The sequence below is a fragment of the Rissa tridactyla genome, chromosome 10 (genome assembly GCF_028500815.1).
Source record: "Rissa tridactyla isolate bRisTri1 chromosome 10, bRisTri1.patW.cur.20221130, whole genome shotgun sequence".
NCBI classification, from domain to species: Eukaryota; Metazoa; Chordata; class Aves; order Charadriiformes; family Laridae; genus Rissa; species Rissa tridactyla.
Genome location: NC_071475.1, coordinates 2,755,236 through 2,863,081, shown reverse-complemented (window position 1 = coordinate 2,863,081; position 107,846 = coordinate 2,755,236). Strand labels below are relative to the sequence as shown.

The window sequence follows — 107,846 nt, the reverse complement described above, 5'->3', positions numbered from 1 at the left end:
CGTGGTGGTGCCCTCTGCACCATCTGCATCCCACGCGCTGCTGCTGCCGCAGTGCCGAATCCTGGCGTCACCAGCGTTTTGCCTCTGCCCAGCGCCCCGTGTTCCTTTGCTCCCCCGCCAACCACGGCCACCACCGGCTCTCACCCGGCTTCGGTTCCACCGACGGTGACAGATGGTCCCCTATCAATTATTGTTAGTGTAAACGAGGGGGTGGGAAGAGCGCATGCTGCCCACTGATTCGGGGTTTGACTGCAAGCAGGCTCCTGCTCCTAGGGTGGAAACTAAATGAACACAAAGCTGGGTCTGCAGCACGCCCAGCAGGTCCCCAAACCACCTTGACCATCCTCATGGCTGGTGCCTCCCTTCCACCACCATCACCCACACAACGGCCATAGCCCGGCCACCACCTGGGCAGCGACAGGGTGAGCAGAGCAGGCAGGGCTTGTCCTTGCCCCGCTGCCTGGGCTGAGCACACGTGTCAGGACCACCATGGGATATACCAAGCAGGCCCTAAAGCAGTGGCTAGTGCGGCTCGGAACATGCCAGAGAGAAGTTCCCATGGTGCCTACACAAGGCTGAGGGCTGACACCTGGTGGGTGGGTGTTTCTAAGCCTCTGGAGAAGCTGGTCGGTTAATTTATAAACTCGGTAGGATTCCTGAACATCAGTACTCTGCTATGATTAACAACTTAGCCACCACAAAACACCTCTGGCTTGGCTGGTCCAGCACCTGTGCTGATGCACATTCTCCCGCTCCAGGCACCCACCTGAGCCCTCCCGGTGCCATCGGGCTGATGCCAGAGCAGCCCGGGCACAGCTCACCCAAGAAACGCCATCTCACAAAGGGCAGCGCAGCACCCACGTGTGACAGAAACGTGCCGGCTTCACCCGAGCCCCCGCCGGCGGCTGGATTATACATCCCACCTCCTCAAACTGGGGATTCGCCGTCAAGAAACCCAATCAGGAGAGAGGTGATACTTTTAAAAAAAAATGATGAAGGCTTTCAAGTTTATTTGTTCTAATTACCCAGCTGACAGCTCAGGGGAGGAGGACAAAATCGTCGGGGTATTACTGCCACAAAACAGTTGTAATTGAATCATTGCAGACAATAAAGCAGAGGCGCGGGTCACAGGCAGCGCGTCGCTCCCCCGGCGCCAGCCCCCCAACACCCCTCACTGCTGCACCGCAATAAAAACACACTGATACGAGGAGATAGCGCTCTAATAGCGGCCTATTACTGCTAATGGAAATGCAAGTGTGTTATCTGCGCCTGTCACCCACGCGCAGAGCAGGAGCCGCTGAGCGGGCCTGGGGATAACGAGTTTACGCGCTGCGGTTTGATTCCCTGCGACGCGCAAAGGCCCTTCCAGGGCAGGGGGTGCAGCTCTCCCCCGGGACCCCCCACAGCAGGCCGTCCCCAGCCCTTCCAGCGGTGACAGCACGGTGGTGGTGCAGGAGGGGTCATGCTTACTGTGCAGCTGGGACATGGGGTGAGAGACTCCCAGGGATCGCAATGGCTCGGGGATGCTGAAGAGAGGCACCGGCTCTGCCTGTCCAGGCTCAGCCCGGCCAGGGCTCTCCGCTGGCATGAAAGGCTTTGCCCAGGCTGTGCTCCTGGCCAGCAGAGCCAGGGGTCCTGCCCCCTGTGGGCTTCTGCTGGGCTCTGGGCTTGCCCCAGCCTGGCACTGCAAAGCCTGGGCTGCATCACTGAGGGCAAGTGCCAGAGGAACATCCCACCACTACAACAGGGCACAAGCCAGCAAGAAGCCCAAGCAGCACCCAGAGGCAAGCGGAGGTCAGCTCAGGGTATGTGCAGCCGTACGCTGCATAGAGCAAGGGGGGCCAGGAGAACCACCAGGGGGTGGGCACCCGTCAGCGCTGGCAGCCCTCCTCTATCGCGATTCCCCCCTCTCCCAGGGGAGCAGCTTGACACACTGCAAGGCCACAAGCCCGGGCACCTGGGAGTCACTGGCCACAGAGAGGCAGGAGCTGGGACGCAGTCCTGGCCCCCATTTCTGCAGGCAGCTGTGCTTGATGCAGCCCCCATGTTTGGGGTGGGGGGGGGTAGGGCGGGTACAGCCTGCACCTGGCATTGACACCCCTACTCTTGGCCAGGGCTGTAGCCCACTGCCCGGCTGGCTGCCCCGGCCCGCAGCCAGGAGCTGAGACCACCTTCCCTGCTGCCGACTCAGTGCTTTACCAAGCGCCTGCCGCCCTCCCACCACACGCACCCCCCCGCCATACAAGGTACCCCCCCCCACCAAAGCACCACGCGCAGGGCTGAGGTTTGGGAACAGACAGCCGCAGCCAAAGCGCAATTCATTAGCGCTCGATACAGGCCGTTAAACCCTTGCCGCGCGGGCTGGCTGCCTCGGCAGCTCTGCTGGGAGCCAGCTGAGGCTGCACGCACCTTGCGGGAAGCGAACAGCCGAGTCCAGCTCTGCCAAACCCTTCGTCTGGAGCAGCGACGCTGGGCAGGCCCACGGGGGCGATGGCTGTGCCCCCAGCCAGGGCTGCTGCCCCCCCACCACTCCTTGTCTGCCAGCAACGTGGTAGGAAAACACAATGCAAGCAGCCGAGTGTGGGAAAACTACTGCTTTGCTCCCACTTGAAGATCAGCACCCACTGCTGTGCCGTAGCAGACACCCGAGCTGCCCCCACCGCTTCGGTCCCCCCACAACAGGACGGGGCAGGCAGGGCTACGTTCACAGAAGTCCAGTTTAAGACGTTTTTATTCCTCTGCATGTTACACTTAGTGTTTAAGAAAATACAGGATCCCTTTGGACATTCATACATTTTTACAGGGGAAAAATAGGTTTCTCTACAGGGTGGTTATTAAGCTTGGGCGTTCCCAGGCTGACTTCAGGAGGTCCTCGCCCCCCCTGCCTGCCAGACCACCCCCCTCCAATTCCTGAGCATCACTGCCCCAGTGCCCAGAGTCCAGGCCTGCAGAGCAGAGCTCGTGTCATCGCCTCAAGCTAAAAAAAAAAAAAAAAAAATAAAAAAAAATAATAATACAGTGCCCAGTATTTCCAGTTCCACTTTCCAATAGCTCCTACACTGGATACTGCAAAGGAAGAGCTGGGGACAGGGAGTGACCAGACCGCGCACACGAATATCTAAGAGACCCACGTTAGTGTGTGTGACTACCTGTAACAGGGAAACAGGTTAATCCCGTTTGCTAGAAACCTACAGGAAATATAAATAAGGGTTCCCCACACTCGTGCATAGTCACAAACAGCTACTGGACACCAGGCTCACGCTGCCTCTGAGCGCTGCCACCTGGAGAGGGAGGGCAGCGAGGCAGAGCGACTACGAAGCTCAAGGCAAGAAATCCACACGCTGCACGAACAGAGCGCGCTGGCCCACACGTCGCCCCTCTGCTCGGGGCCACGCTGCGAGAGAGGTGGCAAGCAGCAGCTTCCACATGGCAGGACACGTCTTTGTGCTGTGTCCAGGCCAAAGGCTTCCCAAGGGCAGCGTCACCTACATGGTCATTACTTCTAAGCTGCCAGTGTGCAAGAAATTCAGATTTAAACGTCACTATAGAAAGCGGATTGAAAAAAGCAGCTGCTGGGGCAAGACCTCTATGACCCTAGGCGGGCTGCTACCCAGAGGCAAAGCGGAGGGCCAGGAGGGAGTGAAAGGCTCACCAGACGAGGCGTTAGACAGCGAGCGAGCTACCTCCCCTTGGCAGGGCTGCAGCACATTGGCACTAGCAGCAGAAAACAAAACAGATGTTACGAAAGCTTCTTCCAAGTACCAGCGGACTCCACTTGGTCACTGCAGGGAGAGAGATGCACATGGAAAAGACGTGATACTCTAAGGCAAAGGCCTTTCTCTTCGGGACCTTGGGACACCAGCGTAGCTAAACATCCGCCCCCCGCCCACTAAGTCCCTCGCAAGCTCTCTGCCCTTCCCGCTAACGCCAGCTGCCTAAATACCTCCTGCCCAAGTCTTGCAGGCAAACCACGCACCAGCACCCACCCCGCTCCGACTTCCCCCGGGGGCACCCCGTGCCCTTTCTGCCGCTGGCGTTTCTAAAGGGCCGGTGAACGCTGTCCCAACCTTAGGCCTCGCATGGAGGGATATAAGGTATGGAAGGGAATGGGGAGAAAGTGTCAACAAGAGACGGTGTCGATCCAAGTGGTTCAAACTCCAGTCCAAGCCGAGGGGCGGTTAGCTGGTACCGGGACAGATTTCTGGGAACTCCTTATAAATCTCCAGGATGATAAGTTTGTCCATCTGGCACTGCTGGCCCTCCTCCTCCTCCCCCAGGATGCGCTGCAGGATGCCCTGCAGGTCGGAGAGGCGGTGCTGGTGCTGCAGATAGGGCGTGGAGCGGATGATGGCGTGCATCAGAGACAGATACTCCATCCTCAGCTGCCAAGTGGGAGGGGAGACAAAACACAGAGCACAATGAAAGATTTAAAGTGAGATAAACACGCATGCCAGCCTCCATTACAGTATGAGCGCAGGAACAGCTGCTGCTGCACCACCAGCCAGAGCGCGACTCCAGAGGCACCTGCTTTTCCTTAAGGCTCATTAGTAGCTATGGAAAAACTCTGCTTTTCCCACAGCAACCTAGTGTTGCTCTTCACCCGCTCTCAAACACGCGCACGTCTCCTGTCACTTGCAATACCAAAACGGAGATCCTTCCTACTACTCACAGAGGGTCCCCATTCCCAAAGGTCCCTGGACAGACGGATGCAGAGCACCAGCAACCTGGCAGATCTTTCTTCAAACACGCCTTTCTACTGCTGTGTGCCAGGCAGGATAAACCTCCCCTTTCTCCTCAGTCTCCAAGGTTGATTTGAGCACCCAGAAACGTGCCCACGGAGGGCCAGGAGGAACACCACTGCTTTGGGACTGTGCTCCCTTCCCCAATGCCAATGGGTTACCGTAGGCACCTTGTCTCCTGGGGAGAGATCTGCAATCTGCCGCACCAGGATGTCTATCAGGACCATCATGTCCGTGTGGTAGAAGATGCTGGCTGTGTCCTTGCTGGCAAAGATGTCCTGCAGGAACTTCAGCACTGAGTGCGGTGGCTGAGGCTGATGCTTGAAGATACAAACTGGATCATCTGGAGGAGGCAGAGAGACTGTGCTAAGACACATGCTCCTCATTGCCCTCGTCCTCCACCTTCAGTGCACATCCCTTCGTGAGATCCTACAGGCTTTGGAGAGGAGGCTGCCCCTGGCCTTGGCCAGCCGCTCCCTGCCTGTGGCTAGCTTCTGTGCTGGCAGACCTCAGTCCTTGCACAAAGCTGCGTAATCAGGATGGCAGCTCTGCAGGGTACCAAGCCGAGACCAAACTCATTACCATTAGCATTAATCATTGTTTATGTTTCACCTACCATCCCAGGTGAGACCTCACTGGCACATTGCCTCTCCATGCCTCCCCTTTTTGCTCAACAGCTACCACTCATTTTCTCCCCAGTTTATTAAGCCTGGTCCAATGACCCCTCTGAAAAGCCTGTACCAGAAACGAGCTTTCACCACGGAGACCAGGCTAGTACCATCCCAGAAGCAAGAAAAGAAACATTTCCCAGTTTAAATGAGCCACCACATCCTGGTCTCTTCTAAAACACATCCCTGCAGACCCCAAGAGGGGCTCTGGGACACTGCAGCCCCCACCCCCAGCAGCTGTCAGGAAGGCAAGCATAAGAGAAGCATCTTCATTAGGTCGTGGCCCCCCTCTTTCTTCCCCCAGTCCCTCGCAGTAAGGTGATCCCTGCAGGGAATCTGGCAGGGAAAGGGCTAAACAAAGGCTTTGGGAGGAGGCCAGACAGAAGAGCACTGAGATGCCGGCTGCCCTCAAGCTGATATAGTGTGGAGACAGTGATTTGCAACCCCAAGGAGAACTAAAGCCAAGAGTAAGATGAGCTGCAAGCATCACAGGATGAGTTATTTACCAGCAAATCAACAAATGAATCTCAGGCAGCAAAGCCCCTGTGCTCCAGAAGGTATTAGAAAGCACAATAGTGGCATGCAGCACAGGCAGAAATACCTGGCACTGCTCTTCCTGCGGAGATCTCCAGCTTTCTAGCAATCTGCTTTGCAAAAGCTCTACACGTACAGCGGATTTCACTCTACGCCTGGAGCAGACACAAAGCTAACCCTCTGCCGGCGATTCTGAAATAGGAAGTTCCACTCTAAGCAGCGTTTTGGAAGGCAAGACCTCCCTCTGGATTGTCCCCCGGGGCAGATCGCTGCCAGCACAGGCTGAGGTTTGTGTGCCAGCACTGATGGAGTCCTGTCTGTCTACGGACAGAAGTGGCCCAGGACCAGCTTTCCTCCCAGACAGGAGCTTGCCTACATTGCAGCCAGCCACGCTGCGAGATGGGGCTGATCTGACCCAGGAGTACGTGGAAACGGCAGCCCAGAGGGCTCTCCTCTCTTCCTAGATGCCATCAGCATCACTTTCTTCTTTGTGCACCTCCATCCTCAGCAATGCAGCCTGTCACCCTCACAAACTCACCAGGAAGCGGCACGTCCCGCCCGAGCCGACAGCTCCTCGGCTACCTGCATCCCCGACACATCCCACCCCTTAACGAGCACCGCGCTCATCTCCCCGAGTCACCATTAGCTGCACCCCCTGCCAGGCACGTAACAGTGCCGCAAACACTCACCTCCCCTGTTCAGCAGCAGCAGCAGCTTTTCTGTGAAAGTCTTGACATTCGAGTGCTTGCTTATTGTAGTCATGATCACACTGTGTTCTGGAACTAAGGAAGAAACCTGTTCAGCACATCCCTTTGTTTCCTGAAGGCCACAGTAATAAAAAAAACCAAACCCACAGTGGAGGGCTCCTATCGCACATCAGTGCTTTGCGGAGCTTTGTGGAACCACAGTCTATCAGGGCTACATGAAGTTTCAGCCCCACGGAGTGGGTGGGCAGGCAGAGGGAAGGTGAAATAAATCTGGAAACAACGCACGAAACACTTGGGACTTCATGCTTTCTCTGTGGATCCGACTCACGTGCGGGCTCCAGTCCTGCCAGCCAAATACTGTGAAATACCTTGCAAAGGTATTTATGTCGTCAAACAATACCTCTGCTCACAACCCTCTGAAGCCAAGGGCTCCGCTCCCTGCTATCTCCTTACTTCACATCAGCAGTGCCCCGCTGGCGTTTATTGCCTTGCGAGCTCTCCTAAGGAGGGATGACCAGGCCCCAGGGGCATGCCAGAAAGGAAAAGTTCTTCTTCCCAGCACTCGGCATCGGGCTGCGTAAGGGTAGGGGAATGAAGACTTCTAGGAGATAATCCCAAAGCAGGCTAGGCAACATCTGTTGTAACTAAATTACGTTCACCCTCGCAGACCTCACGCCTGTGTGCGAGCGTGCACACTCGGAAGCATCCAAACAGCACAGTGTGGCTACTGCTGTGGCACAGGGCTGTCAACCCTGGAATATTTCACAGCCTGCGAGGTGCTTCAGGATCCTTTACACTGAAGGGCATCAATATAAAATGCTTTTAGGAGAGTTTTTGACCTAACGCTGCACCACTGAACTGTAAGATAGGTGAATCTTGCAGACAGAGGAATAAAAAATTCAACCCACTAATAAGCAACCCGAACACCATTTAACACGTTCTTAGCATCAGAGAACAAGTCACTGCTCTTGGCTACACCCCAGGTGGGCAATAATCCCCCAGCAACACACGGCCTGTCATGCGTTATTGCCTAATTACTGCAGCCAAGAAGTATATGGGTAAGTGTGAGAAGGGGTAATGAATGAAAGCAGCAGAGACTGTACTTAATCAGTCTCTGTGCAATCAACTTTCACATGAAATTAGAAACTTTCACATAAATTTTAATGAAGGGCAACTCAAAATAACAACAGGTAAATTACTGGACACATCCTTGCTGCTTTATGCTCCCCTCTCTCCACGAAGCCAAGGATAAAGCCATGAAGCAGAACAAGATGAAGTAATTAACTGAAGACAATTGGAGCAACAGGAGATTTGGGGTTAAGTAGTGGCCTCTCTTAGCAGGACCTGGAACTACGCTCCAATTTTCCAACAACAGGCTTCAAAACTCGCAAATGCCCTTCTCTAGGGACCAGATGTGTTGTCTGTTCTCAAGGAGCTCAGCAGGGGAGGAGGGAGGACGGAGAATGAGGGCACTCAGGAGAGATGGCGGCTCAGGCCAACATTGAAGAGCCTGGCCCCAACACACGGGCATCGCGTGAGCTTCAAGAGGTGCAGATGGGTAAGCAGAAGGTTTGTCAAGACCTACAGAAGGCAGAGGACTTTCTTTCTGGACTGGTACTGAGAAATGCCTGCCGAAGCGTTCTCTCTCCCAAATCAGCTGTGCCTATGGGTTAACCTCACTCATGTTCTCCAAGTGCAGAGCAGCAACTGCTTTGATCCAGGCAGCGTGGAAGGAAGTACAGAGAGAAACACACTGGGCTTCACAGGGCTGCCGTGCCCAGAGGGTCAGCTGGTTGGACATGGGCTCTCAGACAGGCTTTTCCTCTAGGGTTTTGCACACTATTTAAACACAGCGTATTGCCAGAGGCTAGGGGAGCTGCAGAGGTTATCATAGTACCATGAAGACCCAGTGAGATTCTCCTTCCCCGCTCTTCACACCCTCGCTCCAGACCACTGAGTTCCTGCCAAGGCAGAGCAGCACCAAACCAACCTGGAATGTGGAGATTGAAGGCCAGAAGGACATTGACAAATAAGTCGGGCAGCTGGTCGGTGGTGTCCGAGGGCAGCCCGTCCTCAATCACGTCCAGCAGGAACTGCACAAACTGAGAGTTGAGATGTTCTGCGCAAGAAGAAAGAGGGGCATTTACAGCACAGTGAAAATAAACCAAGCAAAAAGGGATCATGCAAGCCATTTCTCTGTGCCTTTACGCTTAAAAAAACCACGTTAGTGGAGTGCCAGTGTCAGCCTCCAGGGAATTAACAACCCTGCAAGTGGACTAGAGAGACTACCGAAGTGTCTTTGTGCGAGAGACAAGTGTCTCAGAGAACTCTCCACAGTGCAGGGGAACGCTGAAAGTTGGTCCGCACTGGCAATTTTTTTGAGTAAATAAAACACCAAATCCTGCTCTAGCTGTTGTTGCAGCATCACTGCTGCCAATAAAGGCTTCAGGTAGGAAGAGATTTGTATTCCTGACCACTGGTTAAATCCATCTATTTTTAAAAAAAAAGTAATCATCCAGATCATTAGTAATAACCCATTTTTCAATTTAGCTATTAGGAAAGCTCAGGAGCTCATGCAAATAAGTCCACCTGCAGGAAATAATTGCCAGGGTTACACAAGGAGAGAAAAGCAGGAGGTGTGGAGGCTCATTCCACAGTCTCTACTGCACCAGCTTAAATCTTGCATGTGTTTACTGGGGCATAAGGTGAAGCTGCTGAGGAGATGCTTACAAAAAAACCAAACTCTACTGCATTTCTAGGAAAACTGAGCCCAGAGTTTCCCCAAATACAGGGAACACAACATGGCCTGGGGCAGAAGCAGGCAGGCAGGGCTTTCTGGCTGAAGGTCCTTATTGATTGCAACATCCTTCATCATCTCTGCTTTCCCTAAGAGCTTGAAACACACAGGGCAGCACTGTCCTGTTAGAAGGGAGACCAGCAAGGGGCCACATTACGCAGCTGACAGCTTTAGTGGGCGTTCGTGGCGTGATCTGGGCTCTCAGCCTCGTCAGCAGACGGAACGTCTCCGAGGCAAGCAAGAGATGCACGCGTTCACGCAGGGCAGAGGTAAAACAAAATGCTGCTTAGTCACAGTGATGGGCAGATCCACCTCTTCTGCAGCACGGCATCAGTCCGCCACTGCTCTAACCCAGCTTTGTGCTGCTTTCTCTGGAAATCTCAGCCCAGTGTTTCAGCAGCCAGGCTCTGCTGATAGAGAGCAGACCCTACTCTTCCCCTGCTCGTGCTGGGCTTTCCCCTAGCTATCCCCACCTTGACAACCAGGAAAGCTTCCTTCCCCTGTGTCTGCCAGCACACCCCAGATGTCCCACCCTCAGCTGCTCTCACCATAGTGATGATATGGCAGGGGCTCCCCCATGGAGAACATCATTGCCAGCACCAGTGCAGAGTAGCACATCTTCTGATGATCTGCAAGATAAAGGTCCTGCCATTAGTTCTCCAGGGTGTGAAACACTGTTCCCCAGCTGCAGCTGGGAAGTCGCACATTTCATACAGACATTTAACGCTGATTAGACTGCTCCCGTATTTACTGAGCTATAAGGGTGTTTTTTCCCCCTCTGTTTAAGCACACCACACGCCTTCTGTGCCGTGCGTTTCCAAAGCAATTTAAAAATAATCACAACAAGAATTCTCGATTTTGTTTTCCCCCTCCACTTAAGAGGATCTGGCCAAACTTGATCTGAATAATTAAAAACCTCCCCTGCACGGTCCCAGGACACATCCCATAGTTATGTAATTACTGAACCCAAAAAAGCATCCATCTGGCCACCTTGAAATACTGCCTGTTCCAACCAACACCACCCCCGCACAGCCATGCTGCTCGTTACCGTCCCTGTGCCGCTCTGCTTTTGCTACCTCAGCTCTGCCTGGAGGTACAGAAGGTCTCTGGGGAGACCAGATCACCGCTCGTGACTCGGGCTGTGCATCTGCCCACCTCCCAAGGCCACGCGTGTCTCCAGCATTAATACGTCCTGCAGCACAATTTTCGCTGGCAGCGGCTATACGTGAATGCTCCACAGAACCACAGCCGGTGCCTTTCCTGAATTTTAATTAAGGGATACACCTCAATAGATATTTGCAGAAGAAAAAGAGTCATGGAATAGGATCTGTGTCATCATCAAACGTAGCCTCTGTCCAGTTCAGCAAGTCTGAAGATGATAGAAGATGGAGCATTATTTTTATGAAGTAGGTTACCCCACATACTGGCTAAATAAAGTTCAGCTACACCTGCCAGAAAGAGCCTGGGGCACTGGTTACAAGGGAAGTGAGGGTGTATTTATAAAAAACTGACCAGAAATACTTTTTGTTAGAGGAGAAAAAAGTCCCTTCAAGTATGATTCTTTTCCCAGCAGTACCGCTTCCATGCATGATACAGGCTGGCTCCAGTAGCCCTTTCAAACATTTTATGACATTTCACTTGTCAATGCACGAATCGATCCGTCTCTAAGCCCCTGCACCCTGCAGTTTGGTTTTGACTGCACAGGCTGATGCCTTCACCGTCACTGCGTGCTCCCAGGCTTGGCCAAAGGACTTGCAGCGCTTGGCAGCTCTCAGACTTACTCTTAGCACAGGGGGGGGAAAAAATGCTAGCGCATCATTCCAGCCTCGTGCCGCCGGAATGTCCTCTCTGTGAGCAAAGCCTCTATCAACATAGAACACGCAGACTTTGTCAGAGCTCCGCAAGGTGCCCGAGTTTTCAAACAGCGAATACTTGGAGTAAAAAAATAGAACAGCTGGGGCTTAACCAGAGATACTACAGCATTAACAAGATGAAGAGTTTATAGGACAGCACTCTAGACCATGTGTCAGCGAAGGAAAGCTGGAAACTGCTGTTTACTCTTGATAAACAGAGAGGGAGGATATTCAACAACTTACATATAATTCATACTTATGTAAGAACCTCTCAGCTATAAGGTGTCAGTGATGCCAAACAGAAAAAGAATCTGACAAACTGTTCACCACGCAATTTCTTCATTCTTTCCTCCGCAGCTTCAGGAGTTGGGTATCGGAGGCAGGATACGGCAGTAGGCAGACATAGGGACCTGCTGTCCCCAGGTTCCTAGTAAGGCTTTCATGAAGAAAACATTTTCTCTCATCGCATCAGGAGCAATGAAATAATGATCTGAGAACCAGAAGCCAGTGATAAACATGTGGTTGTAGCAAATATGGAGGAAGAGATTAGTTAGAGATGGGAGGAGGGAGGGTAGTTTTACATGTCCTTGGCCCATCTGCCATGAACTGGTGTCCATTCATCTTGGTTGACAGCAGACCCCACTACTAGGTGGCAAATCTTGTCGTATTTGCCTAAGGATGCCAAATCAAAGGATGCTGAAACCAGTCAGAAAGCTGAACTTGGGGCAAATCCAGATTAACCCGATGCACTCGCTCCGCCTAGACTCTACAAGTTTTTAGAGCGTCCCAGCTGCAGCGAGAGTTATCCAAGACTCACCAAGCTGAAGACGACAGTAATTGCCAGCCAGAGCACAGCTATTTTATTCCTTCCAGAGCAGCACCATTGGCTGCAAGAAAGTAAACAGCATTAATACAAGCCACCTGAAGCAGAGGGCCTCTGCTGACAACAGACCGGTGAGCATCACTCAAGTGGCCATGAAGGGCAGGAGAGATGCGGCTGTTTGCTCACCAGCCGGCATTTCCGAAGCCTGCTGAGGTACCAGTATAAAGAGCCGCTATTATCTATGAAAGATATTTCTCAGAGGCTTTCAAAGACCTCGCTTCCAACCTCTAAACACAGCAGGGCAAAATCCGGGCACTGGGACACAACTGCCTGCAACTGAAAAGAGCCCGACAGCCGACTCGCATGTACGCTGAGCTGCGACAAGGGAGAAAGTCACGATTACAGACTGGATTATCCCCTTCTGTTTTCTTTGGAATTGTTCTGGCTAATTCTGCCTCGCTGTGGCTTATTATAAGCTCTTCTAACACTGATAGATGCGCAGGCCAGCCGCAGCAGAGGGAGGTGGCCGTCCAGAAGCAATAAGACCCAAGCATCTGGCAGAAGAACTGGCCAGCAGCCAACGCGCCTGCATCAGCCCCAGGGTGAAGTGCCGTCTCATCAAAGGCACCCAGCATCCACGCACAGAGCTTCTGCCTCGGCTGCTCTTCAGTAACAAGCCAGGAGGGATCCCACAGAGCCGCTGCAGCCAGTTCGACGCTCCCCAGTCGCTTAATGCTGGCACCGATTGCTCCGGCCCCCGCCATCCGCAGAAGGGATTAGCTATTCCACGGTATGTCACGGATCAGCTGCTATTCCCCAGTTTTCAGTACCAAAATAAGCTCAAGCGTTTCTAGCATTCAAGGTCATGTTTTCACACAAGGTACCACTTGCCATTTGCTGGCAGGACACAGAGCAGCAAGCAGCAGAATGGCAGGAGGGAACTACTAATGCCCTAAAACACCTCTGAAGGACAGGCAGGTTTGGGTCAAGGATGGTTACTTCTCTGCAGCCCTGCTGTGATAGCCAAGAGGACTGGAGGCCACACAGAAGACATTCACACAAACGCCTGCCATAAACTCAGCACAAGGAAGGAAACACGGGATCAGGACACCAATTTGGGAGGCTCCTGTAACCAAAAGCGGTCTGTCAGCAAAGGAAGAGCAGCTTTTCATCCTTCGACTGCGCTGCCTATGTATTAGAACAAGGAGGGAAGAAACCCCTCACATCTTGAAACAAAGCTTGGGAAAGGAGAGATGCTGCAGAGCTGCAGGTTGGCATCTCGGAGGACGTAGCAGAGCCACTTTTCACCCATATTCACCGCAATGCTTTTTAGATCCCCAAAGCAGAGCTAACACTTGCTGGGAGATAGGCCTGCTTCAGCCAGAAGTGCTAATGGAGATCAGCAAAGGTGTGCAGAAGTCACCTAGGTCGGAGCTCGATGCTGCCTCAATACCTGCCTGCGTGAAGGCAGCTCGCGGAACAGAGCAGCAGACCGAAGCCTGCTCAGGCATGGTGCAGAAGACACTCACCTGGAGACAGTCTTTATGAATTAGTGACGGATGCACGACAAAGTTTATTTTTGGCAGCACAAAGTCAGAGTAGCGTTGCCACAGAAGCACAGTCACAGTCCTATAGCCAAGTATTATCTGCTTCTTGGGCAGTAAAACCTTGGCCTAGAGAAGAAGCTTCTCATGCATAACCAGACAGAACACCAACGGCGTGATAAGTTCACTGCACAGAATTGATAAGCGGCGATAGCACAGAGAGAAAGCGTAGCCAACACAGGTGTAACGATCTCAGTCCCGCACCACACCACCAGCGCTTTTGCCCTGCCCTGAGCCGAAATACCACTTTTCAGGCACTCCCCACCTTTGAAACGCCTGCACTTCAAAGCATCTAAGCAAAGACAAGCACAAAGCCTTCTGCAACAGGCTTGATTTTCACCTCTCATACTCCTTTCCAGACAGATTAGCCCCATTAGTCCCGTCCACCACACAGTCGGGTTGGCACAGTCTGTGGTGGGATGCTGGGGACAGGGACATCTAGTTATGCATGTCCAAGGTGGTCATCTTGGACATTCATTTGGCTCACATGAAATGGATGTGACGGTCCCTGTTGTGCGTAGACTTGTCGATCCCTACCCAGTCTCGTCACCAAATTACACTTCTCCACAGCTGCACGACACCCACAGCAAAGCAACAGGCTCAGACCGCACTCAGGGCACCAAACACTGGGGCTCTTCTGATTTGATCCACGTGGTCACGCAACAGCTACTTTAATTTTGGGTCACGATTAGCACAAAACAATGGATTTTCCATATCCCTTTAAGGGAAAAAGTAGTACATGCCACTGCCAGCACTGGTGGCCTACAGGCTGACTCCAAAATACGGAGCAAAGCTGTGACTGCCCAGGGCCCAGGCATGTGTGGGGAGCTGGAAGGTAACGTCAGGGGAGTATTGCTGCACGTTCACCTTGTTCTTAGGGTCTTACTCAGCATCTGCTCCTGGCTGCTGGGAGATAAAGAACACTGGGCTAAGCAGGAGCTCTTCAACCTGCACACATCTCATTCACCGGCACGAAACACCTCAAAGATCCGGTGTAGAATGCTGAGAAAAACTGCCTGTAAGAAGCTGCAGAGATCTTCCTCGATATCTGCAGGTATCTCTTATCAGTGTCATGAAACAAAACTGGAACAAATACGCTTTAAGACATCCACAAGAAGTGATGCAGATCGTTAATGGCACGTTCAAGAGCTAGACGGCCTGGCACCATTGGACTGAAAACATCCCCTCCCGTGCATTCTCCACTTACAGCTATAATAACCTGAATAACTTTAAAAAACAGAGACACCATTCTCCCCAGAGCACTGGGCCACGCAGAGCAGTCAGGTCTTGAGGAGCCACATGTTCCTGGGGACCTGGGTACGGCAGCTCCGGCTCACCTTGTGTGTGAGTCTGCATGTCCCGGGCCAGCTCCATCGGCAGCACGGAGTTCACAAGCGTTGAGATGACTGCGGCATCCAGGTTGCACATGGCTCCAAAGCACTTCAACAGCAGCAGCCGTAACGGCACCCTGTGTTCCTGCAAAAACAATTTACTAGATGAAACAATATCCCAGGCGAGGGCTCACTCTAAGGCAGAGACATGAACTGTTTAGAAGTTCCCGCTGTTGGGAAGACACAGACCCTCCCAGGGTGCCAGTGAACCCAGAAGCTCTCCTAGCTTTTAGCAGCAGCATATTTTATGATAACGTTCACACTGGGCTGGCTATGAGTTGTTGGCACGTGCGGTCAGAGGGCATGCAGCAGCCAGAGCTCCGATCTGAAATGCCCCCCTTCATCCACTACATCAGATACAAATCGACAACTATACCTGTCCCCGGCAAACAGAGATTTAATTTTCCAGGATTCTCTGAGCACACTGAGTTTTTGTGAATGCTGCTCTGAAGGAGGTTTTCCTGACAACACAGTATGTGCAAACCCTCTTCAGTATGTGATGGTTCACGAAGAGGACGGGAGCAGTTCCTCTGCTGTGAAGCAGTCGGGTTTGTGCTGGGAGCAGAGGGTATAACCAGGAAGTTTTGGGACGTGCAGGGATTCCAGCAAAACCAACGCTCAACCTGCAGCTCCCACGCAGGAGCTCTGCCGCTGGGGTAACCTTCATGCTCCAGCCTCAGCCAACAACTCGGGGTTCAGAGAATGGAAGTGAGCCAAGCCCTGGCAATGGGCAAGACAGCAGCCAGGACAGGAGGGCCAACTGCTCTCCACTTGGCCAGGCTTCCTTGAAATCCTGGTCAGAGAAGAGCAGGCAGGGAAAGCCAGCAGGCTCCGTTATGCCCAGCCTGCCTTCCCACTGCTCTCAGATATGCTCCAGCCCCCTGATGGCTGAGCTCTGGGTCCAGACACAGAAGTGCCAGATGAAAGCTAAATGCCACAAGGCTTGATGTGATGTAGCTGAAGACTTAGGGACAAGATGGGGACAAGTTTCCAACCCCCACAGAGTGCTACAACGGCATGTTCCAGGAAGGAGAGGGGCAAAGCAACACCGCATAGGCATCGAAAGCAAAACTTCCATTTCTTCCTCTGAATACTGATTTCCTTCCTCACTCCCAAGGCTTCCACTCACAACCTACTTTCCTAAGCAAAGCTACTTATTAATGCACAGGAGTGCATCAATGAAAAGAGGAGCAGTCACAGCCTGTCAGCTTTCCCAAGGCATCCTCGGAAATCCTTCCTCTAGATATTAGCGATGCCAATTCTGGCCCTCAATGGAGCTAACGAAAGCAGTAGGCTTTACCCTTCACAGCGCTAGCTACCGCTTCGAAGTCTACAGCATCCTCTGCTCTTCTGTACAACTCGTGTGCATAGCATTGACATTAGCCAGCACGCAAAAGGGATGAGCTGCAACTCCATCTAGTTCACCGAACCGCCCCATCCAGGAGGAACATCTCACGTGTATTCATCATAGCAACCCAGCTCTTCTGCATCTTCAGGGAAACCTCAAAAAGAGATTTGTGATGCATTCTGCCACCTTACCATCTGATAATATGCCACAAGGGACAGGACGGATTCAAACTCATTCTTCTTGCACATTTTCTTGCAAACTTCTGGGTCTGCATCTGTCTGGAAACAGGAATGAACAGGTCAGCCCAGTGGCACATCAAAGCAGCAAGGTGCCAGCTGCAAGGACCTCGAGGGAGGCCAGTTGCTTTCAGATCTCAGTAGCCCCAGCCCAACCATCTCACAAAGAAACCGAAGGCAGAGCACAAAGACAGCTCAAGAACTGCCACACACTGCAGATTCTGCGTCAAAGTGAATTCCTGAGAAACGTCTCTGCCATACGGCATGTCTTAGGCTGAAAACATCTAAAAAACCCATGACCCGAGAGGCACCTTCCTGAGCGTATCACGCAGTTACAGAGGGCAGCTCCAGGACTGCTCCCACCCTGAGAATTATTGTACATCTCCTCCCACCCCTAAACCATGAGGAAATGGTTGCACAAAATCCCCCTCTGCCTTGCCCTGCAGGGCCACCACAAGGCGGCACAGGCCGTACGATGAGTGACAAAAACACAGGCATTTATTACGCAAAAAAGTATCCGTTCTGCTCATGTCAGAACTGGACAGGAATACAAAATACATGCCAGAGAAAACCCCACACCGGCACCCATAACACACCACGTCACTGCACTGCATGGCAGCTCCCACATCACGCCCCCCGTACGCAGACGGGCTTGTACGTGCTAGTGACAGCACTGGGACAGGGTTCCCCACTGCTGCTCACTACGGGGATGCGCCTCTCCTGTACGCACGGAGGTGCTGGGATACTTTATACCGTCTCCCAAAAACAGCTTTAAAGCTCACTTTCAAGGTAACCAAAGAATTTTCTTTGCATTTAATAGGCCTCACCCTGCAGGTATTTCCCAGCCACAGAGGATGATTTAAAAGGAAGATGTTTTAAAATGGGACTGGTAGCGCAACAACCCTCACAGCAGGCTTCTAGGTTTTCTGCGGGAGGTTGGGTTTTTTTTGGAGGTCAGGGTTTATGTTCTCCTGTGATAGGTAAATAGCACAGCTACCACGAAGAACGGCTCTGTAACTCTTTTCAGAGTGGAAGGTGGAGTGGAAGGCAGCTCAATACCACTGCAGATCCCACACAGGAGGGCAGAGCTTCACACCGATGGCAAAGGATGCACAAGAAAGCCGTGCCCTCTGAAAAAGCAGGTACGATGGCAACACAGAGGCAAAGGAGGTCAGAAAAAAGGAACTTCACCAGCTCTGTCTGTAAAGAGAGAAATTTACTCACCAGGATGCGAAGCAGCTCCTCCAGGTAGCAGCAGATGACGTTCTCATCCTCATAGAGCGCCCAGCTGCGCTGCTGAGCGTCGTCCTTGTGCCTGGCCAGATCTGCGAAGATCACCTCCAGACGCTGCTCGTCGTGGCAGATCTGTCCCGAGGGCAGCCCCGCGCTCAGATTCTGCACGATAGCAAAACCACTGGTTAGTGGGGTCCTGACAGCTAGCTGTTGTTTGGGTGCCTGTTTCCTCTAATCGTTGTCTGGGGACTGGCAGTTGACCTCATTCAGTCAAGAGCTGGCAGCAAAAAAACCAGCAAGTTTAAGACACATACGTCTCAGCTGTCATACTTCTCGGGCCTCCGCCTGCCTCCTTTCCTTGCACAGCTAATGCAGCGAGTGAACCAAAATAGGTGCCAGAACCAGCGCACGAGTCAGAAAGTCTTTAAATCCAAGCTGTCACCATCCTGCTGGAGCATTAGCTGCCTTCTGAGGTTATTCAAGAACCCAAGAAACCTCACCCAAACAAAGCTCCCCTTTTTTCTTATTGCATTTAGTAACCTAAGGCTGATCCAGGCAAGCCAATGTCCCCAAAGCCACGGGCATTTGTTCCCGAGTCCCTCCTAGATCACATAACTGTAACCTTTTAGCACACACGCACATCACAAACTTCTCCCCTTCTCTTTGCAGCACACCAGAGGGTGTTTGCAGACCACCACCGGCTCCCTGCCTGCCCTGGGGAGGGCGAACGCTGCAGGAAGGGGAATGCTCATTTCCTATCAGAGAGGAACTTAAGGCAAGGAGCCAACTCAGACGACCACAGCCCTCTGCACATTTCATTGTACTTAGAGGAAAACCCAAACTGCTTGGCACGATGCTCAGTGCCACCTAAACCCTCGTTCTCCCTTCCCAGAGGGCAGCTGAACGACGCCGCATCTTTTATGAAAGTGATCCAGCCTGCGCCAAAAACGTGGGGCAACCCAACACCGCTGAACCTGGAGGTACTCTATTATCCCCCAATAAAAAAAATAAAACACTGGTTTCCTTCTAGGTGCAGGCATTCAGAAGCCCTTCAGAGGACATGCTGTAGGCTCTGAAAATCACCCTGGGAATGGGGAACGCCAAAGCAGCCTGGCACGGGCCAGGACGGCCGTCAGGCAGCAGCTGAGCACAGCTCCAGGCTCACCCCCAGTAAAACAGATGTGTCCTGGACACCAATCCACCACGCTGTACAGCTGCCTCCAGGAAGAAGTTCCTTCCACTGCCCCCTCCCTCCAGCCTGAAAGGGACAAATCTTGCTGTAATCCTTGACTTGGGAGCAAGGGCTTGCACGGCACTCTGCACGCCAGCTGCTCAGTACCAGGTCTGCCATCTTCTGCAGCAAGGACGGGAACCAAGTCATCTTGGGCTGCTTTGGTTCTGCTTTCTTCCAAACAGAGCTCAACCACCGCTCACAGAGATTCAGACCAACTCAGCAAATCTTACTGCACGTACTCCTTTCTCAAATTGCTGTCAACGGCAGCCCCACCACTTCTACCTCCTACATAAGCCTTGCCATGAAGGCTTCAATCTTCTGTTGTCTTTCCGACACTTTTCCTTCTCCTTTGAGAGAGAGAGGAGCAGTCAGGCAGCAGCCAACCTGCCCCGACAGCTGCTGTGGTCTGTGGTTTAGGATAAGCCTCTAGGACCCAAGTACATCATATGAACTACCTGTTTTCCCAAAAGCAGGGCAAGAAGGCGGGACCAGCATGTGGAACCAGGCTGATTACAGGTGACGAGCCCAGGCACCATTAAGAGAGGTAAGGATTAATTTGCAGAAGAACTTAAATTATATACACAGGGGTTTGGCAGCAGTGACAACAAGCAGCAGGAGATCAGCGAGGTGGAAGAGAACTGAGCTCAGAAATTCAAACAACGGGGAAAACCCACTCACTGAGACCAGACCCGTAACAATTTCTGGATGAAGCTGTCTTGCAGCGTGCAGTGAACAAGTCATGATCATTCAGTGCGAAAAAAGGCCTTTTCACCACCACCGGCCAGGACACCCTGCTACTGCACCGTGTCTTCTCCTGGAAACTGGAGAAGCCTTAGTCCTGTCCTGGCGCAGCTCCTTCCAACGGGGACAGCAAGCCTTGAAGCAGACCTCACATTGCAAGCAGAGCAGAAGGACTTCGTACAGAGGCAAGAGCCTGTGTTTTGTGTCAGTGGTGACACACGCACAGTCGCACACCCACAACACCGGCGAGACTGCCGAGTGCGGGAGCAGCACCCTGCGCACCCTCCAGCCCTTCCTGGGAAACCACCCCAGGTTTAACCGTTAACGCCTCGCCTGCTTTACTAGAGACAGAAATGTTAGCCATTTTCTTTGGGGTATTTGGGGTGTGAACTCATTGGAACTTCAATTCAGTGCTTCGATTATTTAATAAAAAAGTATTCTTGTTGTCACTGCTCATTACATAATTTTTGTCAGGCAGGTAACGAAGGAAGGAGCGTGCTGCTCCAATGCAAGCCTCTGCACGCTCTTCAAATTTCGCGAGGCTGCGAACGGCAGCAGAAAACCAGGTAAGCAGCTGTGAGAAAGGATGGCAGCTTTCAGGAGCTGAGCACAAAAGCAAGAGAATCTCCCTCTGAATGGTGATTTATCGCAGAAGCAAATACTTTAATCAGGAGACTCGCTTGGTCTTGCCATCTCCTCCTCTGTTTAGGAAGGCCTACGACACCGCAGTGTCACCTGCCTGTCCTCGTGCATCCCAGCTGCCTGGGAGAGGATTGTCCATTTATGTACCTTCCTCGTCCTCAGCAGAGCAGGGCAGCGCTGGTCCTACCTCAGCCCGCTGCTGGGACGTCTTTTTGGATGAGCGTTTTAATGAGTACTCGTTTTAACGATCAATCTGTTCAGCCTCTTATCACTAATCTGCTTCCTCCAATCCTTCATCTGCAGCCCTTAACGACTCCACCGAGTATCAAGCTCCTAATGGACTTGGATGAGATCAATCCATTAACAAGCTCTTCAATCCGACCGGAGTAACTACACCACACACCGCCTCGATGCGCTCTCAGCGCCATTCTCAGCCCTCCCACCACCGTGGTCAGGTCTCTGCTTATTAAACATCTTGGCAGCTACTACAACCTGTCCCCTCCTCATACGGCCATTTCCAGGAATCTGCCGCAGAGCCCATAAAGCAGGAGGAGGTTTCGGTATTTCTAACGACGCCACTACACGTTATCTTGCTGCTTCAAACCTTCTACCTTTTTTTCCTGCTCCCAGCCCAGCAGCACAAACCGCTGGAGGGATTTTGTTCCTCCTGAGCAGCCCAAAATCATTTTGGGAACCTCATCACACCCACACGGCTCAGAGGTGGTCATGAAATCACAGAATTTTTCAGAGTTGGAAGGGACCTCTAGAGATCATCTAGTCCAGCTCCCCTGCTAAAGCAGGACTGCCCAGAGCACATCCCTCAGGGCTGCATCCAGGCGGGTCTTGAAAGTCTCCAGAGAAGGGGACTCCACACCCTCCCTGGGCAGCCTGTTCCAGGGCTCTGTCACCCTCACCGTAAAGAAGTTTTTTCTCATGTTTGATCGGAGCTTCCTATGTTCCAGCTTGTGCCCGTTACCCCTCGTCCTGTTACTGGGAACCACTGAAAAGAGCCTGGCTCCATCCTCCTTAAACCCACGCCTGCCACGCAAGCCCAGCTGCCATCTGGCCAAGCTCTTCCTCCCGTTTCTTCCTCACCCCCTCCCATCCCACCATCAAGCATGGCGGATCACCCGTGCCATGGGTACACACACACCTACCAGCAGTTTCCCTCCAGATGAGCCCAGATCCACCTCAGGTAAACGATATAGCAGGGTTTTAGATGTGTTTCAGGGGGACTGCTCTGGGAATTCCCCCCTCCTCTGGGCAGCGAACCGTTCCCACTACAGCACCATCGACGACGACCAGGCGGCTAACACTGCTCCCGACACCGCAGACCGCCAGGTTCCTCGGCAGCCACTCCGCCAGATGAAACACGGTGCGAGAGAGACGCCTGGCTTCAGCTGAGCCAAGCTTCCCAAGACAGGCCTTTCCCATGCGCTCTTTGGGCAGCGGCAGGTCTGCTGCTGGCTGGGCACGCCGGGGACGCAGCCCCGTGGCGCGGAGGCCATGCCTGCCCTGCACGGACCTGCGGGGAGTCACGGGGACGGGGGAGCACTTGGCCGTCAGCCACCACGACGGCTATCCTTCGGTAAGGTCTCCGCAGCCTTCCCTTTTCAGGTGTCCCGAAGCACATTTGCTCCGCAGACGTGCTCGGCAGCGGCTCTCTCTGGATGAGCGTGGCCCGTCTACAGCCCAACTGAGATGGCTGCGTGTGAAGACTCTGGCGCACACCTTCACAAAGGCTCCTCTAGCAATCAGCGAGCAAAGGGCTTGCCTAAGCACTAATGCATTCCTCCCACCCTCCAGATTCACTTTTGTTACAGTATTTCACTAAGGAGGAGCCCTACAGAGGCACGCCAACAGCCCAGCCAAGGCCTTGGCCTTGAAAGCGCTGGCCCTGCTGACCTTCCCATTGTCCCAGCCCAGCAGAGGGACAAAGCGCCCGCAGGGAAAAGCTGAGCCCCAGAGCCGCGTTTGTGTCTTGTCAAAAGCAAGTCTCCTCCAAGCAAAGCCGAATCAATGAACGAACGGGAACCGCAGGCAAGCGGCAGCCCACGTGGATTCGGGGGAAGGAGAGGGAGCTCAGCCACATCAGCCACAAGGTTTGTCAGGGCTCGTTGGGGACAACAGGTGGCCACCAGGCGCTGGTGATGTGCAGCTGAGAGCAGGTCACAGCCCAGCACTACAAAGGAAACCCCCTCCAGACATACATCACCTCCCACACCAGCTTCCTAACTTGTTCCTCCATCTCCAACACATCCAAGAACCGTTCGACCCCACCCAACAGCCTGGGCGGATGTATAAAACCGACCTGAATTACACACCTTTGTCAGCAGTTTTCAAGCTTAAATTTAAGGCAACCAGAGATGGGTCTGAGTCACGAATGCAACACAGCAATGCTAATTCAATAAAAAGCAGATAAGTGATTTCTAAGCGCTCCCTCTCAAGGCGTAGCTAGCTTGCGTATTAGGCAATTTTGCTTGCCTCACACTCAGATTAATAAATCCTCAAATTGACCTCTCTAGATAAGATGTCTACGGTACTACCCCCTCCTCTCAGACAGGAGATAATTCAGCAGAGCTGAAGGCCATCGCATATCACCAATACGTACTAATCCGAGTGATCCTCTAGATGCTTGAAAACCAGGCGGCAACTATATTATCTTTAGTTACATCCAAATTTCAAACGAGTTCCCATGAAAGCCAGTTCCAGTTTAGGCGGTCACTGCAGCAATGCCTTTGAAAAGGGGTTTAATTTCCCTTTGCGCATCTTGCACAGCCACCCTGGCACTCATCAGGAACCGGCTCAAGAACAAGAAGAGGAGCCATTTCCAAGGCCAGGCCAAACCCTGACACAGGGAAGCCAACTCAGCACGGTTGCTCCTGCAGATCAGGCTTCCCCAAGTAGCATGGTACCTCTGGAGCATCTTTCCTAAGGTGTGAGCACCTCAGCACCCTCCTCGTCTTTGCTGTTTCCCCCGCGTAGCCTCATGTTACCTCTCTACAAGCAGGAGCAGGACGCTGTCCCAGCAGAAGGGTCTTTTGTTCTCTTGAAAACACGTGCCTGGGCAGACTCCACGCTGGAGGACCAGCAAGGTAAATAAGAGGGAAGGTGCCACCGGAATTCAACCTTCAGAAAGCACTGGGGATAGGAGCGAGGTAATGGATTCTGGAATTGATTTAGTAAACCAGCGATCTGACTTCAAATCAAGACTGGAATAGGAACAGAAAGGATATAACTAATTAAAGAACACGATACAAAAGGTTGAAGCAGGTATGATATCTGCTATGAGCAGAGCAAAGCTTTAAACCAAAGCTGGTCTCTCGCTCTGTTTAAGGAAGTGGAAGAAAAACCTGGAAAAACACACAAAAGAACTGACCACGTATTTGCATGGATTGGGGTGTAGAGGGATTTCAGAAATTACAAATTAAAGGAAAAAAAAAAAAAAAAGCCCTTGACCTAGAACTGACGACTCAGCAACAATTACACCCCTGAGATCGTGGAACGATTTGGTGTAACGAACAACACAAAGTCAACAATAACGATTTAAACTCCGCTAGTGAAGCTACAGCAGTGCAGCCACCCCACAACCACACGCGACTGCCCTTCCAGCTGTTAGAGCTGGCTCTCCACGCCAGGCGAACAACCCCGCCTGGCACCAGGCCTCCACCTGGCAGCAGAGCTACATCTGCGCGGGACAGGGAGGAAAAACCACACACAACCACAACGTTCGCACCCGGGCACTGCGCAAGCCCACCCAGGCTCTCCTTCTGAAAGCCGCACCGCTCAAGATCGGTACGATGAGGCACTACAAGATGGGACAGGACCTTCTGCTGTGTCTCCATGCAATACTGGGCATTTTTAAGTCCCACAGATGTCCTAGATGACAGATAACATATCAGCTACGAGTATAACATATCAGATCCATACTCGTCCCTGCACCAGCATCAGAATTTCTTCCCATCTTTTTCAGGCCAGTCTGCAGCAATGGCCATGAAATTGAGGTTTTCAAATCCCCTCCGCAGAAACCTGGCACTAAATTCCACTTCTGTGGAATTAAGCTTATTGTATCCTGAGAACAAGTATTAAAGATAAAAAGCAATACTCAAATTTTGTCCAAGGTGCAAATAACAGAAAACCGAACTCCTTAGCGTGCAATTCAGAGCCAGAACGTTTGCCTGAAACAGCTAATTTTATTTTTTTTTGCTGAATCTAGATCGCACATTGACACGGTATTGTTATTGAAGTAGGAAGCAATTAACCGTTGGGTTATGGCCACAAACTGAGACCTCATGATTGCTTACAGGACCCTCTATTCAGTGCAGACAGTTAACCAGATTACAATTTGATCTAAAATTTGAATGTCATTAGTTTTCCATATTCAAATGCCTCCAAACAGTTCATTATAATCTTGCCATTAGCAATGGAACTCCAATCTTAGATGTTTGTATGAAGCGTACTCCTCAGGGCTGTATTTAGCAAGTGGGAGATGAAATTTATTATCCCTCCAGCTCAAGCGGAGGGCTGCCCAGGTGCACTTCACCATTTCGATGGCTGCTGCAAGAAGCATCCTTTCATTTCCCTCCCTGTGTACCTGGAGCAGAGAAAGGAGGAATAGACGATCGTTTTGGCATAAGGTTTATTTAGAACAAGCTCAAGATAACGCTCTTCCTCCGGTGGCTGAAAACCTACTCTTCCACAGTCTTTTAGGAAAAAAAAAGCAGGTCTGAGGCGTGTTATGGAATAGAGAGGTTTGCGCCTACAGAAACCTAGTTTTCGTCACTTTGACGAAAGACCAGGGCAGACATATAGAAGTTTCAGGTGCTCCGTTGTCAAAAGAGACAAGAACGCGTGCGGATTTACAGTATGCATAGGTACGCTGAATCCACACAGAGGACACGCAGCACCACAGAAGAAAACAAGTTTATACAACGCATTGTTTTATGAAAGGTTTTATACAGAAGCACTTATTGCGAAGGCTCCATTTTCCTCAGCTTGTATTTGTCCTGTTTATAACAGAAAATACCTCTTTAAAAAGTCACTGTTCATTTCTTTCTCCGAAAGAACCATAGCTGCCACAATGGTTCTCCGGGAGCTTCCCCTATCAGCGGTCACCAACTCACATCAGACCTTCCCTAGCGTACCTCAGATCCTGCCGCATCCATTCCCACCGCTGCTTTGTCACCGGGGCTGTCCCTGGGACCTGGAAGGTTGTCATCTCCCACCTGACGTGCTCATGTGGTTCAATTCACTGCCGTCCATCTCACCACCCCCCTCCCCAAACCACAGTCTCATCTGAGACACCCACCCCCGCACCACAGCCTACCAGTGCTTCCCAGCACCAAGGACCCTCTCAGCTGGTTTCACATCTCACACCCAGCTCCAAAAATCAAGGTCATGTCATACATCTGCAGCTCATTTGCAGAACAAACTCACCTGTTTTCCACATCCCTGCTATCAGTACCCAGACCCGGTTTAAACCCCTGGTTCCCTTGGCTAGACATTAACCCCATGGGTAACCCATCTCTCCCCTTTCCTTTGGGATTTCCCTGCACTTCTCATCCCAAATGTTAGGAGAGCTCATAACACCCTCTGCCCAACACTAGGAGGTGGTTTGCAGCAGCCCCCTGGCCCAGCCCTGAGCATGTTACCTTACTCTCCACCACGGAGATGAGAATCTGCTCCATGATGCTGCTGGTTGCTGGGACGGAGGTCTGGATGTGGCCGATGACCACGCCAATGGCCACGCGGGACAGCTCGTAGCTGAGGTGGGTGTTCCTGCGCACCAGCTCGATCAGTTCGGCACCTATTGTCTTGGGCACGGATGCCACCAGCCCACTGGGTTCTGCTGGCACTGGCTCTGCCACAGCTGCCTTCTTATCCTCCAGGCAGAGGGAGTTGAAGGCATCCAGGCTTGCAGGTGGCACTGGGGCAGCCTTCTTCACCTGAGCAGTCTTCTCCCCATCCACCGTGTGGGACCTTTGGGTCCCCACTTCAGCTGGCGGTGCCGGGGCAGCCCTCTTGGTCTGGGGGGATTTGCTGGCCCCATCTTTTGGGGAAGTCCCATAGCGGGAGTGGGTCACAGAGCCGGTGTCCAAATTGCGCGTGATGGTGGTGTGGACGCTCCGGCTTGGGACAGGGGGTGGGGTGTTGGCAGGGCTGGAGGTGGCCGTCGGGAGAGCAGTCTCTGACGCGGAAGAAGCGGTGTACAAGGTATCCAGGGACGTCGTGCTCATAGAGGAGGCACTAGAAGCTGACCCAGGGATAATTTCAACAGCGTCTGAAAGGGAACAATTAAAAATGCCTTAGCAACAGCATCAAAGGAAAAAAAAAAAAAAAACAAAAAACCACCACACAAATTACTACAGTGAAGTCCATTAAAAGGCTCATTGTGCATGCGACCAGAGCAGTTTAACTCCTCTTCCTGCCTCACTTATCTCAAAGCAAAATTGTAACGGTTCTCTCTGGAGCATTCCCGCACAATCACCTCTTCAGAAAGGGGAAAACCACCCTATTGAGATGAATACCCTTCAAAGGGCTTAGTGTTTCATGCAGGGGAAGAGAGGGAGGGGGGGACAGGACTAAGGGACAGAAAAGTCTTTTCCCCCTGGCTTAGGGAGGGCCTTTTTCTGCGTTCAGGATCTCAGCTCTCACTTTTGTATGATGGTGCCCGAGAACTGCAGGACACGAAAGGCTTCAGCCCACGTCTCCCCCTTGCATGAACCTCACTGACAGCTCACCACGGTGCACACACCACGGTGAAGGAAACATCTGGCTGACAACACCTCTGGTCTCTCCCTTTCAGCACTCCCCGACATTCGACCGGGAGCCCTGCAGCCCTGCCGGCAGGTACCGCTTTCACAAGCCCCCACGTTACCTGCTCTACTGTATTTCTCCCCCCACCCCTAGTTTTGACTAGCTCTAGCAGCGTTAGCTGTCCCACCTTCCAAGGGAAAAAATCCACTACAAGTAAAGAGGTGTTAAGATTTTTCTTTCCTTTAACGTGTTCTAATATATATTTTTGCTAAGCCTTATCCATTCATTTCTAGGGGGCAGAAATGTATCCAAGTCCTTCCATGACTACGAAAAACAGTTACTTGGGCAAACGCTGGGCTACGTTCATCTAGGGCTTCACGAGAGCAGCTGATGTTAGTGCTGGAAGAGAAGCAGCCCAGCTCTCAGGGAAGGCAGTTTCCCCCACCAAAGGAAGGGCCATTGGGACAGACGTGTGAAACGCCTCCGCTGCACCTCAGCGGGCAACTCCAGCCCTTCCTGCCCCGTTGGTCTTGGGAGCCATGGGCAGGGACACCTCCCACCAGACCAGGCTGCTCAAAGCCTCATCCAGCCTGGCCTTGGACACCTCCAGGGATGGGACAGCCACAACTTCCCTGGGCAACCTGGGCCAGGGGCTCACCACCCTCACAGTAAAGAATTTCTTTCTAATATCTAATCTAAGTCTCCCCTCTTTCAGTTTAAAACCATTTCCCCTCATCCTATCACTCTACTCCCTGATCAAGAGTCCCTCCCCAGCTTTCCTGTAGGTCCTTTAGGGACTGGAAGGGGCTCTAAGGTCTCCCTGGAGCCTTCTCTTCTCCAGGCGGAACAACCCCAGCTCTCTCAGCCTGTCCTCACAGCAGAGGGGCTCCAGCCCTCGGATCATCTTTGTGACCCTCCAATGGACTCGTTCCAACAGTCTCATGTCCTTCTTGTGCTGAGGGCTCCAGAGCTGGATGCAGTAACTCCAGGTGGGGTCTCACCAGAGCGGAGCAGAGGGGCAGAAGGGACAGAGAAGCTCCTGCCTTGGCCCCATGGTCCTGCTCTGCTCTGAAGTGCTCATGACCAGCAGCTCCCCTGCCTCTGGGCAGCATATGCATGGCCGTGCCCCGGTATTTATTTCCACTCCTTACAGACACGAGCCACCAATTTTCTGGAAATCTCATCCAAGCACTGTACAAAGAAAGCACCCGACAGACCGGGAGCCAAAAGCAGACTTGACCTTGTCCAAAAAGCACTACCGGTGAGCTCCCCCTGGTGAACCACCACGCTCTGCATGCCAGGGAAAACTCCCTCTGCCTTTCTGGGAGATGGCCACGCTGTCTGTGGGAGAAAGAACACCCACAAGGATCTTAAATCACCAAGGCTGTGTGCTGGCCATGTTAGCCACGTGAGCAGGCAGAGAGTTTGCTCCTCGGAAAGCACCACGTTTCCCAGGGCCACCAGCACCGGAGGACCAGGAGGATGCCGTACCTGGCATCCCTCCACAGGTGCCAGGCTGCCCAGGCCCTCCTGGATCAGAGGGGACATGAAGGAGCACTGGCCGCCAGCTCATTATCGTGACCATTAAAACCTACAGAAATTTAAGACAGAGATATATACACACACACACACACACACACACATATATAAAAGGATATAAAACCTATTGGAATTTAGGATATATATATATATAAGGATGCCCTTCTAAGCACAAAGAAAAAGTATCGGGGTACCCTGACTTATATTGCCCAGTGTCTGTTTCACGCCCAAGATCTGGAAAGCAGTTTGTCCTTACTTTTAATAGGAGCAGCAATCTGTGCATTCTTGCGTTTCTCTGGAGGTGGGGGGGTGACAGGAGCAGCACGCCGGGGCTGTGGTGGGATCTATAAGGAAAGATTTCAGAGCAATCAAAGGAGGTTGACAATAAAGACATTCTCTGTTACGAAACCTTCTTTCTTGCGTGTGCGTGTAGGTTTGTCCTTACATCTCTCTCATCGTTCGGGTAAGTTTTCTCAAGAGGACAGATATTAATAGGCGGCTTCCTAGAAGAACAAAGCAGGACTCAAGCCTGCTTCATCCCCTCCCTGTGACAGGCAAAGCAGCCCTTGTTTAATTGCTGTGTTCAGCAGCACACAGCACACACGTCGTGTAGACCTGTCAAGCATTTACTCCTCCTTTATTCCAAACGCAATCCCACACACTCACCATGACTCCACATTACTCTCAATAGCTCCGCAGAGGCTGCAAACAGAGCGCGTATTTAGACACTCTTCTGGAGAGATCCATTACATCAGCTACAAATACCCTTGCAGAAAGACAAAGCCAAGGACTGGAGACATGTAAATGCCTTTTCCATGCTTTCAGAGCTATTTCTGCTCATGCAGGGAGAAAATAGGGCTAGACCTTCTGTGCAATGCTACGCTACCTAGAGCGAGACCCGCTGGGAAAAGCTTTTGCCAGGGAGTTGCATTAACTCTTCCCATGGGGGGTTTCTCCTGTAAGTCTCCTCTGCTGGGAGCACCGAGCCAGCAGCGTACGAGCCCCAGACCCAGATTCCTACTTTCGGATCCAAACACCATGATCACCGACGTCACTTTCACCCAGGACCACTGCGGGGAGGTGTAACCTCAGGGTTAACCTCTGATCAGTAAGATGCGGCTGAACACCGTGGCCAAGCGAGGTGGGAGCACGTTGCACCAATACTCTGTTCCTCGCATCCCAGGAGCTCAGGGTCAGGAGACTCGGTTCAGGGTCTCTTAGGACTCTTGCAGGCAGTGGGCTCTGAATTGCCACACTTCCCTGTTTTTATGGGATATTGCAATCGCTGCCTGCAGCAAAACCGCCCAGGGCAGCACGGGAAGGGAGAGGAGGTGATGGACTAAATGTCTCAGGTAGCCCAGGTTGAAGCCAGCTGGAATCTACAGTGACACTCGGGCCATCACACTGTGCCAATTTTCCAGGTTTGTTTAGCCATGGAGGAGATGTTTTTCTGTGACCTGTCAGTGCTGAACAGCCCCATAACGCCGCGCAGGGCACAGAGGAATGCCAGGCGCCGCAGCGAAAATCTGAGACAGGCTCCTGAAGGATCTCCATTTTAAATAGCTCAGAACAAGGAGAACAAAAAAAAAAAAAAAAAAATAATATACTTTTCCCCCCGCCCCCCCCTGGATCCAGGAAGGGCAGAAACCTCCTCTGAAATGGGAGCAAAGATATTCCTAGAAATAAGACACCTACGGGAGCCACCTTAAATTTTCAAGGCTCGATGCCAAAAGCTGACAATACGGCGCTCACAGCCCGTGTCTGGAGCCCACCAGACAAGTGAAGGCACAGCAGCCCGCACAGCTTACAAAGACTTTTAAAAAGGGACCTCTTGGTCCCTTTCTCCCACCCAACACCTAATGCATACAACCTTTTACTATGTCACATAACAAGTCGCTTCTAAACAAGCGCCTTTAGCCTGTGGATTAGTACGAGATACTGCTGCAGACGCCCAGCCTGAGCTCTTCTGCTCTTGTCAATCCATCCCACATTGTTCTCTGGGTAAAACGCTATATGATACTTGCATTACAGCTTCAAAAATGATCCGTGCCGGTCCGAAAAGAGACCGCACAGCTGAGAGAGGCCAAGCGGATCAGGAGGGGTCTCTGCATCGCGTGGTTGGACGGCTGGTCCCAAATCCAGAAAGCTCAGCTGTGCTAAAAGCAGAGCCCTCTCTGCGGAGCGCTGGAGCTAACAGCACGAGTCGGAGCCGCTTGGCACGGCACGGCCACGATTACAGAAGCAGTGGGATTTAGCAGACAGGCAGGCTCAGAGCTTAGAGAAGCAGCGTGACATTATTTGGAGACAGCTAGGGCTGGGCCATTCTGGAATATTTCCATGGCTTCATTAGCCATTCCAAATTTACCACGCAAGTTTAACACAGCTATTACGGACTAGTGCTTAAATTAATAGATGTACACCTAATGTTAGCCCAGAGCCCTGCCAACCTCATTTAGATGCCCACACACTGCAGTCCAAGCGGCGAGAACATGAAGCATCACACAAATTTCCCCGTGCTGGTGCCTGCCTGAGTCGCAAGGGGTAACCGATGGCCATCCCCTCCCTCCACCCCACATCCCAGCCACTGCATGGGGCCAGAAGGAGGATGTACAACACCAAACCCCACCAAGGGAAGGGGAGGGAAGGGGAGAACACATCCTCTGTCCAGCTGCCACGGGGAAGGTGACCACGCAGGAGTCCTTGCCTCTGAGATCCCTCCTGTCCAGAGGGGAGAAGAGGAGGGACATTGTCCAGGGTCCACAGAGAAACACCTACACACGTGTTAAAAGCCTTCCTTTCTCCAGGCCTCTACAAGGGGGCTGTGAACTTCCCCAAATCCATGGATTTTACACATGTGCTTCCCTTCCTTTTCCATTTTGCAGGGACTGCTAGCAGAGGCTCTGCTCCCGGCGCTGCTTGGGACAAGAGCTGACTCAACCAGAACACTCCCATCCCATTCCCAGCACAGACCACCACCACTCCTTCAACACTAACTCCTGGGAATTATGCTAGTATAGTAGGAACCTTTAAACAAACAAAAAAAAAAAAACCCTAACAAAACCCAAACAAACAAAAAAAACCAAACAACAACCCCCCACCCACCACCTCCTCCAGGCAAACGCTGCCAAGCCAGACACACGGGTCTACAGCAGAGGCTTCTGGAGATGAGCACTACAAGCCCACTGAGCATTCACAGATGCAGCAGGCTGACTAAAATACTCCGAGAGCCCAACCTCCCCGCTCGGCAGCTGGTACATCACTGCCCCAGCTTCCCACCTCACGCTAGCTACGGAGGAGCTGACGAGAGGCCCAGCGTGGGTGCCACCAGCAAGTCCTTCAGTCAGTTCAGCCCTTGGGAAGCAAAGCCACCGACAGGAAATTTGCACTTCAAATTTTGCTGAAGTTTTCAGATGCAAACACTGAGCACACTCGAAAATCCAAAGGAGTGAAAAAGCACGTCCCAAGACCTCTGCTTCTCCAGAGTTAGTGAGAAAGTTTAGGTTTCTGTAGGTCTCCCTTCAGGCAGCTGCACAACCAGTGGAAGAAAGCAATGCTGCTTCCTCCGCTTTCAAAGCACACAGGAACTCCCTCAACCGAGCTGTTAAAAGTCTCAAGGAGCCCTTTCAGCACAGGGCAAAGCTGGAAGCCCTTCGACTGCATCCTCACTGCCACCCAGACAGAAACAGTTCTCTGTCAGGCGAGGAACCTGGCAAGTGACCAAACCGCAGACCAGATGAAGACGGGGAATCGGCAGGGAGAACGGGCCGCAAGGTGCTCCATTCGCTTAGCCCGTAACGCACGGGCTTGAGAACGCAGCTGGTTTGGCTGCCCAGAAAAGAAAATGAATACCGAGGAGAAAAACAGGGTTTGTAGGGATTGCCGTGTTCTGCATGAGCCAGGTCTACCTTTCATCTCTGCAGACTCACAATTCTTCAAGCGTAAAACAAGCCTCATCTGCTAGGAGTGACAGCGTATCAGTACCTTATAAACACTGCCTCCAAACACTTATCCCAGACAGATGAAGAAAAACTACAGTGCACGTGTTCATCTGTAGGAGAAAAAAAATAAATATCTCCATGCTCATCCTTGCTTGGCGCCTTTAGCGCTAACACCCAGCTATTCCCACACAGTGTAATCGGCCACATCATTCATCCCCAACAACCGCTGCATCCGTCCTGGGCTACTTCTTTGAAGCCTCGCTGGCGCCGCACAGTAACCTTGGAACTGTCTGACACTTGTGATAACAAAGAATCTGCTCTACATCATATTTCCTGCAATTTACCTTTAATACGTCATGACAAGGAACATCCAGACAAAGCAGGATCTTTGGGTTTTTTGCGTTTTGAGTAGTAAAAATAGGCAGCCATAGCAGATACTTAAGGACCCAAGGTCTCCTGCAGATTTAACAAGGGGGAAACACAAAGCAGTGCTGAGTGCTCAGAGGGAGTTCTGCTGCACATGTCAAAACTGGTTTTGAAAGTATTCTCTGGGGAGCTTGCAACTCTTTCAGAAAGTTGTCAAGAGACAGTCACTCAATCTAGAGAGGATCTCGTGTGTCTCCATGAAACCATGGGCCCTCAAGGATCATAAAAAGCACCACAAGTATAAATGGCAGAGGGACTGTTCCAGACTCCTTAGATAGAGACAGCATCAATTTACACTGCAGTAATTCCAGGTAAGCAGCACAAACACTTGATTTGTGACTTCAGCTGCAAAGGTGTTTTAATGAACAGGAGAGTGATGTCATATCACCAAAGGGGGAACCTAGAAAGCGTCCAGCCTCTGTTACCTGATAGGGACCTTCATCCTCCTCCTCGAACTCGGTGTTTGGAAGACTGTGATGTCTCTCGTATCCCGTCCGGCAGACCCCGTTGGGCTGCCGTGCCACATCCAGGTGGTGATCGCTGGAGGACTGTGTCATAACCATCCCCTGCGGGGTGGGAGAGTGACCTTTGCGGGACATGGTCTCCTTCCGATGATGGATTAGTTTTCTGAAACGGAATGATAACGTCAGGAACAGCAAAGCTAAAGGAAGGGAGTGACTGTGCTGCAGCATTTAAATGATATATTTAAATGATTTATTGCATTTGGGCTATATATACCAAAATGGGTTACGTTACTCTGAATTCCAACTCCAGTTTCATTAACAACTAAGGAAGCACTTCTGGGGGAGGAAGGAAGAGGCCTTGCAAGAGCCCATGATTTATTCATCAGCTCGCTGGAGAAAAATGCCTCTTCCTCGAGGGAGAATCACATATTGCATTGCAAGCTTCAGAAACTGCCTGCACTTTAGAATCACTGTTCAGCTGAGATTAAACCAGCGTGCCTCGGCGCAGAATGTGAGGTGTCAGAGAAAAACAAAAATTCTCCTCACAAGCAATTATTGAGAACATACTAAGGACCTCGTGCCACATGCCAACAACCTCTACGATTCCCAGCTGATAAAGAGGAAAAAATGCATTTGGAGAGGTTCTGGATTTCTCCTTTAAGCCTACAGGGTGGCTGAGAGTCCCCTCCTCTTTACACGCACGGGGACAGAGGGGGAGACCGAAGCACCGCTTTGCGGGACACGGTTGACAGGAGGAGCTGCACCAGCCAGCTCAAACACGGGGAAGCTCTCTGAGCACATCGGCACTCTGCAGCACAGGGACTGAACTCAACCATGTCCAACTTCATCCCCAAGAATTAAAAAAAAAAAAAAAAAAAAAAAAAGACACCAGCACCACACACTGACCACCCTCCACCTGCCAGCTCTCCCAGACGCCCGTCGTACTTACTGGAGGACATCTCTCTGCTCCAGGTTGTACTTTCCCCCATTCTTCATGGCCGCGTTGTGCACAGCCTCGATAGCACGGTCAATAGACTGGAGAACCACATCTTGCTCCAGCACCTGAGAAACACAACATCCCACACGTTACTGTGCTGCTTCAACTGCGGTTCTTCTGTAGCAGAGCCCCCAGTACGGGAAACCCACGTAGCAGGCACTGCACGAGCCACATGGCCAACAAAGAGCTCCCAGAGCCAGAACTCCATCTTAGCACCATCTCACTTTTCCCTCCTTCCTCCAAAGGAAACTTTTGAAGCCGTGCTTCAAACTGAGTGTGCCCTTTCAAGGTTTATGGTTGGAAAACAAAGTCGCTGCTGCGAGCACCAAAGTCCAGCGATCATGACAGGAACGTGGGGCAGAGCTTCAGGACCACGCAGCAGCCCGGAACATTCAGCCTGATGCAGGGAGGTTTCGAGATCCCACTGCAAAGCCCAGCTTATCCCAAGCTCAATTCTTTCTGCTCTCGCTGCCCTGCTACGGGCCAAATACACAGTTGTGAATGTCACAGACCAAGTCAAAATCTGGCGGCCTTCACAGTCTGTTGGCTCTGGGTTCACGTTTTTACTTGCTTTTTTTCCTTGATGGTTTTTATACTTGTTTTGCAACTTGGAGCGCCTTTTCCAAATCTCCACCCAAACTGTCATGGCAACATTTATTCCTCCTGCCAGCCAGTTTAGGACTGGTTACTGCAGCTGAAATAAACACCAGCCTTAGAGCAAGAAATACCAAAGCTCATCGTTCCCCGGGGCTTCGGCAGGAGGCTGGGAGAGCTGTGGCGAAGGGAAGGCAAAGCAGGTTTCCACACTTGGGACATTCTTCAAGGCTTTGTTTATCAACAGTTGACATGCCTTCGGAAGAAAAGACCTACAGGACTAAAGCTAAAGGCAAAGGACGTGCTACCGAGTCTTTGCCCTGGGTCCAACAGACCTACAGGTCTGCACCATCCCTTCGGTACCACCACCGGCAGCCGCAGCCCGAGCAGGCGGCGGGGAGGGAGGGGGCAGGAGATAAGGGCAACGCTTGGACTCCAGCGCTCACTGCAGCTGTTTGAAGGCTAAAACCCCCCTTCATCTTCCCTTGCTTTGCCCCCTCCCTGCATCACAGCAACCATTTCTCCAGCCAAGGAGTGGCTGGAATCTCATCAAGAATGCACTTTAATTGGCCTTAGGGGGCTGCCGAGCAGCAGAAGGCAAGCCCTCCCCGCCGGGGCCGAAAGTACCTGCCTCCATAGCACTGGCATGCAGTTTTCTGATAACACGCTATGTATTATTTATATCCTGATTAATTACTAAACCAAATGTGAATTAACAGCAACTGCAGACTGTGGGGGGAAGAAAACCCAACCTCTAAACAAGGTGGGGATGAGAGGCCCCTTCTGCCATGCTCAGCTTTGAAAAAGAAAAATTTAGGAGGTTTTCTTGATGGTTTGTTTTCCCAAGAAAGAGAGAGAGGGAAGAAAGCAACTGGGGAGAACTTTAAAAAAATAAAAGCTGGTGTGTTAAAATACATCTGCCAAATTTGTTGAAGTATCAGATCAAAGACAAAACCAACACTCAGAACGCAGCTTTGGCACGAAGCCCCCAAGCAGCCCCGTATGACCCAGGGAGCGTTTCACCACCTCTAACTACAGATCTAAGTAAGGAAGTGGAGCAAAGCTCACTTGAACACGTTTAAAGGAGAATTGGAAGGAACAGCAAGTTATCTCGGAGAATGTGCCTAATTTTCTGCGAAGATAAGGGAAAATTACAGCAAGCTGCACGTTTCCTCTAGGGAAGGGGAGCAGCGCAGAAGTCTCCAGCGCTCCAGAATGGGAGTGCCCGTGCTGCTGCGAGCACTGGAGACCCCTGCCCCCTGCACAGCCTGCCCGCCTTCATGCTGCTCCCACCCCAAAATTCAACACAGCTCCTGCTACAGCCTCTGAACGCCCGCCGTGGTGTACTCCCTGGTCCCCCACATCCACCACCACCCCCTCCAAACCCCCTCCACGAGAGGCACCCCTTCGCGCTGCCTTCTCCCACCCTCCCCAGCCCTTCACCCGTGTGGGTTTCCACCTCTCTCAGTCTGATCTTCCCAGGGAAGATCGCAGCACAGAGCGCTGGATCCTGCGGAAGGGCTCGGCGTCTCTGCCCTCTTCCAAAGAGCACATCGACACCTTCCACAGCCCACAGGAATCCACAGGCTGGAGCCACGACTCGCTGCGCGATGCCATTTGTCATGGAGAGGGCGCTTCTTTTCTGATAAAACGTGGCATTTTCACACTAATGCAGCAGTGCTGTGACAACCGGCTTTTAGCTGCTGTGCTCTTTCCTTTGTTTCGGCTCCCAAACCCTCTATTAGCAGGGCCCTGTCAAAAGGGCTGGAATAAAAAAAAGGCAGCAATAACTTGCCACTTGCACTTTATGACATTGTTGATGCTGCTCGTAAATCATCTCCTCCTCCCTTGGGTCTTCAGCACAGGGGCCGCCTCGCATTCGGGGTTTGTAGGACACCCAGCATTGGGGACCCCCTGCACTATAGTCATAAACTTAAAAAATAGAAATCGGTATTGTGGATAAATCGTGTGATTAGAACGGACAGGTACACTTCCCGGGCTAACCAAAATGGCATTGCTTTGTTTGAAGAGGATGGACAAAAAAGCACGATGCAGTTAAAAGGAGCGTGGATTGTGCGGGGGTGAAAGTCAGGTTTGCCGCTGTCTCACCTACAATCGCCTTCTCCCTAGGACTCGAGGGATGAGCAATTCGGGATAACGCACGTGCCTCGCCGTTCTCCCCATGCAGTTTAGGGAGACCAGTCACTCCGCAGTGCTGGCAGGGTGTTCCTGCCTGCATCCAGCACCTGCTCCCGAGGATGCTCCCGAGGATGCAGGCAGGCAGAGACCCTGAGCAGCAGGGCCAGGCGGCGCCTGTCCCCACCTCCTCACACACCGGGGGGCAATCCTGGACGCACAGGGCTCTACGGCCAGGAAGAGAGAGGTCACAAACCGGCACCACAGAAACGGAGCAGAGCCTTTGAGCTCAGGCGGGAGAGATCGGCGCTCAGCAGCCCACTCTCGCCCCCACAGGGCCCCGAGCTCAGATCCAGCCCCTACCCCCTCCCATGTTCCAGGATACGGAGATGAAACCCTGCTCATCGCAGACTAAGCTACAGCTCACACGGATGCAGGGGAGTGCATGGAAAGGGCACGGCTGCATGGCGTGTTGTCAGAGGAGATGTACCACGTAAAGCCCAGGAATCCAGCTGGATTTACTGAAGCTGTGCCGGTAACCGCAGGGGTGGGGGCTGGCAGAGCCCCGAGCGGCTGCTGCAGCGCGCTAGCTCTTACCGACATCCTTCACCAGTGGCACAGCCATGCCAGCGTCTCCTGGACGGCGGAGAAGGCGGCAGGGACGGTGCAGTGACGGTGGTGGAAGGCGGCGGCTCTGCGTGCCCAGCCTGAGGCGGCGAGCGCTGGGGTCTCCTCGGTCGGCGTGGGGTGGCACAGCTACCAGGAGGTGGCCGAGAGGCATCATCAATAGGACACCACCTTCTGCCCAACGTACGGTGAAAACAGAGGGGTGTTCTGGCACATTCACGTGGCATCTCACACCAAAAAGGAGCGACCGCCACTCCCTCTATCAGATATTTCTGGTTTCATCAAATAAAACGCTGCAGCAGAGAAATGCTGGGCTCTATAAACAGCCTGTCACGACCAGCCTGGCTACACGGAGAGGCAGGGGAAGAGCAGAGCGGTGACCCCTGACGATCACTGGCTAGTCTGGCTGATGGGGTGCTGGATCAGAGACAGGCCGGCACCCTGCAGGCGAGCTGCCCTGCGGGAGCAAGTTACAGCTCAATTAGAGCCACGAATATCAGCCAGGAAACAGAATTTCTTCTTTTCTAGCCCAGCATAGGAGAATCACAGAAGCATCAATAAATCATTACTTCCTCTCTCCTCGCTAATAACACGAGCAAACAAAGGGTTTCCCCAGAGCCCGCTGCCAATTTCCTCCTGCCCCCATTCACAGGAGGGGGCTCCGCACCTGACGGAGGGCAGAGCCAGACCTCAGCACTGCCCTGGGGGGCTCTGCATGGCCCCCCTCTTCCCGAGGCAGGAGGGGTAGGATTCCCTTCCCAAGGCCAAAGCCAGGCTTTCGAAAAGCATCCCGCCAGGGTGTCTCGGGGGTAGCGCAGCATGGCTGTGCACGGGCAGGGATGCATTTGCCCCCGTGGCTCCCATTGCTCCCATCCTCACTGGCCCGGGAGCAGCCTCCCCAAAGACGGCGCGACCTCCACTCCTGCTCCCCCGGGGCTATTGACAACGTCACCTCCCTCCCTCTCCATTTTGATTCCTTCCACACGTACCGCCGGTGTTTTTTAAATGCACTCACACAGAAGAACTTGCTCAACAGTCTAGAATAATCATACCTTTCAGAAAAGCATTTTCTAGACAAACAGGCTGACAGCTGCATCAGCCCCGACAGGCTGAGCCACCCTGCGTGCGCGAGACTCCCACATTTATGAAAGTGGCCCATTAACGTACGGCAGCCTTTTCTTTGCCTCTGCAGGGGGCTGATCCAAGAAAACATGACTTTTTTTTTTTTTCCCTCCTGCCTCCCCAGTTTTCAGTGATCAAAGGCGTTTGCTCTCCTGGGCGTGTGAGAACCAGTGCCCTCGTTCTTGCGGCTGCTGTTGCAGCCATAGGGGTGCCCAGGCAGGGCTGCTGATTTTCACCCTCGGGCCATTGCTCTCACAACACCACCACAAAAGACAGACAAAGTTTTGTCGCCAGTGACAGCTCAGTTCTCCACACAGCTGCACTGACACCGGCCACTGCCGAAATTAGGGTATTTATCCTGCTGGCTTGCACAGGCTGGCTCTTTGTTACTCAAGTCAGAGACAAACGCCACCTCTTAGGTCACACGCCATTCGTCCCCAGTCACCGCCAACCGTCTGCGGGCTGTATTCCTTCCAGATTTAAATGACCGCTGCGGCAATTTACAAAAATCAACCAGCCTTTGTCTCTGGCAGCGCGGAGTACCAGATACGGGTTCCTCCTCCTGAACCACACGGCTCAAACAAATGGGCTGAGTCTGGGGTTCTGCATCGCTGTGGGAAATTCAGCTCCTTCCTCCTTTTTGCCGCCCCAATCAGAATTTTTCACTCCCCAGGCTGTTGCCTAAGAGCTGTGCATTAACTTATTCTTGTCGACAGGAAGATATTGTGCCTTGCGGCACTTAAAAATGCAAGTGAAACAATGGGCAACTGTCCTGGTTATTGAGCAAATAAGATAAGAAAAGCTCCAAACAAACCTGCAGCATCTCTGACTTGCTAGCGAGCGAACAAAGACACGGCTGAGCTCTTCTGACAAAGAGGCAGCCCAGAAACAGATCTGGAATTCCTGCTGATATGCTACGGTGGGTTTCTAACAGATTGGTGTTTTTCTGCGGTGTGCTGGCAGCAGCCGCTCGAGCGGACAGCCTGCGCAAATGAGAAATGAAGAGAAAGGAAAGCCGGGGAAAGGGCTTAAGTTGTGCAAATCGTGCTAACGCAAAAGCCAGAGCTCCTGGCGAAAGAGACAGACCAACTAGGGACAGTATGGGCACGAGCGGCATTCGGAACAAACCAAACCCTGAAGGCAGCAGAGGGATGCACAGCAACCAGACTTCAAACGATTCCTCTCCCGGGAGCAGAGAGAAGGGGGCAGAGACACGCGAGGAACAACGAAACGCATGCAACCCACCACTGCACGCTTGTACTTCCCGAGGTGGAAACGCTCCGTCCTGGGTCTCTCCAGCCACGCTCAGACCCCGTCTACTGGCCAGGATGATCAGAATCGGCCACCGATTCCTTCCCCTCGCAATTCTGCGCCCTCCAGTAACCAGAACATGTCCGTTCAGCCAAAACATGGCTAAGAGGATAAAAGCAGAGACAGAAGTTTTAAAAATAAAGCACTCACACATACTTACATATCTTGCTGGTCTCTGCTGCCTTAATTCTTACTCCTCTCGATGCTCCAGGGGACTTCTCTGGCTCAGCCTGTCCCAGGCGAAGAGCCGCCAGACAACAGAGCTGCCCCTCTCTTCAGGGTTTACCCATTCAGCACCCTTTTAGCACATAATTGCCGAGCCAAGTCAATATCAGACTTGCATCTGTGCAGCAGAAACGTATGTTTCTACTTCCATTTGTGTGTGTATAGTTTGTATACACATATATATATCAGAGTTACAAATATATTATATTTCAGCTACACTGAAAAAGAAAACTGCAAACAAACTCTACTTTGATGAAAGCTCATGATTATGAGCCAGGAGAGATCAAGGTGGAAGGAACGATGCTGCGGTGAAGGTCTAGCAGTCGTTCTAGGACTTTTGACGTATTAGCATTAGAAGTTGCAAAAAAAAAAACCAAACCCAACAATGCGAATCTTTGCACAGTCTTCAGCTTGGTAGCCCAAAAAACCGCTACAGATGCCCTTTGCTCATTGAGATTCAGTCCTAGATCAACTGCATGCAACTAGCACAGGTGCTTAAGAAAGCCCTTATATTAAGTATGATAAAAATGCAACTAACTTCTAACTTCCCAGCGTGCTGGGCAGACTACAAGGTTCTAGTCTCAGCCCATCTTCGTTTTGACTGAATCGGCAAAGACGCGGATGTGGGCTGAAGACTCAGCCGCAGAAACACTCTTTGCGGTTCACCAGGTTTGCCAAGTGCTGCCAGGACAAGGACAGAGCCCAGAGGAAGCAATGAGCCTGGGAAACCACGCAAGTTCTGGCTCCTCTTCTGGCGTTCAAGGAGGAAGGTTCAGTTTTCCCCCAAAATCTATTTCCATAGCAGAGATTGTAGCAAAACGCTGGAAAGGGGACAGGTATATGAGAGGCACAGGACCAATAAATTCAAATTTCTGCCACGTTCAAGAGAACTCTCCCCCTCCTACTCACCTCTGCACTGGAGCACGTTTCCAGCATGTGAGGATCTAGTAAGTGAAGTCTCCAGGGGTCAAGCAGGAAAAACTGCAAGTAAGTTGGCAATTCAACTGATGGCAAAGACAGATGCAAGAGAAGAGCACGCAGGTACCTGTTAACTGAAAGGGACTTTCCTCCCGCATGCCACAGACCGGCACCAATTTCACAGCATGCAGCTACGTGTTTGAGAAAGCGGTAATAACTCGCGATTCATCTTGCAAGGGAATTTATGATTTATCGGCTTTTCTTCCAAAATCCTCTCTCTCCCGTGACCAACCTTCCGGCAAGGGACAGAAGGCAGCAAGCTGTACATGATGCTCATTGGGCATAATTACTGTGTTGCCCAAACCCAAAACGATGGACAAATTGTAAAGTATCTCTTATTGACTTAACAGGAAAGGGGAGACTGGAAAAGAAAACTGACCTGCCATCTCGGCCCCAGTGAATATGGGAAAGCAGACCTGGCGGTGGGCAGGGGCGTACAGCCCAGGGATGCGAGAGAAGGGACACGGCGGGCAGACAGGTCCACCGTCCAAGGGAGAGGAGAACCTGTGGGCTTGGGCATGAACGATTCGAGTCTGCCACGCAGAGAACAAGCACAGCTTTCTGGTACCCGCTGTATGAACGGCCATATGTGCTTTATTAAAGCCACTAATGAGGGAAAAGAGCTTCCATCCTCACAGGCCAAACACAGGAAAATCATCAGCTAGTTTTATTCCTGGACAGATGTAAATTGTACAAAATTGTAAACCAGACACAAATCCCCGGGATGTTTTTAGCAGCGCCGGGATCAGAGCTGCCGGGCCCGGCAGAGCCGCTGCTCCTTCCTGCAAAGCTGTTGCAGCGAGGATGAAAACCTGCCTTGCATTACCGTGAGCAAGCCTTGGAAAGCTCTCCCCAAACAAAGATGACTCCAGTCAGAAGGATCAAAGGCAGCTCGCTTGCTGCAGGATCAGTTAGCAGCCTGGCTAGAAAATAATTCTCCTGCGTCCTGGACTTTGCATGCGGAGCAAATGCTGCCTCTTCTGCCATAAAGGGATGCGGCTCCCTCTGCACACCCCAAAAATAAAAAGACAGACAGCAGGGCAGGATCAGAAACCACATTAACTCAAGACAGAAAACCCAGCGTTTTCCTCTCTAATGAGCATTTCTCTTCAAGTTACTTGAGCATCCTACCCGAAATGCAGTTTATCACAGTGATGTGATCAGATCGTATCTGCGACCCACTCTGAAACGCAATGACCTCCAAAGCACCATATGGAAAAGCCCAAGCATTCGCTACCAGAAGTAGAATTGCTCCAAGCAACTGAGGAGTAACAGCAGCCAGAAAGGCTGGGTTTATGCTGTCCTTCTGCTCAAAGAGAGTGGCTCCCCCTTCCCACGGAGCAAAGCTCATCCCAAGGCAGAGAGATCACTTACAAACAGTCCTTTTACCACCATCCCTTCACACAGCTCCCAAGCACATCAGGTACACCAAGATCCTTGAGGACTTCTCCCGCTAATGGTGTTTCAGGCCAGGGACCCAAGAGAGCAAGCACACTTACAAAGTTTCTCCAAAGTAGGCGCCCAAAAAAACCCTCATTTCTATATAATGTTCCTATAATACAGATCTCACTGGCAACTTCTCTTCCATCCACAGCTCCCCCCTGGGTCATAGGCACAGGTATCTGAAATACCAGTACTAGGAAAGCCCTGGATACCCAGCCAATCTCCTCCCCAGCATTTTCAGGCTGTGCAGACCCGTTCCCACTGGGGCGGAGGAAACGCAGCTCCCCTGTGCTGGGCAGGTACTTCCCAACACGGAGATCCCAAACAAGTCTTCCACCCAAGCAGAACAACACGTCCGGTCCCAGCAGCCTCCCGCCGGCTGCCAGCAGCCTTCATGACTTTAACCTGGGCACGAAATGCTCTTTAAGGGATTTTAAACAAGAAGTATGACAGCCGGGCTCCCGGCAAAAGACAACCCTCAAATGCTCGTTTGCTTTCAGGTGGGCCATTGTGAAGCCCATTGTGAAGCCAACACAAGAAGGAACCCCTCCTTCTGGAAGACGACAGGCATCTCCCGCGCTCCCCTACCATGGATATTCCTACCTATATGTTTTGACACGATTAGAGTAGCGCTATCAAACAGGGGATGCTATTCACGCTTTTGGCTTATTAGTGCTATACACAAAAATTACATGAAGTTCGGTGTGCCGGCTAATTACAGCAAAGCCGTTTAAAGACTGTTGAGGGTGCAGGTGCAGGGCAGCAAGGGAAAGGGTGTCAGAGGGGCTGAAATACTCCACGCGGGCTGCGCTGTCAAGAGGTAGATCATGCTATTTGGCCATAGACAAAATACCCAAGTATGCCAACGTGCTTGCTGGGTGAGAGCTGCTCCTGCAAGCACGTTTATTGCTGGTAAAGCGGATGCTTCTGCTGAAGCAATCAGCACCCAGACGCTCAGCAAATTCAGGGAGTCACCACAATGGAGCTTTACTGGGACAACGATAAAGCTAATGCTAACTCACGCCCAAAAAGAAACAAAGACACCGCCGAGATCCGTAGGGGTATCTTACAACTGTTACGTGCACGATCATAAATACAGAGACAAAAAAACCCACCCAGCAAATTGTGAACTAAAACCCCTGCAGCCCCCCGCGTTGCCGTCTGACTGGCAGGCAGTGGGAGGAGAGAGCACACAACTTCTCTGTGCTGCAAAACTTAGACAGACCGAGAGTTTCCATTGACCTACAAAAGTACCTTGAGAATTGCAAGTTTAGCTATGTTTATCAGAGGAATGAGGCTAACTTGCTGTTATCTCCAGATTCAGTTCAAGAACAAATCCAGGCGTTTGTTTAGTGGGCTTTTTTGCCTTAAAAAAAAAGATTAGAGGGTTCAACTGGATTTGCTGACATTTCACCTATAAGAAGTAAGAGGTGGGTCACGGAAAAGAAGCAATTCATTAGTGTCCCACTCTATCTTCAGGGGAAAAAAGCCTGCTGCTCTAGCTGCAAGTTATAATCCCATCTCCTCTTGCAGCTTAGAGTGGCAGAGGCTCCTCAGAAACACGAAGAAACGGGAACAGGAGAGGAATGTCCTCTTAGGACATTGTGCTGCAGGCAGCAGAACAGCCATAATCCTGTTTTCCTCACTTCCTGAGGCAGCGAACAAAAAAGTGCATTTGTTGGACTGTTCACTTCTCATGCGCAAAACTTTCAGCCCAGCTCATGTGCCTTTTACAGTATTGATTTCTCACGTCCACCTCTTCGCGTGCCACGTTCACCTGTGTCAGCATCCCGCTCGCTCAGCGGCATCGGCGAGAGCAAGTTGCCGCCTATCACGGAACCTGCCCAGCCCATCTCCAGCGGGACAAATCCCGCAGGAAAGGAGACAGCCAGGACTCAGCTCACCTCCACCCGACCCAGCTGATGGTCCCTCCATGGAGACGGTCCAGAGAAAGAACCTGCCGGTGCACAAGGGCACCATGGGGCAGAAGTGGTGTTGGAAGCTGCCTGACAGCAAGCAAACCACACAGTAGCCCTCAAGCTGTGCGGTTTGCACAACCCCTGCGCAGGCTGTTTCTCCCCCCCATCCCCGTCTCCCCTCACCAAACTCCTCCGGGTCAAGGCTGATCACTCTTCGCCACTCATAGCTCCCCACAGCCCAGCTACGAGAGGTTTGGGTGGTCTTCCACCCACGAGGCCAAAGATTGCCAACTGTGGTTTTGCTAGAAGACTTTTTTTTTCCCCCCTCAGCCATTAATAGCATTTAAAAGCTTTAAAAGTGACCAGCGCTCGATATCATTTTGAGATCTTAAGCTTCTGAATGACAGCTCAAGAATGCAGGCAGTTCACACGAGTTCACAGAATCACAGAATTTTTCAGAGTTGGAAGGGACCTCTAGAGATCATCTAGTCCAACTCCCCTGCTAAAGCAGGACTGCCCAGAGCACATCCCTCAGGGCTGCATCCAGGCGAGTCTTGAAAGTCTCCAGAGAAGGGGACTCCACACCCTCCCTGGGCAGCCTGTTCCAGGGCTCTGTCACCCTCACCGTAAAGAAGTTTTTTCTCATGTTTGAATGGAACTTCCTATGTTCTAGCTTGTGCCCGTTGCCCCTTGTCCTGTCACTGGGAACCAATGAAAAGAGTCTGGCACCATCCTCCTTAAACCCACCCTTTAGATACTCGTATGCCATAATAAGGTCTCCCCTCAGCCTTCTCTTCTCCAGGCTAAAGAGTCCCAGCTCTCTCAGCCTTTCCTCATAAGGGAGATGCTCCAGTCCCTCAATCATCTTCGTTGCCCTACGCTGGACCCGCTCCAGTAGTTCCCTGTCCCTCTTGAACTGGGGAGCCAAAAACTGGATGCAGTATTCCAGGTGTGGCCTCACCAGTGCAGAGTAGAGGGGGAGAATGACCTCCTTCGACCTACTGGCCACACTCTTCCCTATGCAGCCCAGGATGCCACTGGCCTTAAATTGAGTTCACACATGTGAAAGCCTCAGATGCCAGCCCGTATCACCGGGCAATGCTTCTAAGAGAGCCCCGGACACAGACAAGATGATGCTTCCCAAAACTGACTGCTGGAGGGGTTTCTTTCCATCCCTGATGTAAAGAATTACACTGCACAGGCCCCTTGACAAAGCCGCACAATTATTACAATGCTGCTGCTATCTCTTCTCATCAAGCTAATGGAAGACAGACACATGAAATCAATTCAAAAAAACAAATTAAAGGGGATGCATTTTTCAGTTTAAGTCAGTAAAGGCGATTCTGGGGCAGGCAAAAACTTCATTACTTGGAACCCAGCACTTCAAGGCACGCTGGGTTTTTAATGTCAAATGGAAAAAGACTTCAGCTACAAACACTTTGATTTGGCCCGGCTCAGGGAAATCCCTAAGCTTCTGCATTAAGTAGGTAATGAATTTTTATGAACACCGTTCTTACTCGAGGTACTGGATTTTCACGCAATTACTCTTTTTACATGCCGAAAAACATGGGCTTCCCTGATACTTGAGCTTCTCCCCACATATTCCTCAGGGATAGCCGAGCCCGGGCACAGAGGGAAAGGGGCTGTGGACCTGCCTTCTGCTGGGTCACTCGGGTGCAGTTTGTGACCTGGGCATGGCGCACTATGTTCAAACCATGGTGTCCTCTCCATCCCCTGCAAACACACACCGTTTCCTCAGAAGAGGGGGGGGAAACGGGCACCTTCAAGCAGGCTGGAAAACCACAGAATTCAATGAGTTTACCCAAAAAGGAACTGGCACCACATCAGACAGAGGCCACGGAGGTTTGCATTTGTCTGCTCGGTGGAGAGCTTCAGCTTGATCTCTTTAGGCAGCCATCTGGTTTTTGCAGGAGCTGCCACGGTTCACTCTACAACCACCACAGCACACGGACAAGCGCACTGAACTCGACTGACGGGGAGCCCTCCACCCTGAAAACCTGTCCACCGCCATCTCCATCTTCCACGTGTGAGCGGGTGAAAGCTCCCTGCGTGGTCCACCGAGGTTTTCTTCCCACCTCCAGAGGAGGAGGACGCAACTCAGAGGCCAAGGCAGGAGGAACTCGAGGGCAGCGGAGCTGGAGCAGGCGGCAGGAACAGCGGGAGATAACCCGACCACATTAGCAGCTGTGGATGTATCACCCCACACCCAAACCCTGTGGACAAGAAGTCAAGACCTTTTCAACAAGACATCATCCTGGCTTCCAGGCAATCCTCCTTGTGGGCGAGTGTCTATTTTTGCAGCTCTTACCTCATCTTCTCCCTCATCCCTTTGTTTTTATTCAATTAAATAGAAGGTTCGGAGCTGGGGCCTGTCCTCACGTTTCCATACTACAAGGCACTGTCCCCACTTGGACTAGAAAAAAACCCAAGAAATAATTAATAGCTATTACTTAGAAGAGATCTAATCTGAACTTCAAACCAGTGATTTAGCAAGAAGCGATCTACAGCCTGGAATTATCTAGCATACTTAGTTCAACAGCTTGATTTTTTTTTTTCTTTTTAAATTAAACCTCTCGAGCAGCTGAGCAAACTAAAACATCAGCCTATGGCACAGATGACAGGCACAAACATCACCATCTCATGGAAAGCCTTCACGCACACCACCACGGCCTCAGCACGACAAGGGGACGAGGTGGCGTAGGTGGGACCCCACCAGCAGCGCAGCACGGATAGACACCTATTCAAAAGCACATCTCGCCAGCATGAAAAGTGGTCTGAGCCTGAGGAACGGGCTCACTACGCTTGCAGCTGTACCCGACGGACAGGAGGAAGAACACGGGCTTTGCAACTCAGTCATCAAGAAGCAAGCAGCTTCCAAGGAGGAAGGGTGTGTCAACTTCTTCTAAGCAACTTCGCAAACAAATAACCAGGAAAAACAAACCCATGAACTTCCCACCTCATCCTAAAAAACCCATGCTGCCAAAGTTTTACTTCCCCTTCTTGCTTAAGCCCCACGCTAAAAGAGGACAAGTATTAGTGCTTTGTTCCCCTGCAAGGAACACGAACAGCTCTGCCAAGTGAGCGCCGCAGCACAGGGCGTGAATGCAGCGGAGCTGAAATGAAGCGAACGCTCCTCTCCTGCTGCAGAGGGTCCTGTCTTTGGGACAACTCTGTTAGCGTCAGCACAGCTTTGCCCAGAACAGTGCTCAACATCCCCACGGCAAGAAAGTGATGGGGGCGCGAAGGGGAGCGGAGAGAAACAGACGCAGCCATGAGTCGTGTCCTCTGCTGCACTTCTCACGTGACAAGCTTCAAAACATATTTGTTTGAAAAAAAAAAAATAAAATCAAAGGTTATGTCACGTGATAAACATCAAGACAAATTAGGCTTGACAAGTCCCTCCCATAAATGTCAAAGCTTTATTCGTGAGCCAGTGGCCAGGGAGGCAAAGCGATGTTCCTCCAGAAGCAGGACCGGGACCCACCACAATTCTCGCTGCAACTCAGGACCAGAGGCAAGGCGGGCAGCCAGGGTCCATGGAAAGAATTTCCAGCGGACCTAAACCGACTGTCATTTCAAATGAGAATTTTTCCTCTAAATATAAGCATTTTGCAGCTCCAGACGCCAACTCATGGAAAAAGCACCAACTGGGGTCCTCCCATAGCACTGGCTTCCACCACACTCCGCAGCAGCGCAGGGACCAAATTGCTTCTCGCACCCTGTTAGAGGGGGACTCTAACAGCAGCCCCAACGGCAAACGCTTCCAGCCTTCACGGGTCCACAGACAAATGTGTCTCTTCAGTGGAATAAATCGAAGCAACTGTTACTGCCACGGCCAAGAAGAAAGCCTCAATTTTCTCTCCGGAACAAGTTTTGGTTATAGCATTGACCACATCGGGTGTCAGCATCCTGTGAAGTCTATAACGTTCTTGCGGACTACCCAGTGCCACAGTCGCACGCTAAGGCTGCTCGTACTTCCCTGCTTACAAACCCCTTCTGGAATTCAGCCTTTTTCCAGCACCCAGACTGACAGTTCGTATGCTGAATACATAATGCTGGTTGGGAATGACAAAGTCTAAATCCTTCATGAAGGAGAGAAGCTGGGATGCTCTTAAAATTTCCATTTGTTTTTACGTACATCTGAGCTATACCAGTAAGGGAAGAAAAAAGAGGAGGCTGCCTCTGGTCCAGAACCAAAGCTCTCCTCACAACGACCTCAACAGACAGGTTCGGCTGTTTGTCACATTTCAGCCACTGACCGATGTAAGTACCCATTTTACACCATGGGATTTTACTTTCCCGATGGGCATTAATATGCCGTGCCCCAGAACTTGCGAGAGATCTTCTTAGGTGGGCCAGTGACCTTGATATAGTCTGCTTTTGTCAAAGCCCTCCGCAGTGTACAGCCTGCTCCGAGCACAGAGGTTACTCTTCTCTTGCAAGGAGAGCCCTTCGCCTTTCTTCACGTTGTTTTCCCATCATCACTAACGCCAGCACATTTTTCTCCGAGGAAAAGCAATAGGATTTCCTTCTCCCTGCTCTTCAGTGTCTTGCTCCCTCTGTACTTGACACGGAGCAACAATCACAAAAATTTGATTTCCGTAAACTCTCTGGTTTATTGGTTTCAACACGAACTTCTCCTCTGCTTTTTTCCTACTAAGAATCCCACCTGACGGGATGCTGGAAATCCTGGAAGGGAATGCAAGGGTGGGACGATGAACAAGAGGTGCACAAACACACACACAGTGCAAGGGCGGCTCAGCAAGCCCAGAGATGTTCAAACTTCATGTTTGAAGACATCTGCTAATCCCCTCCAGCTCAGAAAGAGCAGCCAAGGCGGAGCTGTCGGTGCCCGGCTCAAAGGAAGGACAGCACAAGACTGATCTTCTGAAGCATCAGAAGACAGAGATGGCCAAAGGGGGGACACCATTCAGTAGACCTGCTGTGTAGCACATCCACGAGCTTGATTTGATGTTAGCACTGTAATTTGACAGAGACATACATACCCTGCTGGGCATCATCAACAACTTCGTTTCCCGTCGCTGACGGCAGTGTTGATCAGCTTAAATGTGCATCAATTAAATTTCAACAACAATCAGAGATTCAGCTGAGCCACAACCTTCCTGTGTAGCCTCTTGACCGTATCCTTACTGACGGGCAGGGGAGCAAGGTCCGGCAAAGCAAGCCACTTGCATGGAGTCCCATAGAGAGACGATGGCAGATTTGAACAGAATCCAGATGCCCATACGTAACCACAACAGCACCGTGCTCAAGGAACATACACCACTCAGTCATCACTCAAGACTTTTCCCTGCAAACGGGGCAAGAGGAAGGGTGTCTGCATTTGCCGTCCTCCAGGGTCAGCACCTCGCTAGCCATTTTGAATGGATGCTCCTAGTCCAAAATTGGCAGTTCTTCCCTTTGCAATGACAAGTTGGCCATCTTCCAGATGTAAACCAGGAAAGAAATGGAACACCTCTCTTGTGAAGGCAGGCTGAGGGATTTGGGTCTTTTTAGTCTGGAAAAAAGACGACTGAGGGGGGACCTTACCAACGCTTATAAATCCTTAAAGGGTGGGTGTCAGGAGGGTGGGGCCAGGCTCTTCTCAGTGGTGCCTGGGGACAGGACAAGGGGTAACGGGCACAAACTTGAGCATCGGAAGTTCCACCTAAACATGAGGAGGAACTTCTTTACCCTGAGGGTGGCAGAGCCCTGGCACAGGCTGCCCAGAGAGGTGGGGGAGTCTCCGTCTCTGGAGACATTCCAAACCCGCCTGGACGCGTTCCTGTGCCACCTGCTCTGGGAGACCCTGCCCTGGCCGGGGGTGGGACTGGGTGATCTCCAGAGGTCCTTTCTGTGATTCTGTCAAGAAAGTCTAGTTGTCTTCTCCTGATGAAAAGCATTCAAAAACCATACAGCAGGCAGCCCCAAAAAAATCACAAATTCGATGTGTAAAATTGCAGGATAACAGCAGGTGATCACTAGTGCAAGACCAGCGCTAGAAGCAAGGGTGCAAATGGCCCTGGGAGACTAAGACACTGCAACCCCGCGGGGAAGCTGGAAACCAGACTGTGTCTATGGGCTCCAGGCAAGTGCCTCTCCAAAGGTGTAGAAGAAAATGGAACGTTTCTTCTTTCCAAGCCTGCCCCCTCACCTTGCCCTACCTCCAAAGCGAACAGAGCCACAGCCGCATCGCTCGGGAGCGGACGTGGGCTCTCAGACCTCTCCCTGCTGCTTGCTGGCTTCTGACCAAGACAGCCTTTGTGTTCTTCAACCCTGACACAGGCTGAATGCCCCCAGCCCAAAGCAAACCCACTGGGACCCCCCATGCATCGCCCACTGCCCCTCCACCCATCTCCAGCCGTTACGCAGCTGCAGGAATTAAAAAGCCCAGACCACCCATACTGCTCACATGCGGGTGTCTGGGTCACAAAGGCAAATTTTATCTGATACCAAAAAGCCTAATTACTTTTAATCAGAGTAAAAATGAGAAGAATGTGTCTGCACAGCCAAGCAAAAAGAGAGGCTAAAGATCATTAGCGTATTTCTACTTTAATCTTTCTGAACTGCGAAAGATTGCAGAACTTCTGAGTAAAATTTCAAGTCTTTAGCTACAGTAATTAGAAACGGCTATAATTCCCCTGACTGTGTAATTTAGTCTCAAGAACAAAACTTCATCTCAAAGCACTAGCAGCTCTGACACGATAGCATCCCCACTATTGCGACAGCCCCGAGAAAAATGCTTCATTCTTTCAGCTTCTTGCATGTGTCAAGAAACGCAGCCTCAGCTGCAAAGCGCTGCCAGCTGCTTATTCTCCAAAATAAAACCTTATTTTTAGCCCAAGTGCTTATTCAGGATCTGTGTGAGTATCGCAACTAAGCTCGCACACCCATCGTAAGCTCTGTCAAATCTGCAGCAGATGACAAACAAGGATGCAGGCTCCAGCGCAGGGGATGGTCTGTATGACAGTCAGCATGATTGTCACCTTCCGTTCAGGAGCGACGAGAGGAATCCTGCCAGGGGTCAGGAGCACTAAGTGTAAAGCTGGATTTTATGTAGACGGAGGGAGAAACTCTAACAGCAAAACACAACTGCCAAAGCTCCGTTTCCAGCGACGGGGGATTTGCTATCAGAACATCCGATCATTTGATTGACACCGTACAACCAGCTCGGTGCTCCGCAACCATCATCGTCTCCATGCTAGCGTGAAAGGTTTGACGGTACCTGAGCTACCACAGCTTCCCCAGGGGTCCTACACTGGCACCAGCCTCAGCACGTGCTGCTCCGTCACCGAACCAACGCATTTGCTACGCTGGCAGAAAAGCAACCAGGTTAGAAACAAAGAGTTTTCCAGCAAGCCAGTGAAGCGAATTAATTGAGAATGGGGCCGACAGGAGCGGAGGCGGCGCAGGGGAAGGATGGATGGTGGGGCTGGGTGTAGGATCAGGCTGGAGGAACAGCCGTGAGTGGTTGGACCCATGCCTGGAGCCCTGGCATGCCCTAGTCCACAAGGAAAGCGGCTCCTACGCTCCCTCGCTCCACGCAACACTCCTCCAAACCCGAACCTACGTCAATGCTACAACATGGACTGGGATGAAGAGGTTTCCCGCAAACAGAGAGCGCTCAAAATTCACTCCTTCGCAGAAGCCTCTCTTCTCTTTGCAGTTTGGGAGGTAAAAACACCATTCCTGCACCTGCCTGGCTACGACTACCTGTACCCTGGCACTGTGCATCCGCTCATGCTGCAGGAGAATTTTTAAGTTGTTGCTAGGCTGCACGAAGCAGTCTCTTATTTTTACCACATGCCTGTTTATTCTCGTAGAAAAAGATACGGCAAATAGGAATCCAAGGCACCCTCCAAATGCTCATTATACTCCCATCTGGGTCCATTTTCTCACCAGAGGGTCCAAAGCTTCTTGTTCATCAGCGTACACACCTTCCCACCCAGACAGCCCCCTTCTTGCTCCTCCAGAGGTACAACAGGAAAGTGTGGCAGACCAGAGAAGGCCTCAGCTGAACAGAGAATCTAAGCCCACATATCAAACGATTTTTCAGTTATTCCAAATAAGTTTCAAGTAATTTTGAAAAGACTATTGATAGTAACTTCAGAGCTGTTTCCTAACAGCTTAATGAAGCTGAGCAGCTGATCTGCCTCCTTAGTGCAGCAGCCAGCACACTAAGCCATTCCTACTTCACCAAGAAACATCCCCCTGCAACTTAGCACTTACTTTTGCACCCCTGACATTTACCCATACAGCATTCTACAGCTGCCATTCCCCTCCTCGGCATGTAATATTAACACTTCCATCGATGGGGAACACAGCCTGGGTCAGGACAGACAAGAGGCAAGGCAAGACCAGCCATGGTGCCTGGTGAAGATGAGAGCTGAAGCAGATCACTGCTCCCGTACGTGGGTCCCATGGCCAGCAGAAGACCACTGGGGCCAGCCCTTGCCCCGCTGGGAGCAGAGCGGAGAAGCCTTCCTGGCAGGCAAGTGCCACCCGTAGTTTGGCATCCTCAAGGACGGCAGCTCACCTCGCACTCCTTGTGCTACTGTAGAGCAGTCTGAAGCCTTCAGCCAAATCTGGAATAACTCCAGACTCCTGTCATAAAATTATGTGTTCTGTCATAACGACAGCAACATACGGGCTATTTAACCCACAGGAAGACCCGTGTGATTTGCTAGACTCGGCATTTGTCCCTTCCTGACACCGAGTGAACCTCCTGCTCCTGAGGAAGCTTTCTAAATTGAATCCTTTACAGCTTCACATAAAGCTTTGAAAGGCCTGCCTTCTGCAGCGACTGCCTGACTCCAGAGGACACCCTAAGCTCCAATTTAACCTCCACATTTTCCTGCCGCTCACACATCGCTTCAGCATCAGCACACAGCTGGGGACAAAAGACCGACCTCGTGCTGATGGGCACCTTTCTCTTCAACCAGAAGCCACGGCATTCGCGCCGACAGCTTCACTGCAGCAGTATTTGCCTGGCATTAGATATTAGCGTTTGTCTCTCCCTCCGTCAATAGCTGGAGGTAATTACCCTACGTGCTGTGACCGGCCGGCGTAGCACTGGGTACACGTTTTCACTTGTCTCGGCAGCACCTGTTAGACCCTGAGTTTGTTACGGCTTTGCTCACCACTGGCGTCGCCACTCGAGACCTCTGCCACGGGCGTGCGGAGCTGGGGCAAGGCTGGCGTTTGGGCAAGCAGAACTCGGGGCAAGCTTGCCCTTCAGAACCTGCCCCCGCCCAGCAGCACACGACCCGATCCTTCCCTCTCACTGCTCGATGGCTTCGGTATCTGTCCCCAGAATGGCACTCTGCTTGAAATGACTCTTAATAACCCACAGCAGAGCTAAAAGGGAACTACAGAAGGGTAAAATCAGCAGAAATACCAGCTGAAGTTGGGCATTTCTAATTGACCCAAATTAACTGTGCATCATCTGCACCTTCTGGTGCCCTGGCTTGGTCCTAACTTTTTTCTTAGGGGCATTATATGTTTCCAAGAAGGGTTTGTTGGGGTCTGTCCCCTCCCTCCTTGCCCCAACTAACCCTCTTTTAATAGCAACACCAAGCCACAAGAATTTCAGTACAAAATTCTGCCGCGTTTGCGACGAGAAGACATCGGCCAAGTACAAGCTTTAAATAATAAATGGGAATTACATTTTCCTCTAGAGAAGCCGAGGCATGAATTTCCTATATCTACGAAAGCCGAGCAAAAAAAACAACCTGAAAAATCGAGAGGAGCTCAGAAGAAAGCTAATACTCCTAATAGTGGATGGCAGCAGCAACAGCAGCCCGAGCCTCCTCCATGAGCATCCTCTCAGCGGCCCGCGGCGAGGGGCTTTTGGAGGATTTGCTGCTGTTGGCTGTTGCGCAACCTACTGCTCACCTGGAACCTGACTGCACTGCTAAAGAAGCCCAAGGCTTACTTTTACAATGGTGACTCCTGTTGGCCACTCTCTCTCCCTGCTAAGCACCCTAACACTAATCATTAGCTGTGGTTTTTCTCTGTTGTGATTGGGGCAGCATTAATTGCCTCTCAAATCGCTGTCACTAATTAGTCTCGGTGCCCTTATTAAATGGAAACTGGGTGACAAATTGTTTGCGCTCTCATCCCGGACATTCAGGAAATAGTCTCAAGCAAGCTTTCAGCAAGCAGATGTCTCCTCCCGTGAATAAAAGGGCGTTCTGACTTCAGGTCAGCTCTTTGGAGCTGGCAGGGTGCAACGGCAGAGAGTCACGGACACAGAGCACTACTGCGACTGCAGAGCAGCGAATTAGATCCTGCCGCCTCATGCGCCATCAGGCAAGTTCTGGTGCTGGAAACTTAATGGCCAGAAAATGATGAGCATAGGCAGGAAAGGCTGCTCTGTTTCCTGCTACCAGGTCTAAGGGCGTTTGGGCAAGTTACAGCTGAACTAGAGGAGAGCGCTCACAAAGTCACCAGCAACACTGCTTTAATGTCAGTGAATTACTACAGGCTGTCAGGAGGCAGCCGTGGCAGGCTGCACGCTATATCAAGGCTATAGCAAAACATAACCTGATAAATGAGTGTAAGGTCAGCAAAGAAATGCTCTTCCTGTAAGATTTTGAAACTGGTATGACCAAGGTGGAGAGATGCAGGAAGGCTGCTCCAGAAAGCAGCCTGGGAGAAAGCTCTTGCACCTACGGCGGCAAGAAGACGTCACGTCACACAAGCAAATGAAGCAGGGGACTGCAGAGAGGAAACTCATGAGCAGCAGCCCAGAGCTATGCCACCGCGGGGTTTTAAAATCTAGTCGTTTAATAAGGTCTCTGCTCTGTAACTAAATAGCTCCTGTAAATAGCTTAAGGGCTTATTGATAGACAAGATGTCCTCTCCTGTCAGGCCGTCCTGCCAAAGAGCCCCGGCCTCGCAGGGAGGCTGGCTCCTGAACCGAGCAGGCGGCAGAGAGACCTGGCGTTGCCCGAACACACACGTGCTCCCCAGGTAATGCTCGTCTCACTGGAGCGTTCCGCAAAGCACACACCCACACTTACTTACAGGCTGGGTTACTGATAACCAGAAATTCAATGGCATCTGAAGGAGCGTCAGCAGCACACTGAAATAAAGGGGTTTGTCACCATTTGCTGCCAGACACTAAAAGGCCCATTTGTAACATTCACATGCATTTGTGTGCGGTTATCGATCCACCGATACAAGGAGCGTTCGGCATGCAGTTCCCACAGCTATCCCCCGAGGCCCAGAAGTAGAAAGGCCCCATGAATCAGCCTTATATGAAAGGCCTATTTTAATTTCAGAAGCCACGTTGTCCCTCAGAAGCCTCCACTAAACAGCCCCCTGCCCTGTATAAGCCGTACGCAATCTCTCGGCCCCGACACCCGCGGGGGCGGCGGGCTCCCACCCGCAGCAGTGACAGCCGAAGGTCCCCTCCCTCCTCTGAGCCCCGTCAGGGCTGCAGCAGCCCACTCGGACTTTCTGTAATTACCAGTATCACCCACTTGGCTGCCATTACTGTCATCGCAAGCACAAGGAGCTGCCATGGCTTCTCCCGGCCCCCAGGACAGTACGGTCTGCCATCAGCATCACGGTGTGTTGATGTGGACGGAGGAGGACGATCACCCCCGCAGCACCTCCTCACGGTGCTGGGGTGCTGCGAGAGCAGAAACCCCCATGGCTGAGCAGCTACCACGGGGATGGCCACACAAGGGGACGGCCACCTAAGCGCTGCTTACTTACACCAAGCGGGGCTGCCAGCTGGCATATTCCAGGGTTATGGAGGCATCACGTATGCTCCGGGGAGGAGGATGCCCCTCACCATTTCCCCAGGGCATCACTCCGGCATTTTTCCTGTCTTCCTCTCAGGCTTCTGCGGCAGCGAAGCCAGCCCTTCAGCCCCTCGGCTCCTAACCTGCGAGTCGGCGCCCAGGGGACCCTTGCCCAGCCCATCTCCCCCAGGTGAAGCTGCCGAGCTTCGTCCCTGACCCGCAGAGACGGTGTTCCCTGGACCTCGATCTCCAAACACGACGCCCACAGAAGGTGTCTCCTCCCTCCAGATTCTCACCCCCGGCAGGAACACCATGTCCCAAAAAGGCTGCCGTGTGCCGAAGCCCGCCGCAGCGGGCAGCCACATCCACCAGGCCCACACCCCCCACCTCCCCCGGCCAAGGCCAGCAGCCCCATGAACCCCCACAGACGGGACCGTGAGCAGCGCACGGGGTTGCTCCAGACCACCCAGCGCTCCTCCACCCGCCGCCCCAGCACAAACCCACCCTGGGGCCGGTCGTCAGCAAGAAGGCCCCCGCCGCCCCCCCCGGCACCGCGGCCTGTGAGGGGCCAGAGGGAAGAGCCGCCCAGCCCCGGGACCGCCAGCAGTGCTCCCCCGCCAGCCCGCACCCCGCCGGACCCCGCACCCCCGCCGGGTCCCGGCCCCGCGGCCCGACCCACCTGCAGCCGCTGGAGGTAGGAGGCCGGCGCGTAGCCCGTCTCGCCGGAGCCGGCGCGGGTGACGAGCCACCAGTGCTGGTTGCTGCGCTCCAGCAGCAGGAACGTCTCCCCCGCGGCGAAGGGCAGCGAGTTGGGCTCGGCGGAGCGGAAGCTGTACAGGGCCCGGTACATGGCGGCGGCGGCACCGGCGGCGGCGGCGGCACCGGCACCTCCGCCCGCCGCCCCCCGCCTCGCCCCGCCCCGCCCCCCCCGGCGTCACAGCCGGGCCCCGCCCCCGCGTCGCGCCGCGCCGCCCCACACCGCCCCCTAGCGGCGCGGCGGCGCACCGGCCTCCCGCCGCACCGGCTGGCGCGCGGCAGGGGGCAGGCGCGGCTCGCGCAGCGCGGCGGGGGGCGGAGGCGGGGGGGGGGGGGGGGGGGGTGCGGCAGAGCCCCGGGGCGGACCCCGGGGACAGGGACCCGGCGAGCGCCGGCCCGTCGGTGTCACAGAACCACAGAGTCATCGGGTGCGTTGGGTGGGAAGGGGGCTCTACAGGCCATCCAGTCCCACCCCCCGCAGTGAGCAGGGACATCTTCAACTGGATCAGGTTGCTCAGAGCCTCATCCAGCCTGGCCTGGAATGTCTCCAGGGATGGGGCATCTACCGCCCCTCTGGGCAACCTGGGCCAGCGTCTCACCACCCTCAGCGTACAGAACTTCTCCCTGATGTCTGTTCTAAACCCGCCCTGCTCTAGTTTAAACCATTGCCCCTCGTCCTGTCACTACGTGCCCTGGCAAACAGCCCCTCTCCATCTCTCCTGGAGCCCCTTCAGGGACTGGAAGAGGCTCTAAGGTCTCCCCGGAGCCTTCCCTTCTCCAGGCTGAACACCCCCAGCCCTCTCAGCCTGTCTTCATAGGAGAGGTGCTCCAGCCCTCGGATCATCTTCATGGCCCTCCACTGGCCCCGCTCCAAAAGGTCCGTGTCCTTCTTGTGCTGAGGGTTCCAGAGCTGGATGCAGAACTCCAGGTGGGGTCTCACCAGAGCGGAGCAGAATCACCTCTCTGGATCTGGTGGCCACGGTTCTTCTGATGCAGCCCAGGATGCCATCGGCCTTCTGGGCTGCAAGCGCACGTTGTTGGCTCCTGTGCAGCTTTCCATCCACCGGTGTCCTTCCGCCACGGCGGCTTCAGGGGTCCATCACCCGTCGCCCAGTGCCCGTCGCCCTGCTATGTCCAGGCTGAAGGCGAGCGCATCACAGCGCACCCCGCACTCCCCCCTGCCCAGCCGGGTGCCCCCCGAGAAGCCCCCTCCTCTGGGAGCCCCACATTTCGTTGCCATTAAATCCCCAAAGTCCCCATCCCTCGGTGAGCCCCCGCCCCAGGCCCTCTGCTCTCCGTCCCTGCCCCCTGCAGAGAATGGCCATGCCCCGCTCCCCCCAGCATGGCAACGGGGCAGAGCCAGAGCAGACGCCTGGCCCCACACTGGTCCCCACGGAGGGCACAGTGACCTGGCATGTGGCCGTGGGGACACAGGCACGCTGCCCGTCACGCCAGGAGCTCTCAGAGGGGACACAGCCACCTCCTGCCCTGTCCATCTTTATGCCTTGATGCCCCATCCCAGGAGAACAACCCTTTGGGCCACCACCCCAAGCAGCCCAAGACCCCTGTTTCCCCCCCAGACATCCAAGGCCCCTTGGATGGTGGCCCTCGGAGGCCCCACGGTCCCTCATACCCAGGGGTCTGAGCCCCTCCTGCTGTCATAGAATCATAGCATCGTTTGGGTTGGAAGAGCCCTTTAAGGTCATCAAGTGCAACCATCAACCTAGCAACGCCAAAACCACCACTAAACCACGTCCCTCAGCACCACATCTACACGGATTTTAAATACCTCCAGGGATGGTGACTCCACCACTTCCCGGGGCAGCCTGTTCCAGGTTCCCTGACAACCCTTTCGGTGAAGAAATGTTTCCTAATATCCAGTCTAAACCTCCCCTGGTGCAACTTGAGGCCGTTTCCTCTTGTCCTACCACCGGCTACTTGGGAGAAGAGAGGTGGGCAGCAGCCCTGCAGCACATCTCCCCCCTCCCTCTTCCCCAGCCAGGGCCTTCTCTGAGCAGCCCTGGGGGCAAGAGGAATTTTCCACCTGGCAAAGCCAGCACCAAGTGCCCAGCACGGGGCTGACAGCAGCGAGGCGGGGGGTGCCCGGGTTATGGCATCCCAGCGGGGCTGGTACGCGGGCTCCTGCAGCCAAGCCCACCGCAGAGATGTCCCTCTCTGGTCCTGCCCTCCCCTGCATCCCGGATGCAAGCACGAAGGGATGCAGAGGTGGAACTGGTGCGCAGACCCCTCCATCCCAGCTGCGCGGGAGCTCAACTCATCCAGAAATGACCAATGATGAAATCCAGCCGGTGGTTGTACAATAAAAGCCAGGCTTGCAGCTGCCACGACCCCCTGCCTGCTCCCAGTGTGTCCCCCCAGTTTTCCCAGTGAAGTAGTTCTGGCTGATCCTGGTTACTGCGGTGAGGATGGAGGATGGACGGGGAGAGAGCGGTTGCTGAGGCACCCCCGCTGCCAGCGGCGTATCGGGGATCGGCTGAAGCTGGGCACGTTGGGGCTTGAAAGGCGACAGGGTGCTTTGAGTGGGAACTGTGAGAAACAGGGATCGACCCTCCGGGAGCCTTTTGGGATCTGGGCTTTGTGCCTGGTCACGGTCCTTTCCAGATGCCTGGCGGGGGCACGGCGTGGTGGTGGGCAAGGGGTGGGCCGCTGGGGAGCAGCACTGCAGGAGGGCAAACCTTCCCCCTTGGGGGGGCTATCACTTTTGGTATTACTGCATCATGAGAGCTCCCATGGGGCTGGGATGTGCCGCTTGCCCATCCCCTGCCCATCCCGGTCCGTGCCGCGGTGTTTGCCCTGTCTCGGGCTCTGCTCGCAGCCACATCCCCGCTCCAGCTGAGCCCCAGCTCCTGTTTGCGCTGGGATCACAGCGCTTTATTTCCACGAAGTGGGCGGCATGGGCTGTGCTGGGAGGCAAAGGCGGCTGAGGGGGATGAAGGCAGCCGAGGGGGATGAAGGCAGCCACCTCCCACACGCGTGGCGGTGGCATCCCGGCTTCTCCTTCTGCTCGGCACAGCAGAGCAGCGGCCAGGAACGGGCCCAGATCTCCTCTGCAAGGGCTCCTGCAAACCCTCCTGCTCCTGGGCACGATACAGGGGGGACAAAGAGCCTCTGAGGGCGCTGGGAGCCCAGGATGGATTCCTGCTGCTGAGGAATCGGCTCCGAATCGCAAGCGCCGGGTGATTTACCTTGGACAGGGAGGGGCAACGAGAAAGGATCCCTCTGCGTCATTTGTGGGCGGCTTTTAAAGCTGAACTTGAGACCTCAGATAATAAGGCTTGCACCCCTTGCCCTTGGAGCCGTGGGGACTGGGATCACCGTAGGCACTCGAAGGGCTCGGGGCGCGCGGAGCAGCCTCTGCCGAAGCACCGGCGGCGGCGGGGAAGGGTTGCACAACAGCACTCATATGATTGAAACACAAACTTTGCCAGCTCCACGTACACTTATATAATTCTGCAGCGCCTGGTCGTCAACACGTTGCAAAACAGCAGCAGGATCAATCATTCTACTTTTAGGTATACAAATATTATTGTCCTCCCGCCAGCCCTCTCTGGGCAAAAAGTCACACGGGGTGGGAGGTGCTGCGGGGACCCCGGGCCCGTGGCTCCGGGGACGATGCCACCAGTGCATCCTGCGGGGTGTCTGTGAGGCAGGACGGGCAGGCACTGTATGTCTCTTGGGCGTTTCTCAATGTCCCGACAGCACTGCCTCCTGGAAAATCCTCATTAAAAGGCTGTAGATGGAACCCCCCCCGCATCCAGATGCCCTGAGATGTCCTGCCAGCATCGACCTTGGCCACCCTGCCGAGCGGAGCAGGGCCACCCGGGGAGGGTATGGTGTCCTGCGTTACAGGCAGGAGGGGCAGCCCTTGCCTCCTGGAAGGCGTTTTGCAGGTGGGAGAGCTGCCAGGGCTGCTGTGCACCAGCTGTACCTCCGCAGCCGAGCAGGAGGGCAAGCTGGCTGAGGCACGGGGCCGGGCTGCTGGCCGGCGGCAGGGCCAGCACGGACATGGCAGCTGGGCACCGCATGGGCTCGGGTGGCTGCGCCATGGCGGCTGGCACGCAGGACGCAGGCATGTCCCTGCTCCGAGAGAGCCGTGGAGCCGGGCTCGCACATGGGAGGCAGGGACGGGTTTGGGCAGCTCTGTACCCTGTGCCATGGGGACACCCCTGGGTGAGCCGGGGCGGGCGGTGGCCGGGAGAGCAGCCCCTGGCTCAGCCTGCCCGGTGCACGCACCGGCGTCGCCCACGGGGGATCTCACCCCTACGGCTGCGTAGGGCTGCGCACGCTCCTTCTCCTTTTGGGAGAAGCCACGCAGCCAGTGGCGGGGAAGGGTGGCTGCCTCTGCCTCTTGCCGGGGACACGGTGTTCCATGCTCCGTGCTGAGCCCAGAAACGCCAGCGAGGGGCTGCTCTGCCGGCGGCCGCTTCCCCACAGAGCCCAAAGCGCGAAGGAGCCTGAAGCCCTTGGGGAGGTGGGACCCGCTCCGTCTGCCCGTGGGTCCGGGGTGTCCGCAGGGCTCCTTGCGCAACCCGTCCTGCACAAAGCCTATGGCGGGGCTGGCGGGGGCCCAGGCCCCTCCTGTGGCCGGGAGGAAGGAGCGTCCGGCCGCTGCCAACAGCTGCGCTTCCTGGAAACGAAGAAGACAGAAGGTCGGGAGAGTTGAGGGCCGGCGGCGGGGGGGACGGGGGGGATGCTGCGGGGAGGACTTGAGGCGCTGCGGGTTGCCAGGCCAGCAGCACGCAGCCCAGCCCACCCTGCAGCTCCGCTCCGGGAAAACAAGCTCTTTGGCTTCGCCTAGAAGCACCCTCTTCTTCGTTAAGCTCTCTGCTCGCATCCTGACCTGACGAGCCCCTTGCCAGCCTGCGTGGCCCTTTCCCATCTCTGCCTGCCGGGGCAGCTCTGCAGGCTGGAACGCCGGGAACGGCTATTTCAGGGGAATACCGCTTTTCCTGCCGTCAGCTCAGCAGCCAGGCTCCTCGCCTCGCCTCGCCTGCGGTGTAAAACCCGATTGCAGGCAGCAGGCGCGGTGGGAAGAGGTGGGGGGGACGTGGGGCGAGGAGCTCGGTGGGCGAGCGCAGGGAGCACGGCAACGTGCGGCACCGTGCCCCGGGCTGCCCGCGCCGCCCTTCCCACCGCAGGGCTGCCAGCGCTCCCGGCTTCATGTCTCTGCCCAAGCCAATGCCGCGTTGCCCAACGTCACCCTTCTCACGTCCTTTCCCCGTTGCACATTGTGTCGGCCGGGGAAGGGCTGCGAAGCGAGGGGGGGTTTTTGGGTTTTTTTTGGGATGCAGCGGCAGATCTCGTCCCCGAGGGCTGGAGGAGCTCCCTTGCTTCCCTTCCGAAGCGAGAGTGACCCTGCGGGGCCGGCGCAGCCTGTCACGGCTCAGCCGGTGGGGACATTGCTATGGTGCAAACCCAAGAAAGAAAAGAGGACCAAGCCCACGGCCCCACACGGAGCTGGCAGCCTGGCATGGCGGACACCAGCCTGCGTCGCCTGAGGCTGGCTGCCATTGTCACCCATTGCTGCCCACGCTGTCCACGGAGGAGGCACCGTGACCGTGTCCTTGCTTGCACCCCTCGCCTGAGGGGAGCCCTGGGCAGGTGGGTGGGTGCAGCAGGCCCCGGTGGGCAGGTGAGGGGTGCTGGGACGGGGATCCCCGCCGGAGGAGTGGGGTGCTCGGCATCGTGGGGCTGGCCCCAGGCACCCCACTGGGGGTTGCGAAGGCCGGGTGAGAGGTGGGTGCGGGAGGCCCCTCAGCCAAGCCGCATTTCCACACAATTCAGGGAAGGCGGCTTCGCCCCCGGCAGCTCCCACTGGGGGACACAAGCCATTGCCAGTCCCCTCCGCCCTGCCCTGGGTGGCTCCAGGCTGGGGCACCGCTGCAGCTGGCCAAGTGGCAGCACGGGACCCTGGGTGCCCTGTGCCAAGGGGGGACAGCTGCCTGCCGCCCAGCCCCACTATGGCATCACCGCAGAAATGGCTTAAAATCAGTTTTATCAGTGTGCAGTTACACAAACTTGACCCCACCACCATTAGAAATGGCGAAGGCGTGGCTGCTCGGCCACACACCGCACCCGCTGTCCCCCGGGGCAGTGGGCGTCACGGAGCCAGGAGGGCACTGAGTCCCTCTGCCTCATGCACTAGGAGCCACCGTGTCCCCCAGCAAGGCTTGGGGCAGTGGGAGATGCAGCCCCAGGGCCATGGGGGGAGCAGGGCGCGCCGCTCTCCCGTGGGCAGGGGTGACAGCGACACCGGGCTGCTGCTGCCCGGCCACAAGGAAATATTTCGCTCTTGCTCCATAAAAGCCGTTTGTGTGCCCCTCCCTGCTGGCAGGGACCCAGCTCGGGGGAGGACGTCCAGCAGCTGCTCAAGAGGCAGCGGCACAGGACGGGGACAGCGTGGGGACAGAGGTGTCCTCTCCTCCAGCGGGGACAGGGGCTGTCCCTTGCCTCTTCTTGCTTCTGCCCTGCCCAGCCCCGATGCCAGTGGGGCCACCTACCAAAAGGCCCTGGCAGGTCCACGGCCCCCCACTCATCGCCCACCTCGGTCCCCAGTCGCCATCCAAGCGGAGCTCAATGCACCGGAGAAGCCGGCGCCAGCTGCAGGAATGTGTTTCATCTCTGGCCAGCCGACCAGTGGCGGTTCCCGGCAGCCACCCCAGTTTGGGGCTAGAAGTGACCTATTTACACAAGGCGAGCTCCCCGCGAGCCCGGGGCCAGCGTGGCGACGCGCAGGGCAGGCCGTGGGGGAGCAGGGCTGGAGCAGACGCCGCCGCTCACCCAGCCCCTGCAAAGCCCCCGCTGCAGGGTCAGGCCGGGCCCGGTGCAGCCACCAGGGGCCATGGCCTTGCTGGCAGGAAAAGGTGGGTCCTCTCCGAGCATCAGGAAGCGGCCAGGGAGGAGACCAGACACGGGGGAGCCGCGAGGAACGGGGACGTGCGCTCAGCATCGTCCTCCACGGGGCACAGGCTGCAGCGACCGCAGAGCGGCGTGTCCCAGCTCCCCGTCCGTGTTGCCCCATGGAGGTGGCTCTGCCAGGGCTCAGTGCCATCCCAGCTGTCCCCAGTGCTCCTGGCCGGCACAGCCAGTGCCCAAGGAGCACCGGAGCTGCGGGGAGCCATGCTCGGAGCAGGCGCAGGGAGGGCAGGAATCATCCCCAGAGGGGGAAGCGCTTTCTGGGGAGGCAGAAGCACCGGTTCCCGTGGCACGCACACCCCAGAGACTGCTGGAGGCTTTTGCTCACAGGGGCGTGGAGATCCGGGCTGCTCCCTCACTGCCCCGCTGCCAGCCCTGGCCAGGGGGGACATCTCCAGAGCATCTGCCTCCGAGGTCAGCTTGGCATCGATGGAGGAAAAACAGGAACAGAAAATCCCTCAAAGCCTCTCCCCCAGCCGGGCTGCTGCTCTCCCGTTATTCCATCGCTCCGTCCTTCCCCATACCCTGACGGGCCCCTCGGCAACCACACGTGCCCTCCCCAGCCCCATAACCTGCTCGCCCCACTCCTGGCCTCCGAGAAGCCCAGGCGCGGGGGTGAGGGGGGGCCTGGCTCTTTGGAGGGGGGCTGCGGGAGGCCCGCTCCCACCCCAGCGTGTCCCAGGCAGGGGTTACGCAATTGCCTTTCCACAAACACAAGGAACTGCTTTGGAGGGATTTGTTGGGAACAGCGTGGAAGGAAAACAGACCTGCTCTTGAACTTTGCAAGAGAATGTGTCATTCAGAGGGACTTGCCATGCGGGTCGCCCCCTCTTTAACCCTCGAGCACACGGTCTGGGCCAGGACGCCCGGCGGTTTAGATCAACGCGTGGGTGAGGGAGGTTTTTTCCTCATGACAGTTGTTTGCTTTTAAAGCAACTAATAGAAAAATGTCATCCCTGTCCCTGCTCCTCCCCCGCCCCACCGCCGCAGGCCCAGGAAGCTCCCAACCACCTTGTCGTTGCTTCGCAGCGCTGGCACGGCCTCTGCTAATCCTCAGACAATATTGGCAAAGGGATTTCAGCAGCGCAGGAGCCGGGTTTGTCCCCCCGCCTTCCTACAGCGGCACCAATTCCACCCGGGGTTTGATTATTACTATTACACACGCACCCCCCCGAGCGCTCTGGGTCTGCCTGCTGCCACCACAGGGGTCCGAGAGCAGGTCTAGCCCCGAGTTTCACTGCCGGTGGCACTGCCGAGATGGCAGCTCCCTGCCCGTCCCCGGGCCCTGCCTGCAGACAGCGGAACAAAGAGGGCTTGTTCTGGAGGCAGCTTGCATCACAGCAAATGCGATTGTTCTCATCGGATTTTATGAATTCCCTCCAGAGTTCCTACGTAACACAAGTACATTAGAGGACTTTATCCCTGCTAATTTCAGACTACAAAGTCAAACCGTCCATCAGATGAATCTGCACAGCCAGGCTTACTCACAGGCAGCACCAGCCACGGGCGCAGCGCCTGCCAAGAGGCTCGTCATGAGCTCATTAGCAGAGGGCACCGCATCCTAAGCGGGAGAACCGAAAAGGAAGCATCACGTTGCAGCCGCGGCGCCTCTCCAGCCCCTTTCCCTGTGCCAGGCACGCTGACTCACACCTTCGGCACATCTCCGGGACAGCACCTGGTCGCCACCCAAAGCATTTTGCGATTGGAAGTGCTGAGAATAAATAGCCCCATCCTCCCCCCCGCCGCCCCCAAAGGCTTTGTAGAGCCAGTGCCAGGAGCAGCTCAGGGGCAGCTCACGGGCCCTCGCCAGCTGTGCCGAGCAATGGAGGCTCACGAAGCAGAAACAAGCGGGAAGTTAAGGATGGACAAAGCCACCCCATGGGGAAATCCCCCACGTGCAATAACAAAATAGCGAGGTGACTGCAAGACGTAAAAATACCTGTTTAATACTGACATCTGTTTGTGCCTGAACGCTACGGAGCAAGTGGAAGAAAGCAGCCACAGACTCATGTTCTAAGAGCAAAGGTAAAAAACCTCTTCAAAAAGTACCAAAGAGCACAGGACAGCCATCGGAGAGACTTTGATCCGGAGAACTCGATAGCCAACAGTCGGGGAATACGAAACTAAAGCTGCAGAGCTACAGCCGATCGGAGAGGGTGACCTCCCACCACAGCCTTCCTGCCACATCCCACCTCTCCTCGGCACAGCTGCAGGAAGCCGAAGGATGTGCCCAGGAGAAGACCCCAGCACCACCCACCTCCTGAAGCTCTTCGCTTCTACATAAACCTGCTGCTTTGTCCTGGGCAACCGCAAAAAGGAAGAACATCCCCACGCTTAGCTCAGCACTTCCACGCGCAGCTCGTTCTCGCACTATCACAATGACCTACAATCTGCACAAGGGGAGAAGTCATTTATCTAAAAATGTTTAGATAAGTAAGTGTGCCTCTCTTACAAGAGGGACCAGTGGTTTGGAGTCACACTGTCCTCTCACTTTCTGACACTTCTTTCCCATCCACCTGTCCCCAGTAAAATTTTAAGCTGCTTAGGATACCTTTCAGGCTCCGCAGCTCTCCCCTACTCGCTGCCATTGCAGCTAATCCCGTAGGAGTGTCTTACGCATGTTTTGGCTCAGCTTAGATTAAAAAAAAACCAAAAACGTCACTAGCTCTCTCTAGAAATAGGTTACGCAGCACAAGATCTAGTTTACAAGATCTTGAAATGGGAGAAAGGCTGTCGGAGACTTTAATCTAAGTTCTCACTTATCAAAGTCACATCATTCTGGCTGGAAGGAACCTCTGGAGGTCTCTCCCCCAACCTTCTGCTGTTTGGTCCCTCTGAGCCATGTTCTCCCCAGCCTACACAGGCCCTGTTGCCTTGGCCTCTCCTCCGAGGGCTGGTGCTCCAGCCCCTGGCCATCTTGGTATCTCTCTCTTGGACTTGCTCATGGTTCTTGACAGGAGGCCCATAGCAGATGTGCTGCTCCACAGGCGGTCTCACGAGGCAGGTCAAGCCTTGCTGTTCATACCCTGCTTTTGCATGGCACCACCAGAAAGATCTCCGAGCTTCGTCTCTTCCTCAGTCACCAGCAACAACAGAAGCACCACTTACAATGAACAAAAAGAATTTTATTGGAACGTATACACACAGGGATAACAGAGGTATCTGAGTAATCAAATATGGAATGTTTAAGAAAGTTAAAATAAATAAGGATACCGAGTTCTGCCAGTGCTAGGTCCAGCACCAATGTAAGTAAATGCCCTCTGAACAAGTCTGACTCTGACGGGGCCATCCCTGCAGAGCCTGTAAAGATTCCTACCACCAGAAAGTGGCCAATAATTTTGGAATACAAAGAGTCACAATAGTGCTTTCTACTGATGTGCATTCACACTGTTTATTCACCACTTTCGTCTCTTATTTCTTTAATAATATCTATTAAATTCTGAAGTCCAAAAACATAACCCGTGTCTTGGCCCTCATGCACCACACTATCTTCCCCATAGTACTTGCAGGTTGTGTGGGCAAAGTCTATCATACGGACATCAACAGTACTAGCAGTTGGTTTGTAGGCATATGCTCCTGCTGACTCATCTGAAGACTCCTCTGAAAGGTCTTCTAAGTCCTCTGGGTCTGAGTCGACAGCAACTTCCTGCCTTTCCTTCCCATCATAAATGATCAGCAAGGAGCTCGAATAGAAGCGGTAAGACTCCTGTTTCTCCAGGACAGACTTGAGTTCAGTCAGTTTTTTAATAACAGGTTCAAAGAGTTCCCTGCGCAGGTATTTGCCGTTATGAAAGAACTGGTAAAGTGCTTCTTTAAATCCTTGGACCGAGAGTTTTCTTCCATGGTACTTATTCATGAACATTAGCTGGCCAGTGCCTGCCTGGTAGACCTGCACGTACAAACACAAAACAAGAGAAAACGAATAGTTAAAATCGCTGGTAATACCCTCTTCAAGGCTTTGAGTCAGTAAGGGGGGGAAGATAAACTACAGAAAGCTTTTACAAGATGACATATTACTCTTAAAATTGCTCTTGCACAGTTACAGAAACTGCTAACAACAACAGATCCAGCAGTATCTACGGAACTCGGAGGAAATGGAAAATTCCTGCAGTTTAGATTTGAACTTTTCCACCAGGATCATAAGAATGAGGAAAGCTGTGGCCAAGATCTCCAAAGTCAAGCTACAACTTGTACCACAGCCACTCATTAGCTGCCTCTGCTCACAGGCGTACCAGTTGATTCCCAGAATGCTGAGCTCTAAGTGGCAGCCAACACTCATATATAAAACTAAGGTGCATCCCATAATCCTCTGTATTTACAGAAGTCAGAGGTGCTCCAGCAGGAAAGTTCCTTCCTATAGGAGAGTAGTCTATGCACCACACCGCTCGATAATGCCTAAACATCTGGGTCAAGTAAGGATTGCAGGTGTCTCCGAAGTTCCTCCTTGTTTTCCAGCACAGGTCTATACTGGAAGGTGAGCAACGAGCAGGCTCCGCTCAAATCCCAGTGCACTGTGGTTAGAAATGCAGCTCCCACACTTTCATTTCTGCCTCGTGCTTTTCTCCGAAGTTAAACACTGAGCTGAACACCAAACATGCCCGCAGTCATGATGTGGAACAAGTCCTAGCAAACACTGCTGGCATTCCTGGAATCCACCGGATGGGAGGAGTGAGGCTTCGGAAAAGCCTCAAATACAAACAAGTTGTTTCCCATTTGTCACTCCAGGAATACAGAAGCAAGTAAACAAAACACTCAGGTGAAAGTCCACGCAACTCTATCTCCTTATTTGACCACAAGCCTTATCACATTTACCAAGCCACTTCTTGTCTGCACTTTCCCGTCTACTTCACGCAGTAAAAGATCTGTGACTTTTCAAAGTCGACAAGACAGAAATGCCTGCTTCTTAATATTCTGGCACATTTCCACACACTTTATTCAAAATGTACGCACTGGCAGACCCTCCTTTCAATTGTTTCCTACGCTATCCTGAAATGTTAATTGAATCAGTAATTTTACTACAGTTTTGAATTGCTGCTACTGTGCAGGAGACTGTTTCTGTGCTGAGAGAACACACTCACTGATGCAGTGCACGTGCTGCAGGCTGCTCCTGCAGATGCTGCCACGTTCAACTGGTAAGTGATACTCAAAAGCCTCATTTCCCTTCCTGAAGGAAACGAAGCCCAGCATCTCAAAGATAGCAACATATCGGGTGACTACATAAGCCCAAAACCCCACTAACAGAAACGGGTGCAAGTCTGTTGCCTTACACGTCATTAGTTTTCCTCTCACCTGCATGCCACAAACTCGGACTCCAATTACAGCCGATGTACTCTGCTGACACTTGCGAATCTGATTTGCCTTCTTCTCTTCTGACGCATCATCTCCATGCTGTCGGGTTCCCATCTTAAGGTCCAACACACATGGTACTTCATATCGAGATGTCAGGTTTTCCAGCAAAATGAATTCTGATTAGTTAAGGAACAATCTTCACAATGAGAAATACAGGTTTAAAACCATTATCACAGATTTTATAGTGCCACAGTCTTAACTTTAAGCACACCTAAACCATGCCCAGTATATAAAAGCCTATCAAACATTACACTTACATATACTTGGCATAAAACACAGTGGATATATAGTTCCAGTTTCACTGGTCTCCAGAGAAGACAGGTGAATTGCTACATAAGAAAAAAGTAACCAGCGTCACATAGAAATATAAACTGGCAGCTGACTTAGAATTACGAGTCTTTCCTGCCTAGCAAGAGACTATTTTTGCAGAAAATGAAGACTTTGTGTGCTTCATTTAGCATTCAGAAACAGTGAAGCATTTTCACACCACCCCTGAAACACAGAAGTTAAAAAGCACTCCAGAACATCTGTATTAATACTGTTCCAGAGATATCACACACTTCTACTTAGGTAGTAATTTAATAATCACCTACAGTGAAATGGTGAGGATACCAGCCACGAAATGCCTTCTGTTGTTTTGAACAGTTTATTAGTCAGAGATATTCCAGTAATCCATTCACCAAAACTCCTCATACCTGAAGAATCTGTCTACCTAAGTATATAGATATAATATTTGTGCAGGATTTATCAGCTGCATCCAAGCCTGCATACAGCAAGATCTCTTTTTTTTTTCCTCCACAGAATGCACAGGGTGGAGATGTTTGCCTACGGTTCCAGAGAACAAAAACAGCGCACTTCAGCTTTCATGGATTCAGGCGCTGTTTCTGTTTCTTATGCTCCAATCCCACATGATAGTTTATATTCAGCTTTTCTTTATCAAAAAGGCTCGCCTAAAAGAGACTGCTAGCAGAAAACTCCGGGCACTGGAATATCTTGTATATTTAAGGCAACATTAAGAAGCTTCTGAAAAGGGAAAGATGACCCTAGTTTTTAAGTTCACCAATACCAAACAGTAACAAAAAGTGACAGAACTCTTCTCCTTTGAAAGCTTTCATTAGCAAACTGTTTTTGTGGAAGACCCCAAACACAGTATGCTATAAAACCTTTCCATTAACTAATCCACAATTTGTAGATTTGAATTAAGTTATCAGAATTTCCTAGCCTAGCTACTTTATTATATGCTGCAAAAGCCCATGATCTGGAAGGTGCTGGCAATCCCTTCAAAGCCACCAAATAAATCATGGCTTCAGAGAGTCTCTCTGGATTGCAGTTAAGCCTGCACTGTGCTTTTATCTGGCACGTTCAAGAAATAGAAAGCAGAGCCCTACTCATTCCATTGTTATGAGGTATTTTCAGGAAAGGATACTATATTGATTTCGGTGTTTTGCATTTTCCTTCATCCGCTGTAACTGCTGCTGGTGACATTTCATGCTCCAAGGATTATGGTGTTTAAACTGTGAACTGACATTTCCTTTTTTCTCTACGGAATAATACAAGACTTCAGATTTCTTCAGCCACTCAAATTCTTCCTCCAATTTGTGACTAGAAAACAGAACAACGCAGCAAATTAGAGGTTGAGCAGAAAAATAAGCACTTTAAAGGGGTTGTCAATGGACTTAACTTTACAAACTATTTTGCTCACCTCCACTAACAGCTAGCATAAGCTTTATTTTGCTTTCTGTACAACTGGACAAGTTGCCCATCAGTAATATTTCAACCTTTATAAAGCTACTTCCATATTAATATAAGTTAGCATATAGCCAACTATGTTACAAAACATGTAGTAATTCTATTTATATAGCTTTTACCTGTGTGAATTACTTCTATGGCATGAATGCGAGAAGTAGCGATATGCTTTAAGATCTATCCTTTGCTCAGGTCACTGTCTTTAGCACAATACATCACAGCTCACAGTGAGTATAATCAATATAAATGAACAAGGGGAAATATGTCACAAACAGGGATAAAGCAGGATTCCTACAAACGTATGCCATACGTAGTAACACCGACATGCTTCTTTTGGTTTTATACAACTACTGTGCTTTTGCAGTTGGCTGGTGGTGGGTTTGGTTTTTTTCCCCCTTTTTTTTTTTTTCCAGAAGCTTCAAGAGTAACATTGTAAAACATTTTTCAATTGACCACAGCAAAAGATCATGAAAAGACTCAACACACTACTGGGCTAAGGACGTATTACTTTCACTACTCAACCTTTCTGCACTGAAGAGGGTCGGGAAAAAGAAACAAGAGAGGAAAAGAAAATGAAAGTTGAGAGTTCTGAAGAATTCTCTGGAATTCTGGAGCCCAGATCCTAACTTGACAGCAAAAAATGTTACAATTCAATGCTCTGCATTCCAGTTTCCCCTATCAAACTTACCTTTTCATTTTTTCCTCTTTTCTGTGCTGTCGGACCCATTCCTTAGATATCTTCTCATTTTCTAACAACATTGTCTTTTTGTTAGTCCATCGCAACAGCTTACTTTTGGGTTCACAGTCAGAATTATCTAAGTTTTCTAAGTTATCATGGTCCCCATTTAATGGATACGCTATTAGACATAAGTTTCCATCTTCATCCTCTTCAAAGCTCACTGACACCACACCTGAAAAGAAAAAGGATGTAGACTGTTATGAATTGCTGAAGTGATAAGCAAGCCTTTTAGAACACATGATTTTATACTAAGAATATAGCAACTTTTGTTTTTTTTCTCTTACCCTGGTCCTTAGTTTCTATCTCGCCACAGGCCAAACCTCATCTGCCAACCTAACAAATATCAAAAGACCTAGACAAAAATAACACCTCACAAAAGACAATTTATCATATTGACAAAACAATGATACAAAAGGTTCTTTTCTCTCTCTGATGCAGCCAAGTAAGAATCAAATAATAACAGGAGACAATTTCAATTAGTAAAAGTTTTTATTAATTTAAGAAACCTGACTGGTCTGACCCTAAGCAAAATGTAAAACATTTCTTAACATCTTGCAGTGAGAAGTGACCTGCACAAAAAAAAAACCCACAACAAAAGCTTTAAGTTTTGCATGACAGCAAAGCAAAAAGCACTTATCCAAACAACATTTAGTTAATAGATCCCCAGGGGAAAGATTTGCAAGTAGAGCAAAACAATGAAAACGTCACATTACAATAGAAACTAGTCAAAAAGCTTCCACTTCAAATCACCACGTTTAATTACACATTTTCTTCTCCTTTTTGGAATATATTTTATTGATACTGGTTATGCAGCAATCTTGTGAAATACGTTAACAAAAATGCAATACAAAACAAATCTGTTTGTGGTACAGAAACATGGTGAACCCTGAAAGCATTTTTTTTGTCCTCATCTTTTGTCCTCATCCTCCCCTCAAGAGTCTCTAGAGCACTGCATTGCATTTTAAGAGTCTTAGTGGAGCGCTCTGACAGAGATGCACTCAGTGCTACATTAGCAAGTTTCAGTGGTTAATGAAGCCACAACAATTGTCTGAATTGGTTTTTAGTTTTGTTTTTCAGTCCTCTCTCTTTATTCTCATATCAATCAGTCTGCACAGTTCTTGCAGCTCATCACTAGGCCAGAGGAGAGAGGTCTCGGCGAGAGATTGGCACTTCTGAGCTGGGCAGGCGGCTCCGAGACCTACAGTAGCTGGGGCAGGGAGCGCAGAAGCTCTGACTGACAGTCCTGCTGCCACAAAGGAAAGGACAACAGGAAAAAAGGGGGGGAGCCAGCTAGCAAATAGCCTTTGGCTATATCCTGGAAAAAATAACACAGATGGACCAAGTGAGGCCCCTTACCCCTAAATCCCTCCCCACACTCCCCGAAAAGCCATTTACACTAGTACAATTGTTCTATTACATTTTGAGAAGAATCATTCAAAGATCACATTTTCTTCCAGTCCAACAGAACTTGTAGTTAGACATGTCAAAAAGTCTCTGTAAGCATGGAGTGTAACTTTGAAATATATCCTCTGAAGTCTTCTGCCAGTTTCACAAACAGTATGCAAAACTTCAAAACCCTTATACATGTTAAAATCAATGCGCTTTAAAAAGCAACTCCATTTTAAAAAGTGCTTCAGACATATTTTTTGTTAATCGCCAGGCAGCAGTTGATGGAATAATGAAGAGAAAGAAAAGTGTTTCTGTTAACTAGCACAATGCTTAGGAGAACTGGAATTTCCACTTATACATAACATCTGACTCAGCCTCATCACGTCACGGCTACTTGATCCTTGCCTACCTAAATGCCATGAATTTTCATTTCCTTACTGGCAGAAACAACACTGCAAATATTCAACAAGACACCTTACTGACATGTATTTATTGTGATCAAAATGAGAGTCAGAGGAGAAAACCAAAAACAAAAGAGACCACACTAAGCTTACACAAAACACTGTCAATGAATCTTATCAAATCCCTGTAAATAAACATTAAACAAGTGCCAAAAAAAATATTTAGAAATCCACAAAAAAGCAGCAGAGAATTACTGAAGACATTCACAAGCTGTTAGCTACTTACCTGTGCCTAAAGGAGATATATGGGCTATCACCAGCAGAGCTGCTCTACTCTAATGCTGTTAGTCAGCCCAAACACCAACTTGGCAAGCATTTCCACCCTGCATCTCCACAGCCTGCCTCAGACAACATCAAAATACATGAAAAGAAAACCCTAAAATCTCTTCCACAGAGAAGAGATTTCAGAGATAACGGAGGGCACAGCACACTTGTATTTACAGAAAGAAAAAGCCCAATGCCATCCTAAGGTTTGGAACTTACCCTCATATTGCGGAGTGAATTTACGCATTTCTGTTGGGAGAGTCTCATAGAACTGGTGTTCCCTCTGAATAAGGGGTTTACAGATGGTCTTGTCATTAAACCGGAGGACACAGGAGTGCCCTCCGACCTGGTGGACAAAAGGCTCGAGCAGGACTCCCTTGGAATAGTGCTCCACTTCCATAGCTCCAAATGCTGGGCTCATCCTTGTAGCACATTAGACAGAAGAAGGCGACAGTAGCGAAGGCAGTTCAGAGCCAGAAGCCTCCGAGACCTGAAGGTGTTTATTCCGATTCAAAAGTCTGTTAAAACAAACACAAGAGAGCGCCGGGCCGTCAGTCTCCCCGCACGCGGAGGCCGGGGTAAGCAAGGCTGAGAGGGAGGGAGCCGGTGCCGCTCGCAAAGCCGGCCGCGCAGGCTCCGCCGAGCCGAGGGGAGCGGAGCGGTGTCCGCTCGCTGCAGGAGGGCGGCCGACTGCGGTGCGGCGCGGGGCGCGGCCAGGCAGTCAGGCCGAGGACACGCCCCCAGAGCGCCTCAGCCAATGGGAGTCGCCGGGGGCGGGGCGGACAGCCCCGCGGGGCACTCGCCCCGCCGCACCGCGCATGCGCAGCGGCGGAGCCGGTCACTGCGAGCTGCCCATAGCCTGGCGCTTTTTTTTTTTTTTTTAACATTAATTAAAAAAATATTGATGGTAAGTCCTGGAGAGTCCTACTTCAAGTTATGCCTAACGCCCTCCAGCGTCCGTCCACAGAGCCAGAGACATCAGCGTTCCCAACGATCCCTCCCTCCCCCGTGCACACATCCCAACCCAGACGCAGAAATTCCTAAATAAACCCAAATTTACCAATTCTTTCCTCCCAGACAATGACAGCAGTCACAGAAACCTGCCTGGAGACTTATTTCACCAGCTTATTCAGAACATGTCAGATATTTAAAATAATAATTTTTCCGATGAAAAACATAATACATAAGCCATTTTCCAAGAACTTATTTTTGTGTAAATACAGCAGAAGCAGAGCGGTTTGGGCCATCTGCACCCAAAGGGTCTGCAGTCACCCCTGTGACTACCCACTGCTCAGCCCTGGCCAGCCTCCAGCTTCGAGCCACTTGCACTTCAATACGCAATTAAAGGAGCAAAGCTAAAAAAACAAATCATGACTGTCTTGCTCTGTACCTTCCAGTAAATTTTTAAGTCAAGTTGCTCTAATTTTAGACCCGAACTTTAATCATTAACTTTTTGCAGCTAAAAACAACCTCATACTTATTTTGTCTGAAGATCATTACACGAACAATAATGCACTTAATTCAAAGAGACTACAAAGTGTTCTAGGTCACAGGTCTATTTTTATTTGTCCTCCTTAGATATTTAACAGCTTTACATTACCTGGAAAAGCAGAGACCCGCGGGCTTACAGCAGGGGCGCTAACAGAACTACAGACGCCTACAGCATGCACTGTACATAAGGACATTAATTAAATTAAACAACTAAACTGCTTAAAGAAATAACAGATCGATAAATTGAACTCCAGCTCCTGGAATGTTTACCTCCACTTAAGGCTAACAGGTCAATAGAGTTGTACTCGCTACACACCAGCTAGCTTTTTTTTTTTCCTCCCTCCTTGCTTTCAAGAGCCTTATTTGACAAAAAGTTACCAGCTTGTTTGTTTGGTTTTTTTTAAAAAACATATTATTTAAAGCATACAGCAAACAAAACAGGCCACCTATGCAAGAGCATGTAAAATTTAATCTGGAATAGTATTTCTGAGAAACAGTATTCTCTTATGATACTCTATATTTGAAGATTAGAGCAAAATCAGTAAAACTTTCTATCTCTATTTGCACCACTTTTACTTTCCTAGTATTTTTCATAATGCAGCTACCACATCCCCAGAGAAATTTCTCATCTACCCCAACATCAACAATTTAATACCTTGGAGACACACAGGTAAAAACCTCTCAGTTCCACCCCAGACTCAAGCCATTTCTCAAAACCTCTTTAACTACCACCAAGGCAAGCAGCCCTGCAGTGCCCAGAGCGCGTGGAGAGGCAAGGTGCAGCCTGGCCTGACCTGGGACACCGGGCAGTCCCACCCATCCGCTGCCACCGCAGACAGAAGGTGGCACTGGAGCCACAGACGTGCTCGGTGCCGCTCCAGGCAGGGCCATACTGCTCCTCAGGTGAGGCTCCACTGTAAGTTGGCTCACCAGCAGATGCCCAACAGACATCCAGCTTTCACCAAACACACACTTAGGAAGCCACATCAGTGCCCAAGTAAGCTCTGACTGACAGTTGCTGCCATTTCCTATTAGAGAAATGTTAATGCATCAGTTTGTGTTTGTATAAAGTACCAGTAATTTTACAAGTCTCAAGAGTTTTATTCAGGATTTCCAAGAGCCAACAATGCCTCCAATCTTCTGGAATTTCCCAGGGAAAACCAGAAGAGTGCCAACTTTCACTGGGAGTGACAGTCACTGTGGTGACAGGTCTTTACACTGACACAGCCACTTTTAATAGCATCACAGTACATCAGCATGACAGGCGCCACTCTTTCCAAGACAGCATTACCATTCTGTGGCCACCTTCCTAATTACCCCTGATGTTGAGACACTGATTGGCAGCTGCAGCAATTCAAACTTAGAAAGTACCTTGCAACACCCCTTAACCTCAAACACCGAGTTAGTCCTAGTCCTACTGCATGGGAGCAGAGTTGCATCAGGAGTAGAAGATGTTTACACTATAGAAATGACTCTCTAGCAAAACACATCTCCAACAGATGCAACACCTTGTTTACCCAACACATCTTCAGGGAGCTCATTAAAAGCAGGTCAACTTGTTTGCTTTCACGTGTACCCAAGTGGTCTGGAGAATACTCGCACATGGTGCACCACGTTCACTCAGCAATGGAATTGCCAAGCACAGAATTGGACAGGACTACTCATGCTACTTCACTGTTTCCTGAAAAAGCAAGATCTGGCAGCACACCACAGTGTAACTTCCCATTCGAGGGATGACAAAGCAAGTTTTTTATAGCTCTGATATTGTAAAAATACCAGTTATGCAATATTTAGGCAGGACAACAACAGACCTGGAGCACAGTTGTAATGTCCATCAGAAATGCTTTGCACTGTTTCACTTATAAATACTTCCATAAACAGCCTTGCAAGTATGTCAAATTGGTTCCACTCCCTTAGAAATAAAAACTTTAACCTAAGACCAACAGGTTCAAGTGGCATTGATGTCAACCAGCATAAGCACAATACAGTTCTTCACTGCCTTTCCTCTGATTCTACACCCAGTTCATTTTCAGTGCTCTTTGAGCAAGAAAGAGCACAGAACAGCCGATTTCAAGCAATTTTCTCAGACAGCAAATACAGGCTCAGTGTATCCTGCCCTTTTCCTCCTATGTGCTTTTAAGTGCCTTTGGTTAAGATCTTTTGCTCAAAGGACACATCAGCAAAAAAAAGCAGGTACTATTCCTTCACATGTTAAGCATTTTAAGAGAAAAATCTGACGTAACTTGAAGGAAGCAAATAAAAACTCATCTAGACATAACAATAGCTTGAGCAATGTCATTTTTACAGGAAGCAGCAAGTGATGTTTAAAACCCAAATCTGTAAAACAGAAATTACATGTACAGACATCTTATTCTCATTCACATGTGACAACGACCATCAAAATAATACTGCAGTGAACTCATGTTTTCAGACTTTAATATTAATCTCAGGTGACAGCATTCTTTGGAAGGCATTTAATGTCATTATGGATTCTTGACTTAGTCCCATACGTAATTGCATTAATGAACACATCCTCTTGAGAGCACAGCTCCCAATTAAGCAGCAGCTCCTTCCTTCATAACAACCTCAAAAGTAACACCTCTTCCCAAAACTCTGTAATAGCAGAATTACTGATGCAGAGCTTCCCTCCTAACCAATCTGTTAAAACTAGGTTCTCTCAAGTGTAGATTTTTTGCTTTGGGTGGTCGATATCTGCAGCTCCAAACAGCCATAATAAATCAGCTTTACAGTGACAGAAATAGCAAGCCAGCAAAGCTCTCTGCCTGTCCTTCCTTACTTCACTGGGTAGCGCAGAGAGGAAGCTGAGAGGGTACCTACCTGCAGAGGTGCTGCAGGACGCTATAACCCCGCTGAACCAGACAAAGCTAAGCCCCTTCCCAAGGTTAAAAGCAAACAGAGGAATGGCAGAGCAAGGCAACAAGGAGAAACAAAAAAAAAAAAACCACCCTGAGAAACCAAAGAGCAAGCTGCTTCAATCTGAAGAATATTCAGGATCAAATTAATACCAGCTGAGAAAGGACACAGGAAGATGCAAATACCAGTGTGGAATGCGTATGGTATGTTTGTGAGAGCCCACCACCTGCTTTGTGCATAAAATCAAAAAGGTAGCTCAGGTCTGAGTTGGCAAGTCATTAGAATGCTCAAAGGGAACAACCCTTCACAACTGAAGCAGAACAAACACACTTTAAGAACCTACAACGCACCTATCAAACTGGAACAGTTACAGGAATTTTACAAGTCCTTATGTGACCTAACAACATGTTCCATTACTAGTATTCTGTTACTTTACAAATAGCAAGGTACATTCCTTGAATCAAAGAACACAAAATACAAAGCAGGATGCAACATCAGACTATAAAAAACATTAGATATGTTAAACATGTTCAGGCTCAAAGTTCTTGCACAACTTGTGATTCATTTTGATGAAAACCAATGCCATTCCTCTACACAACACTATTTTATTAGCAAATTTGGCCAGTTTAACATTGGTAAGGAATTGCTTCTAACATTCACTTTAGTTGCTGCTTGACTTGTGAACTGAAGTTACTCTGGTGTGTTCTGCTCCAGAAGTTCTTACAACTAGAATGGAGATGCTCAAACCCTCTACTGTCCAGCCAGCTGCCTTAAAACAGTGTCAGAAATAGAAAACTACCTTTTGAAGATGAACTGCATATAGATTAGGGAAGCTAACCCTGTCCTATAGATGTTTTTATTCTTAACAGAAAAAAAGACCTCTGCATTCATTTATCACAACTGTTTTAATAGATTCCTAACTTTGAGGATGCATTATACCTCTAAATATAATTCAAGTCCCACAGTAGGATGCTTTTGAGGCCTTTTGTATCTTCAATAGTACCAAAATAACTAAGTTTAAGGAATAAAAGCTATAATTTCTAGCTTTTTATCTCAGTAAGGTAGAAACACAGTGCCCGCATAATAATGGGCTCAGATGAATCCTACAGTTTTGGAAAAAGCCTTAGAAGCAGCCTTAAATTCTGCATGATTACACAAAGCAAACACTTATTCTGGTAACTAATTTTAAGGAAAAGGCTTATCTTCAGTACAAGAGTGCGCTGACATTGTTGATTCTCAGGGTTTTTTTCATTGTAAACAAAGAAATGTCCCCTAAACAGCAAGTAATGCAAATTCAATACAGCAGGCTTAATAGCTTTCAACATCATGGGGGGAAGAGGGGCAGTGCCACTGCATCAAATGCGTGTGTGTGGGAAGACACCACACAGGTGAGCATATTGCTTTTTAGTTGTCTCACCTTCTGTTTTCCCTAAATGCAAGAACAAAGTATGACACAAGGCAGCAACACGCTGTAGGTCTTTGCAACATTGGCTAACAAATTTGGCTACTATCTGAAAACACCCAGACCCATAAGGTATTCCAGAAAACTACTCCATTGAGCTTACTTTAATAGAAAGACTAGAGTGGGAAAAAAAATCCTTCTTTTTCATCAAGGAAAACCATAAACCAAGTGGTTGTGATGGCAAAAATAAAAAAAAAAGGATGGTTTTTTTCGAAGTTTCTACAGAAGTCAAGGTTATTTAAGCTCTTCTGCAGCAGATCAATCAATGTCATGATCATTAAGTTATGCCCACATCACTTGTACTCAGAAATGAGTAAGCACAATGTTTTACAAAAATACTCAGCAGGAACACTTGCAAATCAAAGCACAAAATACCAACTCCTCCACACCTACATATTGAGACTACATGTGCGTTGCCTTTCCAAGCAGAAATACTTTTGCTATAGCCTTCGCTAGTAAATCATGAGGGTAATGGGAGTCAGGCACTGTACTGATGAGACTTATCATAACCACCCACAGAAACAAAAGGCCAAAAAAGAGCAAATTCTTGTTGAATGTAGGGTGCTTGGGCTAGACCAATAAAAGAAACCACCTGCTTGTTAGAAGTGATGATATAATGTAATTTTCTCTCTCTCTTTTTATTTTTATTCTGTCCTTATTAAATGGCTGGTAATTGCAGCACCACATTGCTATAGTTTGGAAAAATGAAAGAACTCCAGATAAAAAGAAAAAAAATTTCCTTGAATCGATTTACTTAATCATACAAACCAGACTGTATTTAGGAACCCAGAATTACACACGAACTCACACACAAAGTTTCTACAAAATATGTTTGCAAACCCCTTTGGGAATGTTACAGAGCTAACTGGATAGCAGTCTTAGCCCATCAAGGTAGAAAGCTAATCCTATTTTTAACATTAGACCATAAACAAAAGATTCCTATCAAGAAAGAATGGCATGCTTATTATCAGGTAGAAAGCATCTATTCATCACTTCAACAAATTAAAGCAGCAGCCCCTGCCCTCCTCCATACCAATTACAGGAACTCCCTGCATCAAGTTGTATACATTTTTCCTGTGGTATTATCAGAGGAATTTAACAATAAAATTGAATAACATCCACTGACACTAGATTCTAAGAAAATTCTATGCTATGACAGAGCTCATCTATCACTGGCACATCACAAGTCAAACACAGCTGAAATGGTACATAGTTTTTTAAAGTGTTTACAAAAATGTTGGAACATTTTTTAGCAGTTTAACTTACTTCAAAAGAACTAAATTTTTTTTAAAAAAAGTCTCTCATCAGTTTAAAACTGCAGAAAAACATCATGAAATGACTTAGGTTCTTTTGAGGACCTCAGGTCAGGTATGTCACACCTAAAGGTATTACCGCTCTAGAACTTTTTTCCCCTCCACCGAAAAGGGAGGGAGGACACTCCAACACTGGCTACAACGGCAAAGGACTCCCAAATGCTACATTCAAGATCCTGTTCTGCTGTGAACTTTTCAAGAATGTAAGCCAGCACTCTTTGAGATCCTTTTTTCTGTAACAAGAGCATTCTGCCTTTTCTACCCAGTAAAAAATTTATCTACAATATAGAAATGAAAGACAGTGCACTGAGATGCTGAAAAATGTATAAAAGGTGCACTTTTTCTGCACAAAACATTTTTTTAAAATTAGCAACATGTTCATGCTATCTCCTTTTACTCTCTAAACATGGAGTTCTAGTTTTGTCTTCCTTTAAACATAACCCAAACACAGCAGCCAGTACTATAAGAAATAAACACTGCCACAGGTTAAGACATGTATTTACATCTGTAAATTTACCACCACAGCTGCAGAGCCATCTCTTGTAGCAAATAACAAAGACTTTTAAATACAACTTTAACAAAATAAACTAAGAATTATGGAACATTAAGAATAATATATTAAGGGAGAAAACTATAAACAAAAAAAAAAATCCCTAAAGCTACATAATATTCTATTATTGTTCTTAATACACAAACATTATCCCTATCTTCCTTAAACCAGCTCTACATTAGTAAGAGAAAGCCAGTTCCCCAGTCCTTTTATCTGGGAAAGCAAGGCAGTAATCAAGGCAGTCTCCAAGAGCTTCTAGCCTTTTCATAACAGAAGCATGCACGGCAGCCCTTCAGCTGCAATTTCTTAAACCTCAGCGAGGAGGTTATGTGCTCAGTACAACTAATATTTCAAGACCCCAAAAAGCAACAGCTTTCAGTTTTCCCTACACCGTTTGTAATCTGTAATCTTAACAACTACAGACACAAAGCTCTGGCGAAATGCCAGAGTTTTACCTCTCAAGTAAAGCTATTTTAATTCCCTAGAACTAAAATAAAACCAAGTTACAGGTTACTAAGCATATTCAGCCAGAAAACAGCACACAATTCTGACCCATGCAGTTTTTCCAGGGATTGTGTAATTAAGAACTAACCTCTTTTCCAAGTAAAAATGCCATGGAAACTAAGAAACCTGAACCACCAAAACTAAGCTACTTATACTTCCTATTTAGAAACTGATCCATCTTAAAACAGTATTCTGGCAGCAGCATCTAAAAACACTAGTTGCTATAAAAAAAACACCACCACCCTTTGTCGAGGAGAAACCAAAATAGCATTCAGCCTTTAATCTTCCAAAAATATGACAGCAAGAGCTAAATTGTGTGGATTACACACATGAAAGTGTTATTCAAGATACCAAAAACCACCAGAAATTCCAGCATTAAGATTAAAATAAATCCAAGGCTATGTCTTTCTCATTACCATGAATTTAGCAGCCTGTGAAACGTATTTCTAGCCGCTCAAGAAAAGAACATGGTATCTTTGTGACTGGCCCTTGAGTTGTGACCAATTTGCCATACAATGAGAAGTTGCTCAAGAGGACAACTGTCAAGTCCTGTTCAAAGGTCACATTCACATAACCACACAAAGATTTTCTCTGCCTGTATTCCCTTTAGAAATCCCGATCCCTAACACTTTTTAAACCATAAGCACTAGCAGGCCATAGGACAAGGTTGTTAAATTTAAGCTTAGATGCCCAAACGCTACAATCCAGACTAATTCCTTCTGCAAAAATGTCCAGGGCAGCACAAAGCAAAGATCACCTATAAATAAACTATTACAGAAGAACGGTGGCCAAAACACTCTGTTATATATTTCACACATCCCATTCACATGTATATTCATCTATACCATCAACATACTTCAAATGAAGAAGTTTAGTCCCTTCTTGTAGAAAATGGTCAAAAAGAACCCCAGAAGGAACCAGTCATCAAGCTTGAAACACCCATCCACATTTTTAACTATAACTCTTCAAGTGTAGGTTACGAGACTTTACTTCTAATGATCATGATAGTTCGAGTTTTCACTCCAGAACAGCTCAAGTTCATGAGACACATTTAACATGGCTTTTAAAATTTTATTTATGTTTCAAAGCATTTCAAACTACTGAAAAACAACAACAAAACCAAGGGGAAAGTCATGAATGTTTCCCCTGGTAAATGTAACTCATTTCAAGCACAGTTTCTCCCTAGTAAAACAACATGGACCTTTTATACAAGCCACCTGCATAGTACTTTAAAAGTGCCTTTTATTTTTTTTTTTTTAAATTATTTACGTATTTCACATTTCATCTTTCAGTGATCTAACAGTACACTATCTGGGGCCAATTACAGGCTCACCATAATAATCACTGTCAAAGAATTAATCCATTTTAATCTCATTCAGTTTACATATTCAAACAGCAGTACAAAAACACTTGAAAAAAATCTTATCAATTTCAGTAATCTATAAAAGGAAGCTTTCGTATGAGCTTGGCTGTATTGCTGTCATCACCTCACAGGCTGAAATACATTTAATGATGCAAAAGTGCTAGCTAGTTTTATTAGCCCTGGTAATAGGACACAACTATAGTAAGTCTTATTCCCTTAAACACGTCTGTTGCTTTACAGGCAATTTTTATAGCAGCCAGCAACTTTACAGCACCCGTAAGTGTGGTTTGCACAACTGTCTTCAAAGAGAAACCATCATTAACCAGAAAGGGAAGACTCAGACAGGATCATTGCCAAAACCCCATTTTCTCTTCAAAAACCTGCAATACAGCACCACCATCCACACTGTGCTCATAATCTAAAAAACTGCATACTCTTAGGAAAAAAAAAATAATTTCAAGAAGTCAAGCTTATGAAAGACTATTTTATTTTTTGGAAGCAAACTGTGCATATTGATGTTCAATCATTATTTGCACTTTAAAACAAGAAATCACCATTCAGCATTTACGTTTAAATACATGAAAAGGTTTTGCTTCAACAGAACAACTGGAAGCCAGTCTTCCTCTCACCGTGCAACTCACTGCAGCCCAATCAGCATTTACTTCATCTACCCCTCATCCTTGAGAGACTAATTTCCATTAATTCTGAAATGATTCTCCAAACCACTTTGCTCCCTCCTCATCTAGAGCTACACCCTCAACTTGAATAGTCACAGACATCTCTTCAGAAAACTGACTGGTTCTATTAAGCCAAATCCAAATTTTTTCCTAAATTAGCTTGAAAAGACTCCCAGTTACAATGCTAGTTATATCAGTATGAACACATCCACCCATTAATTTAACCTCAGATCTCCAGTTAAATTGAAGCAATCTTCTGAAACTTTGTAGAGTGGAGATGATGGTTAGACTCGATGATCCCAAGGGTCTTTTCCAACCTAAATGGTTCTATGATTCTATGAAAGAGCTAACACCTCAGAGACATCAAGATGATGCCTATCATGTCAGCAGTTTCACTTCTCATCTTTCGAACAAGGAAACAGATTAATCTAATTGATGTCACCAGAAAAAAAAAAACAACAAACCAATCGTCATCCCTTTGTCCCCACATATCCAAATCACAAGGTAGATAAATTACTGTTCTGGAAAAATATATGAAAAAAGAGCAAATGTTAAAAGAAAGAGGTCATCTTCAATAAGCATGAAATTAGGCAATCACAATTCCTGACAAGGTTTCAGGCACTGTAGAAAATTTCTGCATCACAGCACAGCTATTTGGGTATGCCCAAAGCCCTCTGTGCTTCAAGAAAATAAAATCAACATTTTTGCTGTGCTCATTCTAATACAGATTCTGGCGTAAACCCCCCACACCACTGCTTCTTCCAAGTGTGATTTTCTGAGGAAAAGTAGCCTAAATAACTGTCTCTTCTGTCCTTGAGCTTGTTCGCTATAAATCTCAACCTGGGGCACCATTAACCAGTTTCAGTAAGTCATCCCATTTCCTTCCAACTTTTTGGATGTCAGGAGGACAGAAGAAGACAGGGACCAAGAAAGGCAGTACAGCTGAAAGGCTACTGTGTGAATTCAGTACTTGCCTGTTCCACTTGGGCGATGAACTGGCTGAGGAGCACATACACAGCTCTAAACCAGCCACTACCTGTGCTGTCTCTTGCCCAATGGTTCATCATGGCACATGCACAGAGTTTGCCTTCATGAAGCAAGACTCAGTGGTCAAAGCCATTTTATAAGCAAGCCTTTCTTTCTCCAGTAAAACAATGCAAAACTGGGCACTAACCAGTTCCAACTATCTCCAATAGACAATCCTCCATACGCACCAGCAACCCAGACACAGGGTTATCAGAGACTGCAGGTTAAACATCTGATAACCAGTAGAGTGAAAGAGTACTTTCTGTACCTATTACCTTATTCCAACACTGCTCGTCTTTCTGAGACACAGTCAGGATTTCAAAGACTTCACACTACACAAGTGAAGAAGTTACAAAAGATTTCAGTGACAATTTCAAGCTCCTAAATACCCAATTAAACACAAGCAATGTCAGGCCTTCATTTGAACAAACAGTTTTGCTTCCGTTATGTCTTCCAATATTTCAGACTTCGCAGAAGGAGAAATTTCTAGCTTCTTACAGCACGTGATATTGTGTCATACAGCTTTTTGCAAAAGGGGGGAAGAATTATTTAGAAACAAAAATAGATATTATGAAAGGCCCAAAAATAACATTCTAATTAGATATTTCTAACAAAATCTATAGAAATGCACATCTGCAGTTATACCTTAAAACTCTAAAATGTAGCCTCTTAATATTTGAAAACCATCCCTACATTGTTTCAAAGAAACAATAACCTTGGACAAGACAGAAAGCCAGATAAAAGAATTAGCGAGAGGAAAAATCCTCTCCCCGCAATGGAAAATTTTCATCTCTTCAAGCAAGGCAGAGAGATGCTCAGCCGGACCTGTGTTGCCTGGAGACCAACCGCAGCTTCTTGCCAACAGGGACGAGCTAAGCATCAGCAAATTCAACAACTGATAAGTGGATGAACCCAATGAGAGGCAGCAAGTTTTTTCCACACACCAGCGTAAAAACCTGATCGCTTTCAGATAATGGTTCTAGCCCATGCTCCCTACATACACAAGAATTATTATGAATGTAAAATGTCAACTAATAAAGCTTCAGACTCCACTGTACTTAGCTCTTACCCCCATACTTCTGGGTACAGCTAGAGTAGTAAAGTGCACTCAAGTCAAAATTTTTAGTCACAATTCAATTTCTGCCCTTTCAATCTTTTGATGCCATATCTGAACTTTTGGAATAGGTTCCTACCCACTAGACAAGTTTTATGGTTAAGCACTGGTGTAGAAATATTAAGGAAACCAATGAACTACGTCAAAAAGGAAGAAGCTACACCTCGGCTTAGCATTAAAAACCACATCAAAGCATGTTTCACTCAAAACCCTGCCTTTGCCCCTAGCCTTTCCCACCCAAAGCACAGCTCCCTGGGCAGGACAGCATCAGAAGCGTTACTGAGGAGACACTTGTTTTGCCTATTCTGGATCTGGAACTGCTCCCAAGCTCAGGCAGGCACCGATTTAGCTGTGGGAGCAGCGTTCCTGATCTCCCAGAGAAACACCTCATCTGTCTTCCTATTTCCAAACACCATCAGCTGAGAATCAACAACAGTAACTGACATTTAATAGCAGTTACTCCAGAATTTACCCAGACCTTATCTAATTCAATTCACTGAAAGTATTCAGACAGTAAAGAACTAAAGATTTTTAAGAGTGACTTCTATTTAATTGATCCCTTTAGATACAATATCCTTGTGGAATTTATGTTGCTAGTGAAGTAGGTCTTCCATCATCAACCTGACAGCACACACTTCCCTGCATCCACCTATTCCTAAACCAAAAGGGCTGACATTTGCATCCCTAGCATCATAACTGACAGACTGAAACACCCTTAGCGCCTCAACATTTACACCCTTCCCGCCTCAACGTTTACACCCTTCCCCTACCCTTCAAAAGAAAAAACATCCCCAAAATATCCTCTCACACTCCCCAGCTGATCAGAGAACAATTAAAGTACCACCATACCAGTGACCTGGCTGGAAGCCCATCCACTGACAGGCAGCTGAGTTTCTTTCTTTAACATCTTTTCTCATCCTGTATTTTCAAAACTGCACGCCTGACAAATCTGAAGTCGTCCTTTCAAGCAACTGGTAGGGAAAGAATTTTTGAGCGCACAAAGCCCAGCATTCATATCACTGACCACTGTCCAGTGTTTCCATCTCCTTCCCAAGTTACCATACCACATGGTTATGATGGCTCCGATCTACCTTTCCTCAAGAAGAAACACCAACATAAAGCTTACATTACTTGTACGACCGAAGTACCACAGACAAGAAAACAGATTATTACTTCAGAGAAGTATAAAAAAACAAAGACAGAAAAGGTAGGAAAATGGCTTTTTGATTAAATGAATTATTATAAATTTACGAAAAGCTACCTGGCCAAGTTCAAGGTCAGAAATGTTTACAAACAAGTACATATGAATGGCTGTAATCCTTCCATGAAATCCCTCCCATAACCCTCAACCAGAAGACACTTTCAAGCACCTAAAACTATTCTTTTTTGAAGAAATTTTCCTGAATTCTGGCAGTTAAATCATCAGATTCTTCCTCATTTAGTAATATACTTTAATCAAGAAAAAACGGTAACAACAAGCTTGAAGATGCTAAACAGGCCAAATGTAAACAAATTATCAGTCCATTTTTAAAACACATACATTTGTGTGTGGATGCATGCGTATATAAACCCAGTGTCCACCCTTTAATGTTACCCTAAGTCCTGAAAATATGCAAATTAATTTCAACTTAAAGACAATTTCACATTTTTCAAATAGCTTTTATCTTATATAAGCAAAGCTATGTGCAAAGATGCCAATTCTTAGTCATTTAAAAGCCAAAATAACCCTGACCTTGTTATTCTCAAATGTCAAATTTGAGCTGTTCTACTCTTACTTCACTGTTACATGTTGAGTAATGACCAGTAACACACCATCCAACTGAAAACTTGAAACTCACATTCGCTTTAATGTTCCAGAACTAAATATATTAAAGCAAAATTCTAATTACAATATTTGACACAGAATTGCTACCTTAGGCGTTCACAAGTCTAAAAAAAGCACCCAGGAACTGGATGCATTTCTAAAACACCTGAACATATGGGACGCATAAAGCACCATGTCAAAAAATAAAAAGACAGGCTAGAAGTGAAGGGCAATTAAATTCCAGCATATATCAGGAAAGATATCAGTGTTAAACATGCATACTTTTCACAGTGGAACTAAGGCCAAGGACATATCTGGGTGTAACTACCAACAGGCTGTTATTCTATCAACAACGATAACATTTATTTTCTTAAGCTGAATGCCTATTTCCACAGCCTCAACCGTAAGTGTTTTTGTTTAAAAACCTGCGGTCACAGAGCCATGTTAATAAGGTATTATAACTCTGTGATGCTCAAACCAGCTCATAACAAGACATCACCAAGTACATCCGTTTTATGCAGAAAAAGGATATTGGTAAGCGGCACGTCCAATTATGCAACACATCCCGAATCACCCTTTTTTTCATTCTGTAACATTACCGGGCGTATGAAACAGCCGCCAAACCTGCAGCACATCCATCACCCAGGTAAAACAGAAAACCACCGCCTATTGATTCCGACAGATGGGAACTGCTGAGTAACAGCAAGTGGCGACACCAGCTCCGGGGTCACCCACACACCAAAGCCCGCATAACTGCGGCCTCCCCCCGCCGCGCTGAGCCGGGGCCGGCGCTGCCCAACACCCCCCGCACCGGCAACTTCCCCCCCTCCCCCGACACCCTGCACAGCCCCGCGGGGGAGGGCACGGCTGGGCCGGAGGCGCGATGCGCTGTGCCAACGAGGATGCTCCCTGAACGTTGTCGTGTTGTCGTGTCCCCGTGTCCCGCTCCCCCCCCCCCAGTCCCGGACCAAACCCGCATCCCCCGGGGGCGATGCCAGGCCAGTGCCCCTCTCCCTTCCCGCTCAGCCCGGGCAATGCCCCTACCCCTGCCGCCACCACAAGCCCGAGGCCGCCGCCGAGCATCCCCCCACACCGCCTACCCGCCGCCTCCATCAGGCCAGGCATCGACCTCCCGCGGCGGGCGGGGCTAGGGCCTGCAGGGGCAAGGGACCTCGGCCACCCCCTCAGGGCCCACAGCCCCGGGAGGGGGGGGGGCGGGGGGCCGGCGGCGGGTCCGCCGAGAGCCCGCGGAGCCGAGCGGGGGTCCCGGGGGAGCGGCGAAATGCGCCCGTTACCTGGTGTCAGGCCGGCGCCGGCGGCGGCTTCGCCTCTTTTGTTCCTCAGACGTCAAAATGGCGGCGCTGCGCGGGGCCGGCCCTCCCCCACCCCAGCACGCCCCGCCCTCCCTCCCGCTTTCCCATTGGCTCGGCCCGTAGCCCCGCGCGCTGATTGGGCAAGCGCCAGCGCCACTGTTGCTAGGGGAGCCGGGGCGGGTGGCGGTGCCGCAGGCCCGGGCAGCGCTCGACCCCTCAGACTCTCCCCGCACCCGCTCCGCAGCCCAGCCCGGCCCGGCCCGGCTCCGCACCCCTTCCAGGGAAGCCACGGGGAGGTGGGGATGGCCGGCCTGCGCTCTATAGTCCGGCCTGGGCAGCGGGACCGTGGGGATAAGCAGCCCCTCCATGGCTCCCGGCCTCTGGCTTTGTGAGGAGAACAGGAGACATGGCCTCCACCTTCACAAGGCCTCCGACTGAGCGGGCCCTGCCTTGTCCCCAGGCTTCGAGCCCCGACCCAGGCAGCCTCCGCCTGGTGCCAGCCCTGTGGGTTGGGTTTCCTCTTCCTGCGCCCTCAACGATCTTTGGAGTTAGAGCTCCAGGACTTGCAGGCCGCTGCGGCCATAGATAGGGCTCTCGTTAATTTTGCCTCAGTCCCTGCTTGGAAATGGTAACCGTGTCTGTTCGGGTGCAACGCCAACGTGCTGTTAGTTTGGACATCACTGGGGCACTTTGGCTGCTGAGGAGGCAGAGGAGGAGCATCTGTCGAGTCCTTGAAGCAGAGGAGGCTCCTGGGGCCCGTATGCCTGAGCTCACCCGTTAAGAGTTCTGTGTTTCTGTAAAACCGAAAATCTCACTGAGGCCTACGCAGCCAAACATCGCAGAGGCTCCCCCTACTCAGCTTTACCCTGAAGACTCCTCAGAGCCTGCGGCCTCATGTTTTAAATGCCATCGCAGTTGTCGGGGTTTGCATGCAAGCCCATGAACACGCCTGTAACAACAAAGCCACCATCGTTGTAAGGAAAAAAGACTGAATAATGAGGTTATTGCAGTTTAAATTACTAAGCAACAGTCTCTCTGACAATGAATTTAGTAACTCTCTGCCATCTATTTAATCACACTAATGAGACAGAACAACTCCACTTAGATACAAATTACTCTGCATTTCATTTAAATAAAGGTCAGAGAGCTAAAAGCCACGCAAGCCACCACAATTCTGCTGTACAACACACCCAGCAAAAGGCATCCTTTGTTTCCAGAAGCAGCCCGGCCGTTCTGGCCATGGGCTGCCAAGGCAGGGCTGCACAGAGCATCTCGCCCAAACTTCCCTCATTTGCCGCCCCGACTGCCCGCCCCTGCCAGGCCACGGGCTCTGGCTGGTTTGGGAATGGCTGCTTGGCTTGGAGAGGTAAGCATCGGTTCGCCAAAGAAGATTCAGAGGGGGAGAGATCTCTGATTTCTCCTTGTTCTAAAGTACAAGCAGGCGTACAGTCATGTGTAAGACGCAATTATACCCCTTGGTTCTCACTGACAATCGAAGCCAAGCAGGGCTGCCCTTTGAGAGTCTCCTCATCTATCTGTCTGGCGCCATCATGATTATCTTCATTTCAAAATCTGTTTTCGTATGTGTCTGCCACCATTTAAAACGGGTGACTTTCCTTGGTTATTTAAAGATTTTGTTTTAAATCCGTGCGTCTTTGGGCTAAAGCCGGTCGTGAGAGCAGGTCTGTAATTTACTCAAGAGACTGGCAGTTATGGCTGGAGATTATTGACACGTGCTACTACTTTTAATCCTCATTTGCATGCCCGGAGCTGGTCCAGGGCTCACATCTGATTTATGTTCCCCAGCCACAGGGAGAGGGGAGCTGAGGTGCCTCCCCATGGAACCCCTCCCTGGGCTGCACGATCCCTCCAGAGGCTGAGAATATTCCCGCATGCTCACGGCAGCATTAGGTTTCCTCAAGCATTGCTCCTTGCTGTGCTCCTTTCCGTTCCTCTTAATTAGCGGGGGAGCAATTCCAGGCTATGCGAGTCACTCAGCCATCTCCTACCTCCCCCGCGATCAGCTTCCCTGATACAGTTCATGCCTGTAATAAGACGTCAACATGGAGCTCAGCTTGGCAAGCCTTTCATTCCCCCGCTGCCCTTGCCCGCACACAGTTTATGGTCACTTCCTAAACTTCCAGCCCCCCATCCCATCGGCTCTAGGATGAACCTACTCCCAGACACGCAAGCAAGGCTGATCCTTTGTCTGCCTGTCACTCCAGGTGACCCCACACCACTTGTTGAGAACATTTAACCCTGAGCGATGGCGTGAGGCTGTTAAGACGCTTAGCTCTTAGCTAGGAGTCGTTGCAATAGCAGCCCTCCTCCTCCTCCTCCTCCTCCTCACCAAGACAAAAGAGATGCAGTGTTTAAGCTGCTGAGGATCTGCTAAGCAGGCCGTCGTCGGAAAGGTGACTGTTTCTCCCACTGCCAAAATCATTCACAAAATAAATAGTCAATAAACATCCCGCTTCCACAAACACCTTCCTCTCCCTTGCGTGCACTGTGTGTGCACATATGTATACAAATACATTTTTAAAGAGCTGCTGAAAAGTGCCAGATCGACAGTTTAAAGGAACAAGCACTTCCCGTTATTTACAGAACTGCTACAATATAGGAAGCAGCAGAGCGAACTTCTCCCTCTTGGGCTGTGTCAAATCCACGATCCAAAGGAAACCACTTGAGCATAAAGTCCATGCATATTCATGTTTTTATCTCCCCTGCTAAGGATGTAGGAATTGTTCCTTTTACAGCGAGCAGAGGACAGTTACAAAGTTCCCTGGTTCAATATTATTCTTGCCGTGATGAGGGTTGCAAAATTTCATTTATATGAAAACTGAGACCCTAAATCAAGAAATGTAACACACGCACCCCCACAAAATTCAGCCACTCCTCACCAAATCAGCCCAGTTCCAACCCAATACAGTTTTCTAACTGCATGGTCCTCACCCGCAATCTCAATCCCATGCTCTGTCTGCATGGCATGGTCCGTGCCATTTTTACCGTGCCTGCGGTAGTTCAAATTAACGCACATAGTTCTAGTTATTATTTACTTGCAAAACATTTCATCAGACCATGTATCTGATTCAGGACTCAAAAAGCCAGGCCACTAAAAGAGGACAGCACTTAATTTAATGAAGTAACAGGGAAATGTCATGCTTTAAAGATGTATTGCACGGAAATAGATTCCATGCTCTATCCTCAGCCCTCTTAGGGTCAAAAATAATAATTATGAGAATGGAGCTGGAAGAAGGAGGATAACGATGGGGTTATTTTGCATGGAGCGGCAGCAAAGCCAGCTGCCTGAGCCCCCGTGGTTCAGCTGCCCGCCGGGCAGGCCCGTCCCTTGCCAGGCACTTTCTATTACTCCTGAGCAATTACATATTGATGGATGAGTCACAGAAGAATAACACAACCGGACTTTGTTTACTGGGATGGAAGCTCAGCTCTGGGATTTCTCAAGAGCTGCAGAGATGGAGAGCTGACAGCTGCTGCTCGATGAGCCAGGGCGCGAGGGATCACAGGTGAAGGATCTGTGCTTTCCTGCAGGAGGCTGTGATTAATGGAAAGGTTTTTCTCCACCCCGAGTTCCTTTTAACAGACATGACCAGACCCAGGAACCACAAGCAAAAACATCTGTAACTTATGGTTTAAGGCTTAATTTCTTGGCTATGCTTCAGGCAAGCGGGGAGCATACATGATGCATGGTGTGCTGAAAACGGTGATGGTGGCAGTGCCCGGCCAGGCACTGCTTACCTGCCAGGAAAGAGCTGAATGCCACGGCCCAGCCCGCCGGCGCTTGCTGGGTTTCTGCAGAAATCCTGGACCGACTGCCTGTGCCCGCGTCCTGCTGCAGCCTGCTCCGCTGCCCAGGGAAGTTGCAGGGGAGCAGTCAGAAAAGAGGGCAGCAACAAAGAGCTGCCTCTGAGCCAGCGACGTGTGCAAACCCCTGGCCCATCCCAGGGATGTCTTCAGCCTCTTCAGAGAGCAAGGACTCTTGCCAGACCCACTCCTAGGGGTCCCAGATGAGCCCCCCAGCCCCAGAAAGCCTGCCTTGCTCACTCAGCCATACTGAGCCCTGGAGACAGTGTCCGTGGGCTTTTAATGGTGATAACAAAACGCCGGTTAGTGCTGTGTCCCCTCGCTCCCCTCCCTTCATTAGCCCTGTCTGCTGAGGCTGTAACTCTCCAGCAGGACCCTCTCTTACCTTGTGAACAGCTGCCATGGCAGAATTCATGCGTTATTGTAGGACTGAACAATCACTTGCCAAAAAACACACAAAAAAGAACAATACTTAGATAGCAAGTGCCCAAAGGTTAGGGGAGGCCAGAGGGTTTTTTCCATATAATCCTTTCTAAGCTTTCCTGCAGGGCAAGGCAGAGCCCTTAAATGCACAGGCGGGACCCCACCTCCCGGTGCGCGCTGATAACACTGGTGGTACGCAGCCGTGGCCGCTCTGGCATGGTGGCATCGCCCACGCGTGGTCTTCCAGCTCTTCTGAGAGAGTGCAGTGGAAATCTGTCCAGTCTGGTGGGGTGTGTGTTTGGGGCAGCTCACAGCCCTGCTGCAGACTCTGCAGCCGGAGTGAAAACCCAGAACCACCGGTTTGGGTCAGCCCCTTGCTCCTGCCTTCCGTGTCAGCGCTGCCGTGCTCCATGGGCGACCATCTCTGCCGCGGCAGAAGCCGAAAAGAGCTGGCAGTTTCGCTCGGAGGCTGTGACAGCTCCGTGTCCCAGCGCCTGCCCTCCTGCAGCTTCACCTTCTGATCCTCCTTTTTCTGAGCCTCCCTCAGGCACCCCTTGGTGAATAAATCCCCTCCCGCTCCTTTCCCCTTCCCGCAGGGCCGGACAGTGGCACAAGGACCATTCCAGCAGGCTGCAATAATTATGTCCATTAGTGTTATTATTTCTGGAATAGTTATGTTTATCACAGTGGTGCTTAGGGCCAGGCTCCCGTGTCTGGGATTGCGGTTTCCACTCCAGGCTTTGCCCAGCGACCCTTGGTCTTTGCTGCTGCACCCAGACCTCACCAGGAAGCAGCTCGTGTGCTCACCCCGGCTCTCTGCCTTCTACATGGCCACGATTCCACGGCTTTGCCTTCAGCGAAACAGCCCCAACGCCCCAGCACACAAAGAGGAGCACGACTCAGAGCTGAAACTCTTCCGGGGAAAATTTTGGGAACTTCCCAAGCCGGGTGATACTGGGATTTGGCTGACGGCCCACGGTCGCACACCCCGCCGCACCTACCCGCCTGGCACTGCCAAAATGTCACTGGTACTGCTCAGCACAGTGCAGCACTGCAGACTATTTAGGGCAGGGAAAGGCCAGTTCAGATATAAATATCAATCAAAATAAGTCAGCTTGTCCTTCAGCTGCTTTAAACCTGCCACCCCCAGCCTCCTATTTCCATTTTCGCTTCTGCAGCTGCTTTGCACAGCCTGGTTTTGCCCAGATATACAACCCAAATCCTGCTCCTGCTGCATTTCCGCGGGACCAGGGCCGGTCCCAGCAGACCCCTGGAGGCGTTTGCAGGTGAGAGGAGGTCAGAAGCTTTGGTTGGCAGCTGCAGACATCCCTTATTGAGTCCCCCGGCTGAAGAACCGGTTACAGAAAATTTCTCATCCCCATTCAACAAATTCAATGTTTGTAAGACTTTGCACCAGTAAGTCAAACAGGAGAAATAAATGCTGGCAAAAATAGCAATTGGGAGGGGACTGTCTGTATTTCACACATCACAGGGCGCCTTTTGTACAGGAAGGAAAGGGCTTGTGACGCCTCGCTCACCCCCATCCATCTCACTGCAGATGGGCCACGCGCTCTCTGTGATACCTGCTTCCTCGCAGAAGTCAAGCGTGGCTCCGGCTTCTAACAGCTCCGTTCCCTGCCCACCAAGCCTGCAACGACCGAATAACCGCAGGCTCACGCTGCAGATGTTCCAGCTCTAACTCCCGCTCAGCAACCAAAGCCTCCCTCCCTTTCCCTTACACCCACCGGTCTGTCCCCGCAGGCAGCCCCCTGTTGCTCTCTCATTTAATCTCCTGTGGAGGAGTTTGGATGTGTTTTTCCTCCTGTTCCTTCCCCTTGCTTGCTCCTCCTGTTAGCTTTCCTCTGAGCAGCCACCTACCAGTCTGCCCCTTACTCCAGCCATCAGGGAGAAGGTGATGCTGTAGAAGTCAGAACACACCCCCATGTGTCTTTTAGCTTTGCAGATGAACCATTTCATCCCACCTCAAAGGGAAAAATTCTACCAGGTTGTCCTGAAGGAGGAGGCTGAGAGAGCTGGGGTTGTTCAGCCTGGAGAAGAGAAGGCTCCGGGGAGATCTTACTGCAGCCTTTCAGTGCTTAAAGGGGACCTACAGGAGAGATAGGGGCAAACTTTTTAGCAGGGCCTGTTGTGATAGGACAAGGGCTAATGGCTTTAAACTAAAAGAGGGAGCATTTAGACTAGATATAAGGAAGGCATTTTTTCCAATGAGGGTGGTGAGACACTGGCCCAGGTTGCCCAGAGGGGCGGTAGATGCCCCATCCCTGGAAACATTCCAGGCCAGGCTGGACGGGGCTCCGAGCAACCTGATCTAGCTGAAGATGTCCCTGCTCATTGCAAGGGGGGTTGGACTTCATGGCCTCTAAAGGTCCGTTACAACCCAAACTCTTCTGTGATTCTGTGATCCCCAAGCAGATTGATCCACTCAAAAGCAGACCTGTTCTCTGCCAAAAAAATGTTGTAACGCGCGTGTCCGTGGCTGGGACCTGCACCCTCCTACCCCTCGCTGCAGGGTATAGTTTTCCCCACTGGCTCTCCCTGGCTAAGGGCACAAACCAGAAGACCCACACGAGAGTCAGGAAGGACGGGGATGAGCGGTGCTCTCTCCCAGCTGGGATGAACATGCTCCATCAGGCCTCCAGGGCCTAAGGAGCCAGCAGCAGCAAGCGCTCCTGGCCCATTGCCCCTGGAGCACCAGCGCTTCAGGCAATGCCAAGAGGATGGGCTGAATCAGCATCAATTGGGAATGTGATTTTTGTGAATTCAGCCCTGCCATCTATCCCTTCCCTGCAGTTTCTCCTGCTGCTTCAGCGACTCTTCCTCGGGCTATTTTTGGTGCCGGATTACGTCACTGCCAGCTTCTGCTGCTTTGGAATAGGCACCGGCTGCGAACATCCAAGCCGCAGGGCTGTAAGGACGGGAAGTTTATCACTTGGCCCGCAGACAACCAGGCTGCACTCATGAGCTGCCGGATGGAGCCTGGTTTGTGAGAGCAAACAAGGAGCATCTCCATTGTGCTGGTGCCCAACGGGGAGGAGGAAGACCCTGCCATGAGAGACCCCGCTTCCCCCGGGACCGGGGGATGCTTTCCGGCATCACTGCCATTGCCTGGCTGTGCAATACCAAGCAAGTTAATTAATCCTCTGTGCTTCTCTGCTTTCCAAAGAGAGAGTTTATGCTGACCTACTTCTTACAGAGAAATTTGCAAAGGGCTTCAATGTCCATGACAAGCAAGTGGCACCAAAAGCACTAATTATGCTGGCTGTTCCCAGTACCCCGACCACTGTGGAGCCGACACAGCAGTAAGCAAAAGCAGAACATCGCGGCTCCGGAGCATGTAACAGAGAGAGCTGGTCCTGCAGGGAGGTCACGATTTCCAGCCTGGCAACCTGCTCTTGCTTTTGGGCAAGTGTGACTCACGTGCTGGCCGGCCACATGGCAGGGTGGCTCAGGCCATGAGATGGCACGAGCAGCCACGTGGCAAAGAGGAAGATTCACCTTGCACCTCTTTGCAGAGATGCCATGCAGCGGGCACGGGGTCCCGGCAGCCCCTGGGTGGAGAGCTGCAGGCTGCTAGCCCGAGGCAAGCGGTGCAGCCCCAGGGCAGCGAGGAGAGGCAGGGGATCTCCACAGCGAGCCCTCGGCGTGCCTGCGAGGCTGCAAATGCTTCGCGTGCCTCCCCAGGCATGCTGACACTGTCACTGTGCGTACCAGCACCTCCGGGGCCCCACAGGGGCTGCCTGAGCTGCGGCAGTTTTCGTCTCTCTCCTCCCCACCTCTCCATCTCTGAGCCATGCTGGTAGCCGGGGCTACAGAAACCTGTGCAGGAGCCATTAGCAGAAATGAGGAAACAGGAGGATCCAAGCTGGCCGAGCACCGATGCCACCTTCCCCGGTGGCATCCCCACAGCCACCCTCTGCCCTCCCCCTGCATCCCAGCTGGCCAAAATCCCTCTCCCAGAAGACTCTGCCCAGAACAAGGGCTGGAGCTCTTAAGGAGGAAATTCTGAGTTAAATTCCTTCCTCCCGAGTCATTTGCAGAAGGGAACAGCGTGTGCTCCCAGCACAGAGATGACGTCTTGCTGGCCTCCTGCCGCTCCTCGGCTGCTTGTCACCGCGGGGCCAAGGCTCTCCCAGCAAGGGGGCAGGAGGGTTCGGCCGATGGAGAAGGACTTGGAGGGTGTATTTGCTGCGCCTCTGCCTGGGGAAAGGCTGGCAGGGGGTGCATTGCTGGCAGCACGAATGCCTCCCCAGAAAAGCCCTGCGTCCCCTGGAGGGACAAGGGTGCAGAAAGTCACCGGAGAGATGCAAAGATCCCCTCCATCCCCCAAGGGAAAACTTGTCCCCAAGCGGGGTCATTTACCCGCTGTGCAAGACTCCAATATACACACAGAGTAGAGGAACAGAGTTTCGCTGCAGATTACACGTGAGCCCAGCGTAAAGCAGTTATTAGTGAGGACTCAATAACCAAACCCAGGATTAAGTAGAAGGACCAAAGCCTCATCCGGTGCAAACAGCTGCAGTGGTGTGGAGGCCGTGAGCCCCGTACCAATTCATCCTCAATTCCTCGGCAGGAATGACGAAACAGTTAAAGCAGCCCAAGGAAGCTGTTCATTTTGTATTTGCGTTGAGCTGCTTAAAAAGTAAACACGGCGTAAGGCCAGGCCCGCCAGCAGCTGTCACTGGCCTCAAAATCAAAGATGTTGTGGGCTGATGCAAAGTAGGGCAGGCTGGCGAGCAGAGAGGGCACGGCAGCCGCGCTGGAGGCGGGAGGAACGTGAGCCACGGCTGGCACGGGGCAAAGCCTGCTGCCACCCTTCCTAATCTATCAGCGGGGTCACGGAGCTGGCGAAGTTATCTGAAAAAAAATATTCCTGATGATTCCCTCTCATCTCAGAGATGAGGCGAACGCTGCCCTGATCTGGGCAATCTGTGCAGGGATTATTAAACCAAACTGTATCTGGGCCAAGGTTAATGAAAGAGCCTGCAAAATCCTCCCAGTCGCAGCGTTTTGGTCCCCTCATCACGGGTGGCTCGGCGTGCACACGTGCCCTGAGCCACAGCGAGCCCACCGGGGCTCGCGCTGGGTTTCCCCTCCTCGCAAAGGCGACAAGAAGCTCACTTTGTGCTTGCTTGCGAAGCCCGCAGAGCACCTCTGCTGACAGTCGGCAGGGATTATTGTCATTTGTTACCACCGTCACCCCACGGGGACACGCTTTGTGCTGCTCAGCGAGGGCTGCAGCCCCCTGGGACCAGCTCCAGCCCTACTTGCCCCATCTGGGGCTTTCGGGGCAGAGCTTGTGCCACCCTGCCTTGGCCAGTGCCACGTGGGAGAGCCACAGCTGATCGGCACCGCAGGCAGAGACGGCCTGCACCCGTATGCTGAGCGGGTACCCATCCAGGAGAGCTTTCCTCACCTGTCTGCAGAGTCCCAAATCCTGCATCTCTACTTGGGCAGCTTCAAGGCAGCCTCCTTTCTGCGGGCTGTCCCAGGGAAGATGGGAAACATGCTCAGGCTCTTTTCCCCCTTTATTTTAAGTGAATAGAGAAGTTCTTCAAAGTGAGGGATTATGGTTCTTTCATTTTCCTGCCTTTCTTATCACTGACGGCCTTGGAAAAGGAGAATTGGGGCATCACAGCGTGAGCTCACATGTCCCTGTCCTGACAGGCTCCTTATCTCTGGAGCAGCTTCCAGCATCTCAGCCCTGATGTTAAAACCATCGAGTCTCTGACCATCAATGCAAAGAAAAACTAGAAGCCACGACACAGCAGTAGTGAGGGCAATGTTTTCTGCTTCCACCAGCTCTAGGCTGCCCAGATCCTGCTGCCCAAATCTGCTGGGAAACCCAACCACTCCGGTCCCAGCCGCTTCCCCAGGGCTCTCACCAGGGTGCTTCCCTTCCAGTGCCAGCTCCTTAATAAATACTGGTTGTTCCCATCACATTTCCCTCATGCTGGCTGGTGACGCCAGCCCTACTGGCAAATCATCAATTCCCTATTCACCAAGCCAAGCAAATTCATCAAAAGTCACCCCGGATCCGTGGAGACAGACTCCTCGAAGTGTCAGAGGAGGTCAGGGCAGAGCTGCAGTGGCGGCCCATGGTCTGGAGATGCAGACCCATGCAAGAGACTTGGCACCAGCCATGCGTCCTCATCCTGCATGGCAGGGCCAGGAGGAGCCCCTGCAAATGAGGGAAGCAGAGCCCATACCTCATCTTTTGTCCCTTCAACAACCACCCTTCAATAAGGCACAATTATCTGTTTACTTAAGAGCAAGGGTAATTAACCACCCAAATGGTGACCGAGGAATGCTCAAGTCACAATAGCCCCTATTATGGAGCAGATCCCACTAAATGCAGATCATTGCTCTTCCCGGCATTAAAAACCTGGCAGTGCACCCCAGCACCTTCACCCACTGCGGACTGGCACCCAGAACACGCCGGGAACTGGTATCCCTCAAGGGCAGCACCGGGAAGGGAGACCAGCCGGGTCCACGCTCTCTGTGGCAGGAGCAGCAAACATTTCTGTGCAACACAGGAACGGGTGCACAAGGTTTCCCAGCCCGGCAGATCACAGCACTAATTTGAATGCTGTAAATATTTGACTTTCATTTGCGATTTAACCTTGCCTGCCTTCAGCTGGGAGTAATTTCCAAGTAAACGGCTGACTTCACGGCGCCTCGGGGGATGTGAGCCGCATCACCAGCCCCCAAATCCCAGGCTCCGCTACCCCAGCACACATCCCCAGCACCGCAGGGCTCGCGGTTGGGGTCAGCTCAATCCTGGCCAGGATTTTCAATGCCCATAGCTTCACAGGGGTGAATTTTGATGGAGGAAGAGGAGGATGAAGGTCCCCATCGGTCCTGCTGGCTCTGACTGCCATCCCAAGCAGGGCTGTGGGCTTTGCTGGTGCCTTCGTCTGGCTCCCCACCTCGCAGCCACGCTGGGGGTATTTGTGTCACCAGGCCACACTTGTGGGACACCGGTTGTGTCACTGAGCTGCAGTTCGGGAGGAACCCATTTGGCGGACGCGGCAGCCACCTGTGTTTACCCGCTCCCATCTCACGCTGGCACGCACACGATTACAGCTTTCGGTTTCAGCCTCTCATCTATTTATATCAAACGCCTGTGAGTGACGTGGGGCTGCCTCCCAGGAGCATTGCTGTCCCGGGCCAGCCTGCCCGGCACCTCCCCGTCAGAGATGGCTTCAGGGTGACTCGATCACAGCCTGAGAGCACCTACACAGGAGCAAAGCTCCTGTGATGATCTCCCTGTTATTCCTGGCACACTCGCAGGGCTCTGAAGCTGTTCTCAGGAAATATCATAGAGTACCAGGCTGGAACGGACATCAAGGATCAACTGGCCCAACCTTTCTTGGCAAAAGCATGGTCTAGACAAGATGGTCCAGCACCCTGTCCAGCCAAATCTTAAAAGTGTCCAATGATGGGGAACCCCCCACTTCCCTGGAGAGATTATTCTGATGGATGATTGTTCTCATTGTGAAAAATTTTCCTCTTGTGTCCAATCAGAATCTCCCCAGGTCTAACTTGTACCATTACTTCTCGTCTTTTCCATGTGACTCCTTGTAAAAAAAGGGAGTTTCCATCTTCTTTGTAGCCATCCTTTAAATACTGGACCATGGTGATAAGGCCTCCCCTAAGCCTTCTTTCCTCAAGGCTGAACAAACCTAATTCTCTTACATATCGAGCCAGCAATGTGCCCTCGTGGCCAAGAAGGCCAATGGCATCCTGGGGTGCATCAAGAAGAGTGTGGCCAGCAGGTGGAGGGAGGTCATCCTCCCCCTCTGCTCTGCCCTGGGGAGGCCACATCTGGAGTACTGTGTCCAGTTCTGGGCTCCCCGCTTCACGAAGGACAGGGAACTGCTGGAGAGGGCTACAAGGGACTACAAAGATGCTGAGGGGACTGGAACACCTCTCTTATGAAGAAAGGCTGAGGGATTTGGGTCTTTTTAGTCTGGAAAAAAGACGACTGAGGGGGGATCTTATCAACACTTATGAATACTTAAAGGGTGGGTGTCAGGAGGATGGGGCCAGGCTCTTCTCAGTGGTGCCCGGGGACAGGACAAGAGGTAACGGGCACGAACTTGACCATGGGAAGTTCCACCTAAACATGAGGAGGAACTTCTTTACCCTGAGGGTGGCAGAGCCCTGGCCCAGGCTGCCCAGAGAGGTGGGGGAGTCTCCGTCTCTGGAGACATTCCAAACCCGCCTGGACGCGTTCCTGTGCCACCTGCTCTGGGTGACCCTGCTCTGGCCGGGGGTGGGACTGGGTGATCTCCAGAGGTCCCTTCCAACCCCAGCCCTTCTGTGATTCTGTGATATATGTTGGATCCTGCTGAGATGCAACTGAAGCATGGGATGCCAAATGGCTGCATCATTCCTGTCCCCAGGGACAGGCACCTGCCACGCTGCCCAGCCGCCCACAGCTACTGCAGAGCAAGGTCACAAGCTCACAGCCTGGAAGGTTCTGCTCCGCAGCCCCAGGACAGCAGGAGCTGGTCAATGGTGTCCCGTGGCAGCAGGATTTTGGGGTCAGCGCTTGGAATAGAGAAGAGGTGCAGGTGAGCAGCAAAAAGGGATGCTGCGTTGAGATTCAGGCAGAGGCGCCTGCAGAGATATTGCCATCAAAAATAGAAGGGGGGGGGTAGCCACAGACAAACCCACCAGCCCACCCCTATTCCCACAGCCATAATGAAGCATTACACATCCCTGCCGGGAGGCTATCTGCTCACGTCACACCTGGGTGAGAAACGGTAATAGCTGGGCACATGTAATGAGGAGCAAAACCTATTTATAGCCCCATATAATAAGCTACATCTGAGAGAAGATGAAAGGGAAGAAGATGAGTCAACAGGGTGAACGGAGCTGAACTTTCCCACTAATGGGGCAGCTGGTTCATGTAAAGAGAATCGTTACCGGGAGAGCTGTCCCCAGCAGCATCACTTCCAGTGGATAAAGGCTGACAGCCATGTCCTACCCGAGACACATCCAGCTCCAGCAGAGGCAGCCCTTGGTGCACCCCTAGGGAGAGATGCCGGGGCTGGCAGCCAGGCAGGGGCTGGGCAGACCCAGGTACTGAGTGATGGCGCTTTAGCTTCATCCTGCTCATCAGCTCCAGGCTTTCTCCTTCCCGGCTGGGAGGGCCTCAGCACCCCCTCGCCGGCACTGCCATCAGCAATGGTCCCATGGGGATTCTCCATGTCCCCACCCAGCCAACAAGGTCTCGCACCAGGAGAGGGGACATCTGTCCCAAATGCAGCATAACCAAGCTTAGCTCCAGAGAAAAGCAACCCAGAGCTCTCGGCCCGTGAACGACCCCACGTGCTCCGGTGCGGGGAAGGTTAACCATCGTCAGGGGTCCCTGCGGTGACAGCCATGGGGACCAGCAGGTCCCCCCCCGGCTCAGCCCCTGCCCAGCCCAGCGGCTCAGGCAGACCGCGGCTCACACAGGGATATTTTTAGCCTCCTCGCTCAGCCTTTCATTTTAAAGCCACCCACGGGGAAACATTTCCATTTTATCATGAAAACAACTCCGCTGCAAAAATAAATTATAAGGACATCAAAGTGCTAAAATAAAGGGAGAAAAGAAAGGCCTCCTTACGCCAGGGAGCGGGGAGAGCAGAGGGGCGGCCCTGCTTCCTCCCAGCGGGTCGGATGCAAAGCGGCCTCCTAAAGCTCTTTCAGAACAAAATAACAATGCAGCAAACGAGAAAAGAAAATTAAAATAGAAGAGGAGAGCTGCAGCGGTGAGCGGATGTGCCAGCAGCAATGCAGCGAGTCCTCACAGGGCAGCCGGCTCTCCTCCATCCCGGCTGGGGTGGGCCTTTCCCCGGGATTTCACTGGGATGTGTCCCAGGGAAAGGCTGGCTGCACCATCGCCCCTGCACCATGTACGGGCTCTGGGTCCCAACAGCTAATGAATCTGTGGGACACCCCCTCAGGGTCCTCAGAGCCCCCCAGCACCAGCCCTCGCTCCCTGCACCTTTCCAGGCCATGAGGAAGCTGCTCTTGTTGATCTGATCCAACCCAGCCCCTTTGCTAACCCATGGCACTGGGAGCACAACGTTTCTGAGCTGTAAAAATAGCCGTGGGCTTGCTGGGAACGGAGATGGGCCGTGGCCAGCGCTGCCGTTCCACTGCTGTGCCAGCTGCCTCCCTCGCCCAGCAAAACTGGCAACACCCTGAGCCTGGGGAGATGCCAAGGTCACCCTGGCCTCTGTGTGGTCACCCACGCCTTGAACCCAGGTCCTGGAGACCATCCATGCTCCTTCCCCATCCCCGAGGAGATGCTTCTGCACTGCGAACAGCCGTACCAACATGTGCCCATGCCAAGCGCGGGGACAGGCAGGCAGCGGAGATGCTGCCCGAGCGACGGCCGCGGGGAACACAGCCTTTACATGAGGGCAGGCAGGGCAGGGGACAAGCCGAGAGCCTGACCTCCGTTTGACATCACGGCGGGTGAAACCCAAACCTCGACCAACAGTGTCTGTTACCTAATTAATAGACTATAATATGCCCGAGGATATGAACCTTTCCCAGCCCAGTGGCGAGGGCTCTTGCAGGGGGGAGGAGGCATCTGCCCGTGTCCCCACTCTATATTCACTTGAGCACGCAGCCCAGCTGGGCAGCAGCAAGTTCTGGGCTCAACTGTGCTGGGTTCAGTGATTCAAAGCCTTCAGCCCTCTGCAGAACCCACGCGGGGAGAAATCCAGAGAGGACCAAGGCACAGGGCAGCCCTTCTCCCTGCCTGGGCTCCCACGGCGGCCACCACGGCCCTTCCATCACCCAGGGCGCAGCGGGGGGGAGGGTGGACAGGAAAAATTGGCCGTCATCTGCCAGTGTGCTGGGGAGAAGCCACAGAGAAGTCACCCCCTGGGCTGGTGACGCACAGCAAAACCCAAAGCCTCTTCCCAGGCACACTCACAACTCCTCCCGGCGTGGGCTCCTGCCGAGAGCCGAGCAGGCTGCAGGGACCATTTAATCGTGGTTTGCGAGGCGTCCCCCTGTGCTGACGCCATGGGAGGCAGTGGTGTCCCACACGGGGGGCGACCCCGACGGATGTGCCATCACCTCCCCACTGCGCGGCTCGGTGGGGGCCAGGCTGTGCTCGCTTTCCCCAGGGGATGATTTGAGTCAAACACTTCATGATTTTCTGGGAAAAAAACCCCTGCACTGATGCTCCCCCTCCTCAGCCAGCTGACGCTGGAGCCAGCCGATGGCTTCCCTAAGAAACTCACCCGCCCCAGTGTCCCCTGTCCCGCGCAGGGCTGAGCCACCCCGGCACCACCTCTGGGATATGGCAGCTCCCGCTCTGGCAGCAGCGCCAGAGCATCCCCATGGGATGCACCGCTGTCCCTCGGGCCTGCCAGGCAGCTCTGGTCCTGGGTGCGCTCCCTCGCACCCTGCACCGGGGAGGGGTGTCCTCTTGGGGTCTGTAGGAGCGATCGTCACCCCAACTGCTGCCATCGGCTCTGCCAGCCATGGAGCCGTGTCAGCTGGTACAAGCCCAGGCACGGCCAGCTGTGGTAACCACCCTGGACAAGAGCTGCAGCGTGTCCTCCCCAGGATGCCCACAGCTTTGCCATCCCCCCTGGGGGTCCGTGTGATCCCCTTCTCTGCCAGGTGACACCAGCAAGTGACAGGGCTTGCCGCAGGCTTGCCCGTGGGGGGGGACTCTTTATCAGGGAGTAAGTGATAGGACGAGGGGTAATGGTTTTAAACTGAAAGAGGGTAGATTTAGATTAGATATTAGGAAGAAATTCATTACGATGAGGGTGGTGAGACACTGGAACAGGTTCCCCAGATGTGGATGCCCCATCCCTGGAAGCGTTCAAGGCCAGGCTGGATGGGGCTTGGAGCAACCTGGTCTAGTGGGAGGTGTCCCTGCCCAGGGCAGGGGGGTTGGAGCTGGATGATCTTTAAGGTCCCTTCTAAGCCGAACCGTTCCATGATTCTGTGAATGGAGGTGTACATGGGACAGGCAACCACACTGCTCAGGCCTGGCACGGAGAGGGGCTGCACCACAGCCTGGTCCCCCCCCACATCCCAGGGGCTCTGGGGGGCCGCGCACCCAGCGGGGAGCAGCAGGGCTCTTGCACCAAAAAACGCTCCCTACGGCCGAGCGCCCGGCACGGCTGCCTGCCGACGTGGGTTCTCTCTGCAGCCGGGGCAGGGGCAGCAGGCAGGTCCCCACGCGAGGTGCTGTGTCACTGCCATAGGAGGGATTTGGATTTAGTGCTGGTGATTTAGATAGCGCTTGTCAGTCCTGGTGACGTCAGGCAGGGAACGTGCCCCGCGGGTAAACACTGTCAGTGCTCCCAGCCCAGGGGCAGTTACCAGCCAGAGGCAAACGGGGACCCAAGGACAATCCAAGGAGCGTCCCGCTCCGATAGAGAGCTGCTCCCAGGGCTGGCATCCAGCCGGGGGTCAGCACTGAAGTGCCGATGGGGTCCCTGGGGGTGGCTGCAAGTTCATCTGGCTCAGCTCCGCTGCTGGCAGGGCAGGGGGGAGCAGGCAACCAGCGCTTGCTGCAGGGAAAAGCCCTGCCTGGAGGCCAGGCAGTGCCAGAGCAGCATTTCATGGTCTCAGCAGCCCCCGGCCACCCTGCCAGCCCAGCAGCCCCCTCTACCACGTCCCCCCACTGTTCCCCACCCCTTCCCTGGTACCTGCCGCCAGCTGCAGCATTTCCCTGCTCAGCTACGCTATAGCCCAGCTTTCAAGAGGCTCCGCAAGAGCACAGCCAGCATCCTCCTTTTTTTTTTTTTTCTTTTTTTAAATAAAATAAAATGTGTTGCCAATTTACCTGGATGGGAAGCGAACGCTGAATTACCCTGGCTCCATCCCTGCATCAGGGCTGGCACCCAACAAACTCCCTGCTCCTGTTAGCAATTAACTGCACTTGGTGGAAGGTCTCTCCTCAGCCCAATTTTGCAATTAAAGAAATACCCCTGGGGGGGAGGAGGGAGGCAGGGAGTAAAGCCACGTGTTATATCATTAAAGATGACACCAGCCTACATTCACCTCAGGTGAGAAAGTCGGGGTGGCCTTGCAAAATGTCTTGGTGGGTGGCGAGGTGACGCCGCGTCTCAGCCCCCACGCCTGCTGTCCTAGAGCCCTCCCCTTTGGGATCGCGCCAAAGAGAAACTGCCATTGGTTTAGTCTCCCCTGTGCTAAACACACTTGCTATCTGGTTATTTTAAGAAGCTGGCACGGACAGACTCACACGGGCTTTCTTTGGAGAGCCGACCTGCGCCAGCCGCCCCGGGAGCCAGCCGGCCCCGTCATTAGCAGAGGTGCGGATTTCAGGGGTGTGGGTGGCTTTGTTTGCTTTGGATTTTGCACATGCGTTTGTTTTCCTTGGTATTCGCTCCTGCAGCTCCGGCTGGGCGCTCCCCCGGGAGCCCAGCTCAGCCGGCGACCCTTGCAGTTCTGACCTCCCCGGCGCCGCATTCCCCTTTGCTCCAATTTCAGATAATTTCAGGCTTTGCTACCTAAAAATACTGACGAGCAATTAATCCCTTTCTGCGAGATAGGACTTCCCCACCTCCGCAGAGAGCAGGTGGGGAGGTGAAGCCGAACCACGCCAAGTTACAAAACCCCAAGCAGGCGAGGAGGCGGCTGGTGAGGCAGCGT

The 107,846-nt window shown here is 51.4% G+C and overlaps 2 protein-coding genes across 7 annotated transcripts; both read right to left on the bottom strand.

Annotated features, from left to right (window-relative positions):
• Positions 1 to 2,713: 2,713 nt before the first annotated feature.
• Positions 2,714 to 57,704, bottom strand: NCKIPSD (NCK interacting protein with SH3 domain). Of its 5 annotated transcripts, XM_054216153.1 has the most exons (14): positions 57,479 to 57,538; positions 40,395 to 40,562; positions 34,623 to 34,735; positions 33,635 to 33,836; positions 29,102 to 29,189; positions 26,202 to 26,830; positions 17,925 to 18,095; positions 16,656 to 16,742; positions 15,063 to 15,201; positions 9,994 to 10,074; positions 8,639 to 8,767; positions 6,631 to 6,723; positions 4,901 to 5,082; positions 2,714 to 4,382 (listed from the first exon to the last, which is right to left on the bottom strand). In XM_054216153.1, exons 3-14 carry the CDS (start codon positions 34,667 to 34,669, stop codon positions 4,179 to 4,181), a joined length of 2,052 nt encoding a protein of 683 aa, XP_054072128.1. In that variant the 5' UTR covers positions 34,670 to 34,735; positions 40,395 to 40,562; positions 57,479 to 57,538; the 3' UTR covers positions 2,714 to 4,178. The 5 variants fall into 5 exon arrangements, with proteins under 5 accessions (XP_054072128.1, XP_054072125.1, XP_054072126.1 ...); XM_054216150.1 differs by lacking the exon at positions 40,395 to 40,562 and having other exon boundaries at positions 57,479 to 57,704; XM_054216151.1 differs by lacking the exon at positions 40,395 to 40,562 and having other exon boundaries at positions 4,910 to 5,082; positions 57,479 to 57,704.
• A 9,891-nt stretch (positions 57,705 to 67,595) lies between these two features.
• IP6K2 (inositol hexakisphosphate kinase 2) lies at positions 67,596 to 89,999 on the bottom strand. Of its 2 annotated transcripts, XM_054216278.1 has the most exons (6): positions 89,913 to 89,999; positions 74,659 to 74,957; positions 72,275 to 72,497; positions 71,267 to 71,442; positions 69,781 to 69,956; positions 67,596 to 68,380 (listed from the first exon to the last, which is right to left on the bottom strand). In XM_054216278.1, exons 2-6 carry the CDS (start codon positions 74,858 to 74,860, stop codon positions 67,883 to 67,885), a joined length of 1,275 nt encoding a protein of 424 aa, XP_054072253.1. In that variant the 5' UTR covers positions 74,861 to 74,957; positions 89,913 to 89,999; the 3' UTR covers positions 67,596 to 67,882. The 2 variants fall into 2 exon arrangements, with proteins under 2 accessions (XP_054072253.1, XP_054072252.1); XM_054216277.1 differs by lacking the exon at positions 89,913 to 89,999 and having other exon boundaries at positions 74,659 to 75,123.
• Positions 90,000 to 107,846: the final 17,847 nt, after the last annotated feature.

Bases quoted from the DNA above. Each gene is read 5' to 3' on its own strand.
- NCKIPSD (XM_054216148.1), bottom strand. From the start codon at position 40,266: ATGCCGCTCGTGCCCATACTGTCCCTAGTTGGTCTGTCTCTTTCGCCA. The intron at 15,202-16,655 runs GTAAGGTGGCAG...TTGTTTTTGCAG, and splicing joins TTGTGGCATATTATCAGATG to GAACACAGGGTGCCGTTACG. The intron at 4,383-4,900 runs GTAACCCATTGG...CCCACTTGGCAG, and splicing joins CAGGAGACAAGGTGCCTACG to CTGAGGATGGAGTATCTGTC.
- IP6K2 (XM_054216278.1), bottom strand. From the start codon at position 74,860: ATGAGCCCAGCATTTGGAGCTATGGAAGTGGAGCACTATTCCAAGGGA. The intron at 71,443-72,274 runs GTAAGTTTGATA...TCTGTTTTCTAG, and splicing joins AAAGAGGAAAAAATGAAAAG to TCACAAATTGGAGGAAGAAT. The intron at 69,957-71,266 runs GTATCCTTTCCT...TTAACTAATCAG, and splicing joins AAAACACCGAAATCAATATA to AATTCATTTTGCTGGAAAAC.